This window comes from Vigna radiata, chromosome 6 (assembly GCF_000741045.1).
Source record: "Vigna radiata var. radiata cultivar VC1973A chromosome 6, Vradiata_ver6, whole genome shotgun sequence".
NCBI lineage: Eukaryota > Viridiplantae > Streptophyta > Magnoliopsida > Fabales > Fabaceae > Vigna > Vigna radiata.
The window spans coordinates 1,909,663-2,018,193 of NC_028356.1; the positions used below are offsets into that span (position 1 = coordinate 1,909,663).

The 108,531-nt window shown below is 32.7% G+C and overlaps 15 protein-coding genes across 22 annotated transcripts; 8 read left to right on the forward strand and 7 right to left on the reverse strand.

Moving 5' to 3' along the window:
- Positions 1 to 3,073: 3,073 nt before the first annotated feature.
- On the reverse strand, positions 3,074 to 8,051 carry LOC106764729 (probable serine/threonine-protein kinase dyrk2). 3 transcript variants are annotated; one of them, XM_022781844.1, is made up of 6 exons: positions 7,637 to 8,051; positions 4,478 to 4,698; positions 4,367 to 4,408; positions 3,935 to 4,240; positions 3,484 to 3,798; positions 3,074 to 3,360 (listed from the first exon to the last, which is right to left on the reverse strand). In XM_022781844.1, the coding sequence occupies exons 2-6, from the start codon at positions 4,680 to 4,682 to the stop codon at positions 3,245 to 3,247; spliced, it is 984 nt and encodes a 327-aa protein (XP_022637565.1). In that variant the 5' UTR covers positions 4,683 to 4,698; positions 7,637 to 8,051; the 3' UTR covers positions 3,074 to 3,244. The 3 variants fall into 3 exon arrangements, with proteins under 3 accessions (XP_022637565.1, XP_022637566.1, XP_014504570.1); XM_022781845.1 differs by lacking the exon at positions 4,367 to 4,408; XM_014649084.2 differs by having other exon boundaries at positions 4,367 to 4,698; positions 7,637 to 8,050.
- A 1,107-nt stretch (positions 8,052 to 9,158) lies between these two features.
- Positions 9,159 to 31,778, reverse strand: LOC106764728 (uncharacterized protein At3g06530). 2 transcript variants are annotated; one of them, XM_014649082.2, is made up of 39 exons: positions 31,497 to 31,778; positions 31,083 to 31,296; positions 30,827 to 30,922; positions 30,596 to 30,713; positions 30,336 to 30,509; positions 28,948 to 29,118; positions 28,731 to 28,786; positions 28,537 to 28,626; positions 28,293 to 28,438; positions 27,076 to 27,158; positions 26,863 to 26,991; positions 26,703 to 26,774; positions 25,540 to 25,708; positions 24,516 to 24,655; positions 24,303 to 24,395; positions 23,606 to 23,786; positions 22,974 to 23,065; positions 22,705 to 22,857; positions 22,415 to 22,571; positions 21,348 to 21,481; positions 21,049 to 21,130; positions 20,781 to 20,961; positions 19,185 to 19,260; positions 18,836 to 19,000; positions 18,690 to 18,755; positions 18,505 to 18,609; positions 18,211 to 18,300; positions 16,713 to 16,909; positions 16,405 to 16,612; positions 16,114 to 16,293; positions 15,437 to 15,532; positions 15,264 to 15,331; positions 14,828 to 15,170; positions 13,734 to 13,949; positions 12,629 to 13,288; positions 12,139 to 12,542; positions 11,183 to 11,435; positions 10,322 to 10,492; positions 9,159 to 9,489 (listed from the first exon to the last, which is right to left on the reverse strand). In XM_014649082.2, exons 1-39 carry the CDS (start codon positions 31,654 to 31,656, stop codon positions 9,259 to 9,261), a joined length of 6,420 nt encoding a protein of 2,139 aa, XP_014504568.1. In that variant the 5' UTR covers positions 31,657 to 31,778; the 3' UTR covers positions 9,159 to 9,258. The 2 variants fall into 2 exon arrangements, with proteins under 2 accessions (XP_014504568.1, XP_022637564.1); XM_022781843.1 differs by lacking the exon at positions 23,606 to 23,786 and having other exon boundaries at positions 22,974 to 23,018; positions 24,306 to 24,395.
- A 1,730-nt stretch (positions 31,779 to 33,508) lies between these two features.
- LOC106765016 (purple acid phosphatase 18) lies at positions 33,509 to 36,463 on the forward strand. Of its 2 annotated transcripts, XR_002668113.1 has the most exons (6): positions 33,509 to 33,739; positions 34,301 to 34,969; positions 35,139 to 35,327; positions 35,410 to 35,498; positions 35,654 to 35,996; positions 36,207 to 36,463. XR_002668113.1 is itself a non-coding variant. In XM_014649498.2 (5 exons), the coding sequence occupies exons 1-5, from the start codon at positions 33,587 to 33,589 to the stop codon at positions 35,871 to 35,873; spliced, it is 1,320 nt and encodes a 439-aa protein (XP_014504984.1). In that variant the 5' UTR covers positions 33,509 to 33,586; the 3' UTR covers positions 35,874 to 36,205. The 2 variants fall into 2 exon arrangements, 1 of the variants encoding a protein (XP_014504984.1); XM_014649498.2 differs by lacking the exon at positions 36,207 to 36,463 and having other exon boundaries at positions 35,654 to 36,205.
- A 134-nt stretch (positions 36,464 to 36,597) lies between these two features.
- Positions 36,598 to 38,504, reverse strand: LOC106765017. Its single transcript, XM_014649499.2, has one exon. The coding sequence runs from the start codon at positions 38,460 to 38,462 to the stop codon at positions 37,197 to 37,199; it is 1,266 nt and encodes a 421-aa protein (XP_014504985.1). The 5' UTR covers positions 38,463 to 38,504; the 3' UTR covers positions 36,598 to 37,196.
- Positions 38,505 to 41,140: 2,636 nt separating this feature from the next.
- On the forward strand, positions 41,141 to 44,042 carry LOC106764138 (protein FATTY ACID EXPORT 5). Its single transcript, XM_014648370.2, has 3 exons — positions 41,141 to 41,468; positions 43,018 to 43,105; positions 43,638 to 44,042. The coding sequence occupies exons 1-3, from the start codon at positions 41,270 to 41,272 to the stop codon at positions 43,708 to 43,710; spliced, it is 360 nt and encodes a 119-aa protein (XP_014503856.1). The 5' UTR covers positions 41,141 to 41,269; the 3' UTR covers positions 43,711 to 44,042.
- Positions 44,043 to 45,290: 1,248 nt separating this feature from the next.
- On the forward strand, positions 45,291 to 47,696 carry LOC106764195 (taxadiene 5-alpha hydroxylase). Its single transcript, XM_014648435.2, has 4 exons — positions 45,291 to 45,782; positions 46,191 to 46,632; positions 46,947 to 47,134; positions 47,218 to 47,696. Exons 1-4 carry the CDS (start codon positions 45,291 to 45,293, stop codon positions 47,518 to 47,520), a joined length of 1,425 nt encoding a protein of 474 aa, XP_014503921.1. The 3' UTR covers positions 47,521 to 47,696.
- A 2,451-nt stretch (positions 47,697 to 50,147) lies between these two features.
- Positions 50,148 to 56,167, reverse strand: LOC106765190. Its single transcript, XM_014649723.2, has 7 exons — positions 55,779 to 56,167; positions 54,200 to 54,340; positions 53,733 to 54,098; positions 52,388 to 52,633; positions 51,820 to 51,912; positions 51,060 to 51,260; positions 50,148 to 50,614 (listed from the first exon to the last, which is right to left on the reverse strand). Exons 1-7 carry the CDS (start codon positions 56,088 to 56,090, stop codon positions 50,399 to 50,401), a joined length of 1,575 nt encoding a protein of 524 aa, XP_014505209.1. The 5' UTR covers positions 56,091 to 56,167; the 3' UTR covers positions 50,148 to 50,398.
- Positions 56,168 to 57,896: 1,729 nt separating this feature from the next.
- On the reverse strand, positions 57,897 to 59,592 carry LOC106764372 (disease resistance protein RML1A). The gene is made up of 3 exons (XM_014648658.2): positions 58,995 to 59,592; positions 58,321 to 58,824; positions 57,897 to 58,233 (listed from the first exon to the last, which is right to left on the reverse strand). Exons 1-3 carry the CDS (start codon positions 59,450 to 59,452, stop codon positions 57,990 to 57,992), a joined length of 1,206 nt encoding a protein of 401 aa, XP_014504144.1. The 5' UTR covers positions 59,453 to 59,592; the 3' UTR covers positions 57,897 to 57,989.
- A 4,950-nt stretch (positions 59,593 to 64,542) lies between these two features.
- On the forward strand, positions 64,543 to 66,843 carry LOC106764106 (probable serine/threonine-protein kinase PBL23). The gene is made up of 5 exons (XM_014648332.2): positions 64,543 to 64,932; positions 65,125 to 65,306; positions 65,420 to 65,609; positions 65,686 to 66,077; positions 66,397 to 66,843. The coding sequence occupies exons 1-5, from the start codon at positions 64,809 to 64,811 to the stop codon at positions 66,646 to 66,648; spliced, it is 1,140 nt and encodes a 379-aa protein (XP_014503818.1). The 5' UTR covers positions 64,543 to 64,808; the 3' UTR covers positions 66,649 to 66,843.
- Positions 66,844 to 67,516: 673 nt separating this feature from the next.
- Positions 67,517 to 74,753, forward strand: LOC106764943 (DNA polymerase I A, chloroplastic/mitochondrial). 2 transcript variants are annotated; one of them, XM_014649399.2, is made up of 12 exons: positions 67,517 to 67,669; positions 68,194 to 68,989; positions 69,165 to 69,356; positions 70,225 to 70,904; positions 71,141 to 71,579; positions 72,101 to 72,196; positions 72,469 to 72,561; positions 72,642 to 72,836; positions 73,291 to 73,383; positions 73,466 to 73,678; positions 73,830 to 73,919; positions 74,128 to 74,753. In XM_014649399.2, the coding sequence occupies exons 1-12, from the start codon at positions 67,569 to 67,571 to the stop codon at positions 74,287 to 74,289; spliced, it is 3,150 nt and encodes a 1,049-aa protein (XP_014504885.1). In that variant the 5' UTR covers positions 67,517 to 67,568; the 3' UTR covers positions 74,290 to 74,753. The 2 variants fall into 2 exon arrangements, 1 of the variants encoding a protein (XP_014504885.1); XR_002668114.1 differs by lacking the exons at positions 73,830 to 73,919; positions 74,128 to 74,753 and having other exon boundaries at positions 73,269 to 73,383; positions 73,466 to 73,608.
- Positions 74,754 to 76,532: 1,779 nt separating this feature from the next.
- LOC106763964 lies at positions 76,533 to 79,543 on the forward strand. 2 transcript variants are annotated; one of them, XM_014648151.2, is made up of 2 exons: positions 76,533 to 76,738; positions 77,953 to 79,543. In XM_014648151.2, exon 2 carries the CDS (start codon positions 77,992 to 77,994, stop codon positions 78,511 to 78,513), a length of 522 nt encoding a protein of 173 aa, XP_014503637.1. In that variant the 5' UTR covers positions 76,533 to 76,738; positions 77,953 to 77,991; the 3' UTR covers positions 78,514 to 79,543. The 2 variants fall into 2 exon arrangements, with proteins under 2 accessions (XP_014503637.1, XP_014503636.1); XM_014648150.2 differs by having other exon boundaries at positions 76,537 to 76,899.
- Positions 79,544 to 81,485: 1,942 nt separating this feature from the next.
- On the reverse strand, positions 81,486 to 84,052 carry LOC106764081 (chloroplastic lipocalin). The gene is made up of 5 exons (XM_014648297.2): positions 83,994 to 84,052; positions 83,327 to 83,453; positions 82,730 to 82,972; positions 82,138 to 82,428; positions 81,486 to 81,913 (listed from the first exon to the last, which is right to left on the reverse strand). Exons 1-5 carry the CDS (start codon positions 84,050 to 84,052, stop codon positions 81,635 to 81,637), a joined length of 999 nt encoding a protein of 332 aa, XP_014503783.1. The 3' UTR covers positions 81,486 to 81,634.
- A 5,398-nt stretch (positions 84,053 to 89,450) lies between these two features.
- On the forward strand, positions 89,451 to 92,124 carry LOC106764110 (septum-promoting GTP-binding protein 1). Of its 2 annotated transcripts, XM_014648335.2 has the most exons (6): positions 89,455 to 90,134; positions 90,452 to 90,572; positions 90,713 to 90,809; positions 90,919 to 90,958; positions 91,287 to 91,370; positions 91,654 to 92,124. In XM_014648335.2, exons 1-6 carry the CDS (start codon positions 89,796 to 89,798, stop codon positions 91,816 to 91,818), a joined length of 846 nt encoding a protein of 281 aa, XP_014503821.1. In that variant the 5' UTR covers positions 89,455 to 89,795; the 3' UTR covers positions 91,819 to 92,124. The 2 variants fall into 2 exon arrangements, with proteins under 2 accessions (XP_022637568.1, XP_014503821.1); XM_022781847.1 differs by lacking the exon at positions 91,287 to 91,370 and having other exon boundaries at positions 89,451 to 90,134.
- A 2,987-nt stretch (positions 92,125 to 95,111) lies between these two features.
- Positions 95,112 to 98,406, reverse strand: LOC106763010 (glucose-6-phosphate/phosphate translocator 1, chloroplastic). Its single transcript, XM_014647161.2, has 5 exons — positions 97,587 to 98,406; positions 96,945 to 97,170; positions 96,531 to 96,753; positions 95,559 to 95,772; positions 95,112 to 95,373 (listed from the first exon to the last, which is right to left on the reverse strand). The coding sequence occupies exons 1-5, from the start codon at positions 98,103 to 98,105 to the stop codon at positions 95,362 to 95,364; spliced, it is 1,194 nt and encodes a 397-aa protein (XP_014502647.1). The 5' UTR covers positions 98,106 to 98,406; the 3' UTR covers positions 95,112 to 95,361.
- A 5,128-nt stretch (positions 98,407 to 103,534) lies between these two features.
- Positions 103,535 to 108,179, forward strand: LOC106765182 (small nuclear ribonucleoprotein-associated protein B). The gene is made up of 2 exons (XM_014649711.2): positions 103,535 to 104,490; positions 107,881 to 108,179. Exon 1 carries the CDS (start codon positions 103,630 to 103,632, stop codon positions 104,473 to 104,475), a length of 846 nt encoding a protein of 281 aa, XP_014505197.1. The 5' UTR covers positions 103,535 to 103,629; the 3' UTR covers positions 104,476 to 104,490; positions 107,881 to 108,179.
- The last annotated feature ends 352 nt before the right edge of the window (positions 108,180 to 108,531 follow it).

Genomic DNA, 108,531 nt, shown 5'->3' on the forward strand with positions numbered 1-108,531 from the left:
AAATCGAAATAAAATATGACATTAAATAATAATTATAAATAATAACGTTTACTATTTTTAGAAATGTTAAGAAGTAAAATATTCAATTAATTTGAGTGAACATTAAAAGCGAAGGAAGATTGATAGAATGAAAGTTCCTTTCAAACCCTAAACCCTATAATCTTAAATAGGTTATTGTCTTTTGTGTCTCAATTGAATTTTTTTTTTTTTGTAAAATTTACTTAAATAAAGGTTTTTTTGTCCATTTGATAACACAGTGAGTGAGGGTGTTATGTAGCATAATGACAGTGTAGATTTAATATACGTAGCATTAAAACTTTTATTTTTTTAATTTTTGAATTAAAGAATGATGTGTAAAGAGCAATAATATAATTTCATTAAGGGCAAAGTAGAGAAATCCAATTAAATGAAGTGCTGAAAGTCTCATTCTCCTCTGCAATTGCGAAATCGAAATGAAATTGGGAGAAGTTGAGTTTTAGGATTCGTGGGAGAAAAGTAAAGTTTAATCTTCTTGGATTGGAAGCACGATGGATAATAAAATGCAGAATTCACATTCAACTTCGACATGCAATGGCTAGCGGAATGGAAATCCTACTATAATTTTTCGTGATGTGTCACCCCTTTGCCTGTGTGGAGAAAAAACAGTCATCAGAACACCTCAAACTGCTAAGAACAAAGGAAAACAATTTTAGGAGTGCCTTAAGTACAAGGTAAAAGAACGTTGATGAGCAATTGTTTGTGTTACTAGAAAGTCATTCTAATTGGTTTTTTTTTTTTTTTTACAGAACGGACATGAAAACAGTGGTTGCAATTTCTTCAAATGGTGTTGTGATGATGGTATTGAAAATAGCTATAAGAATCTGAAGTGGGAAGAAAAGCATGAGTGTTTCTCAAAGACAGAAGAAATGGGAGGTGTAACGAATATGATGATTGATTTGCAAAAATATGTTAAGATTGTGGAAAAATGGATAAAGTTGTTGATAAGGGTTATTTGTTTTATTTATGTGCTTAATATTATGGTAATTTCAATATGGATGAGAAATCCATAATGTAGCATGGTTTTTCGTTTTGATAGGATGAAGTAACTGATGTTAAAGTTAGATTGTGAATAAAAGCTGGAATAGCAATGTATTTGACTAACTTCAATTAATGTGATGATGTTCTGTAATGATTAAGTGTCATTGTTGTGATGATGTTTTCTAGCTGTAATCACTTTTAACTAAGCTTTTCAACATTGTGCTAAACAAAAGAACATTTCAATCCTGTGTCTAATATTTCAACTACAAAATTTTGCATAATCCTCACACAATCACTGAGAATGATTTTTTTATTATATTAATGCAAAAAATATAACTCTTTTATATTCATTATATCAATGTGCCCTTAAAAGAGTTAATCTTTAGTTATATAAATGCGTAAAGTATAAGTATTTTTTAAAACATTCATCTGCTTAAAAATTTTGTTTGAGAATGAGTATGTTTTTGTCATACATGTTATAGAAACATAAGATAGTGCTCACCAGGGAATTCTAACGACCCACTTTCTGTAACAGAAGTATCCATCAAAATCTGACACGTTGGTTTTCTTACTTCATTATGTTGTGACTCTTGCTTCTCCAAGTAAAGTTGCAAAAGTTGTTGTGTTTAGTGGAGATAGAGTGGTAGGTTGTGGTAGGAATGTCAAAATAGTAAAGAAAGGAGAAGAATTATTGAGGCCTGGGGGTAAAGCAGTAGTGTCAAAGAACAACCCAGTTGTATCTGTTTACAAGGCACAAGAGGACCTGCTGCAAGATATCAAGAGAAAAGAAACACTCAGGTGATGGAAAAAATTCAAGCAATTGGGAGTTAAAAGAAGAGGATGCCATTGATAATAACAGAGCTGGGAAGGGTGGATGGACACCCAAGATCAAGCAGTAGGGGCAACAAATGCTTCTGCAGTTCAAAACACCAACGGAGCAGCAAAAGCACACCCAAATAGCAAAGAAAATGTAGTCCAGGGGTGCAAGACTTGGCATAAAAAATCCAAGCACCTTTCTCGAAAAAATTTGCCCCAACTCTACTAAAGATAGTTGAAGGGAACAGAAGAAGCATTTTATGTGAAAATTGGACAGTAGTAACACAAATGGGGGGTGTGAAAATTTTACATGAGAGTTTGCAAGTAGATGGAGTAGCTGCCAAAAGTGTTGTTGTTACAAGAATCGATGAAGTCAGAGTTTAGATTTTGAAGACTTCACAAAATTGGACTAAAAGAATTCAAGAAGAGTGGAAGTCATTGGAGGAGAATTTGTGATCACCCAAGCCTCCAAACTTGAACTGGAGGGTAGCATTCAGTGGGTTCCCTTCATATGGTAACACGATGATGAAGAGGAGCTATGAGATCAAGCTTTTCCAGTTCCAACCTTAAGGACAAGATTGTTCTACAACGAGGTGTAATGATAAAATATAGAATGATAGGTTATAATGAATTTAGAATAGAAGGAAGTGAAAATGAGAGGACAGTTAGGAAGAACGAATTATTTGACAGTTAGTTAGTGAAAAGGAAAAGAAAAACTTTATAAATAGGGAATAGGTTCTGTATATAGGGATTATTGAGTTTTTGTATTCTTTGTGTAAAGACAGGACGTTGGCCCATAGGGGAGATTAGGCTCCCATTGATTGCTTGTACATTGTATCATACTAGTTTTGAATAACAGAAACACATTCTTTGTTATCTGTGTGAGTTTGGTGAGTGTGTGAGTGGTTTCTAACCCAGAAACGTAACACTTTATCTTGAAATTGGAATGAAATGTTTGACAGAAGAGGGTTTTGTAGGAGAAAAGTGAAGTGATGATTTGTGAAGTTAGTATGTGTGGAATTTAAAAAGACATAAAAAAAAGTAACTCCTTTTGCTAACACATCATAATGGAAGTGAAATAAGGAATCCAAGACAATGCTTATTTAAAATGAAAAATTAACTTTTCATTTTTGTTAAAAAGACAAATCTAATTAATAACTTATTGAAGGATTGGGATAAAGTTGAATAAAATCTTAATAGTGAATGAAAACTTATTAATAATTTTTTTTTCAAAGTGGATTTATTGATAGGTATATATACTTTGTTCCAACCTAGAGATGGGAAAAAGGGAAGGAATAGGATATAGAGATTTTCCCACTCGTACGTGTATCTTATGTTTAGAATAGCAGATAAAGTTGTGAAGAAAGTAAATGGTTCTAATATTCTATAGACATATTATTATACTTTTATTTTATGCAGTGGCAGTCGACGCAGAGGAAGTGGCAGTTGACGCGGAGGAAGTGGCAGTCGGAGGAAGTGACGGTTGCAACAGGATTACGATCTTGCTGTTTCCCGACCTTAGAATATCTACAAAGAGTAATAGTAAAAAAGCAACCATTAGCATAATTGCAAATCAACAAATTGCCACGAACCACAAAAATGTGATAACAAACAGCTGAAATATAGAAACAACCACAAAAGTTATCAGACCTTTATACAGATATAGATCTTCTCCACGCAGATATTTCAGACCTTCAGTAAAATGGGTCAGACTTAGATCAAGATGTTTCAGACGTTGACCAATCTGTTTCAGACCAGGTTTTGTACTTTGACCAAGCACTTTCAGATCACGTTTCAGACCATGACCAGACCTTGGGAAAGTAACTATTTCGTACACTGAGGAAGAAGCTGTTTCAGGAAGGAGCTGCGAGGCAGTGGCAGTTGAAGCGGAGGAAGTGGCAGTCGGAGGAAGTGGCTGTTGCAACAGGACTACGACCTTGCTGCTGCTTCCCGACCTTAGAACATCTACAAAGAACAATAGTAAAAAAGCAACCATTAACCTCATTGCAAATCAATGAATTGTCACGTACTACAGAAATGAGATAACAAACGATGCAAAGGCATCGGAAACTACAAAAAACAACCACAAAAGTTATCAGACCTTCATCCAGATATAGATCTTCTTCACACAGATATTTCACTTCATCCATATTCATATCTTCTCCATACAGATATTTCAGACTTTCAGAAAAGTATATGATACTTAGACCAAGATATTTCAGAAGTTGACCAAAGTGTTTCAGAAATTGCCAGAAAGTGGTAATAGACTCGGGGGAAGTGTCAGTTGACGTGGAGGAAGTGTCAGTTGACGTGGAGTAAGTGGTAGTTGACGTGGAGGAAGTGGCAGTCGACGCGGAGGAAGTGGCAGTCGGAGGAGGTGGAGGTGACTGTTGCAACAGGACTATATCTATACAAAGAACAATATCAAAAAAGCAACCACTGACATCATTTCAAAACAACAAATTGCCACTTATCACCGAAATGAGATAACAAACCGCGGAAATATAAAAAACAACCACAAAAGTTATCAGACCTTCATCCAGATATAAATCTTCTCCACGCATATATTTCAGACCTTCAGAAAAATGTATCAGACTAAGACCAAGATTTCTCAGACTTAGACCATGATGTTTCAGAAGTTTACCAAACTGTTTCAGAACAGCTTTCGTACTTTGACCAAGCTGTTTCAGATCATGTTTCAGACCATGACCAGACCTTGGGAAAGTAGCTATTTTATACACGGAGGAACTTGAATGCTGTTTCCGAATCCAACCTTGCTGTTTCCGACCCCAACCTTGCTCTTTCCGACCCCAATGTTTCCGACCCCAACCTACATGTTCCTTACCCATAAGGACCTTAGAATATCTACAAAGAACCATCGTAAAAAAATAACCATTAGCATTATTGCAAATCAACAAATTGCCACATAACACATAAATGAAGCGAGGTTGCCATTTGCATAACAAACCGTGCAAAGCCATCGGGAAACATAAAAAACAACCATAAAAGTTTTACATATCAAAACATACTGACACTTGGGGTACCAGTACAGCACTGGGTATAATCAGATCAAACGGCAAACAACGTTTAACAGAACAAAATAAGAGACCGTATCTAGAAGAAATTGCGCTGAAACCCTAGTCGCAAGAGAAGAGGGGAGATCATGGAGTGAAGGGAGTAACCGTGGGTTAGAGGGTTTGTTTGGTTTTATTGGGGATTCATGAGTCACATTTGGTTCTATGACTTTGACTGGGTTTTATTGTTTTGCCAACAATGTATAGCTGTTTAATTATTCCGAAGTTTGTGAAGATTGAATTTAATGGTTCACTTGAGTGGTGATGCCAACTGTTTATATGTTCAAATGGAAATTATGTTTATGAAGGATGTAAATGTTATATCCATAGAATATAAACAGTAGGGAAAAGACCCTCATCCACTTCAGTAGTGGTTAGTACTGGAGTGGAGAGCCTACACCATTTGACTCAGAAAAAATATCTATATCAAGTGTAGGACTGATAGCAGGCGGATAAGATTTTGCTGTGTACATTTTCAATTTGATAGTGATATGTTCTTGCCCTGTCAAGGACATAGGAAATAAACTACACACTACACTGCTTGTAGACATTACAAAGCTGAGACTGAACATAACTGGTATAGGGTGTTGTTCAATTTATGAAAACATAGTAGTCTTTTCTTAATCGATGTGCTGCTTTGTTTTTTATTGCTTAAAATTTGAGAGGTTTTGCATTGTTCTTTCTGGCTTTTTGTTTTGTTTGATGCGTCTTTTACTGATGCTAGGAGGTGCTGGAGGTGCTGTGTGATTTGGTCGGAGGAGTACTTCCAGTTTGAAATCTATGTTTACTTGCTTGCTAGATATTTCTTGAGATTTATCTGTCAGGCTATTCTTTTTCTTGTAAGTTGTCCAGACTTTTTAAATCTGATTTGTGAAGAAAGAAGGTGTTATTGGTTGCATGGCTGTGTGGGCCAGGAAATTGAAAAAAAAAAAAAGGGTGGGTGCAAAGGGAATCCTCACGTGAAAGTAAGAAAATGTGCATGCAATCAAAGGAACAGTTTAAGGAAGGACCCAAAGAGATAGAAAACATGGGGTTCTTTGGGGTTTGTTTTCTTGGTAAAATATAGGTATATTAGAGGAATTAAAGAAGAGCAGAAACGTGGGAAAGAAAAGAAGAGAAGAGATTGTGACGTGAGTAACCAACCCAAAGTCCAATAAAATATTTCCATCCACCTATCCAAGTGGACCCACTTTGGTTCATCAAATTCTTTCATTCACGTAACTTATTCATCTCGCACATGCTAATAATATAATTTTATAGGAAAATGATTTTTTATCAACTATTTAACAATGTTTATGTGATAGTTAGTGATTAGTTCATTTTAAATATAGAAGCCAATAAAATAGTATTGTCAAAAAGTTGTTAACATGGTCCAATTTCATAATATACCATGGCTCCACACCTTTTTCTTCTCCTATTCACCATTCAAAGTGGATCCCGCGTGGGTCCACCAAATACCATAGCCACACATTTTTCCACTTCCATGCACCCAATACCCTTTTCATCACACATCCATGGCTCCACATTTCCACCCACCATACACGTTACCAACACTAAATTGTACATGAACATATATTTTTTAATGCAAGAGCTATGCTGAACGTGAACCCATCCAACTTTGTTTCCTACAAAACCCAACGTTGTCTTACCAAAAATCATTCTCACGTGAACATTTATTTCCCTTTCAAAGGCCACTTGGCATGTGTCCCAAGATCCCTCTTCAAGCTCTACCATTTGTTTTCGTTCAACCCAGCTTTTTACGTGAAATATATATGTATTACTACTACTCAAACCCAATTGCTATGCACTTTCTCACATTCACATACATATGCCACCAAAAATGCGTGCATTCATTGTACTTTTAAAGTAACTATGATACACACCACAATTCATTTGAAAACATTTTCTCCAATTAACGGCCACAGCACATGAAGCAAAACTCACTGTTCAAAAGCTATTTTATCTCGATGCACTGCTACCAATTGCCATTTGTACGTGAAGACCATTATTCCAAAACATCTTTTACGCATCCCATTTCTCCCACTCTCCAAAACTCCTTCTTCTACCATAGGCTAACAAAACAAAACTCCTTGCTTGAAATCCCATTCGCTGTCATGCGTGAAAGAAAACCATGCATGAATTGAAACTACAATGAGCCCTCACCACTAACTATCCACCCCTATATATCCATGCACAAAACTTAAGTATCCTTATCTACTTAAAACCAACCAACAACCTATAGTCCATGAAACACTCCCTGAATAGAAGAGAACCAACAACCCAAACAGCTCTCCAAAACATCCATTTACTATAGACCCATTCTCTCCCTCAATCTTTCTTCTCACGCCCTTCCCTCTACCTCACCGTACACCCGTAGCTTTCCATCCCTTTAACTCTCACCGCGAATACCCAAACAGCCAGGAACGACCACACCAAAGGAAAAGCCAACTGGAAACAGATACCCATGATACGGTGCATCAGAGCAACAAAGAATTTGAAACCAAATCCCACCCAACATTCTAGGGTTCCGTATGTAGCATAACCCATCTTAACCAAACCAGATTCAACAGTTTAAATGCACCCATGCAATCTCACCAACAACATTCACAGCAAAAAGTATAAAATACAAAAACCAAGACAATAACCATTACACTAGTACCCTAGGTTAGCACCCATACAATGTGTTCATGATCACCGTGGATATACAAATTCAAAACAGCAACCCATACCTGATATTGGCTTTCTTCTTTGTCTCACGGGCACCTTCAAGAATTTCCTTTCCCACGTTTCTGCAGCTCACCAGTCTTCTTTCTCACGATTCTTCTCTTTTTGCTTTTTCGCTCTCATTTTCTTCCACTTTCTTCCCTCTTCTCCAACCTTTATATACCATTGCCCTCTTTCTCCTTCGGCCCAATCTCTTTCTTCTTAAGTGTAAATATTTTATTTTATTATTTTTTTCTTTTCTTTTCTCCAAAAGATAAACGTGAAAGACCCACGTTTTCTCTCTCCCTGCAACCAATAATTTTGTTTAAACTATGTTCACTAAACCACACCACCATCACAGATAACACATATAGCCTAAGCTTATTTTACTAAAATTTATATACAATACCTCGATTAAAACTATAATACTTGAATCGAAACAATTATGAATGATGCTTCTTGCGTATAAAATAAAATAAATTAAAAAAGAGGCATGAATTGATAAACATAACAATAAACATTTTAGCCTTTAGGTCTCCATCCAAAGTATAATAGGGTTTGGTGCAGTTTTATATTTTGATTATTGAAAGATACAATTCCTTATTGGTCAAAAGAGAGAACACAGCGTTTGAGTGTCATGTTAAATCTTTACGGCTCAGTAGTTGTGCACGTACCAATACGGAGTTATTAAAAGATCTTGAAAAGGTTTATCAATATTACAGATGAAAATCATAACATCTCTAATGAATTTACTTCCAAAATTTGTTTACATGTATAAAAACAATTTCAATGTAAATTTTACATTCGTGAATTGTTTAAAATTAAAGAGTTACTCATATAAATAACTTTAATTTTAAATAGATAATGGGTAAAACATAATCAAAATAATAATTTTATTCATAGATACCTTTAATAAATAATTCCCTTTAAAGATTATGCCTTACAAGTCCTTGCTCCATTAACAGCTACGAGGAACCATGAATCAAAGAGTGTAAAATTACGTACAAAGAGAGAGAGAGATCATTAAGGGTTTACATTACAATTTCGAAGTGTTTATCGGTAATTCACGTTTGACCAGATTGTAAGCTGAGATCACCATTAAACACAACTCTGCTATTTGAGAAAATTACACGACCAGTTTTATGTTTTTTATATTTTACATTGAAAAGAAAGATTAATTAAATTAAAATAAACTTCATAAATATCAAATAAATGATACCAAATCATAAAAGAGAAATCGCATGCATAGAAATACACAACAAAAAAAATAACGAACTAAAAATGTAACAGGACAAACTTAATTTTTTTAAAAAACTATGAAATGATAAAGTTTAAATGAACAAGATACAAAATATTAGACTTGTGTAAAAAAGAACTATAAGAGTCACATATTACATTCAACTAGGAAACGAAGTTAGATATTAAATAAAATTATCTATGTTTTATAACGAATCAATTTAAATTTTTTCCCTCTTGGTATATTACATATACTCCTAAGTGCTTTAAATAATTGAGAGTTTAAAAATAGAACTTTTACCTTTATCAGAATAAATTAATGCTAACTTTGCTTAAATAAACAAAATTTACAGGGGCTATGGATCGGATTGATCAGTTGATTACAGATATCATAACACCCTTGGAAACTACATCATAGGTATTGCCGAAGGCTTTCACCACTCAGAGACTCCATTTCCTGGAGAATATCCTGCGCAAGAGATTTAACTGAAATCTCCACGTCTTCAAGTAGTTCACCAAGGAAGGGGATCGTTTCGGCCAATAAAACTAGGTATTCCTCTTTCAAGTTCTCCACAAAATACTTAACAATTCTTAGGCCCAACATTTTAGCTCGCATCTTATCACTCCGTGTCTGCATTAAAACCTGTAAAAGAACCGGAAGAAGAAGGCAGAAAGATGTTCAGTTTCTTAAACAACAGCTATGGGTGGCAAATGAAATTCAATACTGGTATGAGTAGGGTACAAACATATAGCAGCACTCTAGCTCTAGATGTTACTCAATACCCAAAATTAGAATAAAGAACTAATGAGGCATCCACACAAGAAAAAACCTATGTATTATGTAATGAGGATGCCAGAGAACACGAGAAGGTTGACACCATTTTAGATTATCAACCTGTGGGTCAATAGCATAGTTACTTAAGTTTGACCAAAATGGCATAACTCTGTCGTCTATTTACAATTAAAATTTGTAAGCTCAAACAAAATGAATTAAACTTTTCTAATAAACTAAAGTAAACTTTTATGGAAGTTGCCTCATTTGACTTCTCAAAGACTTGTTTTGCCTTTTGCACTTATGAGAGAGATTCAATTAATTTCCCTTGTTTTCTTCTGTTAAAAGATAGGTGATGGAAGCACAGGATTGAAAGCAGTTAGGGTGGTTCGAGTCCTGTGACACGTTGCTCTCGTTTTCCTAGTTTGAATGGCTAGTGATATTAGCCCAAATCCACTTATTAGCTTGCTACTGCACCATAGCTACTTATGTTAACAGGTAGGGGAGCGGATTTGTCAAGTTCAAAGGTTTTGCGGGCCATATCTGTAATTTACATTTTTACTATGGCCATATTCAAAACAGTGTTTCCCATTAACACCTCATGTGTTTCACTCAATGAAATCCAACATATTAATAGAATGTCAGTGTCAAATTACATGCACAAAAATTAACGACTAGAAAGGAATAGAAATAAAAAACTTACCTCATGGTTCAAAGGCTTCCACAAAAGGTCAGATCCAGCAGTCACTGCCATTTGACCGATGCAGGAAACCACTAGGTCATCAACGTCCTTCACACTCGGTATATTCATGCTGTCATCCAATAAAGTCGGTGGATCTATTACAAGTTGTGAAACAATAGGTCTCAACAACATCTGTGGCCAAGTATGATATTACAGTCAGTGAGGAAATAGAATTAGAAAAAACAGTACTGAAGGAAGCTAAAAGGTTAAAAGAATATTTTATTCCTTAAAGGAATGAGAGAAAAGAGAATGAAGAAAATATGCAAAGTATTTTTAAGTGAAATGGAAAAATTCCTAGTACAAATATTTAAAAAAATATTAAGTGGGGTGAGCTAATCAAATCAACTAGATGGAAGAAACAAAGTCTTCACTGAACTTTCTCATAACTAATCAAAATCGTATTGCAACTGTTGTGTTAGATACATGTCAAATATTATTTATATTTTATACAAGATACAATATGTATAAGATATATATCTAGATATGTACAAAAAGTCAAAAAATATAATAACTGTATAATTTCACTTCTGCAAACATATTAAAAATAAAAAGTATTAATAATTGTCATAATAAATCACATCATATAATCTACAAATATTAATAGTGTAAAACTCAATCCAATTTTGGAACCATCCACAGTGAATAGATTCCGTTTTGGTTCATAAAGAGACAGTGCTTCTATGTCTCATTTGTAACAAATATTAAATTAAATTTTTATAACTTTAAAAGGCTTGATACTTAACAAATACATAATTAAGTATCCAAGACTTTGGTATTGGATAGACATGAAGTGAGTTCTTTATATGTAACAGATTCACTTGCCTGGAAATTTGAGGAGTCCAGAAACTTCAAGGTCCCGGTGTCATACAGGAAACACTTGTGTAAAGATGACAAGACTAGTGCCCTGAGATGCCAAACCTTGATGGAGACGCTGCCTGTTTCTTTTATAATGCCATCATCCAAAATCTTGGCCCTTTTCTTCTGATTCCCAGTAGACACTTTCACATCTCCATCATCACTAAGATGATGAACACATCCACCAAGCAAGTGTTTGAAGTAAGGAACAAACAATGACCTACAAGTAAGGATATAACACCTTAAATGGCTGTCTTTGATCATTATTTAAGGGAAAAAAATTAAGGTAACATTATAATAACTGAATATAAACTAATGTCTACGGGTGTATACACATTATACTCCCTTCAGCTTATTACAATCCACAATTTTAAAGAAATTTTTAGTTCTTTCTACAAGACAATCTATAATTCTCTACAGGTTTCAATATGTTTGCTTTATTAAGCCCCAAAAAATATTATGAGTTATTTTGTTGTGTTAATGAATAATGAAACGAAAATTATAGAAGTCCTCTACAATGAACGTTAATGTGGTACATTAGTAATACTTTTTTTAAAAAATCAACTAAATTAATTGTTTTCATTGGTCTGTGCGATTATGTTAAAAATGTCATGTACTAAGGATAAGAGGGGGTAATAATTAAGGAATCACATTGAAACTAATTCTCAATTTAATATCGTAAGCAAACTTATATAAATAAATTTATCTACTGTCATAGGTGGTTGACATATTTACGGTAGTTCAATACACTGTTTTCCTATATACATTATAATTCCTAATTTATTAGGGACAAAAAGCTAAACTCTTCTGATAATAAAATAATCACATAGGCCTAAATATTCAACCATGCTTATTTTAAGGAACATTTCTGAGAAGAACAATTACTAGGTAACCAAAAATAGAACATACGAATGTCAACTTACCGATGGTTCTCTGTAAGCTTATTTACCATGCCATAGAAAGATATGGCCCTATCAATGCTTCCTGTACATGAAGTTCCATCCACTTCAGATTCTACCCACTCTATACTCTTTATGAGAAGGGGCTTGAACATGCTCTCCGTAAGTTTTAGAGTCAGAACAGTCAATGTATTAAGCACACCTTTCTCAACTAAATCAATGTTTTCAATTGAAGGAGGACTTTGCCGGCGCAGATCAAGAGCAACCAAACAAAGTTCAAATACCTTCCCATGAAATGCCACAATGGACGATCTGTCCATTGTACCTATTATGATTCCCAACATATCAAAGACAATAGTTAAGCTTTTATCCCCAGCCTTAATGGCAGCCGGGTATAATTTTAACAAAGGTGGCAGAGCAAGTCGAACCTGTAAAAAAGTAAAGAATTGGTAAATAAAACACAACAATTTTCATTCATACCAGTTACACAATACTACATTATATAAAGCCTTACAGGAATTCTTTCAGCAAGAAGCTTTCTTACTCCATGAGCTCTAGATTCCACCTTTGCATGCATTCCTGAAATATGTTCAGGATAAAGCACCAGAATCTCCATGATATTTACAAGGTACGGATTTAAAAATCCACCAAGCTTGTCCACAACTGCCTCCAAAGTGATGAGAAGATAAAAATAGGATTCCATTGAGGCTGATAAAACATCACTGCTTTTGGGTTTCATATTCAAATTAGACAATACTCGAGAAGATGACTTCATCACACCGTCCATAATCTTGGGAAGTTCTGCCAGTGCCTTTGGACCTAGAACATTTATCAGGGCAGCAGTTGCTCTGAGGCAGCTAGAAGTCACAGCCAAGTTATGAGATGCAATATATCTTGTAACAGATTGAAGGCACAGACTAAAAATGGAATTATTCGAAGGGAATATTTCAGCTACAACTTCTAAAGCAGAAACTGCTGCCACTTTCAAGGAGGTATCTGATGAGTCATCAAGTACTCGAATAATTTCAACACATAATTTTTTAAGTGATTCTGGGGAAGTTTCGTTCATATGAAGCAAAAGAGAAGTTGGAGTTGACCTAGAACCCTTATTGTCTTTAAGCCTTAAGCTCACATTTTTATGACTTCTTGCAGCTTCACATAACAGCCCAAGAGCCTGCAGTCCAAGAATATAAAATATCAAAAAGTATCTCAATGCCCTGAATTCACAAAACTAAAGATTATGGGTTTGTATTTGCGTTCTCATGGTGTGCAGGCATAAAACGCACTTTATTAAATGCTCTATATTAAAAATATATTGATTGTCATTTATGTTTTTGAAATAGAAATACACTTTCTATTAAAACTTCACACCAAGATAAGTGGTCAAGAACAGCTAATTAAATAATTTACAGTAGATAATGAATAATACACAATAATATAAAAAAAATTCAATGACCACGGTGTCTATCCATCAAATTAAAGGAGCATCATGAAAATCACTCTACCTAACAGAATATTACAAAGTAGATAGAGACAACAAATTATGGTCTACCCTTGAGTCAAAATAATACAAAATCCTATTAAAATTTTCTATATTGTAACTATATTAAAAATCATACCTTCTTCCCGACATTTTTATCTGCATTGTGGAGCAATTTAGTTATGCTGTTAATGTACACATAAGGAATCATGACTCCTGCTAGAATCCTTATAACAGCACGCATAGTTTCCTTCAACTCGTTCCTCACAATTACAGGGATGTTCAGTTGCTTTTTTCTTGCATCTACAAGTTGCAAAAGTAAAACAACCTGCTCCATAAGCTCGCCCAATGCCCTCTGCAACATTCAAGAAGCCATAACATTTATTTTAATCATGAATTTATTCATAATTAGAACATTTACACACAAAAAAAAACATAAAACACTACTGTCATTGCCATCTCACTAAAACCAAATACCGCAACCTAGAAAAAAAAAAATATATGATCCGTATTTGTTCTTGAATACTTCAGTTTATATTTTTATTATCAATATATCTACAAAACAAGTGTTTGTGGGCTCATTCAAAGATTAGAACATTAGCAAAAATATAAGTATACAACACTAATGTCATTACCATCACACAAAAAATAAAGTTAACAGCTGAATACGAACCTACAATGAAATATCAAACAAATATAATTTATGTCAATATTAGGATCCAATTGCAGCAAGTATAGGATTCTGGGGTAAAGTTTGGCTTGAACTCTCTAAGTACAATGGCTAGCTTTAGTGGTGCAGTCAAAAGGTTCTTCAATCAATTTGGTTTCATATATTTCCACCACAGCCAACCGACGTGGGTGCGGTGGCTGGCTGCAGTGTGGGCTTCTAATTGCAGTATACAAGAATTTAGCCCCACATGGGAAGTCTGTTGTGGGGTTTATAAGGTCTTGCTCTCGAAACACAATGGCTAGCTTTGGCTGCTCTCCAAAACATTCTTATCAGTTAAAGACGATTAGACAACATTGAATCATTATATCAACTACAGAGGTCTGTGGAATTCAGCCTTAGTTCAAGAGTGTCCACATAATTTGCCAAAAATTTTTAAATAAGGTCTCAAAAAACACACTGTTATCTGTCAATAGGGCACAGGACAGGAAAATTTATAAGTTATTTATGAAAAACATGACACAGGTAACATTAAAACTTTGCCATGCATCTGATTTGGATTTAACCTGAATGACAGCGGCATCCTCTCTTGATTCCAACTTAAACACAAATTCTGGATCTTGCAACTTTTGCAAAGAAAATTGCATCACAATAAACAACTCCAGGAGCTGTGTCTGGTCAACATCTCTATTTACCCTCTGTTCAAGCAGCATGACTAAAGAAGGAAGCCATATCTTACTCGTAAACTGTTCACAAATTTGCACTGCAAATCTATATTCCCACTCCTTAGTATAAAATGTTAAATCATCTGCTGTCTCAGCATTAAGAAAACAACTGGCTTTCTTTGAAATTAGCGAACGGAAAAGTAGGATAAGCAATGACGCTAAGCTTTTCCCCTCACCCAAAGTTCTGCAAAACAGCCATAATTATGAGATGCAAACCCCAAACCAATAGCTAAAGTGTCAACAATAGCAGGATCATAATGTAGAAATAGAAGAATACCTTAATAAATATAGCACAAATGACAGCCTTCTGTGTTCAACAATTTCAGGAAATATTTCCATGAAAATCTGTAAGGAGAAAAAGTACATATTAAAAGTTTGATCTGAAAAGATTCTTTACATGAAGCAACAGAAGAGACATGACATCCAAAAACCATTTCCACGAAAACCAACCTTCAGTAGTTTCTCCACATCATCTGTCTTAGAAAGCCAACAAGGAACAATTGCAGATATAAGATCCTCAAAAACAATCCTTGAATGGTCATCAATCTACAGGCATATAAAAAGAGAAATGGTGACACCACAATTCGTACACAGAATTAATCATTAATAATCCTTACTAAATTGAATTATGAAGATTTTTTCTCTTTAAACACGGTACTAAAGACAAGTTGCAAGAGCTAAAAAGAAGCATTCTACTAGTTTTTAATAAAATCCTAAAATTGTAACTAACAAGCAGTTTTTAAGAAATAAAGCCTTAAAACAAGTGGCCGAGGTTCTCCAATATAAAGCACATCCCAATAATTGAGGCAGAGATTGTAAGATTCTCTACCCTACTCAACAAATGATTGTTAACCAGTGATGCATGAAGAAAACTCAGGAATAACAGAAATGCCTATAGGATTTAGTACTATAAAACCAGTTGACATTAGGCAAAGTTGTCCAACAAACCATGTAATTAAGATAGTCAATGGGTGAATTTGAAACAAGTATGGACAAACAAAAAGAGAAAGATATAATAAGTCATTCTACCGAAATGACAACCATCCCAACATGGTAGAAAAGGATATAATAACCTATTCTACTCAAAGAATGCCTAAGCTCAACAGAAAAACTCTATATTAACAAACCTGTGTGACGGCTGCTTCTCCAATAACTACAAGAATATCGTGCATATACTCAAAAATTTCTTCTGGATAAACTCTAGTAATAGCAGAAAGAACAGAAAATATATGGTTGCGGGTGATAACTTCAGAGTTCTGGGCACACTCTATCAGTAGCTTAATGTTAATTTCACTTTTAATATTTTCCTGTCAACAACGGTAAAACATTATATAAGGATATAACCAAAATAGCGAAAGGTAGTTAAACTAAGTTATCTAACATAATAAATTTCCAAGCTTCACAATTAGGATGCATACATTCAGTGAGGCAATGCTTTTAAGCGAAATAATTATATCCTCCAGGATTATCAATAGAGTCTGTTGAATATGATATATTGTGCTATTGTTGGCTTCAGAAGGACTTGATTTTTGGCTTAACCTTTGCACAGGTATAAAGGACTTATTCACGCATTCCTCTGAGAATACCTTGCTAAGAAGCTTAAATAAGGATCCTAAAAGTAAATGCCTGCAATAATCAAATTGGAAATTAGGACAATTAAATGCATCAATCACCAATCTCGACAGTACACATAATTTAACGTTCGGATTCAGAATTATGCAAACACCTATTTGTTATGTCTTTCTTCAATAGCAAAACATCAAGAAGGGAACTAAGGATCCATATGTTATTAGAAGGATCTTCAGCTTCTTGGTGTCCAACCAATTTTTGTTTCTTCACCGCCTTTTCATTTGAAGAACTAACTATAAAACTCTTCAGTGCAAGTATGAGATCAAGCATGTAGCCAACAGTTGAGAAACTAATCTGCAATTCCAACATATCCCCAATTATTCTCAATTTCATTTCTTTTCGTCCAATTGTGGAATACTAAATTGGAAGAACCCTCCCACTACATTAAAAAGTAACAGGGCAACAACAAAATTTATTCCAACTAGATGAGGTAGGACATTGAAAAGAAGCATGATGCAAAAATAAACAAATAACATTTAAAGTGAAAAACAACTAGCTGCTTCAAAAGGCCATGGCCGTTGACAGGAATGGAATTTACGTATTGAAATTTTGCCTCAGGTCACAACCATATTAACTGTTTAATAATTTCCGAAAGATGCTATTTATTTATTCATTTAACAAAGCTACAATTAATTAACAATATTAATGATGTCATTACTCAAGTTTTAAATAGAATGTCATAAAAACATTTGTATGAACTCAATCATATGCATAAAGGACACAGGGGTTCTCAAACATGTAAACCAAATGTGTTTCCAGAAAGACCAAGGCTAATGAATAGAAGATATATTGATTGTTAAGGTTTCTGTTAGGAATAAGACTTTAAGTTTAACTCAACCCCACAAAACTGACTTATAAAGTGAAATTTATACTCACTTATATACTATGAAATCACCTTATCTTTAGTCGATGGGAACTTCTAACACATCCTTCTCACGCCGAGACATATACTTCTCGTGTGTGGACCAGACATTAATGAGTGGTCTGATAACGACTCAATACTGAGTAGAACAATAGACTCCACAGACAACAAATTTCGCTAGAATAGGATCTAATTCACAACTCTGATACCATGTTAAGTAGACTTTAAGTCTGACTCAATCCCATAAAACCGGTTTGAAAAGTAAGTGTTGCACTCATTTATATCCTATGAAATCACTTTATCTTTAGTCAATGTGGAACTTCTCACAGTTTCAGTCCGGGTACTCACTAAGTGTTTTCAATTTTTATTTAAATCTTCATACCATTTGTTAACCATCAGTAATTTAAAAACAATTTAAACAGAAAATTCACTGTGGAATGTGTCTTCACCTGACAAGTAAAGGGGCATTTGGTTTACAAAATGTTTTATATTTTTACTGCCTATCAGGAAGCAAAATCTAGTGGGCTTCAATAGCACTACCCCAGTCCCAAAAAAATAAAATAATTAATAAACACCCTTTCCAAAGGGAAGTTCCAGATAGAATAATACCAAATAATTAAGTTCTTTGCAAATAACCACTAAAAAACCTTACACTCCAGAAAGATACATTAAAAAAGGAACTAACCAAGACAACACATGGTTAATAACATTTGATTATGAGCAAGAAACTAACATCTATACGCGTTAATGCCTCTTTAGTTGCACGTTGTACATCACCATTACCATTACGCCACAGAAACACAAGCTCACAAAACAAATGCTCCTGTAAGGCATAAGAACAAAAAAGTAGAAGTTAGGACTCAGTACGGGCTACCTTGGTATTTTTTTTTTCATTTATACAAAAAGGGCAAATTATCACACATTTTATCGCATAAAGCCAAGAAAAGGCAGCAATCATTAGATCAACTCATCAATAATCAAGAATGACAATAACAAACTGTATAAATAAATATGCTGCCAATAAAACCTTCACTTCATTCTTCAACTCCACATAGAATTTACTGTTGAGTTTGTTCAAAACAGCGATACAAGGCTTTACACAGGCAGGGTCATCCGAATTCAGGCTCCCAAACTGAAATATCAAGAGAATGAAGTCAATAAATTCAAAATAACAATACGCATTATGAGAAAAATATACAAAAAGTATCTCACCCGCAATGCTTTCACTAAAAGATCTTGTAGATCATTTCCTCCAGAGGGACATGACATAACACAGCTCTACAAACAAAGTGGAACAAATTCACACCTAATCTCGGAATAAAGGTTCCACCAGTTAAAACTAAACACAAAACACATACCTCCAGCAAAAGGCACGTTATCTTAATTTCATTGTCTGACAATTTTGGACACGACAGACTGAGTTTTTCATAGTATTGCATAAGAAAAGTGAACAACAAAGAGCCAACTTCTGGAACATGCATAAGGGCATTCCCAATTCCTTTGAACAAGGATAAAATCATTAGCTGCAAGGGACATCAACTAGTAAGTTACTTCCTCACAGTCTCAGGATTGCATAAAAACCCACATGTAACACTGTTAATCTGAAATAAACATATGAAACCTTCATATATATCACTATATCTAATATATCTAATATCTATAGCTATAAGATAAATAGCATAATAGAAGAGAGTGAAGACATCAAACCTTTCCATAGTTAGAGAGTTTCAGCGTGGAACCCAAAATGAAGCCAATAATTCTTATTTTCGTAGGCTGATCAAACCTGAAGAGATGTGTTTGAAAACAATATGGAATAAAGGATCTCAAAAATTAGTACAAATGAACATTTTTCCAAGGAACATTGTTCACAAAAAGTAAAAATAGAAACTACAAACAAGCAAAATCAAAAAGGTCTAAGATGGAGAAAGCTACATGATGACTCACAGAAATTTGCATCAAACAATGACAATAAGTATCAGAACCAAGCAAAACTGAATATTCCTAAATGGCTAAACCTATTCTATCCTCCCTCCATCTCAACAAAACAAAACAGCAGCTTAAACTCCACAACAAAGATAAGCCACATAATCTGAAACAATAAACAGATTGTAAACAAATAAACAAAAAAGAAAAACATTATTGAAAATCAAATCAAACAATGTTAAATCTATGTGACTGAACATCTGTGAGGTGGAGCAATTTGCACCTTCTATCCTTCTTCATCCTCCAATATAATGCTAAGATTAATTCACAAAATAGTTAAGGTGACCAAATCACATACAAATCCAAGCGGTCACAGTTGCAAAGAAGGACCACTTGGGGACATTGATGAGATTATAGTTTATATTGTCATTTTACCAATACTTGCTGGCTTACCTTTTTATTCTAGAGTCCTTTTCTTCAAATCGTTTTTTTGAAAGGCCCAAAAATTAGTTCGATTAGAACCATGTTTAGCTGGTTGGTCTAAACTCATTGAGTCTTTCAAGGGGATAAACAGAGGAGATTTGGTACCAATGAGTTATGACCAAACTCGTATATTAAAAACCTAATACCACCTCCTATCCATAACTTTAAAACAATGGATTTATGGTCTTTTTTATATGTTGCTCAACTTTCTTATTTCTAGTAAATGTGGGACACTCACTTGGGCAAAGTTGGCCCACAACAGTCTGAATAGAGATAAGCCTACAAGGTCAAGGCCAAGTCAAGCCAAGTCAACAAGCCTTGAGTTTAAGTCAAAACAGGTTGAGCCCATGCCATATCGAGTTGGACCTTCAAACCCAAGTTAGGCAAGACTCAGATGGAGTTTGGTCAAGCTTGGTGCATGTCAAGCTAAGTTGGGTGAGACCAAGGTCAAACTGTGTCGGTTGGGGCCTAGTGCGGGCCATGCTGGACAAGCCCTAGGTTGGGTTGAGTAAATTTAAGTTTGAGTCAAAATCAAGCTGAGTCGTATTGGGTCCAAGTTGGGCCGAGTCTAGGTAGAGAAAAGTCAATTAGGCCTAAGTCGGGAAAGGTTGGATTGGGCCAAAGGAACGCAAAGTTGGAATGGATCTTCAAGAATCCAATCCATGATCACCACTAGTCATATGTCAAACATCATCATTTAGATTTTAGAAACGAAAAGGCTTACAAGGGGACTTTATCCAAATGTTCTCCATATTTAAGAAGATAAAGTATACTATGTGGAAAGATATTTCACAAAGCAGCAGCTAAAGCAATGAATATAAAAAACAGTTCTACAGAAATGAAGTGCAGCTATTGAAATAAGAATGATAAGAATTTCTATAATAACATAAAAAATACCTTTTTTCAACATTTTGAGGTACCAAAATGTTTTGATGCTCCAAGTTGTTTGTAAAGGATGAGCTCAAAGTGGATGCAAATAGGGAAGGAAGAAATTTCTTGTCGGACAATATGAATGTTTTCAGCTGACTCATCAGGGAGAGAAGCTCACCCACGAAATGAAACCATGAGGCATTGTTCCCTGTTCTTATCAGTATTAGATACTTACAAAGTACTAAGGTGAAATTAATAAAGCATTGCGGACTACATCAAATTATTCTAACATTACCATTTTTCTTGCCAGCGTGCTCAAAATGACACCACAATGTATACAATGAATCAATACAGTCCATGGCAGCAACCCTTATATTCTGGAAGAAATTAGAAAGATGCAAAGAAATTATCAGCATCCAACAACACTCCCACAAAAATTTAAAAAAAAAAAGAAAAAGAAAAAACAGCAAAACCATGAATAAAAATAACTTGAGATACGTTGACAAGACAATTTGCCAACAATTACAAATGGGCAATATACAGAAAAGAGGGGAAAAATAGCAAGTTTAGAGAATATAGCTAACAGAATCGTACATGAGTATCACTCGCTAAAGGAACAAGAACAGACGGGAATTCAGCTAAAAGTCCAAGTTTCCATCTATCTGGTTCCAGGCTACACAGAAATGCATAGCATTGAAGACTTTCAACCTGGACTGCAGCAGAAACACCTGCAAAATGGAATATTCAACCCAAAAATCAAGCCAATTGGAACTTATATGACTTCTGAACCATAAAATGTTAGCTATAGAATACCTACACAGTTTGGAAATATAACAACACAACTGCACTTGCATAGATGGAAAAACAATAACTTTGGTTGGGCATATATGCATTAATTAAACATATATTAATGCTGTGATTAGAATCAGACAAACAAAGATATTTAAAAGCTTTTTTGGTGTGAGATAAGCCTCATTGACTCCACAAATATCTCAGTTTTGAATAAAAAATTAGAATAAATACTCATAAAAAATGACAGTGTAGAAGGCTCTGGACTGACTTTCAATAGCAACTTCAACCTAATGGTCCCAAAGAATAAAATTCCTCTTCTCCAACAGAAATCTTTTGCACAAAAGTACTAAAGAAGTAGATGAAAGGATAAAAGGGGCTTTCCATAGAAGTGCTTAAGGATTTAGAATTTACCCAAGAGTCCACGTGAATTTACCCAGGTTTACTCAGAAAAGAGTTTAATAGTGAGTTAACTCGTTTTCTCAATCTAGGATCACAAACTCGAAAGAGTTTAATGTTAACTTGAGAGTTTGACACCCTTGCTCTCAAGTACCTTTCTCATAAATTTATTCTTCAAGTAAACGATTCTATTCTCACTTCGAAAAAATAAAAATAAACTTTGAGAAGAGGGTGTCTCTGATATTAGTTTTTCTAAACATCATACATACTTCAAATACAAGAATCAATGCATCTTAAATTGTTCTCTCGTAAAATGATTTGGCATTGGATATGTTTGCAATGTTAATAAATATTAATAGACCACCCCGTTGGGCAAAAAATACAATCCAGCATATCCACAACAGAAGTATCAAAAACAGTGTCCAACAAAAAAACATGAGAATCAAAATAAAAAAGATCAAGTATATAGCAACCTTCCTCTGTGAAAAACTTAGACAAGAGACAAGAAGGCGATATTCTGCACTGCACTGCTAAGTGATGGAGGTGTTTACGGAATGCATGCTTCAATTTTGAGGAGGCAAAAAAAACAAACAGATTCCTTATCTTGCTGACCCACTCATCACCATCACGCTGCATTTTGTAAAAGGTTCATTCATCCAATCAGTGATGGAAAAAAAGGAGTCTAGTAACAAATTCTGAGAAGGATAGCAAGTTCATAAGACATTGATTACAGGATTACAAAAATGACAAAGGAATTCCTAACCAGCAGAATGTCAGAAGGTGCTACAGATAGTAGTAGTTCTAACAGCCTCCAAAATATGCAAATCATAACCTTCACGTTTATAGGCCTTAGATTGGCATACAAAATATCTTTTAAGAAATCCTTGCACTCCCACTCTAGCATTTCAGAATTGAACTGCAAAACAATTCCCAACAATTGAAACAGTAACAAGTAAAAATTAGCTTCTCAGCACAGAAAAACGAGACAAATAATGAACTCAGAAAAACAGCATGCAAGTAAATCCTACGTACCTCATCCAATACGACATCAGCAGCTACTGAAGTTTCCCACTCAGCCTTTAGAAAAGGAAATAGACATTCAAATAGTGCATAAATGTCTTCATCTTTGAACACAAGAAAAAAAGTCAATTAATTACAAGTTTATGACTAACATTAATTAACAGAAAGAAACAAACTACAACTAAGGAAAGCTAAGATATAGCTCAAAACATTTATTTCTGACATGTGTCAAAACGTTATTGTTTTCAATCATTCAAAAAAATAATATATTTATGTAGTTATGAACTGTGAGAACATGCATAGACAGATGGTAAGCAATAGTTATGGAATTACTTTTCTTGATCTCAAAAAGTACCAATACATTGGTATGTGAAGGCAAAATGAAATCCTAATAAAAGGAAACAAATCTCCTAAAATAAAGCAAACAAATCTCCAGGCATAGAGACTCTAAATCTGGAGCAAATCTACCAAATAAACTCTTCATCCCAATCCCTTAACTTTATGGATTTCTTACAAACAAATATATATTCATTATCCAATCAATCTATTTTTACTGTACACCAAATGTGCAATATTTACTTCCATATTTCAACATTGACTATTTCTGAAAATATGCAATTCAAAAAGAGAAGGAAAAAGCAAACCTTTTGGTTTTATACAAAGAGACTGCAAGAGAACAAAAAAGAAGAGTGTCTTTGACAACTCCAAATCACTGCAGCATTCCACAAACCAATTAACATGGTCTTCAGGATGGACCAAGAAATTTTCAGCCATTTTATTGACAATCTTCAAGTTAATTGAAGATAAACTTCCAGGTATCAATGCCTGCAATTTTAGTTCCAAGAGTCAGTAAAGTGAAAGGTGATTGCCAAATTCTTTTGACAAACATATTTAGGAGTAGCTGTGCTTACTGATGAATAACTAATGACTTTGATAAAACCCTGCTATACATGTACTAGTGTGGTATTCGATTTAGATATCGGAATGTGCCCAACACTTTCTGTATTTATACAATTATTTCATTTATATCAGATTCAAATCTGATTTATTTTTCTTTCCTCCCATCAAGGGATCTTGTAAATTTTAATTACTCCCTTCAACTACTGTACCAGTATAAATAAAAATAAGGAACCTTTCTGCTCAAGCATTTCACAATATTTAGTGTTCTTCAATACTAGTAACATATCATGTTCATATTCTGGACACTTTCGCCAATCCTAGAGAATCTTGCGTTTGACAAACTTGGGTTTTTTTGACAAAATAGATTTAAATTTCTTCTCACTGTAAGTTATACATTAAATATAAATTTAGAGCAAACTAGTTCAAAAGGCAGATACTTACTTCTTCTCCAGATGAAGCCATGAAAATATTCTTATAAAGTGGCCAGTTTATTTTGTTGACAAGTCCCACAGCTTTTACATTCAAGCTCTGTGTCTGCGCAAAGCAAAATAAGAGCAAGGGAAATATAAAAACAATTTAGTTAGAAGAAACAAGATCAAAATATAATAAATTTTTTTATCCAAAATACAAACTACATCTGAACTTAGCCACTACCTGGATTAGAAAAATGAGTAATGGAAAAATCATAGCAGCGATGTTTTTCAAGTAACTGGTATGATCACCGAAGTAAGAGATAGCCTTCTTTAAACAAGTGACAGCAACTTCACCATTTAGACTATCGCTATCAGCAGAACCTACAAGAAATTGCGGTGGTTAAAAAATGCAGTGGAGAAAGAGCACAAAGTAATTGTTTTATTCCCATTATTTAATTCCACCAGCCACTCTATGGCTAGATGCATCATCCTTGAATGAATCTCTAATATGGAAACAAGCAAAAGACCATTTGTTTAAAGACTACCAAAACAAACATCTCTGTGAACCCAAATTCATCCATATCCATGGACATAACAGAACTGGAATAAGTTTATTAGACCAAAACAGGAAACAAAAAGCTGTAATTTTTTGAAGACAATATATACTCGAGTGGCAGTAGAACAGCAACAATTTACACATTCCGCAGAACATGTTTTGGTGAACTAGAACCAACAATCCCATCACTATTCTTCCGTTCTTCTAATTTAAACTTTAATACAGACATTATCCAATTAAACTTTTCTTAATAATTGACTGTACAATCTAAGATGAGCATTGACAGGTCGAATCATCATATGGTGAAAAACTCCAAAAATAAGCATATGACCCAACAGCTATAACTATCCAGTCATCATAAAGGAAAAGCACATTTTGATACAAATAAACATAAAAATGGACAACCAGACACCCTTCAACAAAGAAATGGACAAGAATGAGATCGATGAACAAATCAATCCCAATAGACACGTTCAAAAAACACCAAGGAGACTTAGACATTTATAAGATCACATTTATTTCTCTACGCATAACTCCCACCACTAACATTCATACATAAAAGTCCATCAAGAATGCATTCAAAGAACAAAATCCTTTTCCCAATACATCAATAAGTCAATGCACGCTGCATTTCATTGTAGTGCCACAACACAACATAAACGTATAGGATGAACTTCTACCTAATTATTTATAATATACCACCAATTACCTGAAAGCAGTTTGTCCATGCATCTTCTTAGCACATTCAGTAGTGCATCAAGAAGCTTAGAAGAATCTATTACATTTGGCAAGCCATCAACACGTAAAGCTGCTTGAACAACTGTTAGTTCTGTGTCATCTAGCAGTCTTAATATGGCCTCTTGAACGTTTATAAGATTCTGATAACCAAGATGTATGTTGGGGTTAGTCAAAAGTCAAAGACTTTGAATACGCAAAGACAGCATCAACTCGTCCTAACAAAATCTCTGACCATATTATAAATATTTCCCCAAGAAAATGATATCAATTCATAGTTTCATTCATAAATAGCATAAACCATGATGATAATCAGTTGATGCATAGCTTATTGATATAATTGATTATGGCAGACCAAAAACTAATTAATAGACTACTCAATGCTACCACAACCAGACCTTTGGACTGGTACCTGCAGCACACTCCTTACTAGCATTTTCCATTTGTAGTCAGACATTGCAGGGTAATACAATATATCAGAATTTCTAAATACAGCAAGTATTTAAAACTGGTATTTGACAGCAACATTTGTTAGCTCAACCATGTCCTACGAATAAAATATAAGAAAAGTAATATGCCACCAGCACCAGAAATTACAAGTACTGTACACGAGGAGGAATCAATTTACAGCATTCTAACTTACACCCGATCTTGCATCATTAAAAAATTAATTTTTTGTTGAACCAACAATTGATTTATAATAACATATTACCAAAATTTATCTATGTAAAATATGTATGATAAGAAGAAAATTAAATGGTTTATATTTTGTAAAATATGGACAATAAGAAGAAAATTAAATGGTTTATATTTTCAGAGTATACATTAAATTAATTTTGAAGTATATAATTGATTTGTCCAAAAGTTTGGATTAACCTAAAACAGCTTTCGAGATAAAGTTATGCAGTACAATGTTATTAAATGGTGAGAGAGTGGGTGTAACTTATACCAAACAAAGGTGGAAACAGAATTTAATGTTCTTTACAAAAATATTGGCACCAAAAATGCTTTACAAAATATATACAAACAAATGAGAAACAGAATTTAATGTTCTTCAAACATTGTCAAATGAAAAATACAAATTAATGGAAACATAAGGTTTTTGGAAGGATGGGAAAACTAGAAGAGCAGATATACCTTTGAACCATCATTGGTTTCTGGAATAACAGAATAATCTAAATCAAGCAGTGTAGCACGACGAACATCAGCCTATAACATCAAAATTTATCATTATTGTACATGATACACTTATAGATTTATATAAACCAGATATTCAATAGGAGAGCTATAGTAGTACCTTCGGATGATACAGGCCAAACCAAACTTTTGAGTGTGAGATATCAAGTGCAGAATCCAAATTTCCATCTAACAACTTACACAAAACCTTATACAACGAATCATCTTTCTTGGAACGTGCTTTATTTTCCTGTTAAACATATTCAAAGTTGAACACATTATAAACTATCTGACAACGCATGAGAACAAAAAAGCAGAAAATTCATCAGCATGCCTGAAGGAAATGATGAACTGCACCACGTAGTTCCGAAGGGTACTTTGTATTGAAAATAATCAGAATCTTCTTTGCCCAGCCAGCTAACCAACAATTGACAAACCAACATTATGAGAAATAACCTAAGCAGCCAATATTAACAGACTAGTTGTAGATTTCTATTAAAAACATAAAGCCAGTAGAGAGCTAAGTAATTAGAAAAGGCAATAAAAATAAATAAAAATATACTCTAACTACTGAAAACATAAAAAGCACACATTTTAATGATTTAATGTGTGTTATTTAACAAGTTCATACTATGATACACAATTAGGTGACACCCAGTTCATTAGACAGTCAATCAACTGATTAATGATGCCTAACCACACTCAACATGGATTGTTGGAGCATTAATGTATTGAACAGTAGTATATGCAATTCCTTGAGTTACCATGCATCTTTTTTCACAGTCTTTGGACTTCCTTATAAATCCATACATGCTATTCAAAGGTGAAAGTATTAAAAAGATGAGTGTGTAGTTTCTAAACAAATAAAACTTCACCTGTTGAAGGCATTAGACTTCAAAGTCAAATTCTAATTTTCTTTCCCAAGTTTCATACAGGGTTAAACTATTAAAGAATGGACTAAAGTTCCTTGATAATGGCATCATTTTCAACAGTGTGATCCAAGAGTTTGGCTTCCTATTAACAGGAGCTTTCCATGCAGTATGAGTGAAGTAATATCAGCATTCTATATAATGCTATGCTTTGCTCTGGTGTTTCAAATGCCAGTTCTTATTATTTATATAGACAATACACGCCTTTTCTTACGTAATACTGATACAGAAAACAAACCAGTGCTAAGTAGAACAATTTTAACATCATATATATATATATATATTGCACAGAAAGTTCTGATTCGGGAAAATAATTTCCCAATAAGCTAACAAATAAAGCTTCTTTGCCTCAAAAATAAGCTAATACAAACAAAAAGTTCAAACTTAACAGTTAAAGAAAAGTTACGCATAACATAAAAAGGCCTGCATGATCATTGCTTTCAGAATTCAGAAGAAAATACAAACAGGTACAAAAAAAGTTGTTTACAGAAGCTTCTAAAGGTTCATTGGTTCACTCTCAATATGAATTATTATTAAGCTCAAGCTTATGAATTACAACAAGATATATAATTTGGGGTACAGAACTAAGTAATGAGCTCTTTAAATTCAAAATCAGATGTACCTGACATGGAAGGAGTTGAGTCACCAACTTTTTGTGATAATTTCACACAAGTTGAAAGAATTGTCGTGACCACGTGATCAACAAAACTGTTTATGGGGATAATTTCTATCAAGGATAGCAAAGTCTGCTGACAGTATTCATCAGAACTGCAATCCGTAGTTGTTATAATCAACACAAGACACAAGCCTCTATAAAATATGACTTGAAGCATATATGCACAGAAAGACAATCATACAATGCTCACCTGCAGTCAATCAGGGAGTCCAAAAGCACACGAAGAAACTTTTCAATATTGAACTCCTTAGATAATTCTAATAAAACCCCTGCCAGGTCCCTACATAATTAAAAGGGATTAACTATGGTATAAATATAAAGAAAGAAAAGGGAACAGTTCAAGGACAGTGATTATGTAAAAGTTGAGCAGTTCAATTTGACTACCTTATTTTATTTAAAACCTCCAAGGCCTTCGTTGGTAGTATTTCAACATTTTGAGACTAAGAAAATTCCAACATAACAAGTTAAAATGAAAATATAGCAAGATTCAGAAATAGATATCGCATTGTGAAAGGAAATTATATAAATACTATTTACCACCCAAAAATTGATCAATGTCTCCGTTTAAACTATAAGCAAACATCAAGGATTACACTAGTACCTGAACAAGATTTATTAAGGTAATAAGGGACAATCGAAACCAATAGATATCTGTCATCTGTATAGCCTCGCCACGAGCAACCTCAGCAACTGAACGTATCAGACTATTCAAAAGCTTGGGAGCTAATGCAGCTTTGTTCCCAAGCAAACCAATGATCATCAAAGAACCAGCCTGCATATGAGGAAAATTTGAAAAGACAAATGTTTCACAAGGTACCAAGAAACGTAGCACAAAAATTGTTAGAATATGTCAAATAATTTACTATATCTTAAATCATGTTTTAGTATTAGTTTGCCAATATTCTCATAATATCTTAAGACTGCTCAATGATTAAAGTAAAAAATAGTTAGAGTTAGAGTTTCTTATTTAAGAATATACAATGGCATTGCAAATCATTATAATTATGACCAGTATAGGATCATCCAAAGTCTCTATTTTCTACTTTACCTCCCTCTACACCTAAAACCTCACCTTTCAATAGATAAAATAAGTCCTCAAAATGAGGTCAAGCATACATATAATATAATCACAGTTTACGATTGTGATAACACAGTTCCCTCAACATTTCTGGTCTAGAAACAGATCATCGTGGTCTCTCTTTGCCGCTCAGTGCAAATTAATTTTAATGGAGTTTCCATTGCAATTATAATATCGATTGAGATTAGAAGGCCTTTCTATATCTGAATTAATTCTATTTCTGCTTCCAATGAAAAAAATAAAAAATATGTTTAACTATTTAGTATTCAATCTTCATCACAGACTGACCATGAAAAAGGAAAAATCATGACTTATCAGATTAAAGCCATATAATTTTTTCACCAAATAAAATAATATAAGAAAACTACCTATCCGATAAAGAAAAGGTACTAAAACTCAAAATAAAACAACCAAGCTTCATCTGACTAGGCAGGGTCAACCACTATAGTGTTGTTTAATAGTATGACGTCACTATTCTAGAGTACAGGGGTTTTGATAAGTAAAGGATCAGATATGAAATAATGCTATGATATCAATTGCTTGAACATATCATATAGATTGTAACATAAGCTTGTCTAAGCATATTCTACATTTATGGAAACAATTATAAAGAATGTACGAAATACTTTAAGACAATAGACAAAGAAACAGTGAATAACACTTGTTAACAAAGAGGTTTAGCCCCACTTGTACCAAATTATAAACGCTACATGACCATTCTTATTAGTGATGAGTAATATTGCCTTAGAGGATATTTTGGAACAGAAAAGCAAATTCATTAAGTCTACCATCGGCAAGTAAATAAACAGCTAACTAATGAGAAAGTAATCACAAAATATATTGCAGTGTGATGTCTAAATATAATCAGTTCTAAATTATAATGCACAGAGATAATTTCCTTTGAATCTAACCTTGTGATCTGAAAACCCATTAATGCCAGGCTGAAGACCAGATACCACAAAAGGAAGTATCCTCTTTACAAGATCATCGTCTACAGTTACAACAGTACCCAAAACCTCAACAAAAACAGCAGTACAAAAACCAATAAAAAGCCTTGAAGGTTGAGACTTTTTAGACGGAGATGCCTGTAACCAAATGCTTTGATATCTAATTAGATTCCAGTAGACCACTTCCAAATTCACAGCTAAACACAAAAAAGAAAATTACTTACGTAGTTGCATAGAGCATCTAATATGCCCTTATCACGGATGCACTGTTGCACTATGACCATCCTAGGAGGCGGTGCACCAGACGCTTTAACACCATCAAGAAACCCCCATTTAGTATTCCTTTACAGAAATTAAGTGAGACATTAGAAGCCAAACTAGTAGTTTACATCAGAAGCCAGACAAGTAGTTCACATCACAAGCAAACCAAAAACTCATAATCATATCTTTCTAACCTTGTATCAAGTATCTGTACTACTCGAACAAATGGATGTGTGTCGTGGTACGGCAAAGAACACAAAATCAAATCCTCGATGTTGTACACATGAATCCTGAAACTCAAAACAGACCACGTCAAAATAAAAAATCAAAACAGTAAAGGTAAAGGAGGTGGGGCAAAATGAGATTATCAGCATAACACCTCCAAGAAGAAGACAATCCATAGCACTGTTGAAGCAACCGTAAAATATCAAAATCAAGTAGAGTACTCACTTGTGTCTACGTATCAAGTACTCGAGCGTTTTAAGAGCAGGCCGAAGAAGAAAATATCCAGAAAGCAGTCTTAAATACGAAGCAATGGAGACATTAAGTTGATTATTCTGTTCTATTCCCAGCAACTCTCTATCCAACTCCTTACTCCTGTGGCTAAACAAATCGTTCTTATAGTTCCTGAACCGCTCATCCTTGCCAATAAGAACCTCTAAACCTGAAATAGCAAAAAAACATAACCAAACACAAAACAAAATCAATACCAAAGCAGAATATAAAGTATCAACACGCTCCATATGCTCCATTCGTCACGACTAGCATAGTGCAAAACTTTATTGGATTAGGTGAAGTGCTCAGTTGCACCAGCTTAGTTGAAAAGAGAAAGAGTAAAATGAGAAGTAAATTGAGAAGATTGACCTTCAAGAGCGAGGGAGAAAAGAGTTTCGATATCGATGTCGGCGGCTTCTTTGGGATCGAACAATATTGAAGGACGGGTGAATGGCCGCTTGAGAGGCTCGGAGTCGGCTTTCGCGAAGGACCTTAGAGTTTCTAATTGCGAGGCTAAGGAGGTCGCCATTGTTAGGGTTTAACACCAAAACGAAGCTTAGAGTGTTTTTGTTTTGGTTCTTCTGTTTATGATTCTTCTGGTTCTTTTCTCCAGAGCAACCAAATTAAAACACGAGGGAAGAAAGTATAATATTTGTGGCATTCTGAACTACGCTTAGGGTTTAGGGTTTTTGTGTTTCGAATATTCAAAGCTCCTTTCCAAGCGACGTCGTTTCACCTTTTTTAATCAATATTTAAATGAAAATAAGAAGTTAAATCTGTTACTTGCTCAAATATTTATTTGATAATCTTAAATAATTTAATTATGGTATTTCTCTTTTTTTTTATGTCTGCATATCTTTTTATTGGATTTGATTTTATTCTAAAATAACTATTTAAAGAACCTATTTATAAATGAAAACTATATTTTTTAATTATATTTAATTTTGTAATTACAATTTTATTTTGTTTGTGTTATCTATTATTATTATTTATTATAATATAAGAAAATAAGATATTAAAAATTTATTTTATTAGCTATCTTTATTTTGTTAATAAATGTTTAAAAAGTTGATTTTTTAGTTATTTGATATTATTCATTTTTCTTTTATATATATATATATATATATTTTTTATTTTAATGTAGTATGTGCATAAAAGTTATTTTACATTTTTATCAACTTATTTTTATTTTAAATTTATTTTTCATAAAAATTAAAATATATTTTTACACTATTTTTAATTTTTTTTACAAATTTTAATTAATTAATCATCTAATAAACTATTTACAATAATAACTTGTATTTAAAGTATTATTTTTTTCACATTATTTTTTCTATTTTTAATTTTATTCTTTCATAATTTCTAAATTACTATATAAATAGAATAAGATATTAGAAAATTTACTTTATTATTCATATTTATTTTATTCTGATTTTTAATGTTTTGGTATTATTATTATTATTATTATTATTATTATATATGTATGTATATATATATATATATATATATATATAGTGATAGAAGTTATTTTACTTTTTATATGTTTATTTTATTTTTTAATTGATTTTTCATAAAAAATTAAAATATATTTCGATATTATTTTTTTCACTCTTAATTTTATCCTTTTATAATTGTAAATTAATTAGTCATTTAATAAATTATTAAAAAAACAACTTAAGTGTCTATTTTTTAATCATTTTTAATTAATTAATCATTTAATATATTATTAAAAATCATTTATATTTAAAGTATTAATTTTTTTCTATATTTTTTCATTTTAAAATATTAATCGGATGAGTGTTGGAATATCCATTTTTCACATATGAACACATTAATCTTCAAAAAATTTATAAAAAGTGAAAAAAAAAAGTATATACAAATAACTCATAAAAAAGAAAATTACAAAATGGTATCAATATGTATTCTTTAATTATCTATTAATCATTATTTTCAACTACAAATTTCGATAAAATAAAACACTTCAATAAAAAAAAAAGTGTAGAAACTAATACAACTTTATTTCAAAATGGGTTGATGATATTTATATAATTTTTTTCATTTTCTTAATTTTTCTTTCTTTTCTCTCTTCATCATCCAGCCTATCTTGTATTTGTATACTAAAAACCGAGCTCCAGATAAGACAAATTATACATTTGTCATATAAAGGTACCTATTTTTGTTTGTTCAGTATTGCATATTACGTAAATAAATATTATTTTTAGTTAACATTTTCCAACTGATGGTGTTTTACCATTTTCAACTTTTAAAAATCAAACATATTAATATTTTATTTAATTTTGAATAGAAAACGTAGGAGAAAAAATATGTTCGATTATACTTAGAATAAATGAGGAAAGCACAATTTTGCTGATGTCATGGGATGTTGGATTTTGCGATGGAGAGTAGAAAGAAGGATTGAAGTGGTAGCAGGTACGTTGTTGTCTCAGGCAGACACTGATATGGAACAACCAAAACACAAATTTCTTCTGATTCTAACGCTTCTTTTCTCAACCGTCACGGTTGAATCTGAATACCTTCGCCCTCTTCCTCGTAAAACCTTAACCATCCCACGGTATTCAGTTTCCAAGGCTCACTCCTCTTATCCTCAACAGGTCAATCAACCTCGTTTTCATTTCAGAAAATACGACTTTTTGTTTGTCCTTTTTTTCCAGTTGTGTTAACTATTCCTATTTGATCATCCTTATAGTACCGGGTTTCTTTTGTTTTAGATTGGATTACGGGTTCTGTTGGGTTATACTTTCAAGATTGTTTTCTATTTCGTGATACACTGAAAGTTGTTTGTTTTATTGGATCTAATAATTGGAAGTAGATGGATCTTTGCTTCTAAATGGCGAATACCAGTTTCTAGCTTCATATTGAGCTCAAATTTGTGTTACACGGAGATTGTAATTGTGTAGTTTGTTTGTATCGTTCTGGTAGCCTTTTAAAAGCGAGACTGTGCGTAAACAAATAATGATTATTGCTTATCTGCTTATTTTGTAACTTAAATGGTTTGTTTTGCTTTTCTATAAATCATTTCCCAGTTCTGAGACAAATATACTGTGAACTGTCAACCATGCTTCCTTTGTAAAGCAATCATGTCAACAACCTCATTTGATGCATGATTGCGGCTACTAAATTTCAGTTTCTTCGATGTCAATTGTATGTTCCAGGTACACATTTCTTTGGCGGGAGAGAAACACATTAGAATTACCTGGATAACCGATGATAAACATTCACCCTCGTATGTAGAATACGGAACATTACCTGGGAGATATGACTCAATTGCTGAAGGAGAGGTCACCTCTTATAACTATATGTTATATACCTCAGGAACGATACACCATGTTGTAATTGGACCTTTGGAAGACAATACTGTGTACTTTTACCGTTGTGGGGGAAAAGGTCCTGATTTCCAGCTCAAAACCCCTCCAAACCAATTTCCAGTTGTTTTTGCTGTGGCTGGTGATCTTGGTCAGACTGGCTGGACTAAATCAACATTGGCTCACATTGACCAATCTCAATATGATGTCTACCTGCTTCCAGGAGACCTTTCATATGCTGATTGTATGCAGCATCTGTGGGACAGTTTTGGTGAACTAGTGGAGCCGCTTGCTAGTACAAGGCCATGGATGGTGACAGAGGGTAACCATGAAGAAGAGAACATACTCTTGTTAACGGACAAGTTTGTGTCCTATAATTCCAGATGGAAAATGCCATTTGAGGAAAGTGGATCAACTTCAAATCTCTATTATTCTTTTGAGGTTGCTGGTGTCCACGTTATCATGCTTGGCTCCTATGAAGATTATGATGTGTACTCTGAACAATATAGATGGCTAAAGGTCAGTTGATTTTCCCCGTTGATCAAGAATTACTATAGTTGTGTAAGAGTGTTGCAGGCCTTGATCATGAAAAGTTAATTACAGAAACATGTTTGTTTATATTTGTCTTTTTTACATCACACTATGGACCACTTTTTGTTCACCCTTTAATTTTCATTCATCCCTCCAGGAAGATCTGTCAAAGGTTGATAGGGAAAGGACACCTTGGTTGCTTGTGTCATTTCATATACCTTGGTATAATAGTAACAAGGCCCATCAAGGTGCAGGGGATGATATGATGGCAGCTATTGAGCCGTTGCTTTATGCCGCTAGTGTTGATTTAGTTATTGCTGGTCATGTTCACGCTTACGAACGTTCGGTATGTCTTCATGGTTTAGCATATTCTTTTCTTTGTAAGCACCCATTTGATGAAAACTGGGTTTTAATACTCTGATTGTCAGAAACGTGTGTATAATGGAAGATTGGATCCCTGTGGTGCCGTCCATATAACTATAGGTGATGGAGGAAACAGGGAAGGCTTAGCTCGGAAGTAAGTTTCAGATCCAGAAACATTCCACAGAATCTATTCTCTGAATTGTTTATGTGAAAAAAGGCTATATTGAGGTTTATCAGATGCATGCAGCCTGAAATTTGTTTTTCTTTCATTGTTCCTAGACGTGTCCTTACAAGATTGTTTATTGACAGGTATATAAACCCACAGCCAAAGTGGTCAGAATTCCGTGAAGCCAGTTTTGGTCACGGTGAGCTGAAGTTTGTAAACTCCACTCATGCCCTCTGGAGTTGGCACAGGAACGATGATGACAATTCAGTAAAAGTTGATGATATCTGGATAAACTCTTTGGTCAGCTCGGGATGCGTTGATCAGAAGACACGTGAACTCAGAAGTACACTTATGATACCCTAAAAGTTGTATCTGCAACTGTTACTCCGTAACCGTGTGGATCAGCATAAGTTCTGTAAAAATATGGATGATGAAACAATACATCAGTTTACAATGGATCACTAGCGGTAGAATGGGTAAAGTCAGGTATTTCAGTTTATTGCCGCTCGTTTTGCTGGTACATATATTTAGATATTCTAAGGACTTGGACTGGTCAGTAAATTCAGCAAAGGGCGAGTTGTCTCTGCAATTGATGCTGTTGCTTGTTTAGTCTGTATTGGATTGGTTTCTGTATGTACAGCAAAATAAATTTGGTTGCTTACTGGTTAGTGAAAAATGTATGCATTTTCTATTCAGGACCTGCATTCAGATTGTTGATATGATTCTAGATCCTCGCAAAGAGTAAAGCAATGATGATTACTGGGATGTCCGAAGGTCAAATTAACAAAGTGCTGAAGAGTAAATGGGACATGATGGAATGTAAATTAGCAATCTAAGAATAGAGTCGCATTATGGATTATTTCGAAATTCATTACATTTAAACCATCGTAGCAAGTTTTACAAAGATCTGTAGAGAAACCGAGTTCTGATAACAGATATCTGTATCTGGTGAATTGAGGCGTGCAAAGTCTTTTCCCTTCCTCCCCTCTTTTTTTTTTTTTCTCCATGATAACAATTAACTCCATTTTACATTATCAACATGAAGTGATTGGATTGCTCTGGCATGTTTCTTCTGTTTTTTGTGTAATTAATAACAAACCAGCACCTCCATCCTCGCGATGCCTATTGGTTTGATGTCGAGGCCAGTTAGCATGAGCAGCCATGACTCTGTTCAAAAGCTGTAGGGGAACAGACTGTCCTCTATTTTCTTGAGAACGGCACTGAGCAACACGCATAATGTCTTCATTTATTCAGTGTAAACATATAGATCAGTACATTGTCCATTGTACACGTCAAAAACTGCTAAATTATCTTGATTCTAAAGATCCATTCAGTACATTGTCCAATCTTTAAAAGAGCCTTGGGCTACTAAAACATCGATACAAAGGCATAGTCTAGTTCCAGTAAACTGATTGCTTTACTCAGATTGCTCCTGTCCTTGTTCAGCATATGGGGCACGGCAATAATCTGTAAACTTTCAATAAACTCATCGGAGAATGAATTATCCATGGCATATCATATACAGGTAATCTTGCCGGCCTCATGCGCGTTTTTGCATGCTGGAAATGGATAATGAGGCCAAAAAAAAACTCCTACAAAGTTCACGGTTCACAATTTATTTTAAATAGTTTCTGTTTTGGGTTTAAGCATCTTTTTCAAGCTGATCAATCTAAAGAAGAAAGGACCTCAACTGGAGAAGTGTTTGCTCAGTCTCTCTTCTTTACAGCGTCTCTGGTCTCCAACCATGAACTCAAAAGTATCCAAGAGACCATCCAAACCCTCTTGATTCTCCCCAACTGCCTTCAAGGCAAATACAATACTCTCAATAGTAGACAAATAACCAGCTTTAGGCTGATGTCTCACATCACTATATAAGCTAGCCTCATTCACTTCTAACTTCACATGGGGCAAAACGTTCAACCAAGGATTTTCGCTGTAAATTCTTTTCGCCTTAGCCCATGTTCCATCCAAAACAATCAAGTTCTTCACCTCCAAACCAATAGCATCTAGGTCACTAATATTCACAGCTTTATCGGAGGGAAATAATAACACTGATCCAGGACGAACCTCCAGCTCAAACTCTTCACATTCTTCTTCCAAGTCTGCATCCCCATTCAGTTGCTTTCCTTGAAACTTCTTCACCAAAAACCCTTCTGAGAGTGCTTCAGAAGCTTCGGGATAAGCCAGAATATTGTCAAAGCTTAACTTGGGGGATTGACATTGTGCCTGTGCTATCCAAATATGGGACATAGAGCTAATAGCACCATATTTGCCAATGGCAACATTAATAGCAAGCCTACCACTATGTTCATGCACACCTCTAGTTAAACCACAATTTGGAGGGACAACATTTTTCTCAACTTCATCATTCACCACGGCACCATCAGTGGTACTCACTTGAGTCCCAACTTCAGCAAGAGTGGGAGAATCCAGAAAACATCCACGATCATTTCTCAAACCACATTTTTCGGCATTATCAGAATCGCTCAAGTTAGAGCTTTTCTCAGAAAGTAGTTTCTGGGTGTCTCCAAATTCGCAATACGGACGAGAAAGGAGTACATTCATCACGTTTCCAGCAAGACCCGTTTGGCAATTCGGATCCAACAAGCGAATCTGGAACCGGGCGTGGAAATTAACATCAGAAACAGTTGCAACGGTGAGATTCTTGAGACCCAATCTAGCGATTCTGGTAGAATTGAGGGGGTGCTTACGCTCAAGTGCGTGCTGCAGAATGGTTACGTGGACGGAATTTTGGACACACGGTGTGAGGATTCGAGAGCAGAGACACGTTCGTGTGGGTTTGGAACACGACGGGCAAATGGGTCTTTTAGAATTGCCCTGAGTTGTCGACATCAAAATCTTGGTGACTCTCCGCTGAAGGAGCTTGTGACCGTGTGAAAGGTTGAGCTTGAACCAGGGGGTGGTTTGGATTTGGGTAACAAGAAAAACCATCCCTGTATGTTTGGTCTCTAAAACAAAACCCTAATACGTTTGGTCAATTGCTATTTTCTTTTTTAAAAGAAAATTGACCTGGGGTGTTGTTTGTCTTTTTTAAAAAACAAATATCTATTTAATAAAACAAGTGAATTTTTGTTTCTTTTTTTTACTTTTTTTTTATATGCTTGTTTTAAAAAACAACAGTTTTAAGCTTATTTAATAAACAAATTATATATGCTTTCTGTATTTTTTTTAAATACTTCATTAAAGATTACCTATTTTGAATTTAAACAAGTTGACAATATGCGTGCTAAAATCTTAAGTCCCTCTAATTTCAAACTTCATATATATGTGTGTGTAAAAGATCAATTATGAATATATTGTTGATGGTGTGTGAAGTATCATAAAATGATTCAAATGTTGAATTTTATTACATATACGAGATAATAGGTTAAATCATTTGATGATTTGTAATTGAATCTTTACTTTATATTTATTTGGTGATTGCATTTTGTTGTAAAATGGTAACAATAGAAAATAATTAAAGAATGGATTATGATAGGTTGGAATATAATTTTCTCTAAGAGTCTATGTAATAGATTGAGAGCATGGATGACTTTAATAAAAAAAATATTATAATATTTTAATAATAAAAAGTTTAAGTTATATAAAAAAAATAATAGCTGAATTTTAATTTTTATAAAATCATTTTCTACAAATATTTTTTTTAAGTTTTTTTACTTTTTGTAAGTTTTTGATCGTATTAATTTGTTTGACGGTGAGATATTAAATCATGGCATCAAGTTTTACAAAGATAACCTATTAGTCTTTCCTTTTGAATGAGCTGTTTTTTATCCTTTTTCTCATCTCAGTCTTTTTTTTTCTAGCATGTAGGCTTTCTTTGTCTGTATTAGTCTTTAGATATACTTATAGTGATATAATCTCATCACTCTATTGGTGTTCCCATGTGTAGATAGAGCTTATAAGTTTGAATATGGTTTTAGATCTTCTAATAGTTTTGAGTTGTTTTGACAAGTGAGGGAAGCTAATTTTAGTTTTTACATTATGAACTTTATTCTAATTGTTTGTTGTGAATGAATGATGTTTTATATTCAATTTGATTATTGATTATTTTGACGAGTTGATAGGTTAAATTTGTTAAGTCTGATATTGTAACATGTGATATATTAAAGTTTTGATAAATAGTGTCGTTGTTTGCTTGGTGATCCTAAATGGTGGAATTAATCTTTTAGTTTTCTTGTTAGAAGTCATCCTAGAAAAAATGGGATTATTGTTTCATTAACTATCGAATCAAGTTGAAATTTTGATAGTTGGTCATATACACAGTGTTTTTTACAACCATTCAAATATTCGATTAGATGTCTCTAATTGAAGTAGTTGTTCGCATAAGATTAATGTAGTTTAGGTCGTTGACAACTTTGACATCTATTGTTTGTTTGGTGTGTTTTTCCATAATTACTCAATTAAATTGATTCTTGGTTCAACTACATTTAATTTGAATATGTACAAACAAAATTTTTAGAGTTCTTAGAAAGCTACTATTTTATTTTGAAAGTCCCAAATGGCTTGTACACATGTTGTTAGCTTGTACAATATATCTGAGAGAATGTGATATGAAGTGTAAAATATGCATGGTGATCTATTGTTAATAATAAATGAGTTTGGATTAAGTTACAATATCTTAATATGTCGTGGTGTGATGATTTAAGTTTATACGAGAATGTGTGATGTGAATATTAGTTTGTTAGATCATTGTATGAAAGTGATGATAGTGTAATGATTTTTGTGGAGAAAATCCTATTTGTGTGTAAATCATTAGGGTGTGTATTAAGGTAAAGACTATTCCATCGTGTGAATATATCATAAACTCTATTAACCCTTCATACTTATACTCATATAGAGGATAATGATTAGTTTCCGAGAATGACAAAAGGTCATGTCATATAACGATAACCTCACGGTTCTTATGATTGTGATCAAGATTAACCTTATATATGATAGTTCAATAAAGTAGTGTATTTTATCACAAGTGTATAACTTCACAAATTTGATTCAACATATTAACATATTAAGATAGTTGAGTTTATAAGAATGTTTGATAGAGTGACTTATGTCTTTATAAATATCTAGATTACTCTGTATGATGATACAATATGATCATTGATATATGATTTTTTTTTTCGGATCAGCTTATTATTGTGTTTTGTTAATTTCTTATCTTTAGTTTTCTTTTTCGTAATAATCTAGCACACAATTTATCTAAATTGAAATAAATAAACCAAGTCTTAATACATAAGTCAAATTCCAAATTAATCTTCTTCGAGTTATATTTTAGTTGAACTAAAAGAAAAAAAACATTTGTTTTTCTTTAATTTTCAAAAAAAAAAACTTCATTGGCATTCATGTATAATAAATTCATTGATTATATGATTATTCCCATAAGTTTATTAGTTAATAACAATTAGTATAAAAATTTATAAAATAAAGTTAATAAATTTATTATGTATAATAGTAATAATTTATTTTTGAATAACGTACGTTATAAGATTCTCATATTTCATCCTATTAATGACACTATCTCATTTCTATAATTCGTTAGTGTATTTTTCTGACTTTTAAAAATTCAACATGTAGTTTTAAAAATTAAGTGTTGAATGTCTGAATAATTCTAAAAGAGCAAGCTGAGGTGTTAATATTTGACTTGTGCGTTCCACGCTCCCTTTCCCTTCTCTCTCTCACTCTCACGCATTTTCAATCATTTTTCCGATTGAACTGAATTTTCCGGGAAAAGGGAAGACAAAATGCACGATTTCTGCTTCACGATACCGTACGGTTTGTTGCTAGTTTGTGGTGGACTGTCTGCGTACATAACGAAAGGGAGCGTAGCTTCTCTTGCCGGAGGCGCCGGTTCCGGTTTGCTTCTCATCATCGCGGGGTATCTCAGTCTCAATGCCTTTGGCAAACGAAAGAACTCTTACCTCGCTCTCGTTCTCGAGACCGGTATGTTCTATTTCTCTACCTTTCGTTATTGTTACGTCGTGTTGTTGTTTTGGTTTGGAGATGTTTGGCTTCGTCGCGTTGACAGTTGGCTTGTTCTCGATTCTGGATCTGAGACGAGTTCTGTGCTAGAATTCGTGATTTGACGAGTTTGTTGAGATGGATGTGAGGAAAGACGTGGATATTTGTCGGATTCGTTTCGGATTTTATGAAATGTTGGATTTGAATGCTCTCTATGTTAGGATGTCACGATGATATTTCCATGAATAATCTATGTTTCTCCTAAAGAATCAGCTCGATAATCCTCTTAGTTTCTTAAACTCGATTCTTTTATGAGCTACTTGTAATACTAATCGGAGAAGAAAGAAAGAAAAATTAAGGAGGTAAGTCGAATAAAATCTCTCCAGTGAGTTGAGACCAAGAGTTTAGTTTTTATACATCATCAGTGAAAATGTTTAACATTGTCAAATAATCTAAAACTTGGGAAACTTTCGGAAATCTCGAATGCGTGACTTTCAAATCAATCATCGTAAGAGTTAATAAATTTACCATACATCGCAAGTTGTGGTAGGATGATTGTTTAAAAATCATTTAAAATATTTTCAAGCATCAACTTATGAAAAAGTTATAAATTTCAAGCATCAACTTATGAAAAAGTTAAAAGAGAAGTTGAGATGTGAAGATGCATATGTCGTTTTAACTTGTGTGGGAGAAGTCTGACTCATTGTGCCCTTTAGGATTCATTTTATTTTTTTCTTCTGTAAATGTTTGTTGAGAAGTTTATCTAAACTAAACCTTACGGGTTTCCATGATATTCAACCATGGTGCTTTTCCGTGTATTACTTTATATTTCAAGTGATTAAGAGGAAGAGGATGTTGGGGGATTTATTAGGTTAGGTGTAAGAGTAAGAGGGAGGGGAAGTGATACATAGTATTCTTGACTTACTGTCAAGTAGTTGGGAAAGAGGTTGTCTATGGATATTGTTGAATGACATGGAAACTTCAATGAGTTCATGTAGACGGATCAAGATAGGTTAGGTACGTGGTTTATTATAATAATGCCTCTTATTTGCAAAACGCAAGAGTTTCTGGATATGTATTTAAAATTTCTATGGCTATTGGAATCAAATGGGTAAGCTTTATGCAATGGGACAAATGTCTTCTCGTTTTGGTGTTTTACTCGTATAGCATAGTAAGAGCAATCTGATAACTTCAGTGGATTTGTAGTTGCAAAAACATAAGCCTTTAGCTTGAATAGTATTTTTTGAGTGACTGTATTGTATGTTCTTTAATGAAAGTATGGTCTATTTTTGTAATGACTTGCACTGCTCATACTCAATAATAGAAGGTATGCACAGAAACTTTAGCAGAGGTAATGATGTATCAGATTACGTTTTCATGTGTAGGATCTATGACTATCTCTGTGTTTATACTGGGAATGTATGTCTATTGCTCTATATTCATCTGACACGCTATGATCACTGAATTAATTGTGGTCCTTATTAGCAGGAGATGCTCTATACTTTTTTCTAATATGCATATTGTGAAACAGCATGTGCAGCCACACTAACTGGGGTTATGGGGCGGCGATATTTGGAAACATCCAAGATTATGCCTGCTGGTCTTGTTGCAGGAATCAGGTAACCGAAGGATTGATTAGAAGTACCCAAAACGCATTTTAAATAGTTTGTAGATTATAAATCCATGTCCACATGGTTTTTGAAAGTAAATGCATGCATGAAAATAATTTGTTCTTTAAACTCTTATTAAATAATCAAAGCTTCGACAGTCTCATTAATTTTAGAACAAAAAGGAATATTTTTTTGTGCTATCACCCCAATTTGTTTATGCGTGTTCTACCATTTATATTTAACTGCACATTGCTTATTTATTATGTTCAAAATTCGAAGTCAGAAATCAAGCACTGCATACTTAATCTATACTTTGTCCAATTGCTTCACTCCTGTCGCAAAGGAACTATTGTAATCAACATAATTTTCTTGCTTGTTGATCCTAACCGTGTCTGCACTCTGTATATACATTTGTAGACTTTTATGCAACTAAGGATGTTTGTTTTTTGTAAAATGTTGCCCGTGGGATGTATATCCCTAATAGATCAACGAATTTTTTTTTGTATATAGGATTACGAATATGTCTGTCTTTTTCTTGCAGTGCTCTCATGACTCTGTTTTATCTTTACAAATTGGCAACTGGCGGCAACCATCTCCCCACCAAGGCTGAGTGATGATATGATGATATATGATATACTTCCTCTCTATAATACAAATTGTTGGTAGACCTGCAAGCCTTAGATGGCTAAGATATATCGTTGTACTTTAGTGGTTTCAAAGTGTATGGAACAAAAGATAGTTGTTTTCATTGTCTTTATACACGTAGGAGAATTGGGCGAGTCTTCCACTCTGGAAACAGCTCGTTTTATTTCCTTCTTTCCTTTTTCTTAGAATACCTTACCACTGATTGTTTAAATGCAAATCTGGCTCAAATTTGTTGCATACTTGACAAACTCCATTGTATTTCCAAATGAAATGTATTAAAACTTGTTAATTGACCGGTCAACAAATTCGCATTTCTGGGTGTGACAAATTACATTCTCAACCATTTTATGTACTGACGCTTATCTCCAATTACCTAAATTTTTACTGGGGTGCTTATTTATTAAGCTTAACTTAATTTTATAAAATACTAAGATATGGATTGTTCCTACTGAATTTTGACATTGTTTTTAGGCCATGTATGTGGGAGTTGAATTTCTCGAATAGATGTATTATAGACTTTCTAAATTAATCCTACAAATTGGCAAAATTGACTTTGCAGACTTCTAAAGTGAAGGTTGTTTTGATTGTCATCTCATTATTTTATGATACTGTCTCCCTTCTTAATTTATAAGACGACTTTTTCATTTATATTCACTGTGAAATCTAAATGTATTCAACAAATTTTCACAAGTTGCACAAATACTTCTTTATTTATCTAAAATCTTTACTTGGTTATCTATTAATAAATTTTAATTTATTTATGTTAAATAAAACTAGATATAGAATATTTAGTCGTGTTAGAGTTATCATTTTAAGTGATAGAGCATTTGGTACACTCAACTTGTGCTTTTACATACAAGTGCAGGTAGAGTTTTTTGTTTAAATAATAAACTAGTAAATGCACTATAAATACGAGATACTCAATAGCGTGAATAACAATGATATTGAATGTATATGCATTGTGTGTCATACATTAACCAACATGTTTTTGTTTGTTTGTTTCTACTTTACACCACATCTCTATAACACTATTTTAACTCATTTGATTATTTTTTGTGTCATCATCATTGAGAAATAATACTTGTTGATAGTCTCTATCCTTCAAGAGAAACTAAGCTCCTTGTTCCGTGTTTTCAATGCATATATGGGACAAAAGAAGAATCAAGTCAAGGAACTCAGACTAACGTGCTTAATATTCCATCTATAGCATAAATCTTAACACTCTTTTTTATCAGTTCACAAATCTTACACCTAACTTATAGGTGACACCAATTTCATATTATTTTTGGATTTATTTAATCACAACTAGAGCATTAATTAGACAAATAAATTTGTGGATGCTAAAGATAACATCATAGCTATGTATGAAAACATTCTTATATCAGATTGCAGTTTTGATAATGTACAAAGCCGGCTTTATCAAAGAGTTTCATTTGTACCCTTCAATTAGAGATAACAGAAAACGACAAAATCTCTCACAAAAGTCTGACATAAATAGTCTCACAAGAGCATTGCTACGTTGAGAATCTGAAAAAGGAAAACTTCAACCATGAATCTTCTTTTGTTGGGTTTTCTCTTCTTCATCCCAATCTTTCTTCTGCTGAGAAGAGGAAGAAACCCCTCTAAAAGGGTTCCTCCTGGTTCACTTGGAATACCTATTATTGGCCAAAGTCTTGGCCTTCTTCGAGCTATGCGTGCCAACACCGCAGAAAAATGGGTTCAAGAAAGAATCAGCAAGTATGGTCCCATTTCAAAGCTAAGCCTATTCGGAAAACCAACAGTGTTAATCTATGGACAGGCTGCAAATAAGTTTATATTCTCTAGTGGCGGCAACGCGATTGCTAACCAGCAAACACAATCCATCAAAATGATCCTAGGTGACCGGACCTTGTTGGAACTGAGTGGTGAAGATCACAGCCGTGTCAGAGGTGCACTTGTCTCATTTTTGAAGCCAGAGTCCTTGAAGAGATATGTGGGAAAAATGGATGAAGAAGTCAGGAATCACCTTCAGATGCATTGGCAGGGGAAACAGCAACTCAAGGTTTGTTCTTTGTTGTTGCAATTTACAACCCAATACCTGTTTGATTAAAGGGCAGTTTAATTTGTCATGTGGAGAGGGAAAATTAAGACTTTTGAAGCAAATCCTAACAAAATGCAAACCAAAGAGCATGCTGGATTGTGATCTGTAACTTGTTATAGATATTGTGGGAGACCACACTGGGTGTAATGTAATCTTCACCTAATCAACTGGTTTTATAAGATTAAGTTAACTTAAACTTCATTATCTTAATGTGATCAAGAGCTTACCCTAGATAGATAAGATTAGTTGATGTTAAGCTTAAGTTTGACTATCTTTATATATGTACACTCTCCTTTTGGAGTTATGGAGAAGCAAGTCTAGCTTGGGAAAACTATATTGAGTCACTTGTTATTCTCGTTTTTCTTTCAGGTATTGCCTTTGATGAAGACTCTCACGTTCAATATAATTTGCTCTCTTTTGTTTGGTCTTGAGCGTGGAAAACAGAGAGATCAATTCCTGGATTCCTTCCAAGAGATGATAGAAGGAATGTGGTCAGTCCCAATTAACGTGCCCTTCACACGTTACAATCGAAGCCTTAGAGCAAGTGCAAGAATCCAGACCATGTTGAAGGAGACTGTGCAGAAGAAGAGGACTGAACTCGAGCAAAATGCAGCATCTGCACGCCAAGACTTGATTAGTTGCTTGTTAGGCATGGTTGATGAAGACGGCAAACAAGTTATGACTGAGAAGGAAATCATTGACAACATCAAGCTTGTCATGGTTGCTGGACACGACACTTCATCTGTTCTAATCACTTTCATCATCCGACTCTTAGCCAACGAACCTGCTATTTATGCAACAGTTCTTCAAGGTATGCATCAACAAAGTGTGTGTGTGAACAAGCGCAAGAAGAGCAAATTTTGTTTATCCTACTACAGTACCTACTCCTTACAAAGATACCACTACTGAGTTAACTCTTCTTTTATTTGTATAAATTAAAACAGGAAAAACTTGTCATGGTTTCTTACACCGACAATGCATAGAAATTAAACACTTGTTTGGATTGAATAGTATATGCGTTAACAATCTAGAATTAGTCAATCACAAACCATGATTTATAGAGTTTGTTAACTGTTATAACATCACAATGCTTAGAAATTAAACTCATTTGGTTCATGCTTGCAGAACAGGAAGAGATAGCAAAAGGCAAGCCCTCTGGAGAGGCGCTCACATGGGAAGACCTTTCAAAGATGAAGTACACATGGAGAGTAGCAATGGAAACTCTTAGAATGTTTCCTCCTATTTTTGGTGGCTTCAGAAAGGCTGCAACAGATATTGAATACGATGGATACCTCATACCCAAAGGATGGCAGGTAATTGAAACTCTGTTGCCTGTCATTAGAACTCCTTTCCATGCAATTATGTTACTGATCAAATCCTTTCTACACGTTTATAGATTTTCTGGGTTACAGCAATGACCCACATGGATAGCAGCATTTTCACAGAACCATTGAAGTTTGAACCTAGTAGATTTGAAAACCAAGCATCTGTACCCCCCTACTGCTTCATTCCATTTGGTGGGGGAACAAGAATATGTCCAGGGTATGAGTTTTCCAGGCTTGAAACTCTAGTTGCAATTCATTACCTAGTGACTCGATTCAGTTGGAAGCTATGTTCAGACAATTTCTTCAGTAGGGATCCAATGCCAGTACCATCTCAAGGGCTACTGATTCAAATTTGGCCAAGGAGACTTTCTTAATGGTCATTTTAGTAACAGCTGGTCTTATAATACAATGTACCAAAAATAAGTCAATGTTAATAATTAAAGAGTAATTATTACCTTATTTTGTATTCACACTTGAAAATAACTGAGTTACAATCTTACAAGAAAAAAAGAAGAATAAGCAAGCGCTTAAACTACACTATTTTAAATCATTTCGCATGTATCTCCTAATTTGCATATTCCATCATTTGACAGAATTGGAAAACTATATCATTTTTAAATTGAAAATTTTCTGTTCATAATCAAGACTGCACCAACCGTAGCAGAAGGGTGTTTTTTTAGGTGGGGACTAAACCGTTTTCTTTTGGAAAAATGGAAATTTCAATAAACTCACCATTCATCTGTTGATTCCATAAGACTTTATGATACAAGGGATCGACAAATCTAAGATTTGTCAACTCTATTATACTCGTCTAAGTTGTTCATTAATATAAATAATTGAATTGGATTCAGATGTGGAAAAGTCCATAGACAAGAAACGGCAGAAAAATCTTTATCGTTACAAAAAGTAACCTGACAGTACATTCAATTAGAAAATCTTAGGGAAACAAGTTTAAGTTTTTCTCATTTATATGTTGTTCATTATAGCATGTGTAAGCACAAGCCTTACTTAGTGTGTTGGGAATTTTTAGGAGTTTTGGGAATATGAAAATATAAAAGATAGAAGCAACTTGTTATATATTATTTTGTTTTATTTATGTAATATATATACACACGTGTGTGTGTGCAATATATACATTAAAGTATACCAAATTATCAAATATCAAATATTTATAATATGACATTCTTGATTTCTTAAATTTAAATAATAACTAATTTCTAAAACTCAAAAAGATATTTAAAACTGAATCATTTCTTAAAAACTAAATTAAATTAAAAAAAATATTAGTAAATATTTTCAACATTCCTCTTAATATATGTTTATTTAAATTTTAAATCTTTAAAAATTTGATTTTTTTTTCTTTGTTTGCTTATAATGATCACATCTTTCATTCAATTTCACATTTTTTTTATTATTTTTACTTTTTTATGAGTATCAGTTTGTTTCTCAATCCAAATTTTCATGATATAAATAAAGGTCGACCTACATACTTGAAAATAATATACTATACGAAAAGAGACTCGTTTTAATGAAAAGATTTTTTGGAAATAATATACATATGAAAAGAGACTCAATTTAATAATAAGAAGATCGTTGAAAATAATTTAAGTATAAATCTAAATTTTATGTGCACTAAAAATAATAAAATTAAATATCACGTATAAAATAATCAAACTTTAACATCTCAAAATTTTGGATTAAATTATATATATATATATATATATATATATATATATATATATATATATATATATATATATATATATATATATAAAATCTAGCATGACGATGTCCCATAAATAGACAGGTGACTTATCCATAATGTTGAACAACGACGTTTACTTGCATTTCCATTTACCTGTAACATCTTCCGTCAATTCCATACTTGTTTAAGGAGGTTATCAATGCAAAATTTTAACTATAATACCACATGTTAGAAAATAGATAATAATATTTTCACGTTTGTTTTATTACTTGGTTTAAAATTATTCTATAATCTATAATAATAATCATTAACATGAATCAATCACAGAATGATACGATGTTTACGATGTTAAAATGTTGTCAAAAATATATTTTCAAAGTATCGTTATCCAAAGAAAATTTGAGGAGATATCACCTGAGATATTCTTACCCGAACTTGTTTAAGGAGGTTATCAATGCAAAAAATATACTCTGAAAAATTAAGGAGATAAAACTTAAGAGATTCTTACCAATAGAACACAAACTAACCTTATAAAAGAATATGACAGTACATTCAACCTAAATAAATTTGAGACTTCTTCCTTTATACACTAGTTATCATTTCTATCAAGACACTCAAGACCAACCTAAAACAATAAACCTATGAAATTTTTTCGCTAGTCATTATCAAAGTAAATCATAAAACCAATCAATTTGCTAACAAAACAGGTTAAAAAATTCACAATTATAACTTTTTTCTCAACTAAAACAAAAATCAACTTAAAATATCAGCCGTTTTCTTCTTTTATTCCACACATTTTTGTTAACAAATATTAATATATATTATTGAGATTTCAATTAAGTATAACACAAATTTTATTTAAACTTTTAAATGTTAAACACTTATAAATATATGTATTATTTTAGTTTTTAGCATCACAAAGTTACGAATTATATATTATTAATATTATTTCAAGTATTTTTAATTGTTACAGATAATTTTATTCATATGGATTCCACATGGATTTAATTTAACCATTAAACTATGAACGAATGTCTTGACCAATGATTTAATTTAAAATATTGATTTTTATACTTCATTATATCTTTAACTCAAATTTTAATTCCAACAAAAGGGTGAGCACACCCTAACAAGTTTTACATTCAAAGTGCTGAATTGGAGCAAACAACAATTGCTACGGCAAAATCTTGAAGTTCTCAATACATTCACAGATGCCAAACTCATTTTACAGACAAAAAAAAATGCAGATGCAAGGCTTATAAAAAAAATTTACATATGAAACTTATTCAAACTTAATTTGCAGGAAGTACAGATATTCAAATCACATATATTTACACTGTTTAATTTAGGTACATAGATGATCCAGATTGCGTGAGTGTCTAATATAAGTTCTAAGAATATATATTTACACGCAATATCGAATTGTTTGAACTTTTTTCTAACATGCAAATGGATACAACAATAATTCATTTTCCTAAGCAATCGAAGTCTTCTAAATAATCTGATGACGTAATCGCCCTAAGATTAGAGCAAAAAATTGAATACTTCTAACAATCCTTGGTTCTGGAATACTTAGGAGGAAGAGATGGGCACCTTTCATTCATATGAGAGTATGGTTGCATGGTGTTGTATCCAGGTAATTCCATTCGATACTTGCCTTTAATTTGACAATAAGGAAGCTTCACAGTGTCTCCATCATTGCACCATTTTGGTAAGCGACTAGAATTGTTCTCAAAAAAATTGAGAATGTAAGCATCTTTTATCTGCATTTATTGCACAAAAATTAAGTTCCATATGCGCCTGGTCAAGAAACTACAATAATGAAGTGTTTTATCTTGTATTATGAACTAGTATCAACTTTGCTAAATAACCTTATTTCACCTAGCAAGTTTACCTAAGTAGAGTTTGGTTGAAGAGAAGGATTTTTACAGAAATCCCTTGTTTGGTTCAAAATTTTGAAGCTGAAATAAGGAGACAAAATCCATCTCCTCCCATTTCTATTTCCCCTCTAATCATGTGGGTTTTGGAGTAAAGATAAAATTCCTAAAGTTTGTGGACTATACAAATTGCAAACTACTACTTAATTCAAATATTTGAGCCTAATGGTTTTATTATTCCACATAAGGGTATGACAGTAAATTACTTGAGTAAAATTTTGTGTGTGAGTAAATTAAAAAGCCTCCAAAAAACTTCCTAGCAAACTCTCACCGTAAATTCTGTCACTTGAATAGAACTAGCAATTGGATCGAACAGCCCTGCCTCCTTGTACATCTCAAGTATAAAAGCAATGCAAGATGTTGACCTCCCGTCACTATAGACCCAATCATCCTGTTCAGGAATTGTCAGCAGTTCATCAAAAGATGATCCACGCTTTTCAACTTCTACTAAAACATCTGGAAGGTCAAGTCCCTGTAGAAACAGAAAAAAGGCCACATGGTTCACTTATTTTAACTAAGGGGAAATTTAATATCATGACAAAGCAGTTATAAAAGAATGAGATGCCTAGTCTGACATATGTTATATATCAAGGTCCAAGAATACCTAGAATAATTATATATATATATATATATATATATATATATATATATATATATATGTGAACGAATTCCAATTGCAAATTGCTTACTAATAAATGGTATTGATCACATCACGATCATCTTATCACTTATGCTAGATAATAGAATAAATTGATTTAATTCAGTATCATAAGCCAAAAATGTTTAGATTGTGTATCATAATTTTGCCAGGAAAGTGAGAATAAAATGTTAAATTTTTGTAACATTTGAATTATTATCCACTTCGCTTTGTGTACTATTTAAATTTCTATATATATATATATATATATATATATATATATATATATATATATATGTCAAATTATAGCACATTTTCTGAAAAAAAAAAAAAATCTTATTATTCTCCTTTTTCAAGTGTGTGTATTGGAGCAAGAAACCAGATTGCAGCATACTTCAGTTCCAAGTCTTTTGTTCAGGGCTTCATTCCACATATTTGCTGCATACGCAGGTTGGAGTTGATTCCAAATTGTCATAACGCAAGCAACCTGCATAGCAATAAAATAAATGCTCCAAAGACTCATTCATAAATCATTAAGCTATGTAGCATGTGGCTCAAACAAACAAAAGATGGCAAGGGCAGAAGATAGAGACCACACATAGTCAATAATCGGTACCACATTTTGTGAATCTATCCATCATTTTTTTCTTTATGAATGAACATTTTCTTGAATAACAATGGTCTTCCTTTGTGGCCATGATACATAAAGCTACATGAACCTGTGGTACTCTAATTCAAACAAATGTTTATACTATTTAAACAATTTAGTACAAGGTTCGTGTTGAATTTATGCAAGATAGTAAGGTGGTTTATTTATTCTCTCTTTGAAATAATTCATATAATTGTTAGAAAATTGTAGGCAAAAAATGCTCCAGTTTGGCATAACAGTGCAAAAACTCAATATAGTTGAATCTAGTGTTAACACAGATAAAATGAAATTCATGCAGAACTGATATCAATACCACGTTAGCATCCAAGGGCGGCGGATAGTTCCCATTTAAAGTGTCTATCCAACTGAAGATCATGTTATGGTAACCATAAGGTTTTCCTATCATGCTCAGTGCATACTCCCATGCGGCAGACTCATTAAACCTGGCACGCAAGTCAGGGTGCAACGGAAGCAATGCAATGTGGGGATTGGAATCATCTTTAGTCAGTTCAAAGTCCCACCATTCTTCCCATGGCATCAAAGCAATTATATCTTCTCCCTGCAAACAAAAGATGAGGAAGGAAATATAAAGCTAGCAACTTGACTGCAGCTGAGGACTTGACAAACCATACTTTTACCATCATCGAACAATCAAACTACCACAATGAATTATTTGTCATAAAAGAAAATCTATATACGTTAACATGATATGCATTGATTTTAATCACTTTTTAAAACTTAAACTTAGCATAATCTTGTTTCCTGATTATAACATGGTTAACTTAAGAAACTTAAAAAACTATTTTTAAATTATATCAAAACCTAAAATTTCATAGGACTCCAGAAATATTACTTTCCAAGGTTGAAAATATAAAACCTTAATGAAATAATCATGAAATGACTATGAAGCATGATAGTTGAATCAATGTACAAATCGTGAATTGGAAGATCAGTGTTAGAGATCGCAAATTGAACCATAAGACTTAAATTCAATTTTAGTTCTTGAAATATAATCATGCTTTTGAGCTTGGTCCTTATGACCTTTTCATTTATTTGTGGGTCCTTCTATATATATATATATATATATATATATATATATTCCCATATCATATATTAGCATTTTGAGTCAGATAGATGACAGAGTGACATATAAGCTACAAAACAATCAAGATTTCCAAATCATAACAGCCACAAGGACAAACGATCAATGCCTCCTCAAGTTCAACAGTATGGTCACCCCAGAGAACAAGGGACCACCAAGCTAGCAAGTTGGCTAGACTGGAAGAGGCAAAGAAGACTAGAAGACAAGAAAAATGAGTGAAAAACATGAAAAGGATACAATGGGGCCTCCCTGGGATTGATTGAAGTAAAAAATGAGTGGAAAACATGAACAGGATACAATGACCCAAACTAGTTTGGTGCGTGGTTGCTTGCACCAAAATCAACGTTCATGTGCAACCTGCAATTCTTATGTGATTCCTACTATCCATGGGGCAATTGGAACACCAAACACTCGCTCAAGGATTCAAGTCACGAGCTGCTCGAATCAAATTGTACGTTTCTTTATCGTGATTCGTATGATATTGATAACAATGCAATGAAATATATAATAAATCTTGCGCAGAACCAGCACATGTAAAGCAACTTAGATATTTTACCTTTTCATCTTCATGTCCTGACTCTCCAACCCAAAGCTTCCCATTGGGGTCTCTTAGGCAAACAGCAGTGTGACCAGCATAGGCTCCACTAACCCACTTCTCTAGAGTCTCAAAAGCACCCCACCGACCTCGTATTTTTGAAACAGCAAGGAAATCTCCAGAATGGATGTCATCAGCACTGACATTTGTAACCCAAGGCTGAGGGCGCACTTCAAAAGAAGATCCCATATGTTTCTCCAAAAAATTAATATTGGAGTTCTCGCCCCATCCAGTATTTGAAAATAGAGGGAACACCTCCCAAAGTGCTTGAAGGGTCCCCAACATCCCAGCTTGCAAGAGAAAAATTGATAATCCATGGTTTTTCACCTGTTTGCAAAAGAGGTTAAGGATCTCTGAAACATAAATGTGTTCCAATTTTCAAGAAACACTACTTAGTGACAGTCTACAAAAGAAAGAAAGCCACTTACATAATCATACTCAGCTTTTCCTTCCCATGCTTTGATCTCAAGTGTATGCTCCCGGGCCAGGAAATAGTAATCCCATGTTACACGATATGGTGTAGCAAAAATATAAAGATCCATGCACGTCCAACTGTGAGCATTGCTAACCTATATCAGCGCATAGGTATAAATCAATCAGCTCCCGCTGAATCCCAAATCCGTACAAACACAGATAGAGAGGGAGAAAACAAATGCAAAATACTGACATTCAATAACTTTTCTTAACTCCTCTACTGCAGTATAACAGAACCACCAGAGGCAGATTTCTGAACCTTTCAAATGACCAATATCCAACCAAAATCCACCAAATTACGCTTCAATCGCATAACATAATCTACGCATTCTAATATTCAGAAAAAATTCTTAATCACACCTACTCTGAGCATTACTTTTAAATAATAAAAAGTTTGATTAATAATTTGGTCCCATTACCTCATAAACTTCTTCATTTCAGTTTGTGTATCCAAAATCTCTGCGTTTTAGTCATAAATGAACAATTTCTTTTTTAAGTTGAAGTCTTTGTTTCTCCATTTACCGAAAAATCTAACAAGCAGGGGACAAAGGTGGAGTTTTCAGGTACAGGGACTGAAAGAAAAGTTGGCTACTGATTAGTTAAACCGTAAAAAAAAAACAACAAAACACTAATGAATATAACGAATTTCCCTTAACCAAGCGATATGAAGATATGTCTGGCCTTAAGTATCTTTCGGGCTCACAGTTTCATCAATTGAAGTTCACATAGTCTTTTACCGACTATCTTAATTACTGCAGTTTTAGCTTTTCAGGAAAAAAAATCGATTGACGTTCGCAATTTCCAATGAAATATGAATTATTTAAACTTTAATTTATCTCTAAATTGACTGCGCTGTTTGTCTCAATAAAAGTAATAGCATTTATTGAGAGAGTGACATTGCTCTAATAGTACATCTATTGTTAATCTTATGGATAAGTTAGGATCAGGTTTAGAGGAAAATAAAATCAGAACCAATCTTTTTATTGATTTGGATTAGTTTTCATTTTCCAAATTTTTTCACACCTGAACCATACCAGCGAATGGGTGGATTTGATTCATATCAATCACCTCCTATGTTACACAGAAATATAAAATTCTATTTTAACAGATGAAAAAAATACATAATTGTCCAAAAATTCAAACATAGTTGTGACACTAAGAGGTAAAAACAATATATTTTTAATAATTAGATTATCATAAAACTCCAGGCATAATAACATAATAAAAAATTAATATAACTGGCTTGTTTAGGGTTCGTCAACCACAACCGTGAATTTAATTGGTTTGGTTCAAATTGGATCAAAACAGGTCCAAATTTCAAGCCAACTTAATTGGTTTGAATTCTGAGATTGATGGGGGTAAAACCTAAGGATGGACACCCTATAGAGTGCCAGACATGAGGAGCGAATAGAAGTTCACAACAACAAGTCAACAAAACTTGTCAAATAAAATTTGATTTTTTTATTTTATTTTTTGCACAAATAAGTGAACCAGATTTCCAAAACTTGAGATTGAAACAGAGGAGAAAGCAACCTTAATGTGAAGGGTTCCGCCGCCATATTCAGTTTGGCTCTTGTTGTGAAACACCATCCATGCTTTGTTCTCGTAGAAGCAGGCGCCCTTCCACTCGAGAGCGTTATCCGGGGAGGAAGCGGCGCCGACGAAGACGGGGAGGATATCGACGGCGCTGTGGAGGCGGGTCATGATGGGCCACGATACATGCCTCGGCAGCAGAGGAAGCACGTCTCGCAGGTGAAACGGCGTTTTCAGGGCCCAAACTTTGAGGCCCGGCACGGACGCCGATATCAGGAGGAGCAGCAGCAGCCACGCTACCTTCTTCGCCATGGCACAATCGAAGCTGAACAAATGGCTCTGGAGAGTCAACTCTGTTCCTCAAACCATTTTCTTTGGATCAAAAATCAGATATTTTCTTTTCTTTTATTATTATTAAATATTTATGTTTATTTTATTTAATTAAATACAGAATTTTTACGTAGTATTGTTTCCAGAATTGATATCATATCAACAGTCTTTTTACACAAACTCTTCTTTATTAAATTTGATAGGAAAAGTCTTTTTTCTAACAATTTTTTGATAACGCACTTGTGATTGGTGTTTTTCAAATATTTTTTTAAAATAAATTTAAATAGATTAATAAAATTATGACACATGATGTGTTGTAAAAAAATTATTAAAAAATAATTGTTAAAATATTATTGTTCAATTTTATAATATCGAAGAATAAAAAAACGACAACAGAATTTTTGTTGGTCAACCATCTTAATTCAATACAAATATATGCATATTACTTAAGGTATGCTCTGCATTGTATATATAAAGATAAATTTTAAATATATGAAAAACAAAAAAGTTTATAAAGAAAGTAGCAACTTTCATTCTTCATTTTTATTAAAAAATGTATTCCTTTAAAACTTATTTCCTTCGATTATTTCTAGGTTTAGGAAATATTTCAATTATTCCTTTAAAACTTATCTCCTTTTGGAAGGACGATGTTTGTCACTTGAAGCAGATGCATATCATTTATTAGGCATGTGAGAACATACAACTATGAAGCTATGATACTCAAAGAATGTGTTTTGTATTATTTTCCCTTCATCTGTTGATTGAAAACTGCTGCCACTGTTGGCTAATCGTGCAAGTAACATATTTTGATTTTGATTAGTCATATCTCATCACAATTTTGTCTGCAAGTAGCCACAAAAGCTAAACAATTTAGCAACTACCCTCCAAGAGGTATCATTGTTATGTCCAAAAAAAGAAGCCATTGATAAGACAAAGAAATCAGCACCGGAGACCAATATTACAATCATTATGACCTTTCTTGTAAAAATTATGTAGTTTATCCCTTTTCCTTTCATTCATCTTGTCATCTTATATTATAAAATCATAATGCAATTAAGGACACTTATGTGTTATATTAATGGTGTTAAAATGATTCTCCTATTCAAAAATAGTTCAGAGTGGTTTTATATTTTATAAAAATAGTCAAAGTTATTATTTTTTTTTTCTGATGGTATTAAAAACATTAGTGATGTAATGTTCATTTTACTCAACATTAACTTGAATTTGCCACATAATGTTCTTAGTCAATAATAAATGATATGTCCAGAAAAAACTTAAAGATAGAAGAACGGTATTAAGCCTATTTTTTTTTAAATACTTAATAAATAATCCATTAACAGTCATTTTTTAACTTTTTTAAATATATGTATATTTTATTTATCCAAAAACTCATCTCCTATTTTATTTACTAAATATACATTTACTTTGTAGGACGACAAATCGAATACCCCAAATTAATTTTCCTTTAACTTTATTCTAAATGAAAACAGAACCTGCAAAATTTGAACGTAATGATTTATCAGTTGCAAAAATTGAGAAATTTAACACAAGATAATAAGAAATTAGCTGTCGATTAAAAAATAGTACCACAGATAAATATTGTGCCTATGGTACAAGTAAGGAGCAGAGGAATTAAAGATCAACTGCTAGAAACTAATATTATCTAAAAATATGCAGTAACACAACTCTTTACTCTTACAAAAAGTGTTATCATTAAACACACAAACTATATATATATATATATATATATATATATATATATATATATATATATATTACTTTGTAGAGAATGTTATCAGTATACAGTATATCTATATATCACATTACTTACTACACCTTTTGTAACTTTGGCCCTGTAAAAAGAAGTAAGAAGTTTTCCTACTAGCCCACACTTGATTCAGAGAAACAATCTTCATCATCATTGTTACTGGTGTGTTCATTCAAGCTAGTACTGCATATAGAGATGCAATCTCTATCATCTACCGTTGGACTCGAACTAGCCAACTCATTTTCATCACCATTGTTCATGCCTTCACTCAAGTCAAGACTTGTTACATGGGAGTATCTTCCATTATCATTCTCAATGGCTTTTTTCACAATCTCCTCCACCAGTTTAAATTCATACCTACAAAATAAACAAACAAAAAATCAATTTTAATTTATCTGTTCATGATCATTGTCCCCTTCAAGTAGAGGAAAATGTAACACTTACTGATTAGGTTGAAGGGAGAATCCTTTCAAGTCAGCAACTTCAGACAAATTCTGTCTCCATTTCGACACCTTAGTAGAGTCACTTCCATATCTTTGTTCATGTGCAGCCATGGCTTCGTGATAAGTGCTCTTTTGATTCCTTACGGTGGTGGGTTCCACTTTGTAAAATATTGGCCAAACTAACTGATTCTTGGTCTTCATACACTCCATGATGGTGTCAAGTTCAGCAAGACACGATGAGGAATCTGCGTAGTTTTCAGAAAGAACAACAATGGATAGCCTTGACGATTTGATGGCTTTTTTAAGAGACGATGGAATTTTGTCCCCGTCTTCCAACTCTTCTTCATCTAGGAAGGTTTTGAATCTCTCTCGGGACAGTGCTTGATACAGAAAACCCGTGAAGGAGTAACGTGTATCTAATCCCCTAAAATTGATAAAGATATCGTACCGAGACAAGGATCGAGTCACCATTTCCACAACCTTTTCAACATGCTCATATTCATACCTATCAAATTAAGATCACAACACAACACATTTTAATTAATTGGACAACCTAGTACTTTAACAAACAAATAATGTACGACTTCGACACATCAAATGTGAGTGTTTTGAATGAACTAAAATAACCCTACTGATGCAAATTGTTTTGGATTTGAGTTAGAAAAGTTTACGTACCCAGATAGAGCGATGAGTCCATGCAATTTGGCGACTTGCGACAAAGCAGACCTCCATTTGCGGACTTTGTCGGAGTCCTTCCCGAACTTCTTGTCGTGTCTGGCGAAGGCATCGCAGTAGGATTTCTTCTGTTCCCTGACGTTGTAGCGCCTGACTTTGTAGAAGATTGGGAAAACCAATTGGTTCTTGGTCTCCATACACTCGACAATCTTGACAAGATCCTTCAGACACCAAGTGTACCATGGGTAGTCTTTGGAGAAAACAACGATTGAGATTCTAGATTGCTCGATTGCTCTCAGAAGAAAGGGTGAATCTTGGGAACCACTCTGCATTCCCTCGTTGCTCATCATAGTCTTGAACCCCTTCTTCCGCAGCGCGTTCCACAGATTTCCGCCGAAGCCGAAGTGGATTTTCGCACTCAAATTCAGATAAACATCGTAACACTGTTCCGATTCCATGCTATGCCTCTCTCTCACAATCTCGCAATTTCAGACTCATCATAAATAGGAGCTTCTGCTTGCTCATCACTTTACTGAGCGCGTAACTAAAGTTTTTGAAGCAATTTCGGAGAACTTGTTGTCTAAGGTACCATCAAGATGTCTTTTTTTTTTCTGTAACAGAATTGATTCTGAATGGAGAATGATATTTAACACTATTCTATTTTTTGACACACACTGCACACTACACTGCACAGCACACTGTACACGTGTCAAGATGTGATTGGACGATTTTAAATTAAAAAAAAGTTGAGGTAGGGGTATATTTGAAAGAGAAAAAACAAAGTTTATTTTTTAATTTGAAATCGTCCAACCACATTTTGACACGTGTGCAGTGTCAAAATGGTGTGAAAAAATGGAGTTAAAATTTTATTTTCCTTTCTGAATACTGTTACTTGTTCGTTCCTTCATGTTGTGTGTTCCCTTGGTCAGTTCTGTTATGCTTTCAGACAGAATCTAATACCGCTTGCTTTATCTTTCTCCAAGAATGCAAAACTTCGCTTTATTTATTACATTCCAACGTCGTACTATCTTTCAAATGCTTTTATTTATATATTCTTTTTTTTATATATAAAAGAAATTCAAAGTTAAGTCTCTGATACGATATCCTTCTGTAAAATTCCTCGACCACTTAATAGTTAAACAGTATAAATAAAAGAATAAATATGTTAGAATATTAATTGAAAGTAAATTAATGAATATATTTCTATATTAATTTATTTAGTCTATTGAATTCAATTTTTAATATTTTTTAATTAGATCTCTACGGTTTAATTTTTCATAAGATGAGTTATTATCTTGTCTCTCGTTATCTTATATATTTATTTTTGTATTAAAAAATGTAAATTTTTTATATTAACACAAAACAATATTAAAATGATATAATAAATATAATATTATTTTATGTTAATGACAAAACATTACATTTCTTGGCATGTAATGAAAAAACCAGATGTGAAAATGATAACATTAAAAATAATATTTCAATTTGAAAATATAAAAAATTTGAATATTTAATAAATAAAAAATTGATTAAAAATACAATAAAGATCTGAAACTTCGTCAAGTCAAGATTTTATTAAATTTTTCATTTACGATTTTAATTAGTATTGTTAAAATACTTTTTTTACGTTAACAATAAACAAATAAATTAGTTTGTAGAGTAAAGATATGTATTGATTTATGAAATACTGCTTCCAAGAAAGTGGGGGCATCGACATGGACAATACGGAGTTGAAGCTTTTAGCTTTTCATATTCGATTATATATATATATATATATATATATATATATATATATATATATATATATATATATATATATCCGTGTGTATTTATATAATTAAAATCTCGGATTTAACAAATTATTTCATATATTTTTTTTTCAAATCATTCAATACATTTATTACTTGTATGCAATATATTTGATACCACCTGAACATAAAATCAAAATATATCCATTAATGTCAAATTCTCATTAAATATGTGTAAAATCAGAGAGTTAAATATAGAAAAATATATTTTTAATAATTTTTTTTTTACAATAACTTATGTGTTATGCGTAGTTTGTTGTTGGTTAATTTTAAATATTCGAATCAATAAAATAGTAATTAATAATTTATTTTTAAAAAATTGTTAAAATATCATCATGTTTAAATATATATTTTTTTCGGAAAATGAAAAAGTTATCTTTAAAATAGCTTTTTATTTTTATTTTAATTATAATGATCGATGAGTCAACTTTTTCAGAGTCTGCTTTCTGTTTTCCTGTCAATTACTGCATGGAATACTGTTACCTTCATAGGATATGAATGTGTACGATCCAGTATAACGATCAGTTGTCTCTACATTAGTCACCCTGTCCATTATAACTTCTAAGGTAGCTTCATGAAATAGTTCTGTAATTCAGTGCTCTCACATCTACCAACATTATTCTTTTATGCAAACCAATTAATAATGCATTCAACATGCAGCAGCTACTTTTTGGAAGAAAACTGGATGCAAAAAGGACTAACGTTTGAAATTGTTTCTATTACAAACATCAATGGAACACCATGTTTGTCGTCCAATATCCCTTTCTGCCAGTTTACAAAGCAGCAGAGAAGCTAACAGAAGTAAGAATCATGGTAAGAATTAAGAAATCAAATGGTTCATGGAAGAACCCTAGCAGAGAAGTTTTCTCATCTCAAATGATAGCTCAAAACCTTCTGTCATCTCCGAAAGTATTTATACCCTTTTACAAAGGAAAAAGCAACATAACTAGGTTTGTTGATCTTATATTGTTTTTCACTCCAAGCAAGCAAGCAATAATGTCAGTAACACCTCTCTCATGTGAGCCTCCACATGTTGGACCCCATCATGTAAATGCACTTCCATTCAATTAGCTACTATCTTTTGTAAAGTTTCCTAAACTAATTTAGTTCTTGTTCTGGTCATGAGTCTCCTTAAGTTTTGTATTGGGTCTTGAGCTTCCATCTGTCTGCTTAAGGGTCTGGTTTTCATAGTTGTTAAAAGCTTTAGTCTTGTCAGTGATGTTCATGCCAAGTGATCAATGTTGTAAAGAGTTAAGACTTCTTTTCTCTAGGCTAGTCTTTTTGGCCTTTTGCAAACACTTTGCAACCATGTGGGAGAAAAAAACTTGTGATAACACTATTTTTCTAGATTGGTGAAATTTTTCCCCAAGGTGAGTATGGAGAATAATCCATTAGAGGTAGAAAGAGACTACAAAAATGTGAGTGAGAGTTTCCGAAAACAGTCAAATCGGTAAAGAGATTGAAAAATCTAGAGATCAATGATTTGTTTATAAACCATTAGTAAGGATTCACCATAGAATGTTATGATGCTCATCTAGTGACTAGATTAGTATCACACTGTGCACTTATGATTTCTTTTTCCAAAACTTACATATAAATGGATTCGATTCCTAGGCACACATTAAAATCTCAGAAGAAAAGTGCAAGTTAATGGCTTCACCTCATTGTAAAACATTAAAATCTAAGAAAAGTCAAGGTCCTTCACTGAATGCAGACGGATACAGAAGGTATAACATGATAAACTGGATCAGTTCTTTCTAATTCCGTGTCAGTACAGTCTTAGCAAATTTATATGCTTTTAGTTGCCATTATTATGCGTTACTTTTGAAAACTTACAATTTACTTAGCATTGCACTTTTCAGAAGTATTGTCGTACCAGTTCATATTCCCGAATCACTTCTATTGTTTTGGTCTTATATGTACAGGTGCATGTGAATTTCAATAGATGTCCACAGATGGATTCACCAGAAAAGTAAAAAGGATGTCTACAAATGGTTTAACATTTAAGATTTACTTAATGCATGTTAAGAAATGCAAAATCAATTGACATTAATCATATTAAAAATAAGATTTTAAGCCTAATTCAATGTTGTTGTATATTATATACTTGTCTTTCATCTCTAAACTTATCTTATATCAGTACGTAATAGATTTTAAGTCTAATTCAACCTCGTAACGTGATTTGAAAATTTGTTTGTAAATTTGTCTTATATTAGTAGTGTAAGTTTTGTTTTTTTATGAGGATGGTTGAGTGAAGAAAACTGAATATTTACCAGTTTGGTAAGAGTTCTGTGTGGCCCTCCAGCAGTTATTATAAGCAGATACCAGTGGATTTAATTGTACATGAAAACATTGAATAGAGTTTGAGGCAGGTGAAGGGTTCCTAAAAAAAGTTGCCATGTTAATGAAAGACCTAAAATTTTATCAGCATATCATTTACAGCTTCTGTCTCAGTAGGTGATCTAGATACCTACAGCTTAAATTAGTGCAAGCTTTCACTCATCTAAGAACAGACACTGTTCAACCTATCTCCTCATTATTGTTCATTTTAGACCCAGTAAATTACCTTTAATTGGAGCCAGCTAATTTTTCTTGCCTTTGGTTTCAACAATTAAAGGTCAAGTTTTTCAGCTTTTGGTTGTAATAAGAAAGGAAAAAATTAATAATTGCAATACTGCTGGTTATGAGAATGTATTTGAAGTGAGTAAAGTTGGAGTGAATATTTTATTTTATTTTCTTTTTTTTGTGTGTAAAACTAAACAATTAAGTTGGTCCTTCAAAAACTAGAGTCTTGGAATATTATTTTTCCAAAAAAATAAATTATTATTCAGTTTTTTAAATAAAAAAACTAATTATATATTTTTATATCACCATATTTCTTGATAAGGAAGAATGTAGCAACATTTTAGATTTTTAAAGGATCAATTTTGATGATCATAATTTTGGAAGATCTGATAACACACTAATCTTGATAAAAATAAGGGTTTCCTATTTGAAACATTTTCTCAACCTTCTCTTTTTACAAATAACTTTTCTTTGAAAGAAATACAAAAGAAATCATTTAATTAAAGAGAATATATTAAATAATTTTGTTAGGATTAAATATGTTTTTCCTTCTAAATTATGAAAAATTGTGTTTCATCCCTAAACTAAATTATAAATGTATAACATTATTTTAACAAAAGGTATGTGAAGTAATTTTCTTTTGACAACAATGATATATATAACTTTAACATGTTATTTGTTAAGAAAATGTTTTCCATGACTATTAAAAATAAAGTACAATTTTTATAATAGTTTGTTGGAGAAAATCATAGTTATTTTTTTTTTCAAGGAGCTAATTTTGTTATCATTATAGCAATCTAACATAGACTTTCTTAAATCATGATGAAAAATGATAAAATATTCCAGCAAAGCATGATTAAAGAGATGGGTATATTAATGAACATTTAAGTGAGGTTAAATCAACATTAAGTTGATGATAAAGAAGATTAGGTAGATGGTTGATTAAAAAGAATATAAGGAAGGTAGATGGGAAAGAAACAAAGTAGATATAAGCCGTTGATATTCATATAAAATAGTTGTGAATAATTTATTCTCGAGGAGGTTCATAAAGGAGTGATCCTCCATTTTGGTTGGCACAATAAAGTGCAGGCTAAGAGAAAAAACACTTAATGAAATCCTATATTGAAGAAAACTGACTCCTTATCGGTCATTTTTAGATTACCATATTTGACAAAGTCATAATAATTTTCCTAACTATGGCCTTTGAATACCATTGAAGCTAAAGTAACCATCTCATGTGGGGGGAAGTTTCTGTGAAAACAGAACTTCTGACCAATTTGGTTTCTGCAGAGCCATTGTTTGAATAAAATATATCCTAGATTGATTTTCAGCCACTTCTGGAGTGTCAAAGGTTGCATGCATTTGGAAGGCAGATGCATCAACTTTGAAATTATGTAAATGTGGGTTTGGTTAGATCACATATTTAGTGGTGGAAGAGAAGATGAGTTTCTTTTCATGTTGCACATCATCTGAGAAGATCAACAAGAACTCCTTCAGAGGGAGCAGCAGGGACTTCAATCATGCAAAATCTATGCCATCATGTGGTACCATGTGTTTTAAACCTGGTATTTTTCATAGCCCCAATGCAAATTTTTGTTTTTCTGGAAATTTTTTCTCGATTTAATGTCTCATTAGATTGCTATGATGCTGATGCAAAGTGGTCGTAGAGTGAGCCTATATAGTAGATTTCAGACTTATCAAACACTTGACATGTTTTTTCCTACAAATGGCTAAAACTTGGACAATTTATCTCACAGATAACAGCAAGAGGAAGTTCATAGAACAAGAAATTGCAAAGATTGGAAGAGGGAATATTACCTCTCAGACTTTTTCTTATCATGAGCTATGTGTTGCAACTGGGAATTTTCACCCTGAGAACATGATTGGTGAAGGAGGCTTTGGAAGGGTGTATAAAGGACGCATTAAAAGCATAAACAAGGTAGCTTTTATTCACATCTATATCTATATGAATGTTATGCCAAGAAAGAAATCCATTGGAGTTCTTAATAAATAGTAACCTTCTGATTCTGATGTTGTGTTACTTTCATGCAGGTTGTTGCTGTGAAGAAACTTAACAGGAATGGATTCCAAGGAAACAGGGAATTTCTTGTAGAGGTTTTGATTTTGAGTCTCTTGCACCACCCTAACCTTGTTAATTTGGTAGGGTATTGTGCAGATGGTGAACAAAGGATTTTGGTATACGAATACATGGTGAATGGTTCTTTAGAAGATCACCTTCTTGGTAAGTAATGCTTCTTAATTACACAGTGTCTTGAAATGAAATTTATTACTTATACAAAAAGAAAAATGATTGACAGAACTACCTGAGGACAGAAAGCCTTTGGATTGGCAAACCAGAATGAACATAGCAGCAGGTGCAGCTAAAGGACTTGAATACTTGCATGAGGTAGCAAATCCACCAGTGATATACCGTGATTTCAAATCATCAAACATACTATTGGATGAAAACTTCAATCCAAAGCTCTCTGATTTTGGACTTGCAAAGCTTGGTCCAACTGGTGATAAAACTCATGTATCCACCAGGGTGATGGGAACTTATGGCTATTGTGCTCCTGAGTATGCCTCAACAGGCCAATTGACTACAAAATCAGATATATACAGCTTCGGAGTGGTATTTCTAGAGATGATCACAGGAAGAAGAGTACTTGATCAATCAAGATCATCTGAGGAGCAAAACTTAGTCACTTGGGTATGTCAGGAATTCGTTTCTGTTTCAAATTTTGATACAGTTTGATTCTTAAGCTTAACAAATGAATAGATATAATCTTTTTAATCCAATGAGTTAATATTTTTTACTTGTTAAACATTTCAGACTAACCTTTGAATTGAAACATGTTCAAAGTTTGGATAAAGATAAATTTCAAATTTGCGTCTAAGTTTAATGACTAAACCATATTTAACCCAACTTTATAACATGTCCAATATAAAACTAGTTGAAAAATTTGTGCTTAGACCACCAATATGCAGAAATGATGAGCAATTGAGTTCATAATGTTTGTTGTTTTCAGGCACAACCACTATTCAAAGACAGAAGGAAGTTTACATCAATGGCTGATCCATTGCTGAAAGGGAACTACCCAGCAAAGGGTCTACACCAAGCACTAGCAGTTGCAGCAATGTGCCTTCAGGAGGAAGCACATACTCGACCTTTGATCAGTGACGTGGTTACAGCCATTGATGTTTTAGCCAAGACGCAGATGCAAGTGGGAAAACAGCAACATGCAACAGACACTTTTTTGGAGGACAAAGAACGCAGTTAACAGAAGGAATCTGAAATGGTATAGGATTATAGAACATTAAGAACAATGAATGAAACTGTAGCTGCTAAAGAAGTTTGAGAATCAATGTAACAATTTTTTACTATAGCATGATGAAAATCAGAACTATTACATGTTTTTCCTTGTTCATGATCTAGTGATTAGTAGCATTAGATTTTGATAATAAAATGAAAAGGTTTCTACCATATTCATAATTGCCTACTTAAGGTAATTAATTGACAACTTATGGAAGTTGAGTTATCAGAATTAAATAATTAAATTATAAAAAATAATCCAACTCATTTTGATAAGTTAAATGATAGATTTACTGAGGTTCATTTAACTTATTTGACATCCTAAAATTAAGTTTATTATTTATTTTGTGATCATTGTTTATTCATAATTGTTTTTAAAAAAATTATTAATAATTTTTGGATAAGGTTTTCTTTTTAACCATATGGTTTTATTTACAATGTTTACATTTTAAATATTCTATCCCAAACACAGTGTGCTGAAATAAAAAAGAAAAGATGATCTATATTATAAGACTTATCTAAAAGCAATGAATAAAAAAATTAGGCAAGTTCAACCAAATTTTCCATAAAAAACACAATAATCACTTAAAATACACACAGAAAACAATTCTTTCTGAAATTTCGATAACTATTAGAGGCATCCTGGCCATCCATAACGTGGCAAACAATCTGATAAAATCGTATTTTCTATTTTTTTATTTAATAATAATGTTGATGGCCAATGTTTTTCTAATTTTTTCTTTTTTGTCTCCTTAATTATATTTATAAACTATATTGCATATTATATATATATATATATATATATATATATATATTATATTTAAGTAGATGGTTCGTAATCTATTTGAGCGTGGAGGGAGCACTGGTTGAGAGGTGACTGCTGCCTCAATGGAGGTGTCTGCTTTGAGGCCACACTGTCCCTTATGCCGCCGCAGCTTCTCACGCCCCTTCTCTCTCTTTTCCTTTTTACCGTCTCCGTCACTCCAACGGTTTACCCTTCTTTCGTTCTCTCTATTTCATTTGAAAGTTCATGTCTTTCGTTGCCTTCACCTTGCTCATCTCTTTAATATCTTCAAATTTTGCATCTTTTATAACTGGGTATTCTTCTTTTTTCTTAAGAAACTAATGTCTTTTTATCACACGGTAAGCTATGTTGATTGTGTTTTTCAGTCTAATGGGTCATAGTGCCTTGTTGTTCTTCGGTGGTTTGTAAGGTTGACCCTCGCATTAACATTAATTGTGTTGTTTTTTGTTTCTTTAATTACCAATTTGTTGATTACTGAACCTGAAATGGATTATTAGGGATGTCACCCTCACATGGGATTAGCTTTTTCTTTTTTATCGGCAGCTTTGTTTGTAATTGTGGAAATAAGGGATATAAAATGTGTTTTTTTTTTTTTTTACCATAGTTGCCTACAGATGGAGCTTTTTCTTGGCCAGTACATGGCTGGATAAAATGCTGTTACATTAATTGATTGGAATTTTTATTTTGGTTGCATGATGTGAACTGCAGAAGAAAAAATCAGTCGTTCCAAATTTCATACAATGGCCTCCGGACCAGCTCTGTGCTTGAAAATTCTGTACAATCTAGAGAAGATTTTTCATGCTGTCCAAAAGGGACATTTGTGGGGCTAAGTAAATACAATGGCGTAAGGTATGAGCGTGATTTTCCATGCAAAAGTCCAGTTTGCATTTCATCTGTGAAAATTGCAAATGCATCGACTGGCACACTGGAGGAGATGACAGAGGAAGAAGAGCTGGAATCTTTGCGTTCATGTGAAACGAAAGTTAGGATGACGGATGTGGCTTCTTGCAATAATGGATTTTCCGCAAGCACTGTGGGCAAAAAATTGTCTGGTGGTGATTGTAGAGGCTGGACTATAGCAAAAGATAAGTTAACAGAAAACAAAAAGGAAATGGACGGCTCAAATAAATTTGACAGGGATATTATACTGCAGGATCATCGGGAACATGTCTCATCTGCTGTTAAGTATTCTGTATTAAACAAATCAAAGGTGTTTGTAGATTCTGAAAGGGTGGTCCGCCAGTGTAACGAATCTACTTTGGGAATTGGTAAGGAGAAAATCACTGTAATCAATGGTGATCATGGTTTGGATGGAATTGCAAAAGATTCAATTAATGTAACATCTGCTAAACAGGCAGGTGGTACTGACAAAATAAACCTTCGGAATAGGCTCTGCAGTATCTATGAAGATATTCTGGTTGTTGATAATATATCTCTTGCAGAGGAAGTTTCCAAGATGCTCACAACAAAGTACAGGCATCTTATATATGCATGCGATACAGAGGTATTAGTCTTTTCACTGTTTTTAGTGTATTATGGTTGTTCCTTTTCACTAGAGATATAGCTCAATTATCTCCTCATTTACTCTAGTGCATGTATCTGTTTGCGTACTATGGACATGAATTCAACTAATTTGTGTTTGTGGCACACATTAACTGCTGATTTTATTGCCTTCAAAGGTAGCCAAGATAGATGTCAAACAAGAAACTCCTGTAGATCATGGTGAGATAATATGCTTCAGCATTTATTGTGGTCCAGAAGCTGATTTTGGAGGTGGAAAGTCCTGTATCTGGGTAGATGTTCTTGATGGTGGAGGCAAAGAGATTTTAGAAAAATTTGCCGAATTTTTTAGTGACTCTTCCATAAGGAAGGTGAACTTTTCTTTCTTCCTCCCTCCATTCTATGTCTTAATCATATTACTCGCCTCAATGTGCAACCTCTCAAGTCTTAATTATATGCTTGGTACTATGAAATGTGCCGTACTAGTTATGATATGTAATAGTTATGAAAATAAGCTACTGTCTGGTCTAAAATTACCTTGGGTAATCGAAAAGTTTGGTGTCATATTATACAGCAATCATATTGATTTTTACTATGGGTTTAGTGGTATGTTTCCTTTTATATTTTTCTGATTCTTTTGCATAAACATAGCTATAAAAAAGTCACTACTCCTTGTTCAGTTCATAAGATATGAAAAAGTTGCTCATTCTGTATTAATCCATTCCATAGCAGACAATCTGATGCTTCTGTTTTGTTGACTTGATATCTTTTTTTGTCCAATTCCCTTTTCACTCATTCCACTACTTGAGCACATATGGAATGACAATAAATTAATTCCAGTTTCGTCCATGAACCCTCTCCCAAACCAGCATGCAGAATGCTGGATCCTCTCCATAGGTCATGCAGGTATGACTTCTTGAAGGACAGGGGAATGGTTTCTTGTAGACCTTGGTAATTAAAATACTCGTCTAGAGTTGTTCGGGGTTAAGCCTTGCAAATATTCACCCCTCCCTCTCCTCAATGTGCTAATTGTTGGGACGAAAAACTTCTTTACTTTTTCCCCCAGGTCTCTTTATTAGTGAAGGATTTCCCGGTGATATTATTCTACCTAGAGTAAAAAAGTTAAATCTATTTTTTTTATAAAATCATATTGCCGTTAAATTTCTGGATTCGTCTATGTACATGAACAAAGATTACCAACCACATTTGAAATAACTGAGTCACTGGTATATTCTGTAGGTCTGGCATAATTATAGCTTTGACTGTCATGTTATAGAGAATTATGGGTTCAAAGTTTCTGGATTCCATGCTGATACAATGCACATGGCACGATTATGGGATTCTTCTAGACTTTTAGATGGAGGTTATTCTCTTGAAGGGCTTACAGGTGACAGAAGGGTCATGTCTAGGACTAAGCTGAACCATCAAAAGGATTTGATTGGTAAGGTCTCAATGAAAACTATATTTAGTAAGAAAAAATTGAAAAAGGATGGATCCGAGGGTAAAACAAGTGTCATTGCTCCTGTTGAAGAGCTACAGAGAAATGAGCGTATACCTTGGATATGCTATTCTGCCCTGGATGCTAGCAGCACTTTGAAGCTGTATGAGAGCCTAAAGGGCCACCTTTCAGACATGCCCTGGAAATTCGATGGTGTGCCAGTGTATGGGAAAACCATGTTTGATTTCTACAATGAATATTGGCGGCCATTTGGTGAGCTTCTAGTCATGATGGAGTCTGAGGGAATGCTAGTTGATCGGGCTTATCTTGAAAGCATAGAAAAGGTGGCCAAAGTAGAGGAAGAGGTAGCTGCTAATAGATTCCGGAAATGGGCAAGTAGGTATTGTCCAGATGCCCAATATATGAATGTGGGAAGTGATTCACAGTTGCGCCAGCTACTATTTGGTGGCACTTTGAACAGGTGAACATTTTTAAAATCTTACGTGCAGCATTTTTTTTTTCAATCTTAATATATTAACGATTTGCTAGTAAAAAACTGATGTATTTTTGCTATTTGTAACTTTAATTTATTACTGAATGTTAATACTAGTACCTACCTTGATATTTTATGAACTTTGCTGTTTACCCCTAAGTAGCTTAAGGGCGTAAGATTGAAGTAAAACTTTAATTTTCATTTATCCCATTCTTCATTTACAGAAAGGACTCCAATCTGGCACTTCCAACTGAACGAATATTCAAAATTCCCAATGTTGATAATGTGATTGAAGAAGGCAAGAAGGCTCCGAAAAAATTTCGTGATATAAAGGTGACGAGCCTAGGTTATAACTTGAAGACTGAGATGTACACAGCAACTGGTTGGCCATCAGTTAGTGGTGATGCTTTAAAGGCCATGGCTGGAAAAATTTCTGCAGATTATGACTTTTTTGATGAGGATTGTAACTTGGAACTTGGTGAAGATGGAAATACTTCTCAAAATCAAGTTGCACCCCTAAAAATTGATTCATCTGCATATGGAACAGCCTATGCTGCCTTTCCAACAGAGGAAGAAGGGAGAGAAGCTTGCCATGCAATTGCTGCTTTATGTCAAGTTTGTTCTATCAACTCTTTGATATCTAACTTCATCCTTCCCCTTCAGGTACTTTTTTTATTGTTTGGTTTTCAATTTGAAGTTTCTTGAGCTTGCTTGAAATCTCTTTATTTTGAACCCTGTATAAAAACTGCAACATAATACATATTGTCTGTAAAAAATTAAAGATGTTTTCTATTCATTTTCCAAAAGAGGACGTTTTTAAACGGTTATTTGTTAATCATATATAACATCGGCTGATGAAATGCTTAACAAGTCAACTGGGCATCAAACCCACATTTGAGAAGGCCAAATGTATTTGGTATTAAAATATTTAACAAACCGACATTTGAGAAGGCCAAATGAAATGCTTAACAACTTAACAAGTGTACCATAGTATCTTGAGCTATTAAAATACTCATTTGAGAATGTCGGTATTCGGTTCTCCATTGCTTGGATATGCCAAGAGAAATTATTTCCTTGAGTCCATGCTGATTTTTTGTATGCTTAATTAAGTAAATATATGTCTGTATTTTTGCAATGAAGCACTTTATATGTGCTCTCTAATAGCTTCATTTTCTCTTTGTCAGGGACAAAATATATCTGGTAAAGATCTTCGTGTTCATTGTTCCTTAAATATCAACACAGAGACAGGGCGATTGTCAGCAAGAAGGCCAAATCTGCAGGTTATTCTAATTTTCAATATTTATCAGAGAAGTCTTATGATTTTGGTTAGGAAATTTCATTTTAACAGTAGTTGTGAACTTGAAATTTTTAAGTACTATACATTGAGATTTGACCATTTAGCATGATATGCGTGCTTGTGTTTTCACTAATTGGTGTCATACAGTCATTTTCAATTTGCATTTGGACATTCACATATGGGTATTACATTTAGTAGATTAATCATTGACTTTTAAAACGGAATAGAATCTAACACATACACTTTGTGAATTAGAATCAACCTGCTCTGGAAAAAGACCGATACAAAATCCGTCAAGCATTCATTGCTTCACCTGGGAATTCCCTTATAGTTGCTGATTATGGGCAGGTTAATAGTCTATATTGTCTATCTAACTAAGCTATTTTCAATAACTTTCATTCAGTTAACAGCCTTCTATATTGTTACAGCTGGAACTTAGGATTCTGGCTCACCTTGCAGACTGTAAGAGCATGTTGGAAGCTTTTAAAGCTGGTGGAGATTTTCATTCAAGGACTGCAATGAATATGTACCCATTTATTCGTGAAGCAGTTGAGAAAAAGGAAGTGCTTCTTGAGTGGCATCCTAAGCCTGGTGAAGATAAACCCCCAGTTCCTCTTTTAAAGGTAACTGTCTGCTACTAGTACTCTGATTGAGCATAGATCCATCAAAAGCAAAATAATATAAATATATTTCATTAAGAATTGGAACAAAGACACATAACTTGTGTACTTCCCCACAAAAATAATTTACAAGTACTGCATGTCAGAACACTGTTTTGGGGGAAAGCATAACATGGAACAGTGGTAATAGAAGGATTGCAGTTTATTTGTGATAGGCTTCCAAACATGAGGATTCAGAGTTTTTCGATGTATAATTCTTTTAATAATATTAATTATATTAATAGAAGTAAATACGAAAACACCAGGAATAACTAAAGCTTGTTTCAGCAGTTTGGCTTCATTTAATGCCTGACCCTCAAGATATGGAAAAGCCTGTTTTAGCAGTTTATTGTTATAAGTTATAAAAACTGTTTCATAATTTGATTATGTTTTTAGTTTTTCTCCCTTTCCATGTCAGGATGCCTTTGCTTCTGAAAGAAGAAAAGCTAAAATGCTTAACTTCTCAATTGCATATGGGAAGACACCAGTTGGGCTTTCCAAGGATTGGAAGGTACCCTGAACTCTTACTTATTATAAGGGGTTTACGCAGGTGGCAAGTGTCTGTGATTTATTATTTGATTGTCCACTCTCAGGTTTCTGTGAAAGATGCTAAGAAAACAGTTGACCTTTGGTACAATGATAGAAAAGAGGTTTTACAATGGCAAGAGGAGCGTAAAAAGGAAGCTCACGAGTTACATTGTGTACACACATTGCTAGGGCGAGCACGACGGTTCCCTTTGATGGCCCAAGCCAACACATATCAGAAAGGTCACATTGAGAGAGCTGCTATCAATACTCCAGTGCAGGTCCTTAACTCTTAAAATAAATACATGCTTGCATGACCAAACAGGGTTTCACTGCTTTTACTATCATAATAATAGCCCAATGCTTTCAGTTGAGATGCCATTACCACATGCAGACCTTTCTTTTTGGTTTCTGATTTGTGGTATTCAACAGGGTAGTGCGGCTGATGTTGCCATGTGTGCCATGTTGCAAATTTCCAAGAATAAGCAGTTAAAGGAACTTGGCTGGAAATTACTTCTACAGGTAATTTAGTGCTCCATATATTTTTCATTTTTAATTTTTCTTGCTTTCCTTTTAGTGGAACGTGTGTTCAAATTACACCTGCTCTCACTTGCCACATTCTCCTTGAGTCTTGATTCAATAATTTGAGTTATTCCATATCTGAATAGTTTCAGATATCTATTTCCAAACTTGTTACATTTTCACTAAAATATTGGATTTGACAAAGCAGGTTCATGATGAGGTCATATTGGAAGGACCAACTGAATCGGCTGAGGTTGCAAAGTCCATAGTTGTTGAGTGCATGTCCAAACCCTTCAATGGCAAGAACATTCTTAAAGTTGACCTATCTGTTGATGCCAAGTGTGCTCAGAACTGGTATGCTGGGAAATAGGTACTCCCTTGTACGGCAAAAAAGCCATTGCTGTTCAGTTTAGAGATGTTTTCTCATTCAGATAGCTTTTTCTGCTTGCTCCTATGGTTGTTACAAACCAAAGATGCCACTACTCTGCTGCCTCTACTTTCAAGGCAAATAAGCCATAGATATCTTCATGTGCTTGATTTTTATAGAGATTTTGTACGTCCTAGGAAGTCATTTGTGATATTTTGGTAACACCAAAGCATGGCACTTTTTTAGAGAATTTCCAGTGTGATGTTTTGGTAATACCAAAGCCCACCACCTTGAAACTTTGAAGGAAGAAAAAGGCCAAAGTTACTGGCCTCGGCTTTTTACTTCAGTTGTCATGTTTTTCTTTTATGCCTTGCATCATGTACCAGTTTGGTCTTTTTGGTTGATGCAAACCATATCAATATTGTATATAGATTATTATAAAATGAATTTATCTGCATTTCTGTTCATCTGTTGCAAAAACACACTTGTTGATTGTAGAAACATCATGTAATGCTATGATATCTGCACCGTCAAACAGCACTTTTCAAGCACAAATTATCTCAACCACCGACAATTTTCAGTAATATCAGAACAGTATTGTGAATTTATGATATTCTGTACAAATGAATTATGTGATAACGACCTTATGAATAGGAGGAGCAAATGATATATAGAAAGAATGAAACCATAAACCAAAGGATGAACTCTTAATATGTCACAAAAAAAAGTGAATACTTAATTAAAATTGTATCAAAGAATCAAACAGATTTTGTGTAGTAATCAAACAATGATATTAATCTTATTAGAATAATATTTTTAAAAATCTTCCATCGTGTAGTCACAAGGTTGTATATTTATTGAATGGGATTATTTATTAATTATTTTTCTAGAGTTGCATGTGAAAACATGAATAAAAATAGGAAATACTTTAAGAAAATGAGAGAAATTATTAGAATCAAAGTACTTCAATGAATCTTGTAAGAAACATTATCAAAGAAAGACAAAAGGCCGAGACAGAAAAAAACCTTTACAAAATTTAGAAACTTTGTTTCAAAATATATAGAAAATATTTAAATTTTTTAGAAATTTCTAGTATATTCTAATGTGGAGTGCTAAGTATTATGAATTAACTCTCACTACAAATAATTATAGTTTTTTGTTTCTCTAAACTTACTTAACAAACTTTTCACATAAATAGAAAACTCATTTATTGTGTTACACTCCTAACAGTGTAAATTAAATCATATCACTGTTTTGCGAACTGCAATATCTTTTTCTATGAATTCTGCTACTATTCTTAATCTTTATTATTACATTATTTCATCTATAAAATCGGTATTAATCTTGTGATTAACTTCTTCAAAGAACGGACACTAGAATTCATGTATGGCCCAGAAAAAATAAATCATATCTGACAGTATACGAAAAATCCAAATAAATTTAAACATATGATACAAATTTGTAAATATATTTTAAATTTTATTTTTAATATGATATTAATTTCTTAAAATTTAATAGTAAATTATATAAAATTATAGTCCATTATAAGAATCATTATTAAAATTATATATATCAATTTTTAATTAAAAATATCACTGAATTTATGAATAAAGTATTTATGAAAAACAAATTTGTAAAAGAGTTCAGACTCCATAATGAGACGCGCAGAGTTTGTCAAATAATGCCTGCTAAGCTATGACAGACACATCACATTCTGTCAACAATCGATGCTATTTACTGAGAGAGGGAATTTTCTACCAGACAAATTAAAAGCTTTTTAAACTCATCAAATTGCTGAAAAATTATCCAACCTTTTCAGAAAGCTCACATAATATTAATTATTTATGAAAAACAACGTAAGATAAATACTTTTTTCTTTTGAATGAAAAGTTCAATCACTTCATACATTTCCTTCATCCCAAAATGCAGATACCAGTTTGGTTTTGGGTCTGTTTCAAAGATGCAATTTTTAAGTAATAATATATATATAAAAAAAAAACATTATAGTATTTGGAACAGGTAAGTAATAAGTGGGTTCCTGTCTCCTTGGGCGGTTTGTAGGCCACGTGATCTGAGTTTTAGCAAACTCTCAACTTCATTTTCTGACTTTTGCACTTTTCTCTCTTGGGATCTCAAAGTTCGATTTTGGATAACTTATTTTACGTCATTTTCTCTAGAAGTTGCAGTTTTTCTTTTTTATGAAAAAAAAAAATACACAAATTGATTAAGATTTATGAAAGAAACTCAATAGAATCATGAAAGTGAATTGAATAAAGTAATAAAAAATAATTTTCAGAGTGTTTTGCCTTCATGATTATGATTTGATTTGCCCATAATGAGTTGTGAAAATTTGGTGGCGAAGTTAACCTTTGCACGACGATGCTTATGAGTCAAATCAAGAGCATTGGATGCGCACGGTCCAAAACAAGACACACACAGAGAGTCAAATAAAGTAGGTTGGAGTAGATATGATATTTTGTAGAACACTAATTTCTTCATCTTCTTCATTCCCAACTTTCACTTTCACTCAATTTTAGCACAAAAAAGTTCCCTCCTCTGATGGGTCTGTTTCAAATCTGCAACTTTGCAAACGTGTGGAGCCATAAACTTGCAGTGCGTACAATACCCAATTTTTGTTTTCCCCTTTTATTTCATCTTTCGTGCCTCTCTTGCGGATCTAAAATGCTGTTTCTTTCTTCTGCACTGTGCTGTAGTGATGGATTGTTACTTCTTGGAATTAGATTGCCACTCTTTGAAGTGAGGCAATTTGATTGAATTGGAAGTCAAATACATTCTTGTTTTGCTTTTATTCAAGTTGGTTTTCTTAGTATATGTATGTTTATTCAAGTTGTCAAAATTGATGACTGTTGCGTTTGATTTTGCTTGTGTTTTGGTGAGTTGGGTTCCTTTTACCCTTCTCTGGGTTTTTTTTTTTTTTAACTAGGAATGGTGATTTATATTTGATTCATTTTCGCCTACCATGGTGATTTGGCATTCTTTCTTTTTTTTTGCTTTGTGTGTTGGTTGTTTTTTCTCCCCCGCTTTCGTTCGACGATGTCATGATAGATTATTATACTGAATTTTAATTCTCATCCTAAAGTTATGATGTTATGAACACCTTGTTTGTTATGAAATCGTGATGCACAGTGTGTGATGCTTCAACTTGTTAACCTGCATTTCATGAATGAACCAACTTGAATCATCGTCTATTTTAAGTGGGGGTTACNTTTTTTCAATTATTTCGGAATTGCTGTTCTGCTGTTCTTGATTTGATGCTGGAACCATGTTTTTGTAAGTGAATTTAGCAACTTCTCTCTCCATCCCTCTTACTCTTGCATAATTTATCACATTTCTCTTTGTTTTATCCTAACTCAAGTCCTGTTTGATTAATTTCCCCAAAGAATTACAAGAGAAGAAAATAAGATCAAATGAATCGAGTGTCTTGTACGAGTTAAAGTTAACTTATGTACTTCATCTTCTACAGAAGTTCTCATAATTGATGAAAAATGTTAGGTGTTCAGAGTTAATTTAACTCGTGTAAGTCGTTTGTTTGCAGAAAAGTTTGTCCGATCATGTAAATATAAGAAGAATAACCAAATTAAAAAATTTGTGAGAAGTTTATAGCTTTACATCTGAGATCACTGATGACACTAATTTGTGTAACAGATCGTTGAATAATTCTGGTGAGGGCATCAATCTCATAATATGAGCATGGCTCAGACTGTGGAGGTTGTAAAAGGTGGAGGAGGATCCATCAAGCTTGGAACCACTGGAACAATCAGCTCCTTGATGACAAGGGAATTGGATCACGTTCCTTCTGCCCCAAAGAAGCTGGTATCTTCAACAAGGACTAAAACTCAAACACTTCCTGTTTCAGTTCCCTGTGGCAGTGCAACCCAAAAAAGACTACAACCAAGAAAATCATCGGTTGAAGCCAGTAGCAGTGGAAGCAGTAGAAACACAAACCGTAGAGGCCCTGGCAATGGCATGCCCCAGAAAACAAAAACAAAAACAAATGGCAGAAACACACAGACAATACCGATGCTAAGTTCTGATAAATCTTCATTGAGCAGAACTCCAGTGAGGGAGAAAAATGATAAAAAAATACCTAACATTGTTGAAGTTGTGGACATAAAATGTGGGAGTGCAGAAAAGGCTTGGGCTACACCCTTAGCAAGTCGTCTAAAGAAGCTTGGGTTTTCAAAGCTCTCCGAGAGCATAATCTAAACCTGGAATTTTTTTGTGTCAGACTTCAGATTCCTGTAACCGAAAGCTGAGGTCCCATTTGGCCTACCATTGTCTGATACATCAACCACAGAACACATACTTGGTAAAAGCCTGCTGCTACTCACTCGCTTTTTCTTTGTACTTTCTTCTACTGTAGATGCAATAGTGGTTCTAGAACTTGTACTACTACTAACGGAGGAACCCACCTCTGTGATTTGAGTCTTTTTCCTTTGTGAATTTGAATCAATCCTGCTGAAGTACTCAATTTCTTGCATTATGAGGGATGCTACTGTGCCTCGGGTTCCTATTTCCACTGGGGGAAATCCAGCCATATTTTTTGAGTCAAAGGAAGTGGCTTTATGCATGCTATGTTTGGTTTGTGTTGGGGAGAAAGCATGATGTTTTGATTCATGAAAGGTTGTTTGTGTGTTTGTTCTAGTGGGAAAACTGCAGAGACTCTGAGGCATTTCTTGTGTTGCAGGAGATGTGGTTTCACAAGAATGCTTCACTTTATGTTGTATATCTGAAATGCATGGCACAGGTCTGTGAAGATGTGAAACTGCATTCATGTGGTTGCAGTTATGACAGTTTAGTTCCTAACTACTATACCACCTTTTTAAGTTTCATCATGTTCCTAAGTACATGGTAGGATCTGATGGGATTCATGTGAAAGATAAAAGTAGCAGCTAGGTGGGATAGTAGGATCACTTCCACAGGCTACCTAAATCAGGAAAGCAAAATCACTTTGTCACAGACAATCACATACATAGACTCATATAAGTCTTGTGATTTGAATACAACCTAGAAAGAAAACCAGGATGCAAGATTCATGTATCTTTACAATTTTTTCTGTTTTGCAACTATAGTATTATAGTATGTTATCCATTTTAATTGTTCTTAGTATTATAGAATCCATTTCTTGGATCTATTCTACTTAGCTAGGGAGTGTCCTATTCATGAAAAAGGAGCAGGTCCTTACTATTTTATCCATACATTGCATTTTAAGAATATACCATTTCTTTCAAAATTATACCTATTTTTGTTCTTGATGAGATAATACAAGTAACTATAAATAGGTGAGACATAGGTTTGGCGAATCGGATAATGTCAAAATTAAAGCCTAGATACATCGAAATAGTTTAGTTTAGTTTGGTTCAAAATTTGAATTACTCAACCTAAACCAGTTCCAACAAATTTAATTTAAAAATAATATGGTCAAGTCGACCAATTTCTAATATAGTTATGTACTAAAATCGTTTAGAAGGTGGTGAAAAATTGAAGAAGAAAATCTCTATTTTTATTTCCTGTCATGGGCCATTCAAAATGATTTCGTTTACATCTAATCATGATGGGATAACAACAAAAGATATTAGTGGGTTTGACTATCTTATTCTTATGTTTGAAGTAAAATCTATGATAATCATTATATAGATTTTTTGTCTCATCCTCTCTATGTCAATTTTATATATATATATATATATATATATATATATATATATATATATATATATATATATATATATATATATATTACTTTTTACTATTTTAAATAATAAGTAAATAATTTTTTTACAAAAAATTAAAATTAAAATAAAAAGATAATATCAAATATTCAATATACACATCTTTCATCCAATATTAAATATCAATTAAAAAATAAATTATAATTATATAAATATTAAATAATAGTGGTGTAAATGTTAATAAATAAAATAGACAAAGAATATAAAATCTAGATTCATATTTATAAACATACATATTAATAAATTAATAAATAAAAATATTTATTTATATTAATCAAACTAACAACTCTGAGCAATAATAAAATATTGAAAAGACAAACCTCTCTGGATTGTTACGTTTGAATGTGAAATCCATCTCACATATCTGGGTGAGTTATAATTTGAGGTATCTTTTTATCAAATAATGTTACCATCATATTTCAAAGTGTCAACATTCACTTAAGATTATTCTTGAATTTCTAAATAAGAAAGATCTTAAAATTATAATTATTTTTTTTCTCAAACTTCAATATATTTTTATCTCAAACTTAAAAAAAATGAATAGATATAACCTTTTTTAATTATAGTGTTGATTTTTTTTAATTACAGTGTTTATTTCTTTTGTGTTAAACCATGTTTCATATATATATGTATAATTTTTTTAAAACCCACACCTTATGTTTTTACATATCATGTTTTATTACATCCTTTTTAATCTACATGTTAATTCTTCAAGTGCTTAAAAAACTGCTTAGCAACTTGTAGAGAGAATATATTTTTTATTTTTATCTTTTACTATTTATTTTATTATTTTGTTTCTTTATCTTACATTGTTCACTTTTATTTTATTTGAAACAAAATATTTAATTTTACAAAACCTTAAATTAATAAGCAGACATTATTCAACAGGATTTTACTACGCTAATCTTCTCAGATTTTATTCTTCGACTTAAAAATCTATTCTACCATTTGTAGTTTTAATATACCAAAATCTATTTTTTGTTTAATTAAAACAATAATTGATGTAGAATTTGATACTTTTACTTGATGAGCTTTCGATTTGGGAGACATTATTGATATGATTCAGTTTTTAACACCTTAGTTAACCACTCATTCTGTCGATTATAATTTAGATTATAAACCAATATTATAATTTTAGCAAAGGAAATAACTTTCTGATGACCAAATTTATAAATTATGATCATGAACTAACAGTTTTATATTTTTAGGCCATGGATTTAAACCCAACTTTTAATTTTTAAGTAAAACTCAACTAAACCAGCACACAGTTAAAACCTTAGCCTATAGTCAAATGCTAAAAGACAGAATCTTTCCTTTTTTTCTGTTATGATTCTATTACAGAACATTTTCTTGTCGGACGTGTGAGATGGTTAACATATTTACATTCTAATAAATGTATGGAGGCTGTAACATCCTACCACAGCATGGTGATTTGCATACAAAACTCTGTTCAAACACCATAGACAGATAAAACGCGATATACCAGAGGAATACAGCAGATACAGGTAGGTTATCCTTTACATGTTACACATAGGTTGCTATCAATGATAGCTAGCTATTGTCTACAGGAGTAAATATCTTAAAACAAAACATAGTTACTACTTAAAGTAAAGCTCAACAAGCTTCTTCAAAGTGTCAAATACACTAGTGAAGGGATTGAGCTCAATAGGGGAGTTCAGTCCTAGATCAGGAAATTGGTTTGTAAGTGCCTGCTGCATTCCAGACATAGACATCATAGCAGCCAGCTGACTATTGGACATGACTTCACAATCCTGTGGTGTATCTTTAATTTTGCTTGGATCATATCCAAACTTTGCAAGGTAAGACTTGTACTTCTCAATAAATTCAGGTCCAGGGTTAGGTGTCCTTGAATATATCTGATATTCATTAATAACTATTAATCAAAGANCTGTGTGATGCAGTGTTGTTTCTTTTCTTTATCTAAACTAACAAATAGCATCAGATGTCATATATGATATCGTTGAAAATTCAGAAAAAGCCTTATGAATGAAGTTCAATGACTACAAAGTTATAATGTTTGCTTAACACATGGTTCAAAATTCAAGAATATTTGAGGTGTATTTTCAAGTTCAGTAAATACCTGGATAAAACTTTTATCCTTAGCTCCTGAAACAAGAGAAAAATTGTCATAATCAGTATCAATCACATCATAAGGTTCCTTAGGAATGAATGGCAATGTAGGAAATCGGAGATAGCATTTTTCTTTGATCATCTCCTGCTTCTCTAGCTGTGTCTCATTTTTATCCAATTCTTCTTCCGAAACACATTGAACCTTTCCCCTAATTCCGGTTATAAACCCATTTGGGCTTCCGTGAACACAAAAGGTGTCAACTTGAATAGATGGTACTTCCCTATCAAATGTATATACACCCTGAAATATCATTAGTACACGCAAATTACAATGAAGAAGCTTGAAATGCCAAATAAGGAAAATGACAAATCTTATCTCTACGATGTATACTACTACTGAATGACAGAAAATTCAACACATGCATAATAGATAATGAACATCCAGCCTTAGGATTCTGCCAGTGACTCCAAATTCAACAGTTTGTTATGAATAATATGAAGTTGATTAAGGGAAAAATGTTGGAAGATCATAAATAAAATCAGCTCTTTTCTAAACCAAATGTTGTGCAGTGTATTCACTGCTATATTTATTTTTGCATTACCTGAGTGCAATGACAATCTTCTTGGCCTTGTCCGGCAAATCCACGTTTAAGTGAAGCAACTTCAAACCATCTTCCAGCATATCTTACAGGGTCAAAATCCTTGGCTGTCATACCTCTCATCATCATTAGATTTGCACCCTTTTCATCAGATCCATTCTCAAATGGTGAAGTAAGTGCAGCATCTCTGGCACTGGCAATTTGACATATATTATTTTGAGCACGAGATAGATCTGCTGCAACAGACTGTTGATGAAATAAATAAACAAATACTTAAAACAACTCACTCGTCATAATAATAAACACCTATTTCTAGATTTTTTTTAATGAGTTAAAAATATTCTCTATTTGCCACAATTACATAATAATATCCCACCTTTGTAGCAGCTATAATCTCTATAAACTACTGTCATGCCATGTTTTAAAAAACTGTGACCGTGATTTAAAACCTTGTTATCATGAGTTCGGGAAAACAATACTGTGAAAATGTTAGATAAGCCTTCCTGATGGGTATTTGAGATATGACTTCATGAAATTGCGTGCTCAACTGAGTTGTAAAATGCAACACTCTTGGATTGTTGAATACAAAAAGATACAAACCTGGTTTGCTGGAGAAACAAAGATCAAAGAAGCAGCGAGCCCAGATAAGACATGCTTGGTCAGAACCTTACTTGGGACTTCCAACGAACACTTTACCGATGTTCTTCCTGAAACTGTCCTGCATTGTCTGGAACAAAAAAAAATGTCATCCCATTTGAACAATAATGAAACTGAAAAACAAATTACAAAAAAAAAAAAAAAAAAATCACTCAAACAGTCCCAGATTGCGCATCTTGTTTTGGAAATCAAGAGTTGATATTTAACAGCATCTACTTTTAAGGTGGCAGAAAATGCCATCAAAATGCCAATGAAAGAGGAGGACCACAATGAGAGGGAAAAAAGGTAAAGGAGTGTACAATCTAACTAACTAAAAGCTGGTTATTACAAGACAAAATTCTGGGAGTACAAAATGGAAAATTCATTGAGTAATGGTGAGTACATGAACATTGAAAAGCTACATAACATGATCAGGAAATTGAAGCACAAAAAGAGAGTCTTCTTCAAAAAAAAGTAATTATTAAAATACTTGAAATTAGGAGAAAAACATAAGGGGTGTTCCAGAATTGTAAAACAAATAAAGGGACATAATAACAAAGAGAAAAGCATTTTGAGCAAACAGATTGGTATCAATTAAGTGTAAATGAGATAAAAGAGTAAAATTTGTTACCTGGGATAAGAAGAAGAGTGAGGTGGAGGAGGTGATGCTCGTAGAAGAACCTCTACCATGTCTTTGTGTTTTCACTACTTGTCTTGTCCAAAGTTGCCCCATTCTGAAATTTCTTTCTAAAGTCCAAGGTTTGGTTTCTCTGACAAAAGATCCTCTTGAAACATCGTCCTCTAAGGTCCCATGAACGAAACTGGGCCTGCCGAACATTTCTGTTTCTGTTGAACTGGGCCTTCACTTCAAGGCCCATTCTATCAATCGCTGGTAGTTTCTTCCTGCACCTCAATGAATTATTGTATTCCTTAGCATGTAAATTAATAAATGCAATTACTCACTTTAAATTAATAAATGTAATTACTTACTTTTTATGTTTGATATCTATTTATAGGTTTTGAAATGGGTTTAAAATTAGTGAAAATCTAATCACAGTTTAATCATAGTCCATTACCTATTAAATATAAATTTTACTAATAATCTTGATTAGAAGTGATGTTTAAGGATGATTATTAATGGAGGTCGTTCATTCAATCTCCCATTTTATCTGGATTGTCTAACATGTGGTGACGAACATTAACCTATTCGTTTGGTCGTCCCTTCTTAGTGGTTTCATCCTGTCGATCTCATTATACCGTTGTATGGTCATACAGTAAAAAAATATAATTTTATTTTATTTTCAAAATGAACAAAATAAATTGTAAATAATTATATTCAATATTATATAATTCAAAGTATGTTATATTTCAAATTATTCAGTCCATAATTAACTTTTTATTTTGTAATTCAAAATATACAATCCAAAATATAAAAATTGTTTAAAAAATAAAAATATTCATGAAAATATGTTAAAAAATTTATGAGGTATATGAAGAAATTGTCTGAACAAACTATACAGCCTCATTATTAACTAGCTTACTACTTTACTCTTCTTCTAAAGCTAACTAACAGTTGGTATTGAACAATGACTTCCTCCTAACACCTATACTAAAAAGAAAGTGTTACATCAATACTTTTCAACACATTTTCTTCAATAAGTATTTTTCGTTAAATTTATTAAATGGTTTTTTCTTTTGGCAAATTAAATAGAGCAACACAATTTTATAACTTTTAACAAAATTTAGTAACAAAAAAAAGTCAGAAGGAAATAATTTAGGTACATTTTTACTTTCGAAAAAGTGTAATAAAAATATATTTTGCTTGGATTTTCAAACGTGAAGCTTAGATGAGATATATAAAAGGAAATAATTTAAGTACATTTTTACTAGTTTTTTTTTGTCCTATTCACTGATTAAAATTGAAGGCTTATAACTTATACGTAAATATTATTACACAAACAATCAAGATTAAATTATAAGAATAATATCAAAACTACCTTAGAAATTTTAATTTATAATGAAAATTATACTTTATTTAAGTTTAGTAAGTGAATTTGTTGCAGTTGCTCACGTTGTTTATTTTGGGTAATATAAGGAAATAAATAATAAGCACAATCTCAGTCTCTATCAAACCGACCAGACCAAAACCAAAAAGTTAACGGGAGAATTAATGCTAAACCCAAATTTGTAGACAGCATGTGAAATAATTGAAGAAAATATGAAAAAAATTGGTTATAGACAACCTTTGAACATAAAAAAACCTCTAAAAACGTGGTTTTTGCTTTATTCTGTCATCCATAAACTTACTCCAAAGCATGAATTCTATTAAGTATATAATTGAAAGTAATAAAAATAAAGAAAATAGTTTTAACTTGTTAGCATAAGCAACCCAATTTAACATGATAACGTAAGTTCAACATACACATAGGTTTTTATAGTAATAAAATATCGTCATTGTATATTAGATCTTCATGAATTTGTTTTTGGTATAATTTCAAAAAATTCTTTTATCATAAAAAATATCTTATGTTTATATAAATTCATCTTCATTTTTTTTTTTAAACTTTATTTGTTTCCTAATAGTTAATATAATAATAAATTCAACTACAACATTTCAAACGTAACTCAATATTATTATAATTATTTTTGTTTTCAAATAAAAATAAATTTCTACACATTTTTTAAGAAAATAAAAGATTTATACTTTTCTTCAATACTTCGATCAAGTTGGTCGAGGGAATCCCTTCAAAATAAAGTACTATCACACATTTTTTAAGAAAATAATTGTTTATCTAAAAAAATTATACTTTTCTTCAATAGTTCAATACTTTCCTCAAATTGGTCAATGGAATCCAATTTTAATCAATAAACAACAAAAATTGTGTGCTGAACTGAAAACACTATAATAAATATACAAAAGTTTCTTGAACACGATTCCAAATATAATACGGCTTATTATAAAATGAAGTGAGAATCAACGTTATATGTTTTGTTTGCATGTAAAATATATAATTAATTACACACAATATACATATTTATCTTCGGTTGTAAGAAAATATCATAAAAAATTATGCGTTTGAAAAACAACTTTACTTTTTTTATTAACTGAATTAGTTTATAAATTTATTTAACTAAATAATGTGTGTTTGATAACAAAAGAAAAAAAACATTATCTCATCAAGTTGGAAAAAAATTACAACTTAAGTAACGTGATTTAAAAAGATGATGATAATATTATTCTTGTCTGGATGTTTTAATTAAGAAAATCCATATATATATATATATATCCTTCTTTCTATAATTCACTATTTATTTTAATCATTATATTATTCATTTATATATTTTTACTCTTGAAAAATATAACAAGAGTTCAAAATTACTTAAAAACATATGATTATAATTATCTCAAAACTTACCTTTGTTTATAATATATATATATATATATATATATATATATATATATATATATATATATATATATATATATAGATAGATAGATAGATAGATAGATAGATAATAGTGGTATGAAAACTTTTGATAAAGTTTAAGATGTTTATGATTACAGTGTGATTTACATATAGATACTAAGATTTTAATACTGGTTTGAAAACTTTTGATAAAATTTAAGATGTTTATGATTATAGTAATATGAGTGGTTATTAAATAAGTTTTGCTTGAAATATATAAGATACATTTGTATAATTTGTATAGATTGTAGACTTAACTTTTTTATTGAAATAATACTTACATCAAATATATAATAATAACTAATTAATAATAATATAATAACATTTCATTATAAATAATAACAATAATATTAAACTGTTGAAATTATATTTGAATTGTTTCATAATGAATAAATTTAATAAATCTTATTAAATTATATTTTTTAATATGTTTATTAGACGAAAATAGTCATCATTTCTTACTTTTATTTATTTATTTATAATATCATTTAATTTAATGTGAAAGTTTAATAAATATAAACGTTTGATGAGAAATTAAACGTGGAAGTTTAAGACGATTTTGTACAAAGATGGTATGCAAATGGAGCAAAAGCATTTCACGTGTAGTAGACGCATGATAGAATTTTAGGAAAAGGAACACTCCAACTTTGCAAAACCCACTTTCAAACTTTACCAAACATCCACCATCAAAAATCAATCACACGTCATGCAATTACCATAATTTCAAGCCGTGTGATTTTCATCTTCTTTCTCTTTCTCGCCACGTGTCTTCGTCGTCTTCTTCTACTACTACTATCCATCAACATCTACAATAAACCTACACTGAAGTTGGTTCACTCTGTATCATAATTAATAAACATAATCAACCACACTCCTCATAGTTACGTGCAAGTTAGCGTAATTTAACTAAAACAATATATTAAATTTTAGATATTTATTACATAAAATAAATAAATAAAAGTTAGTGGAATTATATTGGCAGTGGTTAGCGGTGGTTACATACTGCTCTACGAGTATGATCAGTTTGCTGTCAAGCTTTCCATTTATTTCATTATCCCAAACCCATCATCTATGTAACTAACAAAATAAATTCATATTAAAAACTATAAAAAATTATTATAAAGATGGGTTGGTCGATTAATTTAATTAATCAATAAAACTTTAGATGATGTAGCATTTTCCTAGTTGAAGTCTAAGGTTAGTGATGGATTTAGGTTGGATTAGGGTAACATTTTTTGGAATTACCAAGATTCCATAATTAATTAAATAATAGGTTTAAAATCTCATGTGGTGTTCTCCATCTCTCCAAAAGCGACGACAAAGTGAAATTGATTTCCACTAACTTATCTCGTACGAAGGTTTTTCCTATGTAGTTGCGGTGATCAAATCAACGAGAACTTCCTCGGACGACACCGTATATACATATACAATCATTCAAATACTCAAATTATACGGTCTCTCTATTATGGTATGTATTTTATTTTCATAATAAGAATGTTTTAAATTTGCAGAGAAAAGTTAAAGAAGGTGTGGCAGCCTTTTTCCTTTATCAAATTTTTTAACTTTTATATTCTGTAGATTCAGATCCACCAATCACATTATCATTTCTGTAATTTGTCACTAATCATACCACCGAATTGATGCTCTACTATACCCACTTCCACTAATCATATACTAATTAACCTTAATTACCATTGCAAATTCTCAATTATCTTCGTTTTATTTTTAACTAATTTTACCTTTATCATTTCTAATTGACTTTTCCAAATCTATTTCAAAAGCGCGTTTAACTTCAAATATAATTAGACGTGTCCAACATGCTAAATATTCTTATGTTATTAACACGCTAAATATTAAATGTTTACCTTTTTTGGTATATATTTGTGTTTAAGTTTACTACCATTATTGAATATAGTAAATATTTTCAAACTAGATCGCATATAATTAAATTTCAACTTTGAAATTTATAAAAATGGTTTTGAATTGTTTGTTTAATTTGTCATTTTAGCATCAAATGAAGTCATTACAATATTGATTGATAGACTCTAAGACATGCAATCATTTTCTTTACACTTTCGATTCAAACCGATACTAGAATGCTAATAATAATGAAGAAGAATACGTGAAATTAATATTATTTCCTACTTTTTCTGTCATCAATGGATGTTGTTGTTGTAATTATTATTATTATTATTATTATTAACGAATAAGGATTAAAAAATGAAATAAAGCCACGTGGCCTTATCCTATCCTTAAACACCAAACTCCACAAGATGCTCCGATTAACAGACATAAATATACTTCTCTCTTACCACATTCCATAACATAGTTGTTCCATTTTCTTATACAACGAACCATGACAAAAGAAGACATAAATTTCACAAAAAGTAATTGATATGATAAAAAAAAGGTAAGTAAGTAATCATTTTAGCTTTTAAAAGTGTAACACACAGTGGCATGTAATAAATTAGTTTCTAAAATTGATGGTCTTATTTTATTAATTAATTATTGAAATTGATTAAAAATGGCAAATTTTAATTGGTCTCACTTTTTTATTTAATGAATCTTTTGATATTGCTATAACTTGTGAGAAATTTTGTTCGTGATGAACTGAAATGATGTTTTAGATTTTTGAAGAACATTTTGGTAAAAATATTACTTTTGTGTGAAAAATAGTATAAATTACGTGAAGTGTTTTGCTCTTATCAGTACTCACCCAGTAAGGCCTCCCTACGCAGAAACCAAGAAGGCGGCATTAGGGAGCGTTTGGGAAAGCGAAGTGAAAAATACCGGTCAACTGTCTCCTATATCAAACAGTGGGACCAGAACCCAAACAAGACCAAACGAACCGCAACAACAAGAACATCATCAACGAAGAACAACTACATGAAAGAAGAAGATAATAGGTACTGAGTAGTATCTGTTTTTGCGAAAGTTTTAATTTTGCCCACGGGAAACCATGCTCCATGATGGCCAAGATCATTCACCGAACCACTAGAAAGATGTCTCAGCTCTGCCGCAAGTTCGTTCAGGTCGACGTCCGGTGGGGTGTCCTAAAAAGGGTATCTTTCGTCGGCCAATTTTTTCGTTTCATTTGGAATAGAATTCTCGTTTGCTCCGTCGCCGGAAGGCCACCCCACTACCGGAAATTACCGCTCCGGGACTCATCACCCTCTTTGCCTCTCGCCACGGACTCCGACACCTTCCTCGCTGCCGCCACTTGCGGCTATGACTCCGACTCCGATTTGGTGAACCTCAAGATCAGCTTGTTGGGTGATTGCCATATTGGGAAAACTACTTTTGTGGTACGCTTGTTTATAACTTTACATTCAAAACATGATATGATTCAGATATAATTATGTTTCTTAAAGGTCTGGTTTTGATTTTAGGTTATGTGTATGTCTGTAAAAGAATAATTTGAATACAAGAATCAGTATTTCGGTTGAAGATAAAAAATTTAACTTTATTGTATTGATAGATTAGAATTTAACTTTGATGTGATTTTGAAGCTATTTGTGGGTTAGATTTTGATAGCTATTTATTTCTTCTGAAATGGGTCAAGTGTGGTAGCTGTGAAAGGGTCTAACTAGCTTGCGGTTATTGTGTGAATTCCTGTTACCAGATCAAGTATGTAGGGAATGAACAAGAAAAGATGAGTCTACAGATGGAAGGATTGAATCTGATGGACAAAACTTTGTCTGTTGAAGGAGCACGCATTTCGTTTAGAATATGGGATGTTGCAGGTGCTTTGCTTAAACTTTACCTTTCTTTTCCTTTGTGTGTACTTTTTACATTTTGCTTTTCCTGTTTCTATTCTTTTTAGTTTTCTGGGTGTGTTGTGTTAATTGATCATTGATGGTGAAGTATCATGTGGCGTGTGTAGGTGATAAAAGGTCCCTGGATCAAATTCCCATGGCTTGTAAAGATGCAGTTGCAATTTTGATTATGTTCGATCTCACCAGTCGTTGTACACTAAATAGGTAGGCTGAGAGATGTTATCTGTGTGATGAGTTCGGTGTAGTGCTTTTAGAAACGTAACTCACAGAAATAATGATTCTGCGTTTCTTGTCCTTTGCAATGTTCCTGCAGTGTTGTTGGATGGTATAGTGAAGCAAGAAAGTGGAATCAGGTACCATAATTTAATTTTGCAGGGCTTGTACAGTAGTAGTACTATTTGAATTCAATTTACTTCATAAAGTGATTGCCACTTTTTAAATTAAAGTGTAGTTTCCAAAGTCTTTTGGCATGGAAACTCTTTTTAAAAAAACGAGACATGATCCGAAGTAGTGCATATAGATACCGTATCTGCATTATTACATTGATCATGCTTTAGTATAACTGCATATTGTCAGAGGCATTGATTTTTGCATCAACACTAAACAGAGAGAGGATCTGATGGTATACTAATTAAGATACCATAATGACAATTTTTGGCACATTTTTATGTCATTTTACAGAGTGCAATCCCAATTCTAATAGGAACAAAGTTTGATGATTTTGTTAGACTTCCCCCAGATGTGCAGTGGACAATTGTAACACAGGTAGATGAATAATAATTACGAGTTATGGTCATTTTTCATTTTCCCCTATTGATGAATCCTTGATTGACTCAGAAACAGAGAAAAATTGTTGTAATAAATGCTAGTCTTGTTTGAAACCTCAGCATGAAATTTATCAACTTTTTGGGACCTACATGCTGATTAAAGTCTGATCAGTGATGTTCACATTCTATTACTTTCCTTTTTTGGCACAAATTACGAGTTATGACTTTAATTGAAGTCTTACTTTCAATGGCTTTTGAAATTTAACGTATTATTCCTACAGGCAAGGGCATATGCAAAGGCAATGAAGGCAACCCTTTTCTTTTCAAGTGCAACACACAACATAAATGTGAACAAAATTTTCAAGTTCATCATGGCCAAGCTCTTTAACCTGCCATGGACAGTGGAAAGAAATCTGAGAGTTGGAGAACCCATAATTGACTTCTAAATTGTCTTTACATAGTTATTTATGTGTACATAGCAGGGAAAAGGACCATAAAAAAAAATAGAATGAGAAAGAAAACAAGTCCGGTTTTTCTTATTGACCAGGAATCTATGACTACCTAGGTACCTTAAAATTCCCATGTTTCAACAGGCCATTTTGACTTCACTTCTGTAGAGAGTGATAACGTGAGATGTTGTGTCTCGGTTTTTCTGTCTATCTCTTCCCTGTTGTGGCTGAGGTCAAAGCCCACAGGCATTCATATTTTTCCACCTCTACTTATAAAGAAAGAGAAGTTCTATTTCTGCCTAATTTTTCTGTAATTATTTTTGTTTCTCTAGTGCTAGAAATATAATATCTAACAAGTTTTTTTATTATTGAATAACTATGATTGGTGTTAAATGTTTTATTTTGATCAAAGATAAGATCATTCGACGCTTATATATTAATAACTTTTTTTAACAATTTTTGACAATAGAATACTTATTATTATTTTATTAGTTCGTTTATTTGAAATGGATTAATAAGAAGTTTATGTGTTATCACTAGTGGAAAAACGTTATTTAACGTCGGTTATTTTGGGCTTTTAATGTTAGATCCCGAACCGACGTCTATTCGAGTGACGTTAAATGAGACGTCGGACCCCATAGGTCAGACGTCTACATAGACGTCGGGCTATATAGGTCAAACGTCTATATAGACATCAGACTCATAGATCAGACATCTAAAATGTCGCCGTATTTGATAGGATCTTTCTCCGCTTGAGGCTTCTCGAGTTGTTCCTAGGTCATGGTGATTCGAGTTTACAACTTTATATTTTAGTTGAAGAGAATGAATTGTATGTTCTTATTTTGTATTTGACGGTTTTGATAATGTAGTGGAGGGAATTGGAGGAGTGCAAAACGCAAGAAATCGCTGTTCAAGAACGCTGCCTAAGGACATGAGCAAAACTACACAAAAACTCAATGAAAACGCATTTTAATCGATTCAAATGAAAAATAATTCATCAAAGAGTAATGTAATCGGAGTAAAATTAATTTTAAACGGTGCAAAAATGAGAAAACGAACCTGAAAAACGTACCTTGTGCAGAGAAAACGCGAGGAAGATGATGAACAATGAGTGCGCGTAACTACTGTCTCACGTTCGTAGTGTTTTAATGTATACATTTAGACGTCGGTTCCCTTTACAACAGATGTCTAAAGTGCTTTAGAAGTCGGAGTGGCGGGATCAGACGTCTAAATGGAGTCAAAAAGTGACTTTTAAATTTCTGGATTTAGGGTTTAGACGTCGGTTCCCAGAGTAACAGACGTCTAAAGTGCTTTAGAAGTCGGAGTGGCGAGATCAGACGTCTAAATGGAGTCAAAAAGTGACTTTTTGAATTTCTGGATTTAGGATTTAGACTTCGGTTCCCAGAGTAACAGACGTCTAAAGTGTCTTTTTGAATTTTTGGATTTAGGGTTTAGACGTCAGTTCCCAGAGTAACAAACGTCTAAAGTGACTTTTTGAATTTTTGGATTTAGGGTTTAGACGTCGGTTCCTAGAGTAACAAACGTCTAAAGTGCTTTAGAAGTCGAGGCTCTCCCAACTGACGTCTATATGTCTGACAGGTAGGTGAATAGCCATTAATTTTCACCATATAGACGTCGGGACCCCTCCTAACTGATGTCTATATGACTGAAAGAAATGACTTTTCACCCACCTGTCAGACATATAGACGTTAGTTAGGAGGGGCCCCGACGTCTAAAATATTATAAACGTCAGGGCACCTTTTAACTGACGTCTATATGGCCAACTTATTTACGAAAATGTCACCGGTCATCAATATACGTCGTGCTTACCCTTAACCGACGTCTAAGAGGTGACGTTAAATAACGTTTTTGCACTGGTGTATAAAAAAATTGTTAAAAAAAGTTGTTAAAAGAATATTTTCTTAAAATTAATTTACAAAATACAAGTTTTAATTAGTAAATAAATTTTGTAAAAGTGTATTAATCTTAAAATTTCCATAAATATGTAGTTTATAATTATTAGATATTTTTAATACAAATATTTTTAACACATTTTTAACATAAATTGTGGATAGCTTTGATTATTTGGTGTGTATATATCACAATTTATATATATCACACTATTTTATTTTAGTGCTTACAAGCATTTACTAGAATTAAAGAAAGAAAGAAAACTTAAAAAGTATTTTTTTTTTTAAAAAAAAGAGGGAAATATGTTTAGCTGCCTTCAATTTTTTTTTTAATTTTAACTTGTTTTTAATGTATGTATGCTTTTCTTCTTTTTTTTCTAATTTTTCCTTTTTATGATGTTAGTTAAGCCGTTTGAAGAATAAAAATTGGTAGATGTCAAAATTAAAAGGACTAAAAGGAAAAAATTAAAAGACTAAAATTAAATTTTGAAAACTTTAAAAACAAAAATATGACAAAGAGAACTTTTCCTTTTGGCGTCTACATTTCGTTTTCTAATTTTATTAAGTAACTATTTTTTAATTAAAATAATTAACTTACTAATTTTACCTTTTAAGTTATTATTTCTTAAACTCAAGTACTTTTCGGATTAATTTTTTTGTTAAGTTTAAATATTTTTTTAAACTAAAATAATTATTTATAATAAAAGAACACTTACAAAATATATATAAAAATATATTAAAATTTATTTATATTGATTTTTATAATTATAATTTTATTATCTTTTGTTATTATGATAAAAAAAAAAAGTAAACACACGTGTAATATATGTGTTTTCATTAATATTTGATGGAAAATGTTTTTTTTTCATTTTTAGAGATATTTTAAGTTAACTTTATATTTGTAAAAAAGTAAAGAAATTAAAGGATAAAATAATAGAGGTAAAGTGTGTACAAAACTTTTTTAAGCATCAAAATTATTATTATCCAAAACTAAAAAAATAATCATATATAAAGTTCTTTTTGTTATACTGGTGTCAGCAAACCAGAATTCGTTTTGTGAAGCTAAAGGAAGGTCAAAGAAGATTTCCTATTATCATTCCTGAAAATAATAATATCATGACACACTTTTACATTCATTTGACACATAATACACATAATACAAAAATAAAATGATCCAAAAAATATAAAGTTTTGTAGTTTTTCAAGAAAAAATAGAGTAAAAATAAATAAAAATAATATCAAATAAATATATAAAATTTAGGTATGTTAAAGAATCATTTATCTGAATAATATACCATGTTTTTCAGAAATTATCTCAGACTAAACAAACACACACATTTATTCCTCAAACTTTATGATAATTCAAAAGTAGAGAAGGAGTAGAAAAACTATAATAGTATGACATGTTTTTGAGAAATTTCTCAGACTAAACAAACTCATTTATTCCTCAAACTTGATGATAATTTAGACATAGAGAAGGAGCAGAAAAACTAATAATGTCTAATGATAATGTTCCTCAGCAGCTCATCATTATTAACTATTATTATTCACATAGAAATAGACAAAAGTGCCGGATCCTTCAGACTTTTACCAAAATCCATCTACCAGTGACTTTTATGACTCCTCCACTCTACTGCTTTGACTGCAAAAATGAGTAGAATCAGAGATTATGTATATTGTTATTTTCAAAATAGGCAATGTGTTTATCAGAATGTAAAAATAAAATATGAAGAACATCACACCATCTTTCACCTACAACCTTAAAATTTCATCTATAATCAACAGATCAAATTATGTCTATGAAAAAATCCCATCTAGATATACTACCTGTGAATACAAGAAGGTTCCGAGGATGGCAATAGCAGCTCCAAGAGCGTTAACAGGCTGAACTGGTGTGTGGAAGATGATGATTGAAGAAACTATAACAGATATACGTTTCATGGTGTTTCCAATGCTAAATGTCAAAGGAGATATCTCATCCAGAGACATGTATGACACCTGATTATACAGGTGATAGAATATACTCTGAGCTGCCACCCACCTGTTGTGCACAAGTAACAGCCATAAACAATCATAACACAGAAGAAGCACACAAGCTTTTAAGGACCACAAGTGAAAGAACAAGAATAATGGATAATTCAAAATAAAAACAAAGGAACTCAAGTTAATTTTCTGTTTGAAACCCCAAACACGTAAATCAGATAAAATATTGTTAAAAATCCCATATCGACTAAAGCAGATATAAAAGTACAAATCTCACATTTCAAGCTAATTTTGTGGAGTTAAGTTAGACTTAAGGTTCACTTCTTAACAAATATCACATGGATACTAAGAAAATGTTCTCCTTTCTCAAAGTACACAAAGAGTTAAAGTTATTAAGTCAACATTTGCTCCTCACTCTACTAAAAACAGCACTCTCACTAACAGAGATAATAGGCTATGCACATTATCATCCAATAAAGATATGTTTGTTTGACTTTCACAATAACTACCTTAATAGCCATACAAATTGTTATTTCCGATTGATCAACGATGTAAAATTTATTTTGGTAGTACATAACCATCAAATTCATACATATGCTATCTACACAGCAACTCCATAAAACAAGCAATCCAACAACATCCACCTTTGTTCCATTTATGTCTTGTAGATTAACATCAAACAAATTGCAATTTCTATGCAGTGTAGACAATAGTAGTCGGAAAAATATTATGAGTTTACCACAATTTCAAGATATCACCTTTATGAAAACACAGAATCAACAACAACATCAGATAGATTATATATGTTATAGTTACCATATAAATTGAGGTCCAATTTGAGAGAGTGCTGCTTGCCATCCAGCTGCCCACATCTGTGGTCCCTCCACAGCAATCGCAAAAGGTGTGAGTATTACAAGAGACAACATAGATAAACACGCATAGTAGTTCATTCCACTAACAGCCTTTCCTTTCATGCCCTTCTTTGAAAATATGTTACGGAACACGAATGCCAAATTCGATATCATAGCCCCCATAAAACCTGAAAAGTATAAAAAAGCAGTTATGAAATCAAAGTAATAAACATTTTTGCTTGAGTAGGGGGAGGAGGGGACTCTGTTATTATTGCCTTAACCAATACTTTCCATCAATTGATTCTAGCATATCCGACTTCTATACTATATATGCTCAACAACAAAATACAAAAATGCAACAGAAAAGCAACTTCTTTACCAATCATGTTGAAGTTTAGCTCAGTAACAGCTGCAAGTGCACATCCACCAATGATAGGAATTAAGGACAGATAGACTGGCACCGGGAAGGTCTCACCCAGAAGAAATCTGGAAACAAGAACACTGAAAGCTGGTTCACCACTCTTTATGATGTGGGTGAATGATACTGCAACTTTTGACATGCTAACAGTTGCCGCTACATGTCCTATTGTATGTGCGACAGCAACCTGAAGGAAAAACATCAAATACTAAGGTCCTGTCTACTTCTAGATATTAATAATCAGAGTAAACGCCAAACCATGCAAGTTCTCATTTGAATTGAAAAATAAGAAAAAACTAACAAAGCTCCTCCCAATTCAACACGGTTTAAATGAATTAACTTTGCTCTTTTCTTCATGAAATCATCAAAGTCAAAGAACACACATATACCAATAGATGGAATAGAATTCCATATTTAAAAAGTGATTTGTGTCGCTATGAGCAAACCATATTTATTCACAATATCCAGAATCACAACAAAACCGTGGAATGAGCACAATTTAAAACCAAGATTAAATATATAACACATGAACAGACAAAAGCATGCTTTCACTTTCTTTCATAAACTTTTTTCTAAGGATACAAACAAAAGTCACTAACTTACAGGTAACAAATTCTTCCAGAACTCAAGATCGGTCTTAGGAGGCTCGGCTATCCTGGTGGCCCAAGAGATCAACATCATGAGAGACCCACATGCAAGGGAGAGTGTTGAGGTAAGCCAAGGGTAGGGGTACGCATTCAGCACCTTCTTGTTATAAATATTGAACACCACATTCAGAGCCCACCAGGTTGCAAAGTATATACCAATTTTCACCTTCTTAGCAGCCTCTGATGGATCAGCCCCTTCCACCTCCGGTCTCTGAGCCTCATAGGCCCTACATGTCCCCAGATCACCACCACGTTCACGCCTCACCGGAGACCTAACAAAATTTCCCAACCCCACACATGAAAGGTGCAGTGGCTTTTGCACTGACAAAAGAGATCTCACAGTCTTTTCCCTTGGGTGGGAAGAAGAGACAACAAGGGAACATGACTGAGCTGAGGCTAAAGTTGAACCCTTTTTCCATAGCAAAACATCAGAGGCTCCGATCGATATGGCGGGCTGTTTCACCGTGCAAATCATGGTGTGATCACTGATGAAATGGCAAAAACCAATAAAAAACAGAATATAAAAAACTAAACTTTCCGATCAAAATCCCAATGGGTTGCTAATAAATGAAGGGGAGATCAGCAAAATGGAGAGCAGAAATAGGGATCCCGTGGTATGTGTCAGGTGTCAGTGTCAGAACCGTGAAATGAAATCTCACGGACTGAGCACTATAATTATTGTAAGATTTGAGAATGTCTCTATGATTTGGCTCTTTAAATCAAAGTTACTGTGTCAGAAACACAGGAGCTTGCTAGTGCTAAGGTAATATTTAAGACTAGAAAATATGAAACACATAATGTGAAAGATATTATGAGCTGTTTAAGGGTAAAACCATTTGGAATCTGTTCGAGGAATGATGCTAAAAACACGACAATGGGGTTTGGGAATTAGTAGAATAGGACGAAAAAACACCTGCTTTGCTGGTTTTTGCCCTTTTCAAAAGCCTTTATCTCGTTCCTCACGGCTAGTAAAAGGGTGAAAGATTCAATCTTTAAGGGTGAAAGATTCAATCTTTCAATGCTTATTTATTCATGATACTACATTTAAGTATATATTACGAGTTTATACAGCATTTAATTAGTTACAGAAAAATATTTTATTTATATTTATTAACTGAAAAATAAATCATTCATCTACTTTATCAGGAATATTATCTATCTATATATATATATATATATACACTCATTAATTGTAAACACTTATTTAACTATTTTTATAACCTATCATATCATGTATTTTATTTCAAATTATTTTTTATACTTTTCTCTTAAAACTAGATTAGAGGCTGATAGAATATAATAAAGACATGAAAATGATAAGATATAAGCGCGATAAACTCTAAGTATATATAAACAAGATGATAAATAAAATAACTATAAGATATATAAGAAAATTTATTGAAAATATATACTATTAAAAAGTCTAATTGATAAAGTGGAAGGGGTGAGAGTTAGTCCCCAGATTGTGTATTATAATTTAAAATTTGTTAACAACAAAATTTAACTTATGTATTAATGAATATGTTTTTATATAACTAAATTTCAAATTCATAAAAAGTATTTTAGAATGCGGTAAGTTATTAAAATTTAAAATTATAGTATAGATTTTTTTAATATGTTAGTTTTATTTTGGATTTATAAGTTATGAAGTTTTGATATAAGATAGTCTCTAAACTGTTGGAAAATTCTTTTTAAAAAATATTAACATTCAATTTAGAGATAAAATAAAAGTGAGCTGTTAAAAATGTTAAAAATATTAATAAAAATAAATGTGAACGTTTTTAATAAATCATGAATATGGAATTACGTTTTATATTATGTTGGGAAATTCTTAATGATATATTTATACGAAAAAGTAATTCCTAAAATTAATCTGTTAAAATACTCTTAAAAACAGTATATGTTGACAATTTATATGTGGAAATTATTTATTTAATATAAGAAAATAGGTGGATGGTGATGTAAAACTTGACAAATTAAATAGAAAAATGAGTATTTTACTGAGTGAGATTCGTGAGAGAAAAAATAGACAGTGAACATGTTTGATATTGTTGTATTGTAGTTTATGCATGTGGCAGAGAAGAAGAAATAAACACGTGGATTTGACTGAGCTAAATTGGTGGCACGTGCAGGTGGCATGGATACGATGACAGCATTGAGATTGGAAGTGAGAAAAATGGACAAAAGCTGAATGATAATAAGGTTGATGAGAGTGTTAATAATGTCAGTGTCATGTCTGCACTTATGTTTTGATTTCAGGAGTGAATATTCCAAGAACAAAAACAAAAATGTGCTCATTTAAATCTTAATATTATTATTTAATAATAATAATAATATTATTATTTATTACCAGTAGTATTTCTATTTATTATTATTATTATTATTATTATTATTATTATTATTATTATTATATAAACATTATCACCGTTTGTTATTAACATAATAATAATTATTATTATTTATATTATTATAAGTATTATAGTTACTGTGATGACATTATCAACGTTATTATTTATTAACTTATTACAAGTATTATTATGTATAAATTTTTTATGATAACAAAGAAGAAATATAAGTTTTACAAAAGTGTGATGGCATTTAGGACTGGGCAAAAATACTCATTGTACTGTATTACAATTAATTTTACTATATTATATTAAAAAGAACTGAATAATTTTTAGTATAATTTAAATATACTATTTTGTGGTTCAGTTTGTAAAAACTGAACTTAATAAATTTTAGTTCAATTAACTGTAGTTAATTGTACTGTCTTAACAAATCACTTCGTCCTAAAATAACTATAGTTTTTTTTTTCTCTTATGTAATTATTTACAAGTAAATTCATTAAAAAAATGGTCTACTTTGTTACAAAAGTGGAAAACTTTGAGTTAATTTATCTTTAAATTTAATTTGTTACATGTTAATTCAAATAAATTAAATTTAACTATTTGCTTGTTAACATTCACTTTTTACACATTGTATCAGATGAAGTTCATATACTAAATATATTAATTTTATTTTCCATTCTATTCATATACTTTTTAAACTAGTAGGGCCGCATTAGCTTTATCCATAAATATTTATGGAAGAAAAAAAAAAGTTTCCTCTTTCTATAAACTATATGTAATTTATACCTTAAAAATTAATGAGATGAGATTTTACAAACAATTTTATACATAAACTAATTAATTTATATACTCAGGTGGTTTTTTTTTTCTCTCTTTCTAATAAGAGTATTTTTTCTCTAAAAAAAGTAAAAATAGTATAGTAGTTAAAATTAGTGTAATTTATAATTCAGTTAGTATTTTAGTTCAGTTTATATTGTAGTTTAGTATAATTTACAATTCAATCGTAGTTCAGTTCAATTTATATTGTAGTTTAGTACGATTTAGTAATTCAGTTCAGTTTATATTGTAGTTTAGTACAATTTAGTATAATACAGTTCAATTTGATTAAACAAAAAACAGTTCAGTTTGTCTAAATTGTTTTACAGTTCAATTTAGTTTAAACAGATTAGTTTTTATTTCAGTTTTTAGTAGTACAGTGCAATCCATGGATAGATGTGGGTGGCCAGTTCTATTTACCCATCTAACACCCAATCTAGCTGCCCAACATCAACTTGTATAGATGTGGGTGGGCGTCCAATGCCACTATTATGCTCTCTAGAGCTAGACAACATTGTAACTTGGTTCTATGACTATGTGGAGTTGGGCACAATTCTTATGACACCAGATATTTGTCTTTGTCTAAAAATAAATTTTCTTGTTCAATCATGCTTTTTTGAAATCTAAATTATTTTTTTCAACCAAAATATTTTCCTATTTATTTATTTCACACACTCAAATTGATATTATAAACAAAACAGACACAAAATAATTAAAACATAAAACAATGTTATAAAAACAATACAAACGTAAAGATTAAACAAAATAAAAATTATAAATAAGTTAATTTTCTTCACTGAGCTTAACATAAATAAAAAGGTAACAATCAACATTATCAAACTCCGACATAAAGAATAAGAAAAATCAATCTCTAATTATATCATAATAAAGTGGATCACCCAGATCCAAATAAAAACAAATGTTTCTATGATAAATATGAAGGTCATAATAAAAAAATGGTATAAAGAGTAAAATTTCATCACTTGTAACATTATCCACATTGACATAAACAGTTTCATATATAATAATTATATTTCTTTGAATTACAAAATTCTTATCATTTATCATATTAGTGATAATATTTACTACTTCTTTAATAACTGTTAATTTCTTTCTATTAAATTACTTTACATACTTTACTTTAAATAACAACAACATAAATAATTAATTATATGATTTTATTCTTTATTTAATATAAATTACATACAATAAATAAAAATATAAAATGCATTTTAAAAAAATTCTATTATGCCAAAATCATGTCAGTCCCACACACCTTTAGTTGGGAAAATTAACTAAATTATGAACATTATTGTTTACATTGGTTATGTATTATAGGAATTGCTATGTGTTGAATAAGTTTTTTGGAAGACAATTATAAAATACTTATTAATTGTTATATTACGATTGATGTACTTATCGTGTTGGTTGTTTTGTACTAATAGGTTTAGATACGAAACTCCATCCATATAAGTAGACTGATTTTCATTTTGAATGAGATAAAACTAGACCTCATAAATCTTAAAAATAGAAATAATAGATTGAGTTAACAAATGTCATTAGATATAAATGACAATACAAAAAAATACTAATAACATAAAAATACGACAATGGAAGAGTTTGAAACTCTCTAATCACATCACAAATAATTTAATTTAACCATGCAAGACATGAGTCAATGTCTAAGTTTAAGAGTGATTATGTCCTGAACATCAAACTTAAAACTTTATTAATTACATATGATACAAAATTGATTATTGTTCATTTTTTTTCTTAATAAAACAATAACATCTTCATGTTGTCTTGGTTCATCATTCAACAAATAATGTGAACTAAGTAATTTTTCTATACTTAGACCTTTTAATAATACAACAATCTAATCTCATTTATAGAAAATTATTTCTACTATTTAACTATGTTTTAGGTCCTTATATATTACTCTTTTTTTTATGATATCACAATATTTATAATCGGCTAATGAGTGTTACTTATATTGAAACAACAATTGTAATTTTAGATAAACTAAATAAAAAAATTAAAATTTAAAAAAGTATGTTTAAGTTTAATAGTAATATGAATCAAAGAAATAATCTTAGGTTGCGAGACCTACCAATCTAAAATTAGCTTTGGAATACTAATAAAAAGATTGAGACATACTTTCCAAACCAGATAAGATAAAACACGGGGCTAAGACATTTCAAGAAAATAAAACACTTAAAAACGACATAAACCAATGATTTTGAATAAAATAAGTAAAATATAATTAAAGACATGTTTGGTTTATTATTGAAATGTTCTTAAATTCAATTGAAAAAAAACCCTGCTCCTTATGGAAGACAAACAGATCACAGAGATGGAAAATGAAGTTTTTTAGTGAAATTTTGGAATCACATAATCTTTTATTTCATTTATTCAAAGGAGCTTTTCTAACACAAAAAAATAACATTATTTGAAGTGAAAAAAATTCAACAAAAAGAATAAGAGAAATATAAAATTATAAAAATATATGTGAAAATAGAATATAAGAAAGGAGTTTGAAGAGTTTCAAAGACAATCTGTATTTGTATAGTTTCAAATTTAGTTAATATTAAGGTTTCAAAGGAAGTTTTCAATTTCTGAAACTATGACAGCACAAATGAATAGAGGTGTTATTATTATTTTTTTTAAAACGCTTTTGGGCTCTGGGCTTGGGCTGGGATGCATTTGATTAGTGTTATAAGAAGGAGGTGGGATGCATTTTATCCAATGTTTCCCTCTCTCTGAAGTTGCAACTGTTCTTAAACCCTAGAACACTCTCACTGAAGAAGCTGCGAGGGAAATTTTTGTTCTTCCAAAATGTCGATGTCTAAGAGTTCCAAGATGCTCCAGTACATCAACTACCGAATGCGCGTCACCATTCAGGACGGACGCCAGCTTGTCGGAAAATTTATGGCATTCGACCGCCACATGAACCTTGTTCTCGGCGACTGCGAGGAGTTCCGCAAGCTTCCTCCGGCCAAGGGCAAGAAGCCCGCCGAAGGCGGCGACCGTGAGGACCGCCGCACGCTCGGTCTTGTACTCCTCCGCGGCGAGGAGGTCATTTCCATGACCGTCGAGGGACCACCTCCGCCGGAAGAGTCTCGCTCAAAGGCCGTCAGTGCCGCCGCACTCGCCGGCCCTGGCATCGGTCGTGCCGCCGGAAGAGGCATTCCTCCCGCTCCCGTTGTCCAGGCCCAGCCTGGTCTCGCCGGCCCAGTTCGCGGCGTTGGTGGCCCTGCCCCGGGCATGATGCAGCCGCAGATCTCGCGCCCACCGCAGCTCAATGCGCCGCCCGTATCGTATCCTGGCGGTCCGCCGGTTATGCGCCCACCGGGGCAGATGCCAGGGCAATTCGCTCCTCCCCCCATGGCCAGGGGTCCGCCTCCTCCGATGCCACCCGGACAATTTGTTCCTCCAAGACCTGGTGGTGGTCCACCTCAGTTCTCCGTTCCTCCGCCGCAGTTTGGACAGCGCCCCATGGGACCTCCTCCTCCGGGACAGATGGTGAGAGGACCTCCGGCTCCGCCGCGCCCTGGTATGCCTGCGCCTCCTCCACCTCGCCCCGGCATGCCGCCACCACCTGGCAGCGGTGTTCCAGTGTTTGGTCCTCCTCGACCTGGCATGCCTCCTCCCCCAAACCCTCCAAACCAACAACAACAGTAACGAAATAATGGATTGGTAGGTTGTATCTGATGTCTTACTCATTCCCGTCTTTTACATTTTGGTGAGACTGAGTGCCTCTGTATTTGTGCTTGAGTTTGCGTTTGAAAAATTTACTGTGAAAACTGATTTATGTCTGGTCGAGTTTACTGTAATAGTAAGTTTGATGTAAGATCTAATTTATGTCTTTCTCATTCCTGTCTTTTAGATTTTGGTGAGACTGAGTGCCTCTGTATTTGCGCTTGAGTTTGGGTTAGAAAAATTTACTGTGAAAACTGATTTTTGTCTGGTCGAGTTTACTGTAATAGTAGGTTTGATGTAAGATCTAATTTGAAATTTCCTTCATCGAAGTTTTAAATGTGAGTGCGGCCTTGATCCTTGTTATTGTGGGAATTAGTGGGTGATATTACTTTTGTTGGTAAGGATATTCGGAGCTATTAGAAATCTCAACTCAAATTTGCGTTTGAAAGTGAAGCAAAATTTAACATCAACATGTTATGAAGTTTCTGAATTCATTGGAATTGTCTATTGATATTATTTTGTTGTGACCAATGAGTTGCAGAGTAAGGAACAGTGTGCTGTCTACTATAAACGATTTTTGAATTTACCTTTTGGATACACTATTTTAAACTATCTTAATTAGCAAGAATAGCGGAAGGTATGCGTATATTGCATGTTATTTGTGGCCTATTAGGTTCCAAGCTGACTTTGTTAGTATTTTGTTGGTATTTCTGTTCAGAAATCATCAAATAATGTGAAGGTGGGTAACTTCACTACAACTACTATCTGCTATTAGGCCACTCCAAGAAAGCAAATTAAATATTAACTGATGGAAATGTTGTAAGACAATGTGTAGTTATTTCTCATTCCCTTTACATTCTTGAAGGAGTTATCTTTGGTATAATAGTCGATAGTGCCAAATAGTGGTGGCGCACGTTGTGGAGAATCGGGTTGATTCTACAAATATTGAATGGCATTTGTAGTTTGAAGTCGCTGCTTTTAGTACAATAGAGGAGTAAATTGTCAAAAGCCTTGGACATGAGTTCTAACCGATGATAACCATGAAAAAACGTTGTTTAGAAGATAAATAGGGTGGATGAAAATAAGGAAGAGAGAAATAGGGTGAATGAGTATAGGTGAGTCAATGTTGTTTTGGAAATAGCCACTAAACATATAATCGTTGTTCTAAGTCGTTTATATGGCTTCATAAAGATTTGCAGTTGTGGTTTCAATGGGGTTGTGTGGTGAGTCAATAAAACTTTTGTTGCAGATTCAATTGCAGATGTGGATCACAATTTTGAACCTTGTGTATAATTACTTTTGGTTTGTGTATCCCACACGAAAGGCCTGTCAAATTGAGTCAGTTGTTTCCTTTTGCAGGGAATTGTGCTTAAAATGAAAAGGGGTTGTTTCCACACCTTTTTGTCTCACTCTTGTTTCCACTCAACCAAAGAACAGTAGTATATCATTTCTCACGATTTTCTTCACCCTCTATCAAAGTTATTGTTAGGTCTGTTTGTTTGTAGGAGTACTTTCTCTGTTACCGGTCAGTTCTTGTTCTCTTTAGTGCCAAACACGCACCCTTGTTCCATAACATTTCCACCATTTCTCAGTTTTCTTTCTAGCTATGACAGTTAGCCATTCGAATCTCTGCTCTCCATAATCTTTGATGTTCCCTTAGAATTCTGAAATTCTGCAAACTTGTTACTGTTTTCAACTAGGTTGGTTTTATGATGCTGAATTAGACTTAAACTTGATTTCTAAAATTGTATTTGAGTCTATCCAAGTAAGCTTTTTTGGATACATCATGTCGCTATTGGACCTTGCACTTGGTGTCACAAAGTATGTTGGAGATTTCAAATCAATTAGAGATATATTTAGTGTATAATTTAGTGTAAATTTCGCAGGCTGACTTTGCAAAACTGAGTTATGATTGAAATCCACTTTCTAGGAAAAGACTATTTTATTGTTATGGAACGTTCATTGACTTGACATGTGAATTGACAAGATTGTACCTCATTAAAAAACACATCATGGTATCTAAACGAAATGTATACCATAACCATAATTAATAGTCTTCTGACCATTTTTACCATGGTTCTGTTCATATAACTCGTGTCTCTACCCTAGATCAAGTTCTGTTTTAGGTGTGATCTTAGTTTCAGGACAAAAGTGTTGCTTGAGGAAGAACCTTGATCTTCCATTTTCAGACATGCTAGATGGAGGAGCAATCAACAGTAACTCCACAGTGAACTACTAATTTGCCTGCTGTGATGGACAAACAATTATTGATTAGCATAATGAATAGATGAGCAGTACACTGTGACTTATGGAAAATTACTCTTCATCTTTGGAAAAAATTCTTTTGTTTTGGGCAAAAGTACATGCCCTGTGGCAGCAGATTTTCAGACTCAAACTTTTGAATTTATACCAGTCTACCCAATTCTACCCTCATGATCGAGACTTGTGGGTTGTCAGATTCTCTTGTGAATTTATGCATGCCGGACTAGTCTCACTGAAAAGAATTATGTAATTGAGCTTGTTTTCTTGACTTGGCAATTTTTTTATAATATCTAAATCACTTGGACTGGTGACCTTGACTTGCTGCTCCTTCTCTTTATTTGTCTTCATTTATCTTTATTTTAAAGCAATGATAATGGTTTCTGCACCAGCTTAATTCAGTCATCAACTTTGGACTTATTATGTGGCCTTTTGGTTAAGGCTGGGTGTTAAGTTTGTTTAGTTGAAAGTTTCATATTGACTAATGATAATGCCACTTTAGATTATATACGTGGGTGCAAACCTCATTTTTCAAACTAGTCTTGTGAGATTAGGCTTAAAGTTTACTTCTTAACATTATATAAGAGTCATGGATTAGAATATTGGAATACTATGTATTATATGTTCAGTAATCTGGTATGCTCGTAATGTTTACTCCGGAATCCATATTTTGCACATAAACTTGTATGTCAGTTAGGGAATGAATTATACGTTTATCTTATTTTAACTTCTGCTTTGGCATGGTTGAGGACATTGTTAGTGTACATTTTGCGTGTTAGTGGTCTATTGTTAATAATATTTGTTGGTGTCATCTTTGGTATTCTATATGATCTACGAAGCATAAATTTTGCTAATGTTTTTTTGTGGTTATTGTCAGTGTTGTCTGTTTGTGTTCCAACCTGGTCACATTCAACAACTTGAACTGCATCTTTGGCTTAATATTATTTTGCTTAACTTTTGTATTACTTTTCTCCATCATCCTCTATATATTCTTAATCACTGAAATCTTTTACCTTTGTCATTGTTGGACTGTTTTATTTTTAGTAAATTTGCTGATTATTGGGAAGGTATTTGAGACAGATTGGATTCGGTTGTATGTGGTTATTTGACTTCAAATTGTTATGACAGGTTTCTTACTGCTAATCAGAACCCAAATACGGACTCTGGACATCTTGCGCGCGATTCAATATCCAGCTTGTACAACCTTGAATCACTCTCCTGTTAGGGATTTTTTATTTTGGTCTTGATGAGGATGTGTAATGTTAGAAACAGCTTTTATGTTTTTGAGGAAATCATTAGTCAACTAAAATCTGAGCATTGGACCATACAAGTCCCCGTGTAGATTTTCAGGGGAAAAATGCTTCTGGATCCCTTGTGCCATTTGGGTTATATTACATAATATGACATTGGTAATGCTTCTGGATCAATTCTCTTTTTTGTTTGTTTGCACTTATTTTGGCATTGTTTTTCTTAGTATATGGTCTAATAGGTTGGCTGCATTAAGCTGAAAAAAATGGTTAGATGAAAGTATAGACTATTGAATGATCTTTTAATAAATGATTTTTGTCTACCATTCCACTGTCCGTTACTATATTATGTTATTACAATAATATAAATTAATGGTAATGTATTTTTCTAACTTATGATTTCTTAATTTATTTTCACTTTTTCTAAAACCTTTTTTTATTCATAAAGGTCTTTTATATTTTTCTTCTTTCATTCACTCTATTTTTCTCTTCTCACTTTACTAAACATAACTTTAGCCATAATATCTAGTTT

Excerpts from the sequence above, each read along its gene's own strand:
- LOC106764729 (XM_014649084.2), bottom strand. The coding sequence starts at position 4,682 with ATGGGTAAGGAACATGTAGGTTGGGGTCGGAAACATTGGGGTCGGAAA. Across the intron at positions 4,241-4,366 it reads AGATTTATATCTGGATGAAG|ATATAGTCCTGTTGCAACAG; the intron begins GTCTGATAACTT and ends TTCTTTGTATAG. Across the intron at positions 3,361-3,483 it reads AGATCTATATCTGTATAAAG|ATATTCTAAGGTCGGGAAAC; the intron begins GTCTGATAACTT and ends TACTCTTTGTAG.
- LOC106764728 (XM_014649082.2), bottom strand. The coding sequence starts at position 31,656 with ATGGCGACCTCCTTAGCCTCGCAATTAGAAACTCTAAGGTCCTTCGCG. Across the intron at positions 26,992-27,075 it reads CAGTTCATCATTTCCTTCAG|GAAAATAAAGCACGTTCCAA; the intron begins GCATGCTGATGA and ends TATGTTTAACAG. Across the intron at positions 16,910-18,210 it reads AGGCATTAACGCGTATAGAT|ATTAGTTTCTCAACTGTTGG; the intron begins GTTAGTTTCTTG and ends TTGGAATTGCAG.
- LOC106765016 (XM_014649498.2), top strand. The coding sequence starts at position 33,587 with ATGGAACAACCAAAACACAAATTTCTTCTGATTCTAACGCTTCTTTTC. Across the intron at positions 33,740-34,300 it reads ACTCCTCTTATCCTCAACAG|GTACACATTTCTTTGGCGGG; the intron begins GTCAATCAACCT and ends TGTATGTTCCAG. Across the intron at positions 35,328-35,409 it reads TTCACGCTTACGAACGTTCG|AAACGTGTGTATAATGGAAG; the intron begins GTATGTCTTCAT and ends TCTGATTGTCAG.
- LOC106765017 (XM_014649499.2), bottom strand. The coding sequence starts at position 38,462 with ATGGTTTTTCTTGTTACCCAAATCCAAACCACCCCCTGGTTCAAGCTC.
- LOC106764138 (XM_014648370.2), top strand. The coding sequence starts at position 41,270 with ATGCACGATTTCTGCTTCACGATACCGTACGGTTTGTTGCTAGTTTGT. Across the intron at positions 41,469-43,017 it reads CGCTCTCGTTCTCGAGACCG|CATGTGCAGCCACACTAACT; the intron begins GTATGTTCTATT and ends ATTGTGAAACAG. Across the intron at positions 43,106-43,637 it reads GGTCTTGTTGCAGGAATCAG|TGCTCTCATGACTCTGTTTT; the intron begins GTAACCGAAGGA and ends TTTTTCTTGCAG.
- LOC106764195 (XM_014648435.2), top strand. The coding sequence starts at position 45,291 with ATGAATCTTCTTTTGTTGGGTTTTCTCTTCTTCATCCCAATCTTTCTT. Across the intron at positions 45,783-46,190 it reads AGGGGAAACAGCAACTCAAG|GTATTGCCTTTGATGAAGAC; the intron begins GTTTGTTCTTTG and ends TTTTTCTTTCAG. Across the intron at positions 47,135-47,217 it reads TCATACCCAAAGGATGGCAG|ATTTTCTGGGTTACAGCAAT; the intron begins GTAATTGAAACT and ends ACACGTTTATAG.
- LOC106765190 (XM_014649723.2), bottom strand. The coding sequence starts at position 56,090 with ATGGCGAAGAAGGTAGCGTGGCTGCTGCTGCTCCTCCTGATATCGGCG. Across the intron at positions 54,099-54,199 it reads GAAAAGCTGAGTATGATTAT|GTGAAAAACCATGGATTATC; the intron begins GTAAGTGGCTTT and ends TTTTGCAAACAG. Across the intron at positions 51,261-51,819 it reads ACAAAAGACTTGGAACTGAA|GGACTTGACCTTCCAGATGT; the intron begins GTATGCTGCAAT and ends CTGTTTCTACAG.
- LOC106764372 (XM_014648658.2), bottom strand. The coding sequence starts at position 59,452 with ATGGAATCGGAACAGTGTTACGATGTTTATCTGAATTTGAGTGCGAAA. Across the intron at positions 58,825-58,994 it reads GGACTCATCGCTCTATCTGG|GTATGAATATGAGCATGTTG; the intron begins GTACGTAAACTT and ends TTAATTTGATAG. Across the intron at positions 58,234-58,320 it reads TTCTCCCTTCAACCTAATCA|GTATGAATTTAAACTGGTGG; the intron begins GTAAGTGTTACA and ends TTTATTTTGTAG.
- LOC106764106 (XM_014648332.2), top strand. The coding sequence starts at position 64,809 with ATGAGTTTCTTTTCATGTTGCACATCATCTGAGAAGATCAACAAGAAC. Across the intron at positions 64,933-65,124 it reads TACCATGTGTTTTAAACCTG|ATAACAGCAAGAGGAAGTTC; the intron begins GTATTTTTCATA and ends TTTATCTCACAG. Across the intron at positions 66,078-66,396 it reads AGCAAAACTTAGTCACTTGG|GCACAACCACTATTCAAAGA; the intron begins GTATGTCAGGAA and ends TGTTGTTTTCAG.
- LOC106764943 (XM_014649399.2), top strand. The coding sequence starts at position 67,569 with ATGGAGGTGTCTGCTTTGAGGCCACACTGTCCCTTATGCCGCCGCAGC. Across the intron at positions 67,670-68,193 it reads CCGTCTCCGTCACTCCAACG|AAGAAAAAATCAGTCGTTCC; the intron begins GTTTACCCTTCT and ends TGTGAACTGCAG. Across the intron at positions 73,920-74,127 it reads GCTGGAAATTACTTCTACAG|GTTCATGATGAGGTCATATT; the intron begins GTAATTTAGTGC and ends TTGACAAAGCAG.
- LOC106763964 (XM_014648151.2), top strand. The coding sequence starts at position 77,992 with ATGAGCATGGCTCAGACTGTGGAGGTTGTAAAAGGTGGAGGAGGATCC.
- LOC106764081 (XM_014648297.2), bottom strand. The coding sequence starts at position 84,052 with ATGGTAGAGGTTCTTCTACGAGCATCACCTCCTCCACCTCACTCTTCT. Across the intron at positions 82,429-82,729 it reads AAGATTGTCATTGCACTCAG|GGTGTATATACATTTGATAG; the intron begins GTAATGCAAAAA and ends ATGATATTTCAG. Across the intron at positions 81,914-82,137 it reads AGGATAAAAGTTTTATCCAG|ATATATTCAAGGACACCTAA; the intron begins GTATTTACTGAA and ends AATGAATATCAG.
- LOC106764110 (XM_014648335.2), top strand. The coding sequence starts at position 89,796 with ATGATGGCCAAGATCATTCACCGAACCACTAGAAAGATGTCTCAGCTC. Across the intron at positions 90,573-90,712 it reads TAGAATATGGGATGTTGCAG|GTGATAAAAGGTCCCTGGAT; the intron begins GTGCTTTGCTTA and ends TGGCGTGTGTAG. Across the intron at positions 91,371-91,653 it reads AGTGGACAATTGTAACACAG|GCAAGGGCATATGCAAAGGC; the intron begins GTAGATGAATAA and ends TTATTCCTACAG.
- LOC106763010 (XM_014647161.2), bottom strand. The coding sequence starts at position 98,105 with ATGATTTGCACGGTGAAACAGCCCGCCATATCGATCGGAGCCTCTGAT. Across the intron at positions 96,754-96,944 it reads GCTAAACTTCAACATGATTG|GTTTTATGGGGGCTATGATA; the intron begins GTAAAGAAGTTG and ends TATACTTTTCAG. Across the intron at positions 95,773-96,530 it reads ATTGGACCTCAATTTATATG|GTGGGTGGCAGCTCAGAGTA; the intron begins GTAACTATAACA and ends TGTGCACAACAG.
- LOC106765182 (XM_014649711.2), top strand. The coding sequence starts at position 103,630 with ATGTCGATGTCTAAGAGTTCCAAGATGCTCCAGTACATCAACTACCGA.